Below are 144179 nucleotides of genomic sequence, written 5' to 3' on the forward strand. Positions count from 1 at the left end.
TTGGATCTATGTTTTTAGCTCAGGTTTGGTTGTAGATTGTAAGGAGCTTAGTTTTGGGTTATCTTTCCAGTAGACCTTCAAGTATTTGATAGTAGTGGCCTGCAAAATGGAGCTAAATTTTCCCTAGCTCTAGTTGTACTTGGTGCGATGCACTATCTACCGTGTATTTCATAGTTTCGCAATGCTAAATCCAATATGTGATATTCTATTTTGACCATGTTTCGCATTGTGTGAATTTTCAAGTTTCCAATTTTGTAAGTAGTTTTGTTGAGGATAAATTCAATGTGCAACCACGTATACGTCGGTGATCGGTTGTACATGGGCCGATGCACTATATCCTTACTGTATTTAGTGGTTTGGCAACAGTATATCCAATATGCGATATTCCATTTTACCCATGATTTATTTTTTGTCAATTTTTAAGTTTCCAATGTTTCGCATTGCGAGGTTGACAATACATTTAATCTACAGTTGCGCACACTCATTATCAGTACATTTAATCTACAGTTGCGAGGTTGACAATACATTATCAGTGCAGTATAATGCAGTTAACGCATTTTCAAAAAAAGATTGAACCGTCAAATTTATAAATCGGAATCTGGTGAAACTTCACCCTCATGCTGGGCATTAGAAAAACTTATTTATATTAAAAATTTGGCCCCATCAGAAGCCTCTGGGTCACCTGTCCGGAGGCTCGCGTCTGGGGCCCTGAATCCCCAGACGCGAGCCTCCGGACAGGTGACCCAGAGGCTTCTGTTGGGGCCAAAAAAATTTGGGTGGTTGATGTGTCCTTGAGGAGTCTACAGGTAAAATTTCATGTGAATCGGAGCACTTGTGATATTTTTTCAAAGCGTGGATTCATTAATTAAAATTTTAGGGTTTTTGAAAAGTTTGGCTATAAGTTTAAAGTTTCACCTCATTTTACACATTTCACTTTTGAGTTATGAGTTCTCTCTCCTAGAAGACATGGTACGCACCAAGCAAGCGGCCCGGAGATACCCCCTGGAAATTCCATACAGTAGCCACGTCCTCCAGCTCCACCACCACCACCACGACGCCAGCATTGCAAGCGTCGATGCAAGCCAGGCACAGTGGCTCTTCGCGAGATCCACCACTACCAGAAGACCACTCACCTCCTGATACCGAAGGCTCCATTCCAGAAGTTGGTGCGGGAGATCATGGAGGGCATACTGATCAGGAACAACAGGACCCAGTTTCCAGATACATCAGGCGCGAAACAACCGGATCGCTGGACTGCCCAGGCCCTCCTCGCACTACAAGAAGTTGCTGAAGCCTACCTCATCGACTTATTTGGAGACTCAGTCTATGCAGCGGTGCATGTAAGGAGGGTCACCATCACCGACAGGGATCTGCGGATAGTCAGGTTCTTTCGGCGATGGAAAGATAGTCCTCCCGGAGGTTAGCCAAGGATAGAGGTGTACAACTCAAAAGCACATGGAATGTAGCGTCTGAAGACATTTTGTAAAGCCTTGGTTGTAATGGACTCCATGTAAAATTGTTATTAATACAAATACAAAGTTTTTAGCGCGTCTTATTTGTGTTTAGTCACTTGATATTTATTTTATTTACGTCGTTGAGTTATCGTTACATGCGTTCGAACAAATACATGTTGCGCACGAATTCGATAAAGCACTGCGTATTAAATTTAGGGTACGAATCGTGTTACGTATAAATTCGACAAATAAACGTAACATTCAAGTAAAAAACAATAGTAAATGACACGTATCACAAACTACATTGCACGCGAATCCAACAAACATCGGTTTTCATTACTTGAAGAGAAGATTACAAAGTGCAGTACATCAGTGATGCGATATCAGTAGGCAATAAGTACATCTATTCTCTCCTAGGCTTCTTCGAGCTAGGCTCCCCATGGTCAGAGCTATTCTTGATCATAGGCAACAATACATTTTGCCCCAATAGTTCCTGTCTAATGACAGTGGGGTCTTCAACACCGGCAACCATGCCACGGGCCACCATGGAGAAAAGTGGGCCAGAACTAGTACTCGTGAATAAGTAGAGTAGCTTCGAACGTCGAAGCAACACTACTTTCTCCAGGCTGGAGTTGGTCGGGATGGTCTTGAAGGGCCCAGCCTTTGTTAGTGCCCTCAACTTCAAGAAGTTCTCGGCAAAAGCAGGGAAGCATGTCTTATGAAATACAATAATGTCATTGACAAGCTGCCCAACATACTCCTTCAATGCCGAGTCTTGCACCCTTCCTTGGCTACCAAATCGGCCACCCTGCCTAGATGAAAACTCATCTATATAGATAATCTCCTGCAACACACAAGTTCAGTATCAGACTCACTATGCATGGAGTGTGCTAAAGATATATAAATCATATTTATATGAAACTTAACCAGTAGGGCCTCTAGGGCATCGGGAGCGCACACATGTGTTTTTGTCGGGATCGGGCCCCCAGATGTGCTGCAGATTCAGGCCCCCAGACGCGAGCCTCCGGCCAGGGCACATCTGGGGGCCCGATCCCGACAAAAACACATGTGTGCGCTCCCGATGCCCTAGAGGCCCTACTGGTTAAGTTTCATAGGAAACCGAGAACATTACCTTTTCTGCATCATCTATCTGCCGCTCTAATGGAGCATCCAAGTCTGCTCCTGCCACTAGGCCGCCCTCGTCTCTCTCCTGGGTAGGCACTGCATAGTCGGGTCGAGGACCAAAAAGGCTTTCCTGCAACCGCTCGAACTCCTCATCAAAGATCTGATACTGTGGCGCCGCATCCTCAATCTGCTCCTGGATACTCACAATGGTAGAGATGTCATCGATGCTCGTGCCATCATAACGAGCCACCTCATCAACATGTGGTGGGGCATCCTGTAAATCAAAATCTATGAAATCACTAGGTGCATCACGCACCATGATACAGTATAGTTCTTCTTCCCTAAGCTCCAACAACTCTAGCACATCCTGCATGAGTAGATATTCCATCCCCTCGATGGTGATAGCATGGAGAGAAGAGAGGGGTGGCTCTTCGCTCGTGGGCATCTCATCAGGACAAGGAGGTGGGTGCACAATGGCCAAGCTCTGTGCTGCCTCAACACTCAGATCGAGAGTAATCTCCTCAGGCTCCCTCTCAAAGTACTCTAGTAGTGGCCGAGAGGGTGCGTCGATGTCCTCGTCACACTGTCCTCTTGCACCTCAGTGCACATAACATATATGGCAAAGGCGGCATCCCTCTCAATGAGATCCATCGTGACGTGGTCCTGTGACGAGGTGGGCACTGCTCTAGCGTAGAGATGTTGCCCCACATGCACCAGGGCTCGACTTATCACCTTTGCATGGCTGGATCCGGCATGCAAACTATACAAAAAATCCATGGGAACCCACCTGAGTGTGGAGTCGGGAATAGAGCAAGTGAGAGGGTTCACTGCATCACAAAACGATGCTAGTATACTAGAGTCAGGGTCTACAGTGGAAAGCAAGCTCTCTAGACTCAAGGTCACGCAAAACCTAGGGTATATCTGGTCCCCTATGTGCGTGTAGCATGTGGAGCTGATCCATGCGACGAAGGCGGGAGTGGTAGCCATGGCACACAAAGAGAGAAGGAAGGAGAGCACGTGTAGGGAAGTGGAGAATGAAAGTGAAAATGAGTTTGGAGTTATAGCTTTTATGTATCTAGGGTTTTAAATAAAGGTTCTTTATAAAGTTATTAACTCTAAAGTTTCAAATTAAAATTCTTACCTTAGTTTCTTTATTTCAGTACTTTAAAGTCACTGTTAAAATTACTCATACAGACAAACGCTTTGTTCTACATTATTATATCCTCGAATATGTTTGGGTCGCTGAGTATATTCAAGTCTAACGAGAGAAAATATATAATTTTTTAAAGAAAATAAATCTAAAAGGCCTTGAAATTCCCTTTGGATCCAATTTAATATTAAAATTTAAGAAACGAGCAGTAGAGATGCGCTACAATATATCATTGTGCAAAGACAATATTCTATAGATTATAGACCTCTAACCTGCAATTTAATTATGATTTTTAACTGCACGATTGAGTAATTACAGTATGTATTATCGCACGCTTGGATCACAGTAAACTAAAATTTAAAGTACTCAAAAGTTCAAAAAATGTATGTATTCGCTCTTTATAAAGTTTTTTTACAAGGATTCCACTATCTCAAGGATATGTGGAGAAGCACATTGTTTACATGTCATGGATTGCTCACTACGAGTCCTGACTTTTCTATTATCTATCTTGAAATAGAAGTTGTAGAGGGGTTCACTGGACATTAATTGGATTTTTTGTCTCAAAAAATAAATGGGCCAATGACTCTCTGCGTTGACTACGAAAGGATTATGACCACTCCATAAGATTACCGCATCTACGAGCGCTGTATGTGTGTCATCTCGGATATCTTGATCCAAACTGATCCACTCCCCTCGCAAAAGTCGCCATCTTCTATATCGAAAGTGAACACACAGAGTTTGTCTAGCAATGAAATACCTGTAATAAAAACAAAAATAATGGTAAGTGAATGCAACTAACATAACAATTCATCTAAGCGAGACCTATGTCAATTAAATCAAGGTATGCAAAGTAGTAAAAAAGTTTTACGTGAATGTAATATCAGATCGGTTAACCCTGCACTCAATCGTCTCATTAAAATGTGTTCTTTTGACTTGCCAAGACTCACCCAATAGCTGACTCATCCATTCCTCGGATGGACACTTGCATTGATAAGTAATCTTTGTTTTCTTCAAAACATCACATGAACCAAACAAATGTGCAAACAATGAGAATGGAATAAACCAACTAAGATGCACATCTTTGGAGCCTGTGGTGGGTTTCATAGCACTATTGATGTCAGATTTTATCTTCGACTTGCAAGCTCCTGACAACTCCAAGCTACCAAATGAACCATTCACCACTAGACAGTGGCGGCACTGGGACATGCTGCAATCTCTGGCTTTCTACCACATATAATGAATTATAAAAAAAGATATTTTGAGTGGCAAGTTGACTTGCAGAAGTATTATCATAGATCAAAGAACCTATCTCTTCATGCCAAACATGTATCTTGCTGCTTAAACATTTCACATTCTGCCATTCATGCAAAGTCGATGGATATAGAGCTGTCAATCAAACAAGACTGAATTAGAATACTGCAAAGACTTTTAAAAACAACTCTGATACAAAAGAATAATCAATGATAAAATTTAACAACTTATTGTTTTGTTTATAATTTGCAATGTTGTTCTCGTCGTGTACAGAAATTTATTTATGCGTATAAACATGTTGAATCAACACTTCTGTTACTGCACTTGTGCCATTAAACACTTTTCTGAACTCTAGAATTCTACCTTTCCAATGTTTGCTAGGATTTGCAACATCCTTGCGCTTGACCTTGAAACTCCCTCGAGTACTTGGGTGCATCAAAATCCAATCCAACTTATAATACTTATCACAAATCCAATTACTGTCATTATCTTTCCTGTTGAAGACCTCCACTGCAAGTATGCTACTGATATGTTTCCTCTGTGAAGACATCTGTAACAACCAAATACAAAAGTTACCTATCAACATGTGTATAATTTGCAAATGTTCTCTCCAAATGAAATTAAATTTAAATGGATCAATTTAAAAAAGAAACATTGTACTTGTAATTTCTTTCACAAAGATCCCTAGATATGTTGAACAAGAAGTTGACTTATAGCAAGACCATTGTTCCTTCACTGACAAATTCCTGCAGTACAAAAACAAAAGAAATCTTGGGTCAACACATACATATAACTTATATAGGCTTTGTCCAAATGCGTTGAAATTTAACCATGGAACAGCAATAAAAAATGACAATATACTTGTGGCTTTCTCTGCAAAAAATCCCAAAGATGTTGTAGAAGTTGAGTTTTTAATAAATCATTGTTCTTCACCCTCGGAGATTCTTGGAGTAAAAAAACAAAGGAAAGCTCAGTATGCATGTAACTTGTATACATTTTGTCTAAACGAGATAAAATTTAACAGTGGAGCAACAAAAAAACAAGACAATATACCTGTAACTTTGTTTACAGAGATTCTCCTAATGGTAAACAGATAAGCATTTTCATTCCCTTTAATGGTATGTACCCAAGTTGACGATGCCATAATGATACATGTGGTATTCCAACTACTATCAAAGCATGGTCGATAGACCTAGATACAAGTAAGGGATAAAAGTACCAAACTTAGCACCTCGTGCCTGAACAAATTTCCCACAGGTAAGTTTCCATGAGGAATCACCAAAATATACAACATAACATGCATCTTCCAATTGTCCAACTAAAAGAAGGCTTTTGACCAAAGTCAGGGAACATGGCGTACATAATGCAAAGTAAACATACTACCTAAAGGAAACTACATCTAGACATCTCCAATACCAACAATATCCAATGCCACCAATCTAACAGATGTTGTCATGCTACGATAAGAGTGGAACCACTCTCAATGAGGGGTAATATAAAACGAAGCCCCTGAATCAAGCAGTGAACACTAAGCATAAGTAGACGAGATATTAGTCAATTGTGAAACATCAAGAGAAAAAGCTGCAAGTATGTAGTCATCATCAAAATCAGTCTGCATAATATTAATCTCATTAATCTTGACAGTGGACTTACTAGGAACAATGCTAAGATCATTATTCTTTTCTTGCACCTTTTCCTTTCCCTTTTCCTTGCGCTTGTCATCACACACTTTATGGCACTATGGCCAAATATGACCCTCCTTCCCACAATAGTGACAAGTCAATGAGGACTTACAACCACGGGACTTTACTGCGAGATTGGCCACGTGACTAAGAATGAGACTTCAGAAAGTCTCTCCCACGACCGTCATTACCACTTTTATCATTATTGCATGTGACTATCAAAGCATGAGAGGTGCAAAAAGCATCTACATTCTTTCTGTTAACCTCTTCATTTAAGAGTGCACCCTCTACATCCAGCAATTTCAACCCATCAGCAAGCATATTGACACACATACTAGTACGAAATGTGTCCCATGACTCAAGTAATGTCATAATCAACAAGAAAAAGGGAGGAAGATTGCTCTTAAATTCAATCTCCTACGAAGGAAAGTAGCTCAAAATAGAATGAAACTCATTTAAGTGGGCTGACATGAAAGTCCCCTCCATACGAAGGTCCATGAGTTGCTTTAGCCAATCCATCTAAGAGACAAGGCTTTGCTTATCATAGACATTCTCAATCTTAAATCATAACTCCCATGCGGTTTGCTTATCATCATCAAAGACAACATTATAGTAGACCTACTTAAAGAGTAACAAAATGATTGTAGATTTACATGACTCATCTAATTCATCCCAATCCTTTCTATCAAGGCGTTCGGATTTACACCCTCATGTCTCAATGGCTTAATCTACAATTTCTGCACTAAAACATGTCATATTTATACATTTCAATAGCTGTAATTGGTGCCATCCAACTTTCCAATGTTAAAGATAGCATTGTCATTCAATCCACCAACCATAATGCAAGAAATGAAAGCATAGTCCAAGACAAACAAGCTGTTGTAAATGACAGCAAAACAATCCCAAATCAAATCCAATACAATATCTAACAGAGAAGAAACAACAGAGTAGGGTTGTCCACTAATTGCCAATAGATAAAGTTTAAGTCAAGGTATCTACCCTCATAAAGAATGCATAAACCTACAATTACAACAAGCTGAAAAATAATGACAGTAGTAAAACCCAAAGCCAGGTGTGAGCAATCAACTGATAAAATCCAATCCACAACTACCAGGTATATCCTACAAGAAGTGGGATATGTACAAACCACTAGCAATCACTTAGCATGCAATCAATACCAAGAACTATCAAACTCAGTGTCAAAGAGAGAGAGAGAGAGAGAGAGAGAGAGAGAGAGAGAAACATCCAATAGGCATAACTATCATGTATATTGTAGATCTCAGAGATAGTAGAAGCAAACTGCCATATACACAATTGATTGAGCAAGTGTAGAGAAGCTCAATACATAGCCAAGAAAGATGAAAACAACACTAACACTAACCTAACAAAGGTAGGTGCTAACTCAAAACATGAATCAAATCAACCCACTAGGCAACAACTGCATCCAAATAGCACCTAGAGAGTTTGACCATATCAACTACATAAACCCAAACCTCTACTCAGACGCAAAATATCCAAGTAGCCCAAGTAACTCCCACTAGAACAAAATCGAATGCCAAATTAGCATTATCACCTCAAAACATCAAGTACATGACATTCAAGCCTCCAAGATACATGAAGCATCAGCCGAGAGCATAAAACCTGATAGATTCTTCAAGCTCGTAACTATGTAAGCCATTAAAATGACGAAGGCATGTAACCACTACCAAGATAAATGGCATCAAGCTTAAAATCGAAGCTCAAGAGCATCCCATAGCATATTCAAGTGCATAGAGCAATTCTAAGCATCAATACATTGATAGGAAGCACCTAAATGACATCCAAGAGCGATGGCATTTAGTGTTCCCTGATAAAAGCTTGTTGTCTATTGTATTACAACATTGAAATCTCTGCTACTAAAACTAAGCCAATACAAGCTCAATACATCCCATAAAACATCTCAAGACATGTCAAAATGATATACTGAAGGCTCAACATCAAATGAGCACTAAGAGACACCGGTAAGAGCTCCAAAACTTTGAGAAATGGACTGTCTCATATGTACTACTATAGCAGACGTGTCATAAACAATGAGACCATGGCTAATCCGAGGAGTTCCAAATGATGCCCAAACGCATACCAAAGGTGCCAAGTACAATGCCAAGTGATTACCCAAGGCCAAGAGCGATGCCACAAGCTAGAGATTGAGGTGGCATGGATCAAATCTGATCAGAAGGGCGACTGGTCTATCAATGCAAATTGTGCTTGATGTCTTGGGAGGACTACAACAGCAGCAAGAGACCACACTAGAAGCTCAACCAAGGCTCAATAAAGCCTCGACACGATCTTAGATAGGGCAAGATAAGCATGGTTGCCATTGATAAAGAGTTGAAGCTTTCTCCTCCTTGATCTCAGCTCTGATATTAGTTAAGGGGAGGAAGCCTGAGTGAAAGCCTGCGAGCAAAAGCAAGAGCTATGGGGGAAGAAACAAGAGAGAAATAGCAAGAGACATAGGATGTAGAAACTCCAACAGTAACAATGTGTGATCGGCCTTCCCCTATTCAAACATCACTAAAAGAATGAAGAATAAAGCGACAATGATGGACCATTAGGGCCAAAAACGTTTCAAAAATGGCGCACTTGTAAGAAAATGATTAAGTTACTAATTAGTTGAGGTTTTAAAATAATGAACCCTCTATATTTGGCCATTCACACGTGATTAATGAGAGAATATATTATTCATTTAAGAGGTTGCCTAAGGACGTTAACTCATGTCAGGGATCACTTTTCGGCCATTCTTCTTTCTTTTTGAATATTCTACTATCACGTTTCCTACCAAAATCACACTTCTTGTTTCGTCTGCATTCATTTGAATAATCGTTCTCTCCTCTTCAATTTGTTTCTTAATTCTTAAAGCAGATTTTACTCTGTCGTAAAATTTCTCACCAAAATCACATCTAGTTCTTACCAGCAGTCTGCATTGATCTCCCTTCGTCTCCTTTCACAAAATCTTGAGAAGGTGATCAACAATCAAAAGAGTCTCTACACAGAGGACCAACACCACTTATTTGCCAATTGAGCTATAGAGATATGGTCCTCCATGGACCTAAAACAAGATCATCTCGTTAGTTTTCAGCATACCCAACTAGGTTGGGACATCCAAGCTGCATCTTTACTTCGACCCCTAAGACATCCATTCTGTAAGATTTTGTTTCAACTAAATCCAAGATTTTTCTTCATTCTCTTCAATTTGATTCATAAGAAAATGGGTAAAAGAGTCCCATGGTGTTGATACAAATTGGTAGGGATAGATATACTAAGGATAAACCTAAAGCTAATAGAATAGAAAATGAAAATTTTCGCCTTAATCTTGGCACTTGAAAATGGAATATCTTCATTATACAGTATTGTAATATCAAATTTTTAGCAAGCACTAATGGATAAGACAAGGATAATATCTGGGAGACATAAATATTTACCTAATAATAGATTTAAAATATTTATTATTCAATTTTTAGTCTTAAAATATTAAAAACATTAAACAAGTAATAGAAAAAAGTATTAGTGATATTGTGTATCATATCAACTTTAGGACTAAGAGAATTTTATGTGTACAGGATGCTTTGAAGAATATGAAGAATAAAACTTCTTACTTGATATAGCTCTTAGGAGTCTTTTTCTCATCATACCCTTAACTATGATTCTTAATAGCACTATCAGATTTCAATATCCTCAATTGCGATTCTTATTAGCACTATTAGATTTCAATATCTAAATGGTGGCTTGATGTCATGGGATGATACTACTCATGCTATCATATCCTGGCAAATCTCTTAAGATCTCTTCCCTTGATTTGTAAGAAGAAATAGAAAGGACTTGACTCTATTCTTTCTCTCAAAACTCTAATTCTAATGCAAAACTGATTTTATAATTGAAAGCATCACCACATCATTGATGATTTATTCTTGTTTATCTTTTTTCAAATGTAATATATCTCAATTTCACAAAAAAAAAATGACTATCAAAATAATCTTTGTGAGTATAGATCTCCTTTACTCTATAGCATTCGTGGTCTTATTTATTTTTTAAAAATAGTTTAAAGAGTATTATATGATGTTATACAAAGTTCTCTACATGAAATAACATGAACTTTTGACAAGTCAATGGAGTTAAATAAATAAATTATTAGTAGAGTCATTTATATAATAATATAAACTATTGATAAATCAATGGAGTTAAATAAATAAGTCATTAGTAGTCAAATTCTTATATGAAACCCATGATAATAGATATAATTATTCAATATCTCTTCGATCTTTTTCTATAGCTCAAAATGATAGAATATACTATTTAGTAAAGATAAACTATATTCCATAACTCTTCAAGAATATACTCTCTCTAAAATAAAAATATTTTAGTGAATTGATAGAATGATTAGCAAATAAATTATTAAAAATATATATTATCTTAAAATTACAGTAGTGATGACAAGGACAAAGCAGATAACTGCCAAGGTTTCAATCTCCCCTAGAGTACTTGATCAACCAACAAATCAATCTAGACCGTCTTCTACTTAAGGAAGTGAGCCTTCCAAGCCAAACAGAAAAAATAGGTCTAGGTTGTACTATATGTAGAAGTATTTTAGTAAAATATATGTAAAATTATTTTACTACGATAAAAAAGACCCAAAGAGCTTTACATCATGTCATTTCAAAGACAGCTTTTATCAAAGTTATCAAGGATATTTCTCATAGATTTTCAAGAGTGTTTACTAAAACTGCCCTATAAAAGAAATGGTAGCTTGCAATGATTCTTTCTCTTTAGGAGGCAATTAAAGACTTTGTTATTGACTTTATGAATTATGCTTACATTGTTGCTCCTCATGCTCATAAGATCACCCTGATGAACAAAGATTTTAATATGATAAGCAGAATAAGATATCGAGGATGATGTTTGCAAGAGAAAAATCGATGTGCTTGGCCCTGTTAGTTATAAGAGAATGGGTGAGGTGTATGGACAAATGGATATCAATGTTACTTGCACTTCTGAGGAAGAGGACTATCTTAGCATATCTCTTGAGGACAAGTCCATGCTAGTTGTAAAAATGATATTTAATTGTTAGATTCTATAGTTTATTGTTGCATAAGATAAGGCATTTTGACTCTCAAAATTTTTAGTATATAGAATGATTGTGCTATTGATTGTAAATAACACACCTTTATTTTTGCTATTAGCTTTAGGACATTGATTGCATCTCTTAGCCAATAAATCTCTAAAATTATATATATTTTTGACCCACTGTTATCAATGGAATTGTTTTCGAGATCTAGTTCAAACATAGCAATGTCTTTCAAAGCTTTTGATTCCGTCACAAACTACCATATTTTTTTTCATTACATCGAATACACTCACCAAAGAAATTATCATCGTGAACTTAGTGGTATCCATGGCCAAGGAAGAATGTGGGTTGAATGGAATACTGCTTGCTTTTTTATTAAATGTTTATTTTATTTGATTATCTATTTTAGTTACATGTTTCCATTTGCAGTGTTGGCAGGCTCATGACTACCTTCTTGGACACCACATATAAGAATATTGTTGATCCTAAAAAACCATATAACTCTCTCTAACAAGAATTACCATTGCAAAGTCGTACACATACTTATGGAAAGAGAGTGCTTTCAAATGTCTGCAAAACAATAGATCCAAAGATACTCAAGATAGATGGAATGAATGTAAGTCTCTTTTATATTGTTGGTTTTTTTAGGGACTCTTTTTTAGTTTACGAACTTATTATATTTTTTCTCATAGTGTTAAGATTACCCTAACTCATATATGTGTTGGATAAGGGAATAATGTATTGAGTTGATTTTGGATAGGGTAATCACACTGGTTGATTTCGACTCCCCTCCACAAAGCCACGAAACATGCATAATATATAAAAAACCTTCCCTCAGTAAAAGAACCCACAATCTGAACAACATAAATAATGTCTATGAACACCTTATGAATCGCATGGAAGGTTTCACTTAAGCTTTCCATAGGTTGCCATTCAATACTTATTGACAAAAATATATCTACAACCAAGAATTCATTATTAGTACTTGCTTAAATGAAAAAAAATTACATATATTATCAACTCAAGTCTTACAATGTGTTTGTTGCGAAACACACTCATTTGGAGACAAGTGCATATCATTCACCATGTAAACATGTTGCAGCTTGATAAACCACCCTTCATGTATAATTTTAAAAGAAATGATCATTTTTCGAGATGTGACACGCTTTGTGAAGCACTATGATGAGTGCCAAAGGACCAAAGGTCCAATTCGTAAGGATCACATGCAGCTAATCCTAATTATCGCACAACCCCCCTTTGAGAAATGAAAAATTGACTTCATCAAACCCATTAGTCTTGCAACACAATATTCACAAGCCAAATAAATTATTGTGAGTGATAATCCCCTTTTTACGTGGCCGACCATAGCCTAGGCTCTTTTTTCCATTGCTCTCCTATTTTCTTAGCTTCCTTCCTACCGCCCATCTACCTTTACAATTTGCAAGGGTCAAAATCCAACGCTCTTAAAATAAATCAAGATGTGCCTTGCACTCTTTTACGAAAGTATTAACTTGTGCTTTTTCTTGTGCGCCTTTGATGTTTAATATCCTCTCGTTTTTTTCTTTTTACCTTGTGGGAGTCCTTGTAAGAGGATAACATAGCAACCTTATCGTTTATGCTAAATATCTTTGGCTCCCAATTTTCATCAGCTCTATGGCTATAGACAATGCAAGAGTTTACTAAACTAGAAGAGCGCCTTCTGGATGCCATACTTAAATTAAATTCGCAGAGAAAGTAGCTCATCGAGAAATATGAATGAACTAAAAAGCAAAGAAAGAAGCTTACCTAGAAAGGTGAATGAACTAAAAGGAAATATTAAGAAGACTAATGAAAATATATTGGGTGCCAAAAAGTTTTGGACTTTCAAAAAAATCGTCATTAACTTCACAATAACTTTATTATGTCATTTGTCAGATTTTATGAGTAAATAAGGACTTCGAAACTATCAAAACATATCAAACTTTGAAGATTTTAACTAAAAAGAAGGAGAGAATCACGAAGTGGACTCTACTATCTCCAAAAAAGAGGAGACAAGAATATCATATTCTTATACACGTGGTAAACTCTCTTTGGCCCTTTTCTTAATTCCATGATTAACAAAAGTGCATTTTTTAAAGCTTTTTTTGGCCTAATGGTTCGCCATGTGCATTGTATAAGTGTGCAGGTACTATCACTGTAATGAATACACGGGCCGTTAAGCACAAGGGCCTTTAATCCCAACAGATATGTCTCTTGCTATAGGAGCAACTAATATTCTTTTTTTAGCACAAGAAATTAAAAATCTCTTACCCTACTTTATTAACCAATTACAAAAGCTACCAAAAAATAGCAGTAACTAAAAATATTAGCTACCAAAAATAGTACGTAAAGTCAAAAATGCTAGAAATCGAAAGAAAAGCCTAAGTCCAAAGCAAACAAATACAAAAATTAAGTTCAAGAATTGTTTTTAGAATCAAATACCTCCCTAAAAATAGAGTTCTATAATTAATTTTCATGTCGTGGACCCTAGCAACAATTTAAAAAATCTCACAATATACGAATAATATTCAATCACCTTCTACATGTAAGAGTTATCATCTCGTGTGTAACTCATAAAGTTTGTGTATTCTGTCTAATCCCACATGTAAGTATGTGAATCATGGGCAACCCCGTACTCAAATCTAAATCCCACGCAAAAACTTTAATGGCCTACTACACTATAATAGGTAAGATGAGAGAGAGAGGAGGAGGAGGGAGGGGGGGGGGGGGGGGGGGGGGGGGGGTGGTTGTGTTCCATCTATGTAATCTTGTGTTATAATAAGTTTGAAATGAATGGAATAGGTCATTCTTGTGTGTGCAAACCTTGTAAGCTTCTAGTTTCATATTTTCTTCCCCTTACACACAAACACACACACAGAGAGAGAGAGAGAGAGAGAGAGAGAGAGAGAGAGAGAGAGAGAGTGTGTGTGTGTGTGTGTGTGTGTGTGTGTGTGTGTGAGAGAGAGAGAGAGCTTAGGAGAGCCAACTATCATAGGAAGGCCAAATGAGAAGGAATAAGTTTGATGGAATAAGTGTAGATCAAAGAAATGAATCCATGGGTAAAAAATAAAAAAACCTCAACAAAATAACCATAAAAATTATTACATCTTATATAAAGAGCATTTATCTTGAGTTATGCTTCGAATCTCTTACACAATATGCACATTTCAACAATAGACTAGATAATAATCATTAAAGTCAAAAAAATGTACCTTCTTAAGAGAAATTTAGTTTTTACCTCTTAAGTGACAGCCTAAACTCATTCCACACTTCAACCTCAATAGACTAGATAATCATCATAAAAATTTAAAAATCTGCCTTCTTAAGAGGAAAATTTAGTTTTTATCTTTTAATTGTTAACCTAAACTCATTCCATACATATGCGATTCATCTTTCATTCGTCTTATTACTTTTAGATAACCTAGCAAGAACTCAATTAGGACATATCCACTGGCTAGATGTGGTTCAAACTAATCTATGAGCTTCATACTATGAGTTTAACCATGAGTGAACATTTTGAGAAGGCTTAACAAGGCTTAGTTATACTTCAGAAGTAGAAGAGCATCATTCACAGCTTGCATGGAAAGAAAGGCTTGATTGTATGATTGAATATATAAAAAACAGTGCAGCACATGACCATTGGATTTATGGAGTGCTTGGTTTGTAAATCAACATGTAAGAAGTAGGAAGCTAGAGGAATTGGGAGTTTGGGAGTCACTCTACCTTGATTTGTGAGTCATGAGCTTAATCTACATTTTGTGTAGAAGTTGCTTGATACTTGGCTTGACTTGGGTTGTGATTTGCTTGCCAACCTTCATCTCAAACACCTTGCCTCTAACTGCTGCAATTACTTGACTGTAGTCTACCTTGGAACTCCTCCTGTGACCCTTAAAGTTGGAACGCATTGTGCAACACCCAGGAGAGCTAGCCTCGTGCTAGACATTGTTTGTGGTGCTTGCCTAAGTCTTGAACTTGCTTTACAAAAGACCTCAAAAGCACAAAAACATTTTCCTTAAGTTAAATTGGAATCTTTTTAACTTAAACCAAACTCGGGACAGCTCTTGGTATTTGGTTTATGGCTCATTACTCATCACTTGTGTATGTGGTGGCTAGAAGAGAGAGAGACATTGTTGTTGCTTGTTTGAATATAATCTTTAGTGCGTCCTTTTCATCAAATCATCCCAAACTCTTGATTAGCATTTTACCTTGAGGCACATATTGTACTACCTCAATGCAAGGTAAGTCCCTTGATCATCCTTGCACTCAAGAAGCACTGGTGCTTGCCTCGGACACCCAAGAGAGAGTCTAGCCTTGGTTAGATAGTGCTCCTTGTGCTTAGACTAGAGTTGTATTGTTTGAGCACTCAAATTTGTGCTTAAATTTTATTTACCTCAAGGAAAACTTCATTAGATTGTCTCAAGGCAAATCCATAGCCTTCAAATCATCCTTCATGTGTCAAACGTGGTGCTTGGGGATTCATGTTCTACAGAAGGACATTACCATTGACATTATGTTGAACTAAGAACTTATGTTGCTTGAATTTTTCCCTCTTAAGGTCCCCTTCATCAAGCTAGCCCTGCCTGAGGTAAAGACAAACTTAAACTTTGGGACCCCTACAGCATGTTTCTCATAGCCCAAAGCCCAACTTGCTTCAATGCACTTGCGACTCACACTAGCTCGCATGCCCACTTGCCAGCCACAGGCCTGCCTGCCTGGTAGCCACAAGCCACCACATATATACTGTTGGCCACTGCTTGCCTACCTGGTTGTCACCACCCATGTTTGCTGCACCAAGTCTGTTGGCCAGCAACTATCACCTGCAACTACACATCCCCTTCCTCTTACCTTGTCACCTTTAGTCCTTACTGCTGCTCCCTTCATAGCAGCATTCCACCAGAATCCACCAGTGAGCAGCTTGCACAGGTGGTCCAAGGAGAGAAGCATGCAATGGCAACCTCCGGTCTGACGCTGGTGCAATCCACGTGTACCCCAATCATACACCTTGATGCGGCCTTGTCCAAGGGACCGCTTCAAACAATCTACATCATGGAGGAGTTGGAGGAGATCATGATCTTTGGACAGGTCGTAGGCCACTCCTTTTCCCAGACACAGCTATGTGATTGTTTTGGTCTACCTTATACATCGCCTAGCATATAGCGGAGATGGTGTTGATGGGGCAAGGCATCTTCATGGCTCACCTCACCTCCTGCAGCACAAGGGCTCATGCATTATCCTGTAAAGCTCCTCCTAGGATTAGTGGTAGTGTATCAACTGCTAGTGGACTTCAGCCGCCTGTTTGGCACTATCCTTCTGGCATCCTTGGCAGATGTAGTGATCAGAGCAAGGATGACAAAGGTTCCAGTAGCAGTGGCAGATGTCAAGAAAATACCCAAAGCTTTGGAGATTGAAGCTGACAAATCAGTCATTAGCCAGCATATCATTGTTACAGGGAAGCCTGGGCAATGTCTCAGGTGCCCATGCTTTCAGACATCAGGATGCGGAGTGCACCCATTTGGGATGTAACACCTCACAACGGGAGACTGATGACAAGATTAAGCCTCACCCTATAGTGGATGACGACAGATTCACAAGAGGCTAGTGTTGCTGCAGCGGGGTCCAGCAGTCAGCTTCCTAGCGGCCCCAACTGAGAGAGAGCAACTCAGGAGTGGCACAGTCATTAGACAGCAAACCATTGTTACAGGGCAGCCTGGGTAATGTCTCAGGTGCCCATGCTTTTAGACATCAGGATACGGAGTGCACCCGTTTGGGATGTAATGCCTTTCTACAGGAGACTGATTACATAACACATTAAGAAAGATTAAATGCCTATTGACAACTTCATTTTGTCAAGTGCTTTCTGCTGAAAGAAAAAATCTATCTTGTTTCCAATCCCTCTACCAAGGCCTGGCAACTGGAGAATGCCATACATAATTAATTTCCAAAAAGATGGCTACATATGGAACCTTTTTATTTAGCTCCTATCTGGAAAAAATGCTGAACTGTTACAAAATTAAGAATTCAGGCGAAATACTTGGCTCACTGAAGTTTACAGGATACTAGGCAATCGTCTTGAAAAAGTCCATTTCAGTCCTCCCAGCAATTCACTTTCTTTTGCTTGAGACAGAGCTTCTGCAGCTTCATTGTGCAAACCAATGCGAGTGTATGCCTGCATGAGTATTAAAGGCAAAGCTGAACAATCTCTTCAAAATTAACTACACATCCATATTAAAAGAGGAGAAAAAAACCTACGGCAGTAAAGCTCTTAATAGACAATATTAATTGAACTCACATCTGCCTTCTCTTGCTGATCAGAAAGCTTCACAATATACTTCAAAGCTTGATCGAATTCCCCTGCATCAATGCAAGCCTCTACAAATGGTTTGAATCCTGTTAAAAAATCCACCACTTACGAGTGTCAATGTTAACAAACTATAGTAATTCAATAGAGGCTATCAATAACTGCTAAAGGAGATAGGCTTCCTTTTGACCAAGTTTAGCTATTCCAGTAATGCTAGAGCCTAGAACTGGAGGATGTGCAGCACACAAAGACTTAGTTTGTGTATCTCTCTAGAGCACACAAAGTTCATTTGTGTCTCTCTCTAGCTGTTCATCTTAACTCACCAGTTGGAGGCTTCCTCTCTTTAGAGAACTTCTCGAGTGCATCCCAATTCCTGGTAGTAGATAAAGCTTTCACTTTCAACCAATAAAACCGCTTTTCTGGAACCTGCTTGGCAGCAATAAAGCTTTTGACTCTCTGTAAAAAGACTCTAGCTTGAGAACTTTACTGGGTAACAGAGCATACCTTAAAATCATTCTTAATCTTTTCTGCAGCTTTATCATTCCCTAGAACAAGACACGTACATATAGTGTCACTCACACTTGAGTCCACAAAGATATGTTGTCTAGTGGCAGCTTCTAGCTCATGCTGTACTCTGTAACAGTAGCTTTTTATTGTAGGCTTCTTGTATCATAAAACAGGTCATGATAACAGTAGACATTTTGCAACACTTGCACAAACCTTAATAATTTCACATGTTCCTCCACAGATCTTGCTTCAAGGTCATGCTGTTTGGTTTGAGCATAGTACTCTGCAGCCTGCTGTAGTAGCTTCAAACGAGGACCTCTGAAGGGCAGTCCCTGTCGAGATGATGGGCTCTCCACATACTCCCAGGATTCCCTTAATAAGATTTCTGCAATCTCCTGTTAAATTGCAATATCCACTTAGAAAAAGAAAAGCACAAGAAAACTGCAACGTTTGCTTATAGGAATAAGACATCAACATTCATCATATTTCTTTATAATGCTAGGTTCCTACCTGTTTTGTAAGTTGAAATTTTTTTAGCATTCGTGGATCATATTGCCTGCAACATGGAAAGCATTTCCATTCTCACATAGCAGATTCGCAATAGCACAAGTTCAAATCCAGCAAATCAACAATAAGAATCAACTTTGCAAAACAGTTGAGCCCACCTTAGAAAGGACAAGAAAAGATCTCGTGCAAGGGGCTTTGTGGAGATTATACGATTTAAGTCCTCAGGTGTTTTCTGCATCAGAGATGACATGTTAAGTACAAGCATTTATGTGCTAAAATGGAGCACACCTGTTAAAATAAATAATCACAGTGCTCAAAGGGAGTCCCCCCTGTTAAAATAAAAAACTACTGTGCTCAAGGGAAGACCCCTGCATATGTATTGAAGCATACTTTGGCAAGTATTTTTAAAATGACAGAGTAAACGAGATCAGTATCCCCACTCTCTACAGCCTTCTGCAATGCGCGTTCTTCCTCTCCCATGTTAATTAAAAGGGGAATCTGGAATAACAATCATGAATAATTTTAGTTCTACACTTCTGATGGTATAACACTCGAGAGTCAAGATAGTCTGTTTATGGTCCAGACTCCAAAGAGCTTGACCTGTTCAGATGACTGTGGTTCATAATCCAGGAGGAGGGCAGCAAGTTTGCGCCGTCCCTTCTGGTGTGCATATGCAGCCACTGCAGCATATGATATCCCTGGACATATCTTCAGCTGAAGTAACATAAGAAGCAGAAACATTTGAGCCATATGTAACATGGAAGCAGTTTGGAAGAGAACAAAACAAACATTACCTTATCAACAATGGCATCCAGGACTGACACATCAGGTGCATTGGATGAAAAATTGATTTTAGCAGAAGCCCAGTTTATCAGAACCTTTTCCTGTTTATGAGGGAGAAAAACGAGTGACAAAAATGAGGAGCTGATAAACAAACCCCAGAAAGAAGAAAATTAGATTCTAAAATACATCATCAAAACTCACCACAAACCTGACTGAGACTCAGATATTCTGATATTCTGAGGGCTAGCAGGTGCCTGTATGCATTTATAAGCCTAGAAATCAGCACTGGTGCCGTAAGTACCTGTAACACCATAGATATGACATCTAAAGGCTGTAGCAAGTACAAAACACAAATGCATCTGCTAGAAATGGTGACACTCAACTTGCAGAATCTTTTAAAATATTACTTTTAGCTGTTGCAAACTGAGAGGAATCCCAATCCCATAATCACGAACTGCATTCAAAACTCTCAAAGTTTTGCACATCTCACGAATTCGATTTCTTGAGAAATGGCTGAAAAACAAAAGGCAAACAGAGTAATCAAGTGGTATGTACATACAGACCAAAGTTTAATCGCAGTGTTATACTCAAGGCCATATATCATGTAGAACTAAGATGTGCTTAGCTTTCAAAAATCTCCAACTATTCACCTTCACTCAACTTTGTAGAAACGTTTTCTATTGAATTTTAGGAGGTCAAATATGAAAATAATTTAGTCTGAATGAATGAAGAAACTAATAACACATTGATTTGCTCACACCTTGCACAGGTGCAGTACATGTGCACATGTATTGATGCACTAACAGATGACTCAACTCACAGATGAAATACAGACAATTAGCAGTGTGGTACAATCTGTGATATGTTGATGTACCAGGTCAAGCTTGAGGGCTAACACAAAGTGCACCCCCTGAGATCTTGATCCCCTTGTTTACTCTCCATTAACTTTCCACCATTTGCACATTCATTTTGTCATAATGAAATCTTTCCGCAAAGTCTTTCTTAACATCCTCATATGTAGGCCATGCATCATACTCCACTAGCCATACTTGAGCCACCTTCCACATAGTTAACTCTAAACGATTAATTCCCTAGGGTATATTCAAAGCCCTGTTCACAACACTAATGGGACATCCTGTGGCATTTCCCACCACACACTTGTGGCTCTTCTTCTTCTCTCAGAATCCCACCCCTGCCAAGTGTGAGAATACACAAATGAAACGGAAGTAAGAAGACCCAAAGCACAACATTGATGATGCACAGTAAGCAAGGACACAAGAACTCAACAGTGGATCACAAACGGGCAATGGGATCCATACATAAAAGTGAGAAGAACAATACAATACCACAAGGGTACCAGCATGCAGTGTGCCTGGCAATGCCTCTAGTTTCCCTCTCTCCAGATTATGCAATTCATGAGAGCAGAGGAATGCCTATAAATGGGCAGTAGTGGAGCAAAGCCCGAGAGAATCAGTGGAGTGAGACTCAAGAGGACAGATCTGGACAATGAAAAAGAAGCTGCCCATGGATTAAAATGTGACGTCCAATGAGCCCACTAACTAGTAACCACAATGCCTAACCCATGATATGTACACCTGCTAACACTCTCTCTCACATCATGGGTAATCAATACAATAAAGTACAAAATGATGGCAACATAAAAATCCTTGGGAACCACCACCAGGGCTAAAAGACACACAGCTTTTCATTGTATCACTTATCAATTCCTGAATTGATAGAAAAATGACCCAGCCCATATTTTTGGTTGACCCAACAAATCCTTTTGGATCCAGTTCTGAATAACAAATCAATATCAGAATGTGGGTTAATATCTTTTGATTCCTCCTTTATTCTCCAAAAATTGGGGTAGATGAAAGGATTCTTTTTTTTAAAGAATTTGATCCAACATGTTCTGTTGTGAGTTTCCAAATATATCAATTTTAGCTACCGTTGCAATAGACTTCCACTTGACTTTCATGGTAAATTACAAGAAGTCCTTTTTCGTTCTCTTTACAAAGAGATGACAAAGCATTCTAAAGCATCAGATTGCTAATCCATTGTGAATCTTGTATGTACAAAGGATTTGATTCCCTTTCTCTCCCACTCTTTCACTTCCAAGAAGGAAATGATTTATCAATTGCATCAATTTATCTGTAACATGACAGTACATACAACAATGACACCAAAAGCACCATGGATACTCCACCAATGGCCAAATACTAGATGCACCTCACTCTAAGTACCAATGTCAATGTCAAACATATTTGAAACCTGATCATGGAAAGTGGAAATGGCCAAATCTCATTGCTTGGTCACGTCATGATCATGGAACTAAAGGCATACCAACTTCAAGATTGTCAATAGCTAGAAAAGTGATGCTTGTAGAATGCCACACTCAAGGTCCATTGCATTATATATGTCAAGCATTAAGCATGCCTAACCTCCACTCTTTCACAATCCATCTCTCACTTGGAGACGCACGAGGAGTGTTGCTCTGCTACTATAGGAGAAGTGCATCCCTGCTCCATGTCAAAGCATGCAATAGAGGAGACTGTAAATGAAGGAAAGAATGTATAGAATGCTCAAGGGCAAAGTTGTCCAACAGCCAGTAGCTCTCATGGGAACAGGCTGAGGGCAATGTCCATGTGTGTCATCCACTGGAGATGGATCCCGAGTGCAATAACCACCAGTGGGAGTAGAGACTGATGAAGAAAAGTATCGAAAACACAAAAACAACCTGATGTAGATGCGCAATGTAGTGACGGGTTAGGCACGAAGATCGAGACAGCAAGTGTTCCTTAGTCGCAGAGAGACTGGGAGAGAGAGTAAGAGAGAGCAGACCAAAGAGTGAGCACACTTTTAGGTACAACTACAAGTGTGTACCTTTAGGTTTTTAGATAGATATATATGTGTAAGTACAAGTGCTAAGGGTGTGTTTACACCCGAGCACATTTAAAGGCATGAGGCCCTTATTCCCAACAACCTCCCACCTAAAGGCAATGTGCCTTAAGAGAAGGAAAAAAAATCAGCTGAGTCTAGGTATGTACAAAGGTGAAATACATATATCTATCCAACTCCCATCATCTGTCGGCAATGAGCAAACCGCTCTACTGGAAGACTCTTCGTAAGAAGGTCTGCAGGATTATCATCTGTATGCACTTTGACAAGCTCAATACTCTTGCTATCAAGTACATCTCTAATGAAGTGGTACTTCACCTGTATGTGCTTTGTCTTTGCATGAAAGACAACATTCCGTGCTACCATGATAACACTCTGGCTATCACAATGGAGAATAAGGAACTCTGTGATACCAAGCTCTCCCACCAGACGTGAAAGCCATAAAGCCTCCTTGCATGCCTCAGTGGCAGCCACATACTCTGCCTCTGTAGTAGGCAATGCAACACACTTTTGTAGCTTGGGGATCCAAGAGACTGCTCCTCCTGTGAAAGTAAACACATAACCAAAAATGGACTTTCTGCAGTCCGCATGACCAACATAGTGTGCACCCGTAAAGCCAACAACAAATGCCTTCTGCTTTCCAAAGCAGATGCACAACTCCTTTGTGCCTTTGAGGTATCTCATAATACCTTTCACTGCATCCCGATGCTTCTTGCCAAGGGTTGCCATGTATCTGCTAACCACTCCCACTGCTTCAGCTTCCCATCATCAGATGTAAGACTGTCCTCTGCACTAAGTTTCACATATGGAAGAAATGAAACCCCAATCGTTTCCCCCCCCCCCCCCTCCATATTGAAACACTGCAAAACTTTGCAGATATACTTCTGCTAAGATAGATAGAGTAATCCTTTCAACCTATCTCTGAGTATTCGCATGCCAAGAATGTGATTTGCATCACCAAGATCCTTCATGTCAAAGCTGCCATGAAGACTTTGCTTCAATGAGTCCAAGGCATGAGTATCCCTACCAGCAATCAACATGTCATCTACATACAAAACCAAGATAATCAGGTTGCCATCTGCTGCCTTCTTGGTGTACAAGCAGTGATCCGCTTGACTTCTATGAAAGCCTTGAGAATGAATGTATCAGACTTGTGATACCATTCTCTAGGTGCTTGTTTCAGCCCATACAAACTCCTTTTGAGTTTACATACCATCTTCTATTTTCCTTTTTCAACAAACCCTTCAGGCTGCTGCATATATATGTCTTCATGTAGATCACCATGTAAAAATGCAGTCTTTACATCCATCTGTATGAGTTCCATATCTTCAATTGCAACCAAGCCCAAAATGGTTCTCAATGTAGTCATCTTGAATACAGGAGAGAAAATCTCATCAAAGTCAATTCCATACTCTTGCTTGTACCCCTTTGCGACCAATTTTGCTTTGTACTTTGGTAAGGAACCAGAAGTGACCTTCATCTTGTAAACCCATTTGCATGGAAGTGTTTTCTGCCCTTTAGGCAACTGCACTAAGTCCCAAGTGCCATTTTTCTTAAGAGATTCCATCTCTGACCTTCCTTGAAGTAAGACGGTTCACCACAGTCTATCAACATGACATAATCAGCCACATTGTTTGCACCAGGAACAAATCTGTCAGGTTGTCTAGTAGCTCTAGATGATCTCCTAACCCAATGATCATTGTTTGCTGGCTGTTCTTGCAAATTTCTATTTTCAGCATGCTGACCTAGCATTTCAGCTTGCAAATCAGCATTAACAGCTTGTTGTTCTGGCTGTTCCTCCACATGTGGTGGGTCATTATCATGGGCAATAGCTGGCTGATCATTTTCTGCATTTACAAGTTCATTTACAGCATGTATTTGCTGCTGTACAGCGGGCACATTTTGCTATCCAAAAGGTATTTCTTCCCGAAATACAACCCTACGGACCTCCTCAATCTTTTCGGGCTGTTTATCAATGCGATCTTCCCAGAAGATAACATCATTGCTACGTACTACTTTCCTTTTCTCGGGATCCCACAATCTATACCCCATTTCACCCTCGTCACCATATCCTAGAAAAATGCATTTACAGGACTTTGGCTCAAGTTTACTACGTTGTTCTTTAGGAATGTGCACAAAAGCCTCGCAGCCAAACACTTTCAGATGAGCATATGAAGACAGCATCGTACGGACCTTATCCTGTATGGTCCAATTCATATGCTCTGCAACTTCATTTTGGGGTGGATTATGACGGGCAGTGAGCTCCCTCTTTATCCCTTTGCTATCACAAAATGCCTGAAAGTCCTTGGACACATATTCCCCACCTTTGTCAGAGCGAAGACATTTAAGTGTCTTATCTGTCTGATTTTCAGCCAATGCCAAGAATTTTTTAAACTTGTCAAGCACTTCATCCTTGCTACAAATAGGATAAACTCATACCTTCCTTATAGCATCATCAACAAAGGTGATAAAATATTTATTTCCCCCTAAAGATAATCATGGCATCTGACATACATCTGAATGTACTAACTCTAGAGGAGAAGATTTCAAAGAAAGAGACTTTTTATGAGACGTCTATGTATGTCTACCATAAATACAATGATCACAATGCTCAAAATCAACATAACGAAGACAAGGCAAGTAACCCAAATGAGAAAGCACTTTCATTCCTATTTGACTCACGTGTCCCAACAAGCCATGCCACAAAGAAACGCTTGGCTGCTCAATCACGGCAACAACATGGTCGCGCACACTAGATACATGAAGTGGATACAAAGTATCACTCTTGCAACCTCTGGCAATCACTCTAGATCCCTTACAAATCTTCCATTTTCTATCACCAAAGATGATATGAAAACCATCATCATCTAGCTGCCCTGTGCTAATCAAGCTCTTCTTGAGCTGAGGTACATGCCGTACATGCTGAAGTATAAAGACAGAGCTATGTTGAAACTGTAACTGCACGCTGCCAATACCTGCAATCTCACATGCATAGTTGTCCCCAAGATGAACAACACCATGTCGACCCCCTGTATAGGCAAAGAACCACTCATGATGAGGGGTGACATGAAAGGAAACACCTAAATCAAGAATCCAAATATGCATGTCATCATCTGTATCTGCAAGTAAAGCATGTGCACCAAAGTGTGAAGAGACAAAGAGTATGTCACTGCCACTATCACTCTCATGAGTAACTACATTCACCTCTTCAATTTTTACACTACTTTTCTTAGACTGATTGTCCTTTTCTTCCTTGCTATCATCTGTCTTCTTGCCTTTTCCTTTCTCTTTCTTCCATTTGTAGCAATCACGTTGTGTTGTACAACAATCTCTAGCGCTAGAACTGGTAAACGCAGCAATGTAACCACCTCAAGATGATGGCAGCTGATCCCTAGCAATAGTACTAGGCCGAGGATAGCCGTAGACCATGTAGCAACAGTCGTTGGGGGTTGGACCAGTAGTGAAAGAGGGCTGATGGTCGAAACGTGCAAGACAAGGATGAGTTGAATAGCGAGCAGCCTATCTATATATAGATGTAGAAGGATCCTCCCAAATTAGGGTTTTGCTTACGGGACACACAAACTCTCTAGGACTGCACACTCTTTAATGAAATGTTTGGTAATTTGCATATTTTGGGGCTATTTAAAAGAGCTAATCAATTTGTAATGCATTTTAAGCTCAACACATATTGCCACGATCAAGGATCTTCTACATTGGCAGCTAGAACTTGTTCAACATGTTGATCTTCTCCCTAGGGAGGACTTGGCTCCTTTGCATACAGCAATCTCTTCTGCTTCCTTGCCATGACTTTTGTATCCCTCCTCTGATCTAACTTTTGTACTCCTATGATTTGATATAATATAACCAATCATTGCACACACACACACACAAAGGGCACTCAGATAGCCGAAACAAGATAAGAGTTCAACAATTCACACACAATTCAAACAAGCACACACAAATAAGGAAAGCAGAGAATGGACAAATAGTGAAGTGAGTTTAGTGATAGAGCATGAAAACCAACACACAAGTACCCTCTCTTAAGCTGAGCATAGGAAGATAAGTGAGGCAGGAGCAGTTCAGTGAAAAACACAGATTGATATGAGTGCAGAAGCAGCAGGGGCCAACAGATCCAACCCATGCGACAGTAACAACAGCCACAATGCAGGTAAGTACAGCAGTTGCAGGCAGGAAAACAGTTCGAACAGCCAAAGAACTGTCGCCAACTGAGGAAGTGGCCACACAGGGTTGAGAAGGGAAAGGGATGTGAAAACGCAAGGTCGCCCAGCATTAGACAGCAGCTTCAAGCAAGCAGACAGGTGGTTAATCTGTAGTGAGCTGCAAAACAGGTCACCCAGGCAGTTGAAAAACCACCCTGATGAACATAAAGGGCTGGGAGGTCAAACGCAGTTCCACAGCTCCACACCTTGGAAAACGCTCAGTTTTGAACCTGCAATTCATGAAAACATAGCAAAGGAGACACCCAAATTGAGAGATCTAGAGATCTGATACCATGTGAGAATGCACAAATGAAGCAAAAGTTAGAAAACATGAAGCACAACACTGACACAATGAACAGTGAGAGAAGAACAGAAGAACTCAACAGTAAGTCCGGCAATGGAATCCATAAACAAAAGCATGAGAAGAACAGTACAATACCACCAAGGTAACAACACACTGCGTGACCAGCAGTGTCTCCAGTCCCCCTCTCTCCAAATGATATGATACATGAGAATGGAGGAGTGCATATGAATAGGCACAATGGAGGGAGGCTCAAGAGGCACAATGGAGGGAGGCTCAAGAGGCACAATGGAGCAAGACCCAAGAGGATCAGTCCCCCCTAGTGAAAAAGAAGTCGCTCATGACCTAAATGTGGCACCCAATGTGCCCACTAACAACAATGTGTAAGCCATGATATGTACACCACTAACAGCAAGATCATCTATGCTATGGCCAGCACCATCATGTACATGGGCTCACGTGGCCGTAGTCATATGGAACAAGAGCATATAGATGGAACAAGACTTCTTTTTGAAATAGAGGGCATGAAGCATATTTGGGAATGCCATTGAAAAGCTTTGCAATATAAGATGATACAAGGTGCTACATCCTTGGACATCCAAATGGGCACTAGCAAAATTGGTCATAGTCGTCATTTAAAGTGACCTAGTGAGAATACAGTAGGGACACTAGGGTTAGGGAAACCTAGTCCTATTTCTAGAACTCAAGGCCCTACTGGAACATCATTGTGTGATCAGTACTCTTAGTCTCTTGGCCTATATGGCAGCACGTCCACACGCTGGGATGGTGTGGGCTGGTAGTATGGGATGCCAGGTCTTGAGACGAGGTCATGACCTAGTACGCTGCTAGCTCCCAAGTTCCGGGATGGGCCCATTAGGCTCTATGGCTAGGAGGTGAGTTTGATGTCCATTACTTTATGTCCTTTGCCATGGGCACAGCCTATGTCATGTTCCCTATGCAAGTTCAATCTTAGGGGGGACATATCACAAGGCCCAAAACGCATAGCAATTTCAATATAGCTTCACACGACAGTCACATAATTAAGATGTGATTTAGGTTTCACACATTTACACCCCAAAATAGCTTCCTCATGCTATGCATGTTTATGGAAATGGAACAGGAAAGGAAAGGGGAACACTGGCCCTTATGGCACACGTTCTTAAGCCATGGAACAGGGTAGCACTTGCCACCCAGGTCCTGTATTAGTACAAACCAAAGAAGTGACTGAAGATGTCAACTCCAAACATCACAAAAAATTTGTGCTGCAGACTGCAAAAAGTTATGCAAGGCAATGGGGCATCTGAAAACCAATTAACCCTTTTCAAACCGATGAATTCATGCACCAGCCATTGGATGGCAAACAAATGGTGTTTTCAAACTGCACTAGTGCTTTCTCGAAAGTTTACAAACTAGTAATTTGAACTGTAGATGTTTAAACTAGGGTGACCATGTAAAAGGCTCTAAGCATCATCAACCATTTACAAAGCCTCAGCATCATCAATCACCCACTGACTTTTGATTGACAACTACCACAGCAGCAGACAACAAGTATTACTGTTGATTGTAAATCCATATTTTTCTTATAGGTATAAATACACCCACGCTACAAGGGAACAGAAAAAAATGGTCCAAATGTCTCAAAACACAAACTTTTCCAAACAAGAGCCTGCAATACAGCCTTTTTTTATCACACAGCTAAAGGTATCAAACCAGCTAGCACACCTCTCATTACTTTTGGCATTGGGCAGAAATACACAGATTCATAAGTCTAAGAGGTAAAACTGACAAGAAACAAGAAATCAACACCTGCAAAAAGCTCGTCCATAGATTGCAGCACGCATTAAGGTGCGCTGTTGAGCAATGTCAAACTCATGACCAGCTGCATCTACACAGGATTCAACAGCCTCAGGCAGTGATGCCCGAATCAATCTCAAATTTTCATCAGCCTGCAAGCATTGGAAGTAATAACAAGAGCATAAACATGTGTTGTCATTTGCTGTTTCAATTAATACAGTTACCACAATACAGAGCAGATATTTTGAAAGCCACATTCATTATATAAAACAATGTGAAAGAATATCATGTCTTGTATCTTGTGGAAGAATAGATCCTAATTAAGGACCAATACTTTTGATAGATGAAGTCCTATACCAAATGTGATTTATAAAAACTCAGAAGCCATTGTTTAAGACAATGTGAAAGACTATAATGCCTTGCAACCAGGACCGAACATCAAACCATAAGAATAAGTACACTAAAGATATCTCAAATTATGCAAACAAGCAATTCAAAGTGAAATCCTAGGTGCAATGAAATGCTGACTAAGCAAACTAATTGAGTAAGCTAAATCTGGTCTAGTGTAAATCAACCAAAGAAGCTTCCCTACTACATAGCTATAGGTGTGCTCATCGAAGGGCTGACCAAGAGTATCCTTAGATAAATGGACAATGGGATCAAGAGGTGTGGCCACATGCCTTGTCTGATTAGTACAATAGTGTTCCACGAACTAAAGAGCATACTTCTACTATCACACAAAATAACAACCCTCAAAACAAGCAACCTCCATCTCCAAAAAGTAAGGCAACTAACTAAGGTCAGTCATTTCAAGTGTGGAACTAAACTAGGCCTTAATTTTTGCTAGAACAACAAAATCTGAGCCAATGAGAAGTAAATCGTCTACGTATAACAAGATGTAGCTAATCCCCTTTGAAGTGATATGGACATAGAAATTCAAGTCATAAGGAAAATAATGGTATCCATAAGTCCTAAGGAACTCATCTATCCTCTCGAACCAAGACTATGATGCTTGCTTCGGTCCACAAAGAGCTTTCCACAAACAAAGACCTTATCTTTCTGATCAACGGAAAAAATTTCAAGTGGTTGCTCCACATAAGCTACTTGCTCCAAATAACCATCTAAAAAGCCACTTTTAACATCCATCTAATAGATCGACCATGTAATAGAGACAAAGGTCTCTTCATGGTCAATACCTTCCTTTTGTCAAAACCCTTGTACTATAAGGCCAGCCTTGTACTTACCTAAAGTTTCATCAGCTTTTAGCTTGGTTCTAAAAATTCACCTAATCCTAATGACTTTCTTGGGACTCGGATGATCCACCAAGATCCGAGTCTCATTTCACTTAATACTCTCAAGTTCCTTTTCTATGGTCTCTTACGATCGGGGGTGCTAAAGAGCCTCCTACCAATTTTCTAGCTCAGATTATGTGATATAGTCAGCTATAAACGATGACACAAATGAAGCTTAAGGGGCAAGCCGAGCAAATCTTCTAGGACCTTAAACCGGAGTGGAATCTAGTGAAAGGATCCTCAGATCCTACATGGTCTACTAGTACCAGCAAGGTAACAAATCTCACAAAGGGGACCTAGAGCTGAAAAATCTACAAAAAAATATAGAGCGAGCAATACCTAGCTCAGAAATCACTATCTCCGATGGTATATCCTAAGGAACCGACTCAAAGTCTAGCACAGAAAACTAGTCCCTCTCATCAAAAACCACATCTCTCCATACAATCACCTTGTTTGTCCAAGGATCGCACAAATGATAGGCTTTCGCATCAAAGGAGTACCCTGCAAAAATCAAGAGATCAACACAAGGAGTGAAATTTCATATCCAATCATTAGGAGTGCACGTGTAGGCATGACACCCAAAAATTCTAAAGTGGGAAACTACATCCCAAGAGCAAAAGAATGCCTAATACAGAGTCATCTCAAAGACCGCCACAATGGGGTACCAGTTAAGGATGTACACTGAAGGGCCAACAGTCTTGACCCAAAGGCACTCATGGAGCTCTGCTACAAATGGTATAGACTAATTTATGACTGTTTGGTTCCTACGCTCTATGACTCCAATTTGAGAAGGGGAGTTAGTAGAGGTGAGCTCATGTGAGATATCATCCTCCTACAAAAACTTGGTGAACTCATGGAGGAGAAACTCACCACCACTATCACTCGTCATGCAACCTACATGACGAATAGTCTGGTTATATATCAACAATAACCACGCAGAGAAGTAGGTGAATGTGTCAAATTTATGCTTTAAGAAATACACCCACGTACACCTAGAGAAATCATCCACTATCAAAAAGAAGTGCAGCATGCCATTCAAGGTGGCAATAGATGATAGCCTGTAAACATCAACATGGATCAATCTCACAGGCACCCCACCTATGTTCGTGGACTGCTAAGGGAATGAAGTACAATGCTATTTTCCTAGCAAACAAGCTTTACAAACATCTCTAGACAGTTTCAAGAGGCATGGAAGGCCTTGAATCATTAGTATAGGCGAGACAGCTCATAAAAAGAGTCGTGCCCAAGATGTCCCAAACAATAATGCCAAAGACACTCATTGTTTGTAGGCCATTGTGGTGGCTAAGGCACGGAAGCAATGGAACTCTAAGCCTTCAATTATCAGCTCAAAAAGAAAACACATCATGCGGTACAAGCCATTAGGTTGTTCCTCACCGTGAGCAATCACTAAACCAATCAAAGAGTCAAGGACATGGACTGTAGTCGTCATAAAGAAGACTGCTTACACCAACCAACAAAGTTTTTGAACAAATAATAAGTTCACCCCACTCAAACACGCCCAGTTGTAGGGGGTCAGGTCAGTGCTTGGCTATAGAGAGTGGGCCTTTCCGATCACCTTATCGGAAGATAACTCACAAACGTGAACAAGACTCCAATCCTCACATGTCTATAAAGAGACGAGGTGAGCCGTGGCAAACCAGTCAAACAAGCCCTCTAGCATTGAGAATGATGTCGGCTATTATGGCTGACTAGTGGCAATGTAGGTCTGACCATGCCACTGCGTCTAATTTTGGTTACCACCACCCGACCTCCCCTACTGGGAGTTGCCTGACAAAGGACAGAGGTTTGAGTCTTTGATTTAGGATGTGTACCTTTTACTTTTGATCGACATTAGTCATTAAAATGGCCAGCCTTTCGACAATGTTGACAATACCTATTCTTTTTAGGTACATTTTGTTAGACGAGGACTTTAGGAGCTCTAACTTGTCTATTACTTGTTTTGATGGAGGAGATAGCTCATTCTAGAGCACTCAATTTATTGCATTTCAATGCATTTTCTCCTCCAATCGGGATTTTATGTGCATTTCCCATGGCAATTTCTCCATTCTTCAACTTGCCTCACTTGCTGGCCATTGTCCACCCTTTCCAAGATTTTTTTGAGTAAATTTGGCATTTTTACCAGCATTAAATGCTAGTCATCCACATTTTTGGGCCTAGATTTCAAATCGGCCTGTTTTTGGTATTTTTGGCTATTTATAGTCATTTCCCACTTGGCAGTCATATATATCACCATCTTTCTTCCTTCCTTGGCAGGTGCACACTCCGACTTCATCATCTTTCTCTGTCTCCAGTGTTGTCGTCATCATCAGCCTGATCTGGTGCCCTCACTGAGGCTGTGGTCTACGTGCAGGGACTGATCAATCCTTCTGTATCCAGCATTTGTTCCTTGTTCAGTGCAGGTTTCTTTTCATCTTCTCTTGCAGATTGTCTCTCTCTCTCTTCCTCTGTGTTCGAGTTCCTTCTTCCATTGCGCACTCTCACATGGTATCAAAGCATGGTATCATTGTCTAAGAGAGAGCTGACTTCTCGCAAAGAAGACCACCCCAAACTGCCAGGTGACCTTGCCACATCAGTGCTTTGTTGAAAACACAACTTTCTACTTGGAGGAGTCCGCTTTTCTTGTACCAAATACCCATTTTGCTACCTACTTCCTCGAGGTAATAGGCTTTTCTCAGTCAAGCGACAATCTTCTGCTGCAAAAGCAGTGTTCGTTATTCAAGCGACAGCTCTCCTCAGTAAACACACATAGCCCTTGTACAGACCACAGTCTATCTCCCCCAAGCAAACCCTTTACATGGACTTCCTTGTGATCCTGTAGCTATTTCCTCCTATTTAGGGGTTGTCTACTGTCAAAACGCAGATTTCTTATAGATGTCTTGTAGGATATCAAAGATGTCTTGACACCAATTCTTTGCTTACTCAAAGGATGAGGTCTATATTCCTTCCTCTAAGAGATGAAGAGATTTTCGTGCTAATTCACACGACGATCGGAGATCACCTAGCTTGTTTGTATAAGATCCCTCTCCTCCCTATTCTCTCCATGTTTCAAAGAAGGCCCATTCTATTGGCCTTCATATGCCATGCATGGTACTCTCTATACAAGTGCCCATACTCCCTTCTTTGCCCAAAGAAGACCAGCTTGATGGTTCCAACTACTCGCTTTGGTCATGTAAGGTGGAGTATATCCTTGATAACTTCGATCTTTGGAAGTTTGTTACCCACCCTATTCCCCGTTCAATGGAGGATCCCACTATTGGATCATCAATGGATTGTATAGCCTTATGGGATCGGCTCAACTCTAGAGCCCGATCTTTCCTCCTTATGCGCTTATAAGATTCTGTCCTAGTGCATGTGCAGAGGTTGCGCAAAGCAGTGCAAGTGTGGACAGATCTTGCTTCTTTGTATCATCAGAAGACATTTGTCTACCAAATTACTCTCGAGAAGAAGTTATGGATACTCGCTATTGATGACTCTCCTTCCATGAAGGATCATATCAACACGTTGGAGGATATGAGGGATAAGCTTGCATCCCTTGGCAGGATGATCTCTTCAAAGAATATGCCTACGATTCTTTTGACTCAGCTGGGATCTCCCCACTTTAATGTCTTCTACACCAGCCTTCTTACATCGAGGACCTGTCAGAAGCTTCTATGGAAGGAGCTTACCCCACTTGTTTTGGAGCATGATGAGCGCATCAAAGAGACAGCCAATGGATCCACCTCCATCAAAGCTTTTGTTGTAGGTTCGGGAGGGGAGACAAAGAAGAAAGGGAAGTCAAAGACTAAAAGACACGAGAGTTCTTCGGGCTCTGGGACTTCGACTCGGAGAAGCCTAAATGCCCATATTGTGGGAAGAGGACACATCCAAAGGAGAAATGTTGGAAGAAGTACCCTCACCTTCAACTAGGAGTGAAGGATGGAGCTAAAACGTCCGAGCCTACTACCTCTACTGTCACGAGGACATGTATTTTTGAAACCTCACTTAACATGTGAATTAATTCTTAATCACATGATTAAGTAAATGTTGCATATGTCAGGAGCAACTGGGGTTAAAGTAAATTTACGAGCACGGGACCCAAAGAAATCACAAGATGTTAAAGTCAAAAGTTGCTATAGTTATGCCCCACAAGTACTTTGTGGTATCTGGTGTCAATTGTTGGCCTAGGCCATCCATTTGTCCATAAGTGTCAGTTGATGACACTAGAGAAGTGACGTTTAATGGTACCTAATGCCAATCTAATGGTCAAAGGTGGCATAGAGACACTCGGGAATGGAAGTTGTCTAGCCAATTTAATTATTGGCCAGTCATATTATTTTTCAGGGCATCGAAATAATTATTAGATTAATTTTCAGTATTTAAAGGCTGAAAATTAATATTTAATTATGAAAAATGTTGAAAAAACCATTTGGGAAGGCTACCACTTGTCAAAAATGCTCATGCAAGACTGAAAAACGTCTTTAGAGGCTGGAGAGAGGCATTTTTATAAATTCACCCTACAAGACAGAGAGAGAAGGGAGGTTGTTGGTCTGATTTGCAACCATTGGAGGACCTTCTGAGGCAGCCAAGGGCAAAAGAAGACCAATCAACAGCAGGAGACAACATCTACAGGCTTTTGAGGCAAGGCAACAGCAATAAATGACTGATTTTCTTCAGTTATTTACATCTACATGCTGTTGTGGCAGGGCAGCAGCTGCATTTGACTGATTTTCAGTCATTCTTCGCGACAAAACTCTGAGTTTTCTCTCTCTACAGCTTTCCCTCTCATCTCCCAGCCATTTCACAGCCTTGCTCCGAAGATCTCGGCATTTGGACCCTTGGAGGCTGAGAAATTGCAAATTTCTCTGCTGCAAACCCTAATTTACAGCAGAAATTAGGGTTTACCAACAGCCTTGGGAAGCGTGCCAAAAATTGGAAGCTCCAAGACTTAGATTCAACAAGGCTGAAGGTGAACTTCAGCTTAATTCAGGTGGAGGACTAGCCAGCCATTGAATTTGGGGCTTTTTCATCTCCATCAAATCGGATGAAGGCCAATTGATTGCTCGAATCAAGGGGCAAATCAGATTAAAGACTTGCTAGTGATTCATCACAGCAAGGGGAGTTGGAATACCGAAAGGGATTAGGAGAATCCCATTGTAAATCAACTTCTTCTTCAATAAAGCTAAAGAAATACCGAAAGGGGCGCCAATTTTGGGGCCAATCGGGTGTACATTGTCCAAGATCAGTAGGTAAATTTGTATTTTTCAGATTTGCATTTATTGTTTGCTGCTATAATTAAGTTGTAATCAGGGATTTACCACCCTATCCGAGGAGGAAGGCTGGTTTCATCTACTCTCGCAGTTACCCATGAGTCAGTGTTCCTTCATATTGTTGACTTCTTGGAGGAGCCTTCTTCAATGGTTGCCTCATCTTCTAAGAGGCCTTGGCTAGTTGTAGTGGAGCTTCTAGTCATATGACTCCATGAGGTGATTTGTTGCAGGATCTATGCCCTTCTGAGGTATCAGTCACTGTTGTTGACGTTCTTTCGATGCCTATTTGTGGTGTTGGCAATTTGCCTTTCTTTTCTGACCACATGTCAAGCTCCCTTTCACAAGCCCTTTATGTTCCGGACTTGGGTTTTTCACTTTTCTCAATTTATAGCCTTACTAGGCTTGGTACCTAGATTGTCTTCATAGAATAGGCTATTTGTATTGAGGATTCTTCTACAAAGACTATTATCGTGATAGGTTGGTAGGAGAGCTGCCCTTATTGGCTCCATTCGCCTTCTCTTATGCAAGGTCCTCCAAGGCAGTTGTCTATTGCTACACTTGTTCTCTCTTGTACACCATCTTTTCCATATGTTTTTTCCCATCCCCCACCCTCTCCTCTAGTGGTTCCCTCATATCCCCCATCCCTTTCAGAGGGGAACGATCTCAGTGATGTGGCTGTGGATTTCCTGGTCCCTAGTGTTTCAAAGGGGATTTCCCAATCATAAGGAGCTTCTTCATTGGCAGTCTTCATTGACATTGGCATTTCTCTTGCCACCCCAAGATCTCCTTCCGCGACATCCAAAATCTAAGAAAGGATGGTAGCAATCATATTTGTCATGCTTTGTCATCTCTTGCCTATGAACCTAAGCATGAGTCAGATGAGGACTTTATGAGCTCTCACCTACCTATCACTTGTTTTTTATGAAGGAGGTAGCTCATTCTAGAGAACTCAATTTATTGCATTTCAGTGCATTTTCTCCTCCAATCGAAATTTAATGTGCATTTCCTAGGGCAATTTCTACATTACTCGGCATGCCTCACCTATCGGCCATTGTTCTCCCTTTCTAGAATTTTTTTTAGCATTTCTCACATTTTTACCAACATTAAAAGCTGGTCAGCCATATTTTTGCCCTAGATTTCAAGTTGGCTAGTTTTTGGGATTTTTAGTGAAACCAGCCTTCCTTCTCAGATAGGGTGGTTTAACCTAATTAAGCACTTAATCACAGCAATTAGCAAATGAACATAAACTGAAATGCTCACTTTACCTTCATAAACTTGGACAGTGGACACCCTGTTGGCCCCAAAACTAGCGCCCCTTTCGGTATATTTCTTTAATTTCAATTGCTGATGGATAAATTACAAGCCAAGATTTCACGATCTCCTTAGCTGATTCAAAAGCCCCTTGCTGTTCCAATAATCAGCAAAGCATTCGGGCAAATTGCCCCTTGATTTTCACCCAGGACTTGCTCTAATGGAACCCCAACTGGTCAAATGCTGCCCCAAATTCACAATAGATGGGCTGGCATCTGAAATCCTCACAATTCCACAAATTTCCGGTGCTGATTTCAGTGTACAATGCCTTTGACTAATAGCACGGGTCCCAAGGTGGCTGCTAAACCCTAATTACTGCTGTAATTTAGGGTTTACAGCAGTAAACTCTCTGCTGTCCACCAAATTTGAATGTACTCTACTACCCATGGCTGAGAATTGCTGAGAATACTTGAGCATAGACTGGAGGAGATGAGAGAATGCTGTAGAAAGAGAGAAAATCAGCTGAAATGTATCTTTTGATTCGTAGCTCTGATGATAAATCTGATGGCACCAACAGCTTCAAAAGGGGGGTAAAACGCCAACTTAGCTGGTGAGCCCTCCTCTCCTACCACCGCCTCTCTTGAGGCGGAAGAGAAAACCTGCTGCCCCCTATCCTGTCGCGGCATGCGATCAATCGTCGTCGCCTCTCAGAGCCAAATCTGATCACCTCCTCTCCCTCCACCAAGCTCCAAATGGTTGCCATTCAGCTTCCACCACCCTCCAACAGCCTTCTCCCTAGTTGCATGGGAAAGTTTTGCCAAGTGGCAGCCTTCCTAATGCATTTTCAGCCATTATATTAATTTTTCAAAATTAATTAATTCTGAAAATTAATTTCAGCCCTTTTGACCCTGCCCAAAATTAAACATACCCATCTGTAATGAAATTGGCTAGGCTATTTGCAACTTGGAGTGGTTCCCAACCTCTGTTGAACCTTAGACTAGCATTAATTAATTAATTAATGCTAGTCCCTAGTGTCACCACTGACACTTAATGGCCAAACAATTGTCAAACTGATGCAAAACTGATCCCAAAGTGATCATAAACGGTTCTCAACCTGATCAAAAACTGAGCTGAAACTAATCAGAAATTAATCTCAAAATTGAGGCAAAAACTCATGCCAAACTGGTCCAAAAACTCATGCATAAGTATAGTCTCAGAGCCGCGGTGACAACCATACTCATATACATGTATCTCACTGTGACTAGTGCACCGAGTAGTGGCCTCATGGGGCAGACATACTGTCAACACAGTACCTTGGATGCATGCTGAATACATCTGAGATCCACTACATACGAGAGCTATCCAAAACCGATGGAGTGGAAGTGCTACCTCCCCCTTGAGTATCAGACAATGCTCTGGATGCCCGCTTTGCTGAACGTGAGAAAGCCCGATCCAAAGTTGGCTCTAACTGAAAGGCATCGAGATAAAGTTACAACAACTGAGGATGGTCTGCCAAGTCATCCTCTTCCATCCATTTTGCATCCATTGGTGAATAATTTTGAAACTTCACCAAATATCTTCTAGAAACTTTACCTCTGACCTTCCTTTCCTTATGTGCCAAAATCTGCTTGGGTACCAAAATCTCATCTAGTTCCTCAACCTCTGGCTGAATTTCAGCAGATACATCTTCTGGCACATCACCACGAAAAGGTCTCAACAAACTGACATGAAAGGCATTGTGTATCCGCCAATGTGGAGGTAAATTCAGCCGATATGCAACATCGCTGACCTTTTCCAACACTTGAAAGGGCCCATAGTATCTCATGCTTAACTTCGGATACAACCTCTCTCTTCCCTTCATCTTTTTCAGCCTTGCCTTTTTGAAACGCAGCAATACATAATCGCCCTCTGCAAACTGCAAAGCACGTCTATGGCGATCAGCTGTCTGATTTTGCTTGTCCTGTGATCTCTGAAGTGCATACTTTATCTTTGCATAGGTTGCATCCAAGCTTTCCACAAAGCAATCAGCCTCAAAGATCTTATCCTTAGTGTGCAAAATAGGTGGAACCTTCTTGCCACCCTCAACCACCTCAAATGGAACCTTGCCAGTGGAACTATGCACCGTATTATTGTATGCAAACTCAACCAATGGCAAATACTACTCCCACTGTGTCTTGTGGTATGAAACATAGCACCTCAAAAGATCCAACACTATGGAATTTGCTTCCTCAGACTGACCATCTGTCTGCGGATGGAAGGATGATGAGAATTTCAGCATGGTAACCATATTTTCAAACAACCCCTTCCAGAATAGACTGATCATCCGAGGGTCTCGATCACTGATGATCGACTCAGGCATATCATGATACTTGAAAATGTGCTGCATAAATAATCATGCCATATAATCAGCCTTTATCTTCTTCCTCACCAGAATGAAATGGGCTTGCTTGTTAAACCTGCAAATAATAGTCCATATCCCATCATTCCCTGTAGGTGTCCTAGGAAGCTCAAAGATAAAGTCCATAGCAATGCTCTGCCAAGGCCTATCTAGAATAGGCAAGGGCTGCAACAAGCCCGGCATCTTTTGCCTATCATGCTTTACCTTCTGACATATGATGCATGCCCTAACATACTGCTCTACATCATGCCTCAAAGCTGGCCAATAAAAGAAATGCTCCACTACCTTGACTGTGGCATCAATACCTCTGTGTCCTGCATAAGGAGGAGCATGACTTTCAATGATCACTCTAGGCCTCAACTACTTTGTGACACACAGTCGTCCATGCATCAATAGAAATCTATCTCTTAGCATAAAATGCTCATGCCTTTGGCCATTGCAAAGTTGATCATAAACATTAGCAAAGTCTGAATCGGCAGCATATTGCTCTTTCATGGCATCCAACTCAGTGTGATAAACCATAGTGACGGCTGAAATTTGTGGCTTACGTGACAGTACATCAGCCACAACATTCTTTTTACCATCAATGTGTACAATCTGAAAATGAAACATAGAGAGAAAATTTGCCCATCTCATATGCTTCTCTCACAACTTTGTTTGCATCAGAAAGTACCTCAAAGTCTGATGGTCTGTCTGCACTGTAAAATCAGCCTCCAACAAATAATGTTTCCACGTAGACAGTGCATGAATTACAGCCAAGAGCTCTTTCTCATAAACCTGTAAATTCCTCTCTGCACCGTGGAAATTCGGCTCTCATAAGCCACAACTCGGCCATCTTGCATAAGGACAGCCCCAATGCTGTTACCACATGCATCACACTGAACCACAAATGACTTCCTTAGATCAGGCAACATAAGCACAGGATCTGAAGTCGTCTTTTCCTTCAACTTTTCAAATGTTGAAATTTCCACTGCTGTCCATCTAAATGGCACATCTTTCTTTTGCAAAGCATGCAATGGAGATGCAATTTCAGCAAACCCCATATATACTTCCTATAGTAAGAACATAAACCCAAGAAGCTGCGAATCTCATGAACATTCTTCAAAGCTGGCCATGAACGTATTGCTTCAACCTTAGTAGGATCCATACAAATACCATCAGCCGATACAATATGTCCCAAGAAGTGGATTTCATGCAAAAAGAATTCACTCTTCTTGTCATTGATAACTAGCCTATGCTTACTGTGACATTAATGTGACATTAAAAGTGATATTTAATGTCACATTAAGGTCATAAGTGTGGAATGTGACATTAAAAGGGATATTTAATGTTACATTAAGGTAAATTTAGGGGAACATGTACGAGAATGACCGTCCGGGCTCTTGGGCGCCCGAACGGGGTTAAGGGGAGCCTAGAGAGTAAGGGAGTCCAGGAATAGTAGGACTCCAGGAAGTTGACGGCTGGCAAAGGGATCAAGTTTGAGGGCCAGCACTTATCTAGGCGTAGCTAGGAGGATAAACACACTCGTGCTTCCATCATTTTCAAGAGATCTGTCTCCGTCATCTATCATTGGTATCAGAGCCTATGTTTCTGATCATTAATCGAACAGAAATCCGTCAGGTTGTCAGTCGCTAGTCAGGTCGTCAGTTTTTGTAACACCGCGTGAGCATCAGGCGACGGGCCGAGAAGAAAAAAAAACGGACGGAAGAAGTGCTACGTCAGATCGCGTGACCATCTGGAACTAGGCGCCGTGAAGACGCGACGGGCCGCCAAACAAAATTAAAAAGGATTCCAGCGCCACGTCACATTATTGTGACCTTCAACGTTACGGCAGAAACGTTACGGGCAAAAACGTTTCGTTACGGGCAGGGAAAAAGAAAAAAATAAAAACGTGGGTCGCGAGGACCAGGCGTGGAGCCGCCAGCATTCGCGAGGACCAATCAGATCAGATGTGAAGCTGCCAGCATCCGCGAGAACTAGATCAGAAGTGGAGCCGCCAGTATCAGATTGCTGTTGACGGATAGGACTGCGACTACTGTGAGATAGGCAGAAAAACTTCATACACAACTGAAGCTACAGCCTTCATACATAACTGAAGCCACAGCCTGCCATTAAAAATCAGGGAAGTATTTTATCTTGTATGCAAATTTCTTATTTTTGCTTTCCAATTCCAGTGTATTAATGGCAGAAAAAGGGAAAGAAAGGGTAATGGAAAGTTCTAGTTCTGGGGATCAACCTATGGTAGACCCCCATGAACCAGACATACAAGAAGAACAATGGGAAGAATTTTTTGCCACGCGAGAGCAATTTGATGATCTTTCTGCTCGTGTGCAAACTCAGGGGGTTCAAATGGAATCTTTAACTCAAACACTTACTGAAATAAAATCTCAGTTAACTTTATTGTTGGAAAAAGATAAAAATAAGATAGAAATCTCAGATGTCCCATCTTCATCGAAAGATTTAGATATGACTATGCGAGATCCTAAAGAACCCCAAACTTATCATAAATTGAGGGATAATCCGGTTTTAAAGGATATGAAACCACCTCAATTTTATGGGGAGGAAAAAGATAGGAATAAAGATACAATCTTTAATTTCCTCCAAAAATGGGAAGATTTACATAAATTAAAAAATACCCCACCACATCTCCAAGCACTGGAGGCCAGTTTAACTTTGGGGCCCAAAGCATATAAGTGGTGGCGAACTTTAAAGGAGGCGAATAAAATACCTGAAACTTGGGCTCAATTTGAATCCGTCTTTTTAAAAGAATTTCTTCCTAAAAATGAAATGGAAAGAAATTGGGAAGATTGGGATTATGTCAGACAAAAGGAACGGCCCCTACTGACATATCTGGAGGAATATCGTGAGATAATCCTCAAACTGGAAGGAATTGATGAATTCCAAAAAACAAGAGGATTCATTAGGGGACTGGATAAAGCCTGTAAAAAGGAAGTAAAACGGAGTTTACCTAAGACGCTTGAAGAGGCAATTAAATTTGCATTAATCAATGAAGATAATGTGGGTCCAGGTACACTCACTAGTCTCACTGATACGGAGCCCAAGTCTAAGGAATTAGAAACCTCAAAATTTGTGGGCAAATTTAAAAGAAAAATGTCATTTTTCAAGGGTAAAAAACAACCTTTTGAAAAGAAACCATATATGAGGCCAAAGCTAAGTCCTGATGACTTTGATAAGGCCAAAAAAGAAAAATTGTGTTTTAATTGCCTATCCCCTAACCATGCTGCTTGGAATTGCCCTCAAAAGAAAAAGGGGGAAGATAAAGGAAAGGACAAGGGCAAGGGAAAAGAAAAACAAATCCATGTAGTGCAGACCTTAGAATTAAAGGGCCATGAAAAGTATAAATCTTTAAAGGTCTTGCACATGGATGTACAACATAAGTGTTGTATGTCAACTTCTTTGTGGCAGCCTACTTTTGGGCCACATGATTTACTTAGAGTACATGGATTGATAGCTGGAAAACGGGTTAGAGTCATGATTGATGACTCTGCCACACATAATTTTATAAATTATGCACTTGTCAAAAAATTGAAACTTTCCCAACAAAACAGTGAGCATCAATATGTTGTGCGTATGATGCAAGGCCAAGACGATAAAATATGGGATACAATGGTATCCAATTTGGAAATCGAGATTCAAGGATATAAAGATAAGCTTGATTTCCAAATAATGAATATGGAAAGAGCTGATATTGCTCTAGGGAGGGAGTGGCTATGGGGACTGGAACCATCCTTAAAACGTAGCTATCACCATAATACACTGGAATTTGAAAGGGATGGTAAGACTTTTGTCATTCAAGGTGAACATGAAGTATCTGATAATCCTTTGCTGTGTTCTACTGAAGTTCAGAAGCTGATAAAGAAGGAAGTTTGTGAGGTATATATGCTATGGTCTCTTCCTGTACAGAATACTTTTACTTTCTGTAATATAAAGCAACAATTTTCTTATGTTTGCGAATTGAATGTTAATAATGAATTGAACAGTTTGTTAGATGATTTTAAAGATGTGTTTCCTTCTGATTTACCTAGTGGTCTTCCACCTGATAGGGGTGAAATAAATCACCCAATTGATATAAATAAGGATACATACCCAATTTCAAAACCACCGTATAGGTTAAGTAAAACACAGCATCAAGAAGTTGAGAGACAAATTAAGGATTACCTGGATAAAGGATTTATTCAACCTAGTAATTCACCTTGGGCTTCACCAATTTTATTGGTAAAGAAAAAAGATGGTTCTATGCGACTTTGTATTGACTATAGAGCACTTAATAAAATAACGGTGAAGAATAAATTTCCTATGCCCAGAATGGAAGATCTTTTTGATCAATTGCAAGGGGCAAAATTCTTCACAAAGATAGACTTAAGATCAGGTTATCACCAAATAAGAATTAAGGCACAAGATATTTCCAAGACAGCATTTCGCACTAGATACGCACATTACGATTTTTTGGTGATGCCTTTTGGCCTCACTAATGCACCAGCTACCTTTATGAAGCTAATGAATAGTGTTTTACGGCCCTATCTAGGACATTTTGTAGTAGTCTTCTTGGATGATATCTTGATCTTTAGTAAATCAAGAGAAGAACATTTGGAACACTTACAATTAGTATTCCAACTGTTAAGAACACATTCCCTTTATGCGAAGAAAACTAAATGTGAATTCTTTGCACAAGAGGTCAAATATTTAGGGCATATAATCTCGAAAGAGGGAATCAACATGGATCCAGAAAAAGTAAGGGCAATTATTGAATGGCCACCTCCACGGAACCTGGAAGAGCTACAGATCTTCCTAGGTTTATCTGGATTTTATCGTAGATTCATTCGAGATTATGCCAAAATAGCTGTTCCAATGACAGACCAACTTAAAGGGAAAGGGAAAAGTTTTAATTGGGGAACAGACCAAAATGAAAGTTTTCAAAAACTTAAGGTAGCTATTGCTACAGCTCCAGTATTATTAATAGTGGATCCCAATAAACCATTTGTGGTTGAAGCTGATGCCAGTGATAAGGCAATAGGCGCGGTCTTATTACAAGAAGGTCGACCAGTTGCTTTTGAAAGCAAGAAATTAGATCGTGCAAAACAGAATTATTCTGTTTATGAGAGGGAACTGTATGCAATAGTACATGCAATGAAGAAATGGAGGCACTATTTGTATGGTGCCAAACTTTTGATTTTATCGGATCATGAAAGCATTAAGTGGCTTAATGATCAACCAGATTTACATGGGCGTAAAGCCAGATGGGCCGAACTCCTCCAAGAGTTCGACTATGAGATAAGATATAGAAAAGGAAAGTATAATATAGTAGCTGATGCACTCAGCAGAATGCCCATCATTAATGAATTGAGTTTTACTCAGTTCACTTCCAACTTGCTTGAATCTTTAAAAGGGAAATGCCAGGTTGATCCGACATATTTCAATATATGGGAAGCAATAAAAAATGGGGATCCAAATGAAAGTGCTTCTACTGAGGAAGGAATATCTGAGGGTGTTCAACTAGGAAATGGAGCATCAGGGGTTGCTCAAACTGGATTCAAGTGGAAGAATTTTACCATTGATAGTGGTTATTTACTCTACAAGGGTAGGGTATGTGTCCCGAAAGATACAGAAATAAGGCGCCAGATACTCTTTGAGTGTCATGATACCCCTAGTGCGGGACATCCAGGAGTTAATAAGACTTATAGTCTTATCAAAAGGCAGTTCTATTGGCCTGGAATGAATAAGGACGTCCTTAACTATGTGGTCAAATGTAATAAATGCCAGGTTAATAAAGCTCAAAAATTAAAAATGGGAGGACTTCTCCATCCATTAGAAATTCCTTCGGGAAAATGGGAGAGTATCTCCATGGACTTTATTGTTGCTCTACCTAGAACACAGAGGGGGCACGACTCTGTGAGGGTAATTGTGGATAGGTTAACCAAAATGGCTAGGTTTATTCCAACTTCAACTGATGTTAAAACACCAGAATTGGCTAGATTGTTCGTAGAGAACATATACCGATTGTATGGCCTTCCGGCAAATATAGTTTCTGATCGGGATAGAAAATTTGATAGCCATTTTTGGCGTGCGGTATTTAGGAAATTGGATACTAAACTTAGCATGAGTACGGCGGATCACCCGCAAACAGATGGGCAAACTGAAAGGGTTAACCAAATTCTTGAAGATATGCTTAGGGCATATGTAAGCAAAAGGCAAACTAATTGGAAAGAGTATTTACCGATAGCAGAGTTTGCATATAACAGTGCCAAACACTCTTCCACTGGATATAGTCCATTTATGTTGATGTATGGATTTCAGCCCAGAGCTCCTTTTGCAGTAGGACTGCATAAGAAAAAGGTTCAGGCAGCTAAAGACTTTTTGGAGGATATGAATAGTATGTTAAAATTTGCTCAAGAAAATATTAAAAAAGCTCAAAATCGAGCTAGAGCATATTCAGATCCTCACCGTAGAGACATCTCCTTTGAAGAAGGAGAATTGGTCTATCTTAAGGTGCCTGAACAAACTAAAACTATGAAAAAGGGACATTGTCCAAAGCTTTCACCAAGGTATTGTGGTCCTTTCATAATACTAAAAAGGGTGGGAGAATTGGCTTACAAGCTCCAACTACCTATTGGTAGTAAAATACATCCAGTTTTTCATGTAAGCAAACTAAGGAAGAAGCTGGGTGATTTGGATAATCTAATTTTAAATGATGATATTGAGGAGTTATTCTATGACCAATCTAATCCACATGAACCAAAAAAAATATTAAATGTTCGTAATAGACGAACGAGGAATACTATTTATCAAGAATGTTTGGTTAAGTGGAAAGATTGTTCAGAAGAAAGCTCAACATGGGAGCGAGTAAGTACTTTAAAGAAAAGGTTTCCTGATTTACAGTTAGACCTTTCAAATATCGTTTTCGAGAACGAAACCGATTCTTAAGGGAAAGGAAATGTGACATTAATGTGACATTAAAAGTGATATTTAATGTCACATTAAGGTCATAAGTGTGGAATGTGACATTAAAAGGGATATTTAATGTTACATTAAGGTAAATTTAGGGGAACATGCACGAGAATGACCGTCCGGGCTCTTGGGCGCCCGAACGGGGTTAAGGGGAGCCTAGAGAGTAAGGGAGTCCAGGAATAGTAGGACTCCAGGAAGTTGACGGCTCGCAAAGGGATCAGGTTTGAGGGCCAGCACTTATCTAGGCGTGGCTGGGAGGATAAACACACTCGTGCTTCCATCATTTTCAAGAGATCTGTCTCCGTCATCTATCACTTACGTAGCTCATTGAAGACAATGTCCAAGTGCTTTCTATCCTCCGTCTCATTCTTTGAATAGGCAATCATGTCATCAAAAAAAGTACCCACAAATGCTCTATGTGGCCAAAAGATGCGATCCATCATCCAATTAAAGTGGCAGGAGCATTCGTAAGTCCAAAAGGCATGACAAGAAATTCATATAACCCAAAAGATGTCCTAAAAGTTGTCTTAGGCACATCCTCCGGTCTAATGCGTATCTGATGATATCCACTTTTCAAATCTATACGGCTGAATATTGCTGCCCCCTGCAATCTATCCATAACATCATCGATCCGAGGGATCGGAAAGCGGTTCTTTATCGTAATCTTGTTCAGAGCACGATAGTCAATGCACATACGCCATGAACCATCCTTTTTTTGTACCAAAAGCACTGGAGAACAGAAAGGAGATGAGCTGGGTTGGATCAGTCCTTTTTCTAACAACTCATTTACCTGACTCATAATCTCCTCCTGTTGGGCTACACTGACTCTATAGGGTGGTTTATTAGAAGAGCTACTTCCAGGGATAAGGTCTATGCCATGATCTTTGGATCTTTCAAGTGGTAGCTGCCCTAGAAGTGACTGAGAGAAGCAATCAGCATACATTTTCAGAAATGGCATGCGATCCTTCTTTAATTTAGACATATTCCCAACATTCTCACTATCATCCTTATCCTTAGCAAAAACTAAATACGCTGAAAGATAATTTTTCATTACTTTAGAAATAGCAGCTGCAGATACAACAGGGACAGATTCCCCTTTTAACTTTACATCAAGTATGAGTGTCTTTCCCTTATGTTAAATACTGATCTCTTTTGCATATGAATTAATCACTGCATGCATAAGGTGGCACCATGGCATACCAAGCAACACATCACAACCCTCAAGTGGAGCAATGTAAAACTCTTCGCTATCCACATATCCCTATATGTGCAACTGAAGCTTTCCAATGAGTGGTATGACAGGTTCTACATGACCCTTACATGCCATTCCAACTTCTCCCATGGCTCCCATCTCATCGTCTTTGATGCATAGACGGACTGCCATGTCAGTAGAGATGAAGTTGGCTCGTGCACCATTATCAAAGAAGATCAATGCATGCTGATCCCTAATTTTGCCCCATGCTCTGCACAACTCAGTAGCATCATCATTGGGCTGATCACTAACAACATTGGGCACCAATCCCACTGATGTTTTAGGCCTTTTACCCTTAGGATCTCCCTGATTTTCTGATTTTGCAGCTTGCTGCCTATTGGGACGGTTCTTTGCAATATGACCCTCCTATTCACAAATAAAGCATTTATTTGCAGCCCTCAATTTCCTACGTTGTGCCGATGTTTTCGAGCCCTTTCTTTGCTGTTTTGGCCTCTTTTCAGGCTGGTTTTCAGATATGCCCCTTTTCTCAGCCTTAAACAACTTTTTATTCGGCTTCTCCCCGCTCTCTTGGAAGCCCGAATCCTTTCCACGCAGCAAAGCATCAGCTGTAGCAGCAGTCTCTATGAGCTGAGACATGCTAGACATGGTGGATTTTTTGCAAAAATCCCTTATTCCTTTGGGCAGCCCACATACATATATTTCCACTTGCTCATCAAGGGGTACCGCACGATAGGAAGTAACGGGCAATAATGCATCCCAAAACTTCTTATTGTATTGCTCTAAATTCTTGCATTCCTTAGCATCAAGCTTATTCCAAGCTATTATGATGTCCACCTCAAAGGTACTAGTCAACCAATTCAATGCAAATATTTGCTTGAATTGTACCCATGTTGACGATGCTCTACCTTGCATCAAGAGCGTGGACCACCACCGCAATGCATTCCCCTTCAAGAAAGTGGCTGCCTTTCAAATCTTAGAGGATTCAGTGAAGTTTCCCCCTGAATAGGCTGCATCAAACTGTTGAATGAAGATCAAAGCTTTCAGCATATCTTAAGCACCACTGAAGGACTCAAACTTCACTACTTTTCCACCCTCATCATAGTCTTTTGCTTCCCCTTTGGGAGTCAAGTTGTCATACATTGGCTACTGCAAAAAGGGTGCATTTGCTGTATTCACATCATGACTAAGCCCAAATGAAGCATTTGGATGGCCAACAGTCATTCCTTGAGACCCATAAGCATTCGGGGGTGCAAATGCATTGACAAACATTCCACTTTGTGCCCCAGACATCAAGCCAATGCTACCATACATAGGGTTTTGCACATTTCCAGCCATACCCGAAAACAATGGGCCTTGCACACAATGCATTGACTGTTGCATACCATAGGGATTTGTGCCATGCATTCCCGTATGCAGCCCTTGGCCAACCATCGCATGAAAAATCGTGCTACCACCAAAGTATCCTGGCTGCCCCATCATAGCATGCATGCCCGGCTGTCCAAAATCCATTGGATTGGCACTTCCATAATGGCCTTGCATTTGCATTCCTTGCCCCATAGGTACCAACTATTTAGCTTCATTGGCCTACAAGGAGCTTCAAGTGAAGGATTTGGCACTACCTTCAGTGCATCTTGCTGTCCCGAAGGTGTAGAAGTTGACTTATTCTTCTTGCCCTTGCTGTCCTTCTTCGGAGCATTGAAAAATCGGGTGAACTGAGGATCATTTGCCAATTCAGCAAAGAGATTTGCTGCTATCCTCATCCGATTCTTGAACTAGTAAAACATTTTCCTCTTCACTTTGCAGGTCATCTACCTCATGACGGCTTGAAAGCCCTGCATCTTGCCCAACAACAACATTTTCAGCTTGTTGTCCATCATGAGAGCCTTGTCCAAGATTAGGCATTGCATTTTCTTCATTCCCATGAGAATGTCCATACTAAGAGGCATCATCACTGCTTGATTCCATCTCACTATATGAAGACATGTTGCTGTAATTTCTCAGTTGAGCACAAAAATCAGCACTAGCACAAAGCTTTCGCTTGCAATCAAGTGCCTCGGGCTCACCAAATCAAGAGATTGAGTGATTATCCCGGCAATAGAACCATGAAACCAGCCTTCCTTCTCGGATAGGGTGGTTTAACCTGATTAAGCACTTAATTACAGCAATTAGCAAATGAACATAAACTGGAATGCTCACTTTACCTTCATAAACTTGGACAGTGGACACCCTGTTGGCCCCAAAACTAGCGCCCCTTCCAGTATTTCTTTAATTTTAATTGCTGATGGATAAATTACAAGCCAAGTTTTCACGATCTCCTTAGCTGATTCAAAAGCCCCTTGCTGTTCTAATAATCAGCAAAGCATTCGAGCAAATTGCCCCTTGATTTTCACCCAGGACTTGCTCTAATGGAATCCCAACTGGTCAAGTGCTGCCCCAAATTCACAATAGATGGGCTGGCATCTGAAATCCTCACAATTCCACAAATTTCCGGTGCTGATTTTAGTGTACAATGCCTTTGACTGATGGCACAGGTCCCAAGGTAGTTGCTAAACCCTAATTACTGCTGTAATTTAGGGTTTACAACAGTAAACTCTCTGCTATCCACCAAATTTGGCTGTACTCTGCTACCCATGGCTGAGAATTGCTGAGAATACTTGAGTAGAGACTGGAGGAGATGAGAGAATGTTGTAGAAAGAGAGAAAATCAGCTGAAATGTATCTTCTGATTCGTAGCTCTGATGACAAATTTGATGGCACCAACAGCTTCAAAAGGGGGGTAAAACACCAGCTCAGTTAGCGAGCCCTCCTCTCCTACCGCCGCCTCTCTTGAGGCAGAAGGGAAAACCTGCTACCCCCTATCCTGTCGCGGCGCGCAATCAGTCATCGTCGCCTCTCAGAGCCAAATCTGATCACCTCCTCTCCCTCCATCAAGCTCCGAATGGCTGCCATTCAGCTTCCACCACCCTCCAACAACCTTCTCCCTAGTTGCATGGGAAAGTTTTGCCAAGTAGCAGCCTTCCTAATGCATTTCCAGCCATTATATTAATTTTTCAGAATTAATTAATTCTGAAAATTAATTTCAACCCTTTTGACCCTGCCCAAAATTAAACATGCCCATCTGTAATGAAATTGGCTAGGCCATTTGCAACTTGGAGTGGTTCCCAACCTCTGTTGAACCTTTGCTAGTCCCTAGTGTCACCACTGACACTTAATGGCCAAACAATTGTCCTAAGGTTCAATCTGGCACCAACTAACCACCAAAACCCAATTGGCATAACTTAACACAACTTTTGCCTTTAACACCCACTGCATCCTCGGGATCCTTGGTCCGTTCCTATGAAATAACTGCCATATGCATCACATGTGCTAAACAACCTTGCACATTTAATTAGTAACTTAATCAAATGTTACTAGCAAGATTAAAGCATATCAAAATTTCACGTCCCCGTGACATTTAGCTATTTGCAGCCATTTTCTACTTGGTAGTCATATATAGCATCATCTTCCCTCCTTCCTTGGTAGGTGCACACTCTGACTCCGTCATCTTCCTCTATCTCCGGTGTTGTCGTCATTATCAACCTAATCTAGTGCCCTCACTGATGCTAAGGGCTGCGTGCAAGGACTGATCAGTCCTCCTTCTGTATTCAGCATTTGTTCCTTGTTCAGTGCAAGTTTCTTTTCTTCTCTTGCAGATTGTCTCTCTCTCTTCCTTTGTGTTTGAGTTCTTTCTTCCATTGCGCACTCTCATGCATTCTATCACCTAAGTTTGAGATATGACTGGAATGTTCCTTGTGACTCACTAGCTTGGTTTTGATTTTGTTTTTGTTTCGATTTGAATTTTGATTTATGGGTTTTGTTTGCCCTTGCCTTGCTATCCCTTTTGAGAAGTGGCAATGAAGGTCCCCTCCAAAGGTGAAGGACCATGAAATTGATTGAACAGCTAAGCATAACATAGTAGCTAACATTCAAATTCATATAAGCTAGGCATGATAGCCTGTGAGATTACATGTTGTACAAAATGAAAGTATTTCCTCAACAATTTATTTAGAAACAACGTGATCTGTGTAAAGATATGCTAGGGTTTGCACTAAGGAAACATAGCATGTACATTGTACAACCACAACTGAAACACATAGACTTAGACAATGACAAGCAAAACTCAAACCCTAAACGCAAAACACAAAAACAAAATTCAAAACTTAAACACAAAGCCAAATACAGAGAGAAGTAACTTTAAAGTAAATGAATGTTGTAAATGAATGTAGAAGTGTACAGAATGCTCAAGGGAAAAGCAATGGACAGTCGGAGAGTGACATTCACTGGAGATGGATCCCAAGTGTTGTGACCACCAATCAAAGTAACAGAAGGCGAGGAAACACCAAATGCTAATCACCAGAGTGAGGAGAGATTGAGGCAACTGCAAAGGATGATGCCTAGTAATGTGGGCGAGGCTGCAAAATGCAGCAATAGAACGTCCTAGTAGAACGCGCCAAAAGAATGCCACAGTAAAACTCTGCAATAGAACACCAAGTGGAGATGGTGGATAGTAACAACGAAATGTAATGTCCTCCGATAGGGATATGAGTAGTAGAGGCAAGAAGAAAGAAGGGTGAATGAATGAAAGAGGGGTGAGAACTTACACAAAAGGAATGAGGCTGAATGGTAAGCAACTTGTCTATTTATAGATGTTGAAGGGTGCCCCAAAAATTAGGGTTTTGGGAGGCCACTGAAACTCTCAAACCGCACATCAATTTTGCACTTTTCATTAATTAAGTATGTTTTGGGACTGTTTAACGATGCTTATCAGCTATAAAGTGTGTTTTAGCTCAACACCCCCTCTCATGCCCAAAACTGAGCCACAAGGAAAGGCCGGCAATGTTTACCTCAAGGTATCCCACCCCAAAGCAACTAGGACATCGGACAAAGGATGCACATCAACCACCCAATGGCCTACCAAGACTACAAAGGCGATGGTTATCTAGCCAAGGAAGTCCAAGTTGTCACCCCAAAGAGGACAACGCATCAAATAAAGGGCGCTTGTTGGTTGCCTCATGGCCTACCAAGCTCTACAAAGGCAAATGGAACCACATTGAACTTTTTTTTTGTTAAAAGTTAATTTTAGGGATTGCGGCCGATGAATCAATAGTGACCCAAAAGACGAGAGTGGAGATGGTACACCTAACACATCACAAAACAATACGAGCTTACCCATCCACTCGAGGATGTCGATGATGAGGGAAAGGTGATAAAGTATCATATGAAGGATGGTGGTGTAATCTGCCGGTGGAAACAGCTTAGGATCCATCTAGTGGTACACTACATAATGGGATGTATACTATGCTACATTCTAAAAAATGCTCATGCAGCAGGTGCCACTTGGACAATGTCCCTCATGGAAAAGATGATAAAATCATGCAATGCACAGGGAAAGGTGCAATGAAGAGGGAGGGGAAAGGCTGATGTAGAAGACAAGTGCCGAAACCTGTAAAATACCAAGAAGGGTAGAAACCCTCTCTCAACCTGGATGTCAATGCGGAAGAAGGAAGAGACGCTTGAGGATGTCAATCTTCATATGGTGCCAAGAACCATGTGGATGAAGATAATAAAGCATCCCTACTAGAAAAGCAAGGATAGAAGGCAATTCTACCGAGAAAGATAGGAACCCCTCTCAACCTAGATGTCAATGCCGAAGAAGAAAGAGGAACTTGAGGATATCGGTCTTCATGTGGTGCCGAGAACCATGTGGATGAAGATGATGAAGCATCCCTATTGGAAGAGCAAGGACAAAAGGCACCTCCATGATAGCATCAAGAGAGATGTTGCATGATCCGCCAAAAGAGGGAAAGCCTCCATGCTAATAGAAGAGTGAAACTCCAAGATGAAACCACAAAAGGAATGATGCACAGCTCTTATCTCCAACTCAGGAAGAACTAGTACAAACTTACATGTGAGTCCTACATTGAAACACAAAACCCCACAAAAGAGATCATAATTTGCAAGCATAGAGACAAGTAGTGAGATACTCCAAAAAAACAACACTGAAAGGATAGAAAAGCAAAGCTAAGTGCAATGCAATGAGTAGTATGTAAGTATACAGCAGAAATCTAAAAAGAGAGAGGCTACATGTATGACTACTATCGCATACGGTGAGATGTGGATGCCCTAGGAATGGATGCATAAAGTACAATAGGTGAGCCACTAGCATACCAATTAGCTAATCCTTCAAGAGTAGTAAAGGAGATAGGCTATTGAGGCTTTCCACCTGCCACATGTCCAGTAGCCATTGGGACTAATGGAGCAAATGGTGCAATAGTAGGAGGTCTAGCCCTACCAATGTGGAGACAATCGCAGCAACTCGCTTTGGTTGTCTAGGTGGGAGACCTTGGACCTTGGTACGACACTTCTTGTACACATGGCCCAACCTCTAATAGTGTGTACAAAATCTGTTTTTCTTAGGAATTTGTTGCCAAAGGGATCATGTTTCTTTGGTTCCATCAAAGGAAGGAATGTCACCCTTGTTTTAGTTTGCCTTCACTTCTTGCGAGTTCTTGCCACTTTTGGTTTTTCCTCCAAAAGAAAAGGCAACCAACCCTTGCCCTCTAAATGGATATATGTGAAGGACTTCTTGTGAACTTAATCATGCAGATAACGCAAAAACTGGCACTCAAACTCGTACAAGGTTAGCAATCTAGATAGTGATATAATATGTTAGGTAAAATTGAAGTATTTGTTAGGCAACTTATTCAAGAAAATCGTGACATGATCACTCAACGAGTAATTGCAGATATTCATCCAACTTAACTTTCAAATCATCCCCGTCGTTAATGGAAAACTCTTGAAGCTCAAACTCGAGATTGATACGTCAAGTGCGATCTCGGACTACATAATGGCCAATGAGATGACTCCAACGCTTAGATACGAGGGAAAAATGTTGTAACAGAGAGTGGAACTCAAGAAGCAACCCCTACATTAACTCAACATTAGCAGTGGCATTGCAGCTCTCCATTGAAAGATATCATCAGGTCCCAAAGATCCTAAGATTCAAGCACTTATTGCATGAAGTTCGACCAAGTGGTAAATTTTGACCCATTAAAACGAGTCTTATCCGTGGAGGCATTCTTGGCCATTTGAAATAGGAGTGGTAGTGCTAGAAAATAGAGAAGGAGTGTAATGGGGATAGAGTGGATAGGAGGGATAGGGTAGGGGAGTGGAGTACACTTCGGAAGCAATCCCAAAGTGCCCACCATGTATATGAGAAGTGTGCACAACGGATCCACATGTGGGCATAAGCGGACTAGGTATAGACATGGTAACTGACTCAGGAGCCCAAGATGGAGGCTTAGGGACACATGGAGTAAAGGATGAAAATCCCTGTGTAGGAGTGACCCAAGGGATATGTGACGACAATCCTTAAGTAGATTATGAATATCCCTACGTCTAAAAGGTTGTGTGGGGGGGATTGTCAATGTCTGGGGGTAGTGAGCGGGAAGCCCATCACAGCTGTCCCAGAGTGTAAGGATGTGGAAAAATGGGAGTATAGAAAAGGTACAATATTAAAGGGTAGCATTCCCCCTAATGATGCACAAAGTGCAGTGAATGGAGGGTAGGTAGATAGTGGGATGGGAAATGAGAAAGTGTGTTGAGTTGAGATGGAAGATCCAAGCCCTAGTATACTTTGAGCAGAAGTGGAGTGCAATCCTAGGGTTTGGAATGAAAATGTGAGTAGATCAGAATGTGAAGAAGATAGTGGTGGGATGGGAGGGAGTTGAGAAGTATGGTTTACTTGCTCAAATGAAACAAATGGTAGATATATACTTGATGAAGGGTATCTACTTCGAGAGCCTCCTCTGTTAAAGTCAACATACTAAAAACCACCCGAATCCTGCACACCAAAAGGAGAAACAAAAGAGGATTTTGGTTCATATGACTCAAAAGTGTTATACAAACCTGACATAGGGCCTAGCTGAGATTAAGGAGATGTGATCGCCAGACATGCAAAATGTCGTGGTCCCTCCAAGATCAAGGAGATGGCCAGTCTCACCAATCAGTCCAAATGGAGTTGTAGCACTTGTTGGAGAAGTGAAAACCAAACTGTACGTGATGTGCAAGTACTTTTCAAACTCTTCCTCTATAAGACGATGAAAACATGGAGAAGAAGATAGTAAATATGAAGATATGTTTGCCTCCTCCTCGAGACCATAATGTCTTCTCAGAGCCTCCTCGAGTCGTGTAAGTCTCGCACAAAGACTAGCCTCCATAATCACCACAGGATACTCTTTAGATGAGCATCGGCTCTAATACCATGTGAAGAGGGTTTGCACTGAGAAAACACAGCATATACAACCACGACTGAAATACAAAGACTCAGACAATCACAAGCAAAACTCAGACCCTGAACGCAAAACGCAAAACACAAATGTAGAACTCAAAACTCAAACACAGAGACAAACATAGAGAGAAGAAACTCTAAAGTGAGTGAATGTTATAAATAAATGTAAGAGTATACCGAATGCCCAAGGGAAGAGCAATGGAGTGTCGGAGAGTGACGTCCACCGAAGACAAATCCCAAGTATTGTAACCACTAGTCGAAGTGATGGAAGACAAGAAAACACCAAATGCTTATCACCAAAGTGAGGAGAGACTGAGGCGACTATAGAGGATGATACCTAATGATGTGGGTGAGGCTGCAAAACACAATAATAGAACACCACAGTAAAATGCTACAATAAAACATGGCATTAGAACGTGGCAATAAAACACCGCAATAGAACACCACCGTAGAACACCACAGTAGAACACGGCAATAGAACACCAAATGGAGATGGTGGATGGTAACCACGAAATGCAATGTCTTTCAATAGGGATATGAGCAGCAATAGCGAGAAGAGAAAAGTGTGAATGAATAAAAGAGAGGTAAAAACATGCACAAAAGAGATCCGGCTGAATGGTGGGCAGCCTGTCTATTTATAGATGTTAAAGGGTGACCCAAAAATCATGGTCTTGGGGAACCACTGAAACTCTCTCGAACCATGCACTAATTTTGCATTTTTCATTAATTAAGCATGTTTTGGGGCTATTTAAAGATGCTAATCAGCTATAAAGTGTGTTTTAGCTTAACAACCTAGTCATCAAAGCACTTCGAAGTCCCCCGTAGTAGAGAACTCAACAAGAAGTTGTTGAAACTCAACCAACTTAACCTTAAAGTCATCCTAATCAGTGATTTTAAAGTTTTGGAATTCATGGTTAAGTGTAATACGACAGGTCCTATCAAAGCCACATAGCAGTCAGTCAAGTGTACCCATCACTCAAATGCCAACTCAAAGTGCTATAACTGAGAGTGAAACTCAAGGTAAAGACTTTGAATCAACTCAACTATGGCAGAGGCATTCCTAGACTTCCATGAATGAACAACCTCACATGGAACAAGTATGGGATCTGGTTTGGATTCCAACCCCGACACAAGATCCCAGAGGGTATACATTGCTGCAATAAAGAGCCATTGTATCACCAAGTTGTCTTTCACAGCAAGGAATAGTGGATTAAAGTTGGATTCTATCACAAAAGCAATACATGAGAGCAAAGTTCTTACTAGTGGTACACATGCTATTGGATACAAACAGGATATACAAACTCAAAAGAAAAGTTGATGGCAATGTTGAATCAGTATCAATACACCTTGTGGTAAAATGCTATGGTCCAAGAGTTAGCAACATGGAATTGATTCTAAAGAAAAGAATTACATCAATCTCATGAATGACAATGATTAGAAATGAGGTTGGTATTTAATGTTTTAAAAAGATGGGAGAATTCATGAAAAAGAAACAGATCTTCTTCTTGCTCTAAACTTTGGGAAAAGAGGAATATGAAAAATATTGGATGACATGGCTGCCAAAAATGCATACGTGACAATGCATGCTGCCAAGTTTGAATTGCAGATAGAGAAAGTCCCTATGAATGTTATGGCTGGTCAGAAAGCTGAGATATGATCTCATGCGATGCATACAACTAAGAAAGGCAAAATATCAAGGGATGAATCAACTAATGCAAGTACAAGCAGCGTAGCATGATAGGATGGGACTCACCTGATGGATTCCTTCTTAGTAAGCCTAAGGCTTACAGTTCACCCTACTCCTAAGCATGTAATAGAGGATGTATCTCAAGAAAAAAAATAGGATGGGAAATAGGATGGGAAGAAGAAGGGTAAAGAGTCTGGTTACAAGCTGTACTCCAACAATGAGACTGCAACAGATATAGAGAGTGCCTCAGTTGGATGTCAAGACAACATTCTTGAATGGTGATTTTCATAAGTTTGTTTATAATGTAACTCAGCTACCTAATGTTCAGGAAAAAAGGCATGAGCACAAAGTTTGTTGTTTCCAAAGGTGCTTTATGCATTGAAGCAAGCACCTCATGCTTGCTTTGGGATGATACATTATTTCATTCACCTTGGTTTCACAAATAGCCCAAGCAAGAGCACCTTATATGTAGACGAGCACAATGAGATCATGATTATTTGTGATCACAATAGTGGTCATGGCTCAATCATTTCAGCTGAAAAGCTAATGCCCCTATTGGTTCTTGATTTAGCTAAAGATGCATGCATTCACACATGCACACTTTTTTTTGTAGAACCATCGTTCATTATCTTGTTAAGCCAAAATTTACAGGAACAAATTGCCTCTGCAATGCAACAACTATACCAAAGCCTGTCTGTAGCAAAACAAATGATGCAAAGGTCACATAAAAGATTACTAAGTACCATCCACTACTTCAATGTCCAATGCAGCTTTTTCAAAAGGTTGTGGAGGATTGAAGATGGAACATTGGGCTTCGTAGTACAATTGTCCTCTCAGCTAAGGCAGATTGATTGATTGATCTTCTCTGAGACAGCTATAGTCAAAGATGGCAAGAATATGTCAAGAAGTGCAAACTTCAAAAGCACCAGCAACTTTATTGCTCAATCTAACATTCAAAAGCTGAAGTTTGCTGCTTCATCATTATCATATTAAGGTCCTATATCTCCTCTATGGTAAAACAAAGCCATCGAGCTGTAGACAAACTCCAAGGAAATTTAAAAATGAAAATAGCTTTTTTGAACCAACGGTTGGGGGGGTGGGTGTGTGTTTGTTGTGGGTGTGGTGATGGTGGTAAGCGTGTGCATGCAAGAGGTTGAATACTGAATTCTATAGAAAGTACAAGAAACTTGAATCTCATGCCTACACCAACAAAGGTGGAGTAAAGGTAAATGGCAGTTTCTGCTAAACTGCCACAATAGCATATATGTGTAGCAAAAATGTGATGCCAACTGCAGTTTCAAAAGAAGCCATGTCTGTTCAAGAAACAATTACCCAGTGTAGTGCTCTATAACTTGTTCCTTTTTTTTGGCTCTGTGGTGGTGGGTGGGTGGTGTTTTGTTGTGTGGTGGTGGTGGTGGTGTGTGGGTAGTAGGGCGACAGCGGTTGGGTTGGGTGGTTGTGGTGGGTGGGTGGGACCGTGTGTGGGTATGGTATGTCTGCGGTGGCGCGTTGTCAAAGAGTTTATTGTTCATAATATAAATCATGAGATTCCTATGAACACAGAAGAACTTTACTAGGATTTATATGAGAAATTTTCATACATAACTCAGTCATTGTTACCCAACAACCAACTTAGATATCACTTAGTTACATAAGTTCATTTGTATTTGTCATACAATTTTCAGTTGTACCACATATATTGATAAAAAATTAAGTCTATAAGAACCTATAACTTGATCAGCTGCTGGAAGTAATTGACAGTCTGCAGGATAAATCACATTGATTCAAGTGGAAAATATGGTTAGAACTCAAGAAAAATGCTAAAAGTCCACTAGGTTCATGGGGGACCTGAAGTAATGAACTAAAGTGACCTGTAAGTGACCAAAGTAGGTGAAAAAGTGAAGTGGGAGCTGAGCAGGATGCAACCCGCATTTTTCGGTGCAAAATGCGGGCCTACATACCTGCAACAACTGGAGAAGACTGTGAGCTATGGTGCATGCTTTGGAGCATGCAAACTGAAGGCAAACTAGAGCTGAAGATGAAGATACAAACAAGAAAGGTGAGAGCTCCTCTTACCCGTCCATTTGGTCTGACGAAAATGAATGGTATGACAGTCTATAAAAGGGGGAAATCTGAGAGAAAAGTATTCAGCCTGCTCTTATGTATGTCTTCTCTCATTTTATTTACCTTATTCATGGTCCAATGAAGCCCGACTTGTACCCAAGTACTTGAGTGACTTTGGGGCAAGCAAAGGGGGAAAATTTTGAAAGTGTATGGGCTGTTATGGGCTGAAAAAACCAGTCATAAACAGGGCAGCCCACTGTTCTTGTCCATTTTGTTGAACAAACAAGTGATCCATGAGGTTGTAATAGAAGAAATTGACCTCTTATCATCAGAGCTTTACTCATTAATGATTAGAGGAGCTTATTCTTAAGTTTATGTACACTTTTTGAGCTTGATTATGGGCTGGAAATTTCTGTTTTAAAACAAGGCTGTAGTTAAATTTATGCTCCATCAATGCATTTCATGTACTATTGGTCTATGTCTTGAATGTACTTGAGTCTACCATCAAATACTTGTTTCTTGGAGTTGTAATCCGTCTATGTACATGAGATAGAAGCCCTTTGAGCTTGCATTTGGTATATGCATTTGGATTAAAATCTGAGAATATCCTTTATGTAATGGCTTATTTTTCCCAATGTATTTGATGTAATCAAGTTAAAGGCATTCATTCCATTCATATATGCTAAATACACAGAAAAAGCTTGATATCTTCTTCTTCAACTAAGTCATTTCTAAAACCCGAATCTTGTCAAACTCCATTCTTTTTCCCTTCTCCAAACCTTGAATCCCACACTCTTCTTCTGCTCTAAGCCCCGGTGGTAGACCTTCAACCCCTAACACGACGACAGCGTGTATGCATGCAAGAGGTTGAATGCTGAATTCTAGTAGAAAGTACAAGAAACTCGACTGTCATGCCTACACCAATAGAAGTTAAGGTAAATGGTAGTTTCTCCTAAACTGCTGCAAGTATGTACGTGTAGGCAAAATGTGATGCCAAGTGCAATTTCAAAAGCCATGACTGTTCCCAAAACAATTACCAGTGCGGAGCTATTTAACCTATGCCATCATACCAGTAAAGCACTTGTTCAGACCTTAAACATCAAACTTATTATTTCTCGGTAGACAAATTTCAATGCTTCTCATTACACATGATGACTTCAGGATGGTATTAGAAATCGTTTTATCCAAGCATTCAATTTTGCATGAGCTGATTCTAGCAAAATATAATCAGGCAAAGTAGTATCTGGAAGTACAGCAAAGTTCTTACTTTGGCACTGCGTCTATCAAAATGATCGAGAGCATCATACAGCATAGCAGCAGGTGATGTGCTTCCAATCTTGAATATTGAGACCGTAGAATCTGGAACACGTTGTAAAAACTCCATGCATGAATTCGATAGGATACGAACTCCATCACATTCGGGGATAAGGACAAGCGGCTCCTCACATGAGTACCTTACTGAATCACCATAAGGACCCACCATTAACAAAGAGTCTTCCCAATAAAGAAGGACACTATCAAGTCCACACCATATGAGTTGTTCTGGAGGCAATGCAGACTGCAATATTGAAGATTATCAAAGCAATCATTGCAAAGTATTAGCTACCAATCATCTGCTGAAAATGAAAGAAAGGAAATTAAGTCAAAGAAAGCAAAAATCCAACTGCCTCAACAAGCAGTATATATATACTCTCTTGTCATTAGACATGCATTCATTCCACGATGAACCTTATTAATACAGAACAGAATCTAGCACAACTCAATGTTCAGTCATGAATAGACTGCAACTCAATAAGCATAATACCATTTTCATGGTTCCATCTCAAACTACCAGAATTATGTTCTTTTCACTAACAACACATTCATTCCACCATGAATCTTGTGGATGGCATCAAGCTCAACTCACTATTTTTTTATCATGTCATGAAAAAGCAGACTGCAGATTGTTTACCCACTCAACAGGTTATTGATTTCATGGCTCTTTATGATTAATAACCATTGTTGCAATAACCCTGACTTTCTCTTTGAAAATTCATAACCACTGGTCATTCACGTTGCAAACAGGAGTTGGAGAATGCGTAAACTTAAACCAATGGTATGCTCCATATCTAGACTTCTGGCTGGTATCTTGTCTTTTGGGGAGTGCTTATTGGATTCTTTTAAGACAATCTGGTACTTCTCAAAGCACGTCTTGCCATACCTTTGTTCAAGTTTAACTTAAGGGCCTTACATGTGTAACCTGATACATATAGATCATACAATGGTCAAAAACCTATGGAATCATGCACATTAGCTACAATATGTTATATAACCATGCTCTGATGTTAAGCTTGCCTAACAAGGAGCAGGCATCTACTGAGGCGAGAGCTGGACAGCCAACTGGGTAGCCAATTGGGGGTGGCCAATGCTCAAAGTTGAGGAGGTTGGGATGTTGAGCTACCAAAATCAGGACTTGCATTAACATTAAATTGTCATGCATTAAAGCCAATTTTGCTCCTAAAAACAAGACCAAAAAATCTTCACTTATGTTAAAACTTATAGTATGAAAATGCCCAAATATCCCCTAAAAATGGATATATTGCCGGCATTCTTTCACCCCCTCACACTCTCTCTATTGAGTCTCCTCATAACCGAGTGCTTTCACTCTCCATCCACTAGCCAATCCCCTGCATTTTGAGTGGTGGACCACCACTAGGGCTGCTGCCCAGCCACTGCCCAGTACGCCTATGCTTCTGCCCAACCAAGAGAAGATCTGCCTAGTCCACCAGGTTGTTGCCTTACTCCATCCAATTGCCGCCGACGCAAACAAGCTGCTGCCCAATGCCCAAGCACTGCCACCTATTAAACAGAATGAGAAATGAGCTTAATAATTTTATTAAAGTGAACTCTAATTATTGTACCACTACCTCTTGGCACAATGACCATGTACATGCACGGGCAGTGAAGAATTTGACACTAGGGCATTACATTGGACCAATGTACATGCTACATGGTAAAAGGACACGGCAAAAGGAACAAGGTTCCCTATGAAACTTTCCTTAAATTAGAAGTTTGCACCTTAGAATTCATGATCCTTTGAAAGTCTTGCCAAGTAAGCAGCTCACTTAAGTTATAAAGCAAGGCATGAGCTTAAGTTTGGTCAAATGAGCAACTCACTTATGATTAATAACCCAAGCATCAGTTAGCTCTTAATCAAAAACAAGATTGGATTAAGGAGTTGTTGCCTACTCATTTAGAAAGCTGATCTTGGCTATATGCAGTCTCTCTCTCTCATATTTGAACAGCCCAAGTTTGGAAAGAGCTATTCTTCTCTTCTTCACTATAAAACTTGCAAGTTTCAGCAATGAAACATGACTAACAGCATGTATGGAGTAAGGAGAACAGCCAATCTTCTCATCTCAGCATGGGGAACCCATTGGGCAGCTTTGTAACTCCATATATAGCAAGGTATGCTATTGTTTCTTATCTAAATTTCATCAAAATGGGTTATTACAGCGCAAGGGGCTAAGATCCTCTCTTCTAGCCTTGTGCACTTTCTAGACAACTTTTCACGAATAAAGTGATTTTCTTACAATTTCATCACGAAAAATCCCTCTGTTTCTGAGAGGAATAGTACAAGATTACATGGGGACTATGCGAGACAATTGTCAAAGCAAATGCTCCATGAAATGCTCGTTGTTATTTTTAGATATTGGCAAGCAGAAGTGTTCATATGCAACCCCACCTCATCTAGTGGGTTGCATTCTACCTATTTTGATTCTACTTCTTCTACAGCCAGTCACCCACCTTTTGGAGGTTATTGCCAATGTTGACACAGTTTGCCTATTGCTATATTTGCAGCAATTGCCAACCCTAGAGTCACCTCTTGGCTGGAAGCTACTACCCTCTTACTGCAAACTCATGTGTTTTGTTGTTGATTCCCCTAGATGTTGCTTTTTACTTTAGCATCAGCTATAGAGAATTACCTTTTTCTCCCTTCACTATAGTCCACATCAATCCATTGTCTTTTTCAACATTCCCCTACCTCCAAGATTGTGTTTCACTCCCTCCATGGTAATCATCATCCGTTCATTCTCTTGATTTCTAAGTTCATTCACTACTCGAGTTTGTCATACAATCTATTGACCCTCCTACAAATCCAACCATTTCTTTACATGGTATCAGAGCAGAATTGCTCTCAAAGCTAAAGATCCTTGTTCTCTGGGAAAACCACAAGTTGCACAAAGCAACAAGACCACTATCAACTCACATTCCTTCTCTCCATTTTGCTATGACTTTCAGAGGACTACATTTCCTCCCTCCCACACTCCAATTACAAGTTTACAACCAATGTTATACTTTTCCCCCTCAAGTCACAACAAGGACCATTGGATGCACCTATTGTGGTAAGAAAAGTCACTCCATCTCAAATACTTGTCATCAAATATTACTCCCTACCCCACCAAAGTATATGTGCCTTTTCAAAGGCACTCCTTGTGCCAACGTGTTCTAGGCAGCATAGATCATTTTGCATTGGCTATCCAAGTTCTATGCTCAAGGCAATAAGATGCCCACAACATGTGCTAAGCCCTTATGAGCACATCAAGACATTGACAATGAGTCATCTTACAAACCACCACAACGAGCTACAAAGGTTTTCCCTACCTACTTTCAATTTCAGTAACTTTCTTGACACTTGGCTTCAAAATCCTGGATACAAATTTCATGAATCATCACATGCATGGAAGAGATCATTTGTGATATCCCTCCCTCCCATCCGCATACAAATGGATGTAAATATTGCTCTCTTACATGGTGATCTGCATAAGGATATATATATGCAATAATCAAAAGGTTTTGTGGCCAAGGGGCAGGAAAAGATAGTATATAAACTCAATAAAAGCTTATATGGGCTGAAACAGGCACCGCGTGAACGGTATCATAAGTTTGATACATTCATGAAACCACAAGGACTCAAAAGGAGTCAAGTGGATCACTGCTTATATACCAAAAAGGCAGCAAATGGCAGCCTTATTATGCTGGTTTTACTGTGGATGACATGCTCATTGGTGGTAGGGATGATCATGCTTTGGACACGTTGAAGTAGAACCTACATAGCAACTTTGACATGAAGGATATGTGGCTACCACTAAGGCATGCAAGGAGGCTTTATGGCTTTTACGACTGGTGGGAGAGCTTGGCCTTACCAAGACCCCTATCCTCCATTGTGATGGTCAAAGTGCTATCATGCTAGCACGAAACTCCATCTTTCATGCAAAGACGAAGCACATACAGGTGAAGTATCACTTCATCAAGGATGTACTTAACAGCAAGAGCATTTAACTTGTCAAGGTACATACAGATGATAACCTTGCAAATCTTCTAACAAAAGGTCTTCCAGCAGAGCAGTTTGCTCATTGCCGAAAAATGATGGGAGTTGAATAGTATATGTATTTCAACTTTGTACATACTTAGACTTAGTTGATTCTTTTCTTCAACCTTAAGCCACGCTGCGTTTATGTGGGAGGTTGTTGAGAATTAAAGGACACCGTGCCTTTTATACATGCTCAAGTGTGAATACACCCTTAGCACTTGTACTTTACATATATCTATCACAAAAACCTAAAAGAGGTACAACTCATTTTTTGTACCCACACATCGTGCATCTCACACTCTCTACTACAGCTCTCTCTCTCTCTCTCTCTCTCTCTCTCTCTCTCTCTCTCTCAACCATTACCATTACTGGCCATCGCATCTCCACTGCACACCCATCACTTCAACTACCTAAAAAACATTTCAATTTCATTCAGCACATTATCTCATTGTCTCGATTGCCGACCTTCTATGAGTTCAAGTGTCAATTCTTACATCATGCAAGGTTGCAAAATAAGGTCCACAAGAAGTCCTCCACATACTCTTATTCAAAGAACAGTTTGGTTGCCTCTTCTTCGCAATAGAAGATTGGAGATGGCAAGAACTCACAAGGGTATATAAAAACAAGGGTGACACCCCTTCCCTAGATGGAACCAAAGAAACAAAACCCATATGGCAACAACTCCCTAAGAAAAATAGGTTTTGCACACACTACTAAAGATCAAGCCATGGGGACGAGGAGTGTGGTACCAAGGCCCAAGGTCTTTCTCCTAAGAAACCTCGACAGACGATTGTGACTGCCTCCACTCCTGCTAGACAACCCAATGGGGCTACGCCTCCCGCTTCTACCCCACTTGCTCCTTCTGCCCCAAGGGCCGCCGAACATGTGGCACATGGATAGCCTTACCAACCCATATCTTTCAGCACTCCTAAGGATTAGCTAATTGGTCTGCTCGTTTCTTACCCATTGTACTCTTTACATCCATTCCTAGGCCATTCTCTTGTTGGTAATAAAGCCTCATTGTGCCTTTCACGGTGTTCGGGTGTGAATGCACCCCTACACTCTTGTACTTTATATATTATCTAAACCTAAAGTGATACACCCCATCATTGTACCAAATATTGATTGTGTCGTACTCTCACTCCTTCAACTCACTCTTCCTACTCTGAACTCTACACTCAGTCAAAGAGGGCAAAGGAGTGCATGCTTCCGGAGACAGGTAATAGTCCATAGGTCAGCCTCGACCAGACAATCAAGCTACGGGATCTGCATCGACTACGGGTCAACGTCAGCAGTCGTCAAGCTGGGTGAGCAGCTGATGAGTTGAGCGAGCAGGTTACAGACTACAAGCAAGTGTCATAGCGCCATGATTTGACACAAGCGACGGGCTGGCTCAGGTGGCCGGCAGTAGTCAAAGGCGACAGGCAACAGTGCAAGCGCAATCAATCTCAACGGGTCTAGCAATCAATAGAGTCAGAACGCACAATCACCTGACAGGCCAGCGCAGACAATGGGCAGCACGTAACATTCATTTTTTGCCCATTATTTATTATTTCCTGCAATTTGTCCTTCTCCTGTTTGCTGCCAAGTATTCATATGCACAAGCACAGTGTGCAATTTTGACCTAGAAATTTGGGGCTTTTCTCGAATTTGGGGACTTTGATGCAGGACAAGACAATCTAACTCAGAAATTGCACATTCAATGCACATTTGTGCGAGAAATTTTGGGGCTTTTCACATTTTAGTGAAATTTCTTCAATTTCATTGAAATTTGTGAACACCAAACCCAAGAAAATTGGGGCTTTTGCAAAATTTCTTCAATTTGTGCAACAATTGCCTGGTATATGCACTTGGATGCATGTATTGATGCAATCTGGATGGATTTTCTTCTAAAAATTTGGGGCTTATGACCGAAATTGTCAAATTTGTGCCTGTGAATGCTTTTGGAGCAAAATTTGCAATCAAATTTTGGGGGATTCACCTGTAATTGGTGCCTTGGCCTCTAAATGTGGCTGTAATTGCTTGTGGAGTGCAGCAATAAACACTCTAATTCTAGAAATCTATTTGCAGATCTGAAATTTCTGCAATCTCTGGATTTTCACTGCCAATTGATACTTGCAATGTACCGTGGTTACATGTGTGACATTTGGGCTTGCATTTAGTGACTTTTGAGTTAATTTAGTATTGCAAATTATGGCTGGAAACAGTAACAGCAGCAATCTTTTGCACATCAAGAAACTTGAGGGTGCACATAATTTTGCAATATGGCAAAAACAATGCTACAATGTCTTGGTGCAAAGAAACGAAGGGAATAAAACGAAGGGAATAAAACTAGCAGATATGGAACATGAAGAGTGGGATGATTTGGATGAGCTTGCACATTCTACCATTGAGCTCTCAGTGTCAGACAACTTGCTCTTTAACATTGAGAAGCAGAATTCACCATATACAATGTGGCAAAGGCTTGAAGAATTGTATGCTTAGAAAAGTACAACCAGCAAGGTTTATTGGCTGAAAAAGTTAATGGACTTTCGCACGAAGGAAGGTACAGTCATGTCTGTACATTTGAACAAGTTCAATTCAATTTTCAGTCAGCTGATTGCTTTGGATTTCCATATTGATGATGAGTTCAAGGCTACTTTACTGCAATCCACTTTGCCTGAAAGTTGGGATACTTTCAGGACAGCTTTGAGTAACTCAAATGCTCAATTGTTGTTATATTCTAATGTGGAGAGTTCTTACTGATGGAAGAACTCAACAGGCAAAATAATTCAGCACACAAGTCTTCTAATGCATTGCACACTAGAGGCAAATTTCAACAAAAGGGCAGTTCTGAAAATAGAGCACGTAGCAATTCTCATGGCAAAAATGTGGAGTGCCATCATTTTGCCACAAATTCAGTAAGAACAAATGCCTTTGGAACAACCAGAACCAGCTATCCGGCATGTTGAACCTGCAAAACAGCAAGCTGTTAATGCAGATTTGCAAGCTGAACAACCAGCAATTCTTGAACATCGGGTCCGTAGGTCAACCAAAGTGCAAAAATAGCCAAATAGGTTTGTTCCTAGTGTCAATTATGTGGTTGATTATGTCATATTGACAGATTGTGGTGAGCTGTCATGCCCAAGAAGCAACGGACAGAAAAAATAGCAAGAAATGGCATAAGGCAATGCTATCAGAGATGGAATCTCTCATGAAAAATGGCACTTGGGATTTTGTGCATTTGCCTAAAGGGCAAGAAATGCTACGCTAAAGGGTATAAGCAAGAACATGGAATTGATTTTGATGAAATCTTTTCGCCTATAGTCAAAATGACTACTTTGCGAACCATCTTGGGCTTGGTTGCATTTGAAGATATGGAACTCATACAAATGGATGTAAAAACAGCTTTCTTACATGGTGATCTGCATGAGAAGATCTATATGCAATGGCCTACAGGTTTTGTTACAAAGGGGAAAGAACACATGGTATGTAAACTCAACAAGAGTTTATATGGGCTAAAACAAGCACTGCGCGAATGGTATCATAAATTTGATACATTTATGCACTTTCAAGGATTCCATCGCTCTCAAGTTTATCACTGCTTATACACCAAGAAGGCAGCAGATGGCAGCCTTATTCTCTTGGTTCTATACGTGGATGACATGTTGATTGCAGGCACCTACAGGGATGTTCATGCCTTGGACTCCTTGAAGCAAAGTTGATGTTCATGCCTTGGACTCCTTGAAGCAAAGTTTACACGATAGCTTCGATATGAAGGATCTTGGTGAGGCCAATCATATTCTTGGCATACATATACTCAGGGACAGATCCAAGGGTCTGCTTTATTTGTGACAACAGGAGTATGTCATTAAGGTTTTGCAGTGTTTCAATAGCCATTGGTGTACCATTGCCTCCATATGTGAAACTTAGTGCAGATGACAGCCCTACATTTGATGATGAAAAGGCTGAAATTGCCAAGTTACCTTATGCTTCAGTTGTTGGTAGCTTGATGTACACTATGGTTGCTACACGTCCTGACATTGCATTTGCAGTGGGAATGGTTAGCAAATACATGGCATATCTTGGCAAAAAGCATTGGGAAGTAGTGAAGGTATCATGAGATACCTTAAGGGCACAAAGGATTTGTGTATTTGCTTTGGTAAGCAGAAATCATCTGTTGTAGGCTTCACGGATGCAAACTATGCCGGTCATCCTGACAGTAGGAAGTCTACTTCAGGATATGTGTTCACGTTCACAGGTGAAGCAATCTCTTGGATATCCAGGCTGCAAAAGTGTGTTGCATTGTCTACTACAGAGACAGAATATGTGGCTGCCACTGAGGCATGCAAAGAGAGTTTATGGCTTTCACGTCTGGTGAGAGAGCTTAGTATTACAAAGGTTCCTATCCACCATTGTGACAGTCAAAGAGTGCTATCATGCTAACATGGAATCATGTCTTTCACGCAAAGACAAAGCACATACAAGTGACGTATCATTTTATCAGGAATATACTTGACAGCAAGAGCATTGAGCTTGTCAAGGTACATATAGATGATAACCCTGCAGACCTTCTCACAAAGGGTCTTCCAACAGAGTGATTTACTCATTGCCGCTAGGTGATGGGGGTTGGATAGTATATGTGTATTCCAACTTTGTACATACATAGATTTAGTTTATTCTTTTCTCTACCTTCAGGCACGTTGCCTTTAGGTGGAAGGTTGTTAGGAATAAAGGCTCGCCATGCCTTTTACGGTGTTCAGGTGTGAACGCACCCCTACACTCTTGTACTTTATATATTATCTAAACCTTAAGTGGTACACCCCATCATTGTATCAAATACTGATTGTGTCGTACTTTCACTCCTTCAACTCACTCTTCCTACTCTAAACTCTACACTCAATCTGTCCTATACTCTGTCTCAATCCTAGCAAGTGCCATCATTTCTATCCCTCTATCTAGAACCACTTCACCACCTCGTCTAGCATTTCATTGGCAACCACCCGCTGATGGACATATGTAATAGTGGCCACATCCTTAGTCATTCCTCCTTTAGACTTCTATTGCATTCACTCATATACACACCCTCGTTGCACATCTTTCATTTAGCTTTACTTTTCTATATTGGTCTACTTTGAAGCATCTCGCTACTAAACTCTATTTTGCAAATTCTAATCTCTCTTGCAAGGCTTTTATATTCCAATGCAAGGCTAACATCCAAGTCCGCATCAGTCCTTCTTCGCTAGAAATATGGGATGCATATTGTTCCTTCATGGTTTCATCTTCCCAAGAGATTTGCTCTTACCAACATGGAGGATTCCCCTCCCGAGGTAGATCGTGCAACCTCTCTATTGATGCTACCATGGCGGTAGCTTGTACCTTGCTCTTCCAGTCAGAAGTGCTTTATCCTCATCTTCATCTTCATCATCATGATTCTCAACACCACACAAAGACTGACATCGGGCTCCTCTTTCTCCTTCGGCCTCAACATCCAAGGTTGAGAGGGTTTCCTACCCTTTCATAGCATTCTACAGGTTTCATCACTTGCCTTCAACATTGGCCTCCCCACCCCTGTTGTACCTTCTCCTTTGCATTGCATGATTTCATCATCTTTGTAAAGGGCGCTTAGGTAAGTGAACAATTTCCCCACAAGGAACATTGTCCAAGTGGCATTTGTTGCATGCCTATTCTCATCATGTGGCATAATACTTTGCATCTCACTATGCAAAGCACCCCTCAGAGAATCCTGAGCTATCTCCATCGATGGTTCTTTACCACCTTACCCTACATTACCCTTTCTCTCATCCTTGACACCCTCAAGTGGTTGGGCTAGCTTGTTTGTTTTGTGATGTGTTGGATCTAACCATCCCTTTTTGTTCTCCCCACGAGACATAATTACTTGAAAGGCCACAAACCATATCTTCTCCACCTCCCCAAAAAAAGAGGAGTTTAATATAGTTCCATCTGTCTTTGTAGGTCCTGGTAGGCCACTGGACAGCCAACAAACACCCTTTTATCCGATACCTTCGTCTCTCTAGGGTGTTCGCTTGGGCTCCCCTAGTAAGATAACCATCGCCTCTGTAGCCTTGGCCTCTATAGTCTTGGTAGGCCACTAGGCAGCCAACATGCATCCTTTATATGATGCCCTATCTATTTTGGGCTTGAGTATTTCTTTCAATCTCTTTCTAGTTCCAATTTTAGGCCTAAGAGGAGGTATTGAGCTTTAGATTCATTATCCACTAATTAGCTCTTTAAAATATCCCCAAAACATGTAAATTACCAAAAGTGTCATTAGGGAAGCAATTTTAGAGAGTTTCTATCATAGTTGTCAGGTATGAAAGATACGATACAGTATGGTACGATAAAATACAGTACTAAATGGTACCTTATGATTTCATAAGGTACAGTACGATATTAGTACCAAAAAATTTTAACATGATTTTTTTAAAAACCATAAATCATTAAATGATAGAAAACATGTTTAAAGTGAAATAGCCATTTCATTACAAAATAAGATGAATACATAAGGGTGACCACCGTGGTCGCATGGGCTGCGCAAAACATGCGATATAACTACAGTCTAGACTCTAGTGTGTCATAGTGGCATCATGCATGTGAATACAATGATAGTAGATACAAAAAGAGAGAGACCTATGAATCTATGATGAGACATCACTATCATTATCATCATCATCATCATCAAAACCATCTAAGTGCTCATCAAGAGAGTTTGAAAATGACTCCTCGACATTGGATGATGAGACACACTCATACTCATCCTCACTCATGAGGTTAGCATCATCATCAAATGATGGCTCCCTACGTAGCAGCTGTGTAGGCAAGGGGAAGATGTCATCATGAAGCACAGGATGTGAGCTACTAGAGCCATGCCTTACATATGTCTATAAGCCACTCGAACCACCTCTCCTCCATGTTGGAGGGCATCAAATGACCATACCCTTGCTACCACCTACTCGAACTCCTCACCCACGAGCACGCTGCCTGCGAGTGTTACAAGTATCTGCTGCTATAAGCTCTCTATAGAGCTCTTCAAAAATCATCTCCTCCTCCTCGTCCATCTCTTGATGTATACTTGGAAGAGTGTTACCCGTCAACTTGAATGTATCAACATTCACCTACACAATGCGCATAAGATTGTAAATGCGAAAGTCTAAATTGCAAAGTATAAACTTCAAAGTTCAAAGTTTTTTTTTTTTTTTGGTTAAGTGTAACTTTACCTGCTTCGGACTACCCATTGACAGATAACTCTGAGAAAGACCATAAAAGCCAGAGAAAGCAGTCCGGATGAATGAGCACGAGTGATTCCTTTTACCTCCCAGCCTTGCCTAGTATATTGCTGGCCAGACCATCGCGATCCGATTGCCAGCCGTCAAACCTTGGTGAGTCCTACTATTCTTGGACTCTCTTTATTTCTAGGCTCCCCTTAACCCCGTTCGGGCGCCCAAGAGCCCGGACGGTCATCCTCGTACGTGTTCCCCTTGATTTACCTTAATGTCACATTAAATGTCACTTTAATGTCACATTCAATATTTGTAACCTTAATGTCACATTAAATATCACTTTAATGTCACATTAATGTCACATTTCCTTCCCCTTAAGAATCGGTTTCGTCCTCGAAAACGATACTTGAAAGGTCTAACTGTAAATCGGGAAACCTTTTCTTTAAAGTACTTACTCGCTCCCATGTTGAGCTTTCTTCTGAACAATCTTTCAACTTAACCAAACATTCTTAATAAATAGTATTCCTTGTTCGTCTGTTACGAACATTTAATATTCTTTCTGGTTCATGTGGATTAGATTGGTCATTTAATAGCTCCTCAATGTCATCATTTAAGATTAGATTATCCAAATCACCCAGCTTCTTCCTTAATTTACTTACATGAAAAACTGGATGTATTTTACTACCAACAGGTAGTTGGAGCTTGTAAGTCAATTCTCCCACCTTTTTAAGTATTATGAAAGGACCACAATACCTCGGTGAAAGCTTTGGACATTGTCCCTTTTTCATAGTTTTAGTTTGTTCAGGCACCTTAAGATAGACCAATTCTCCTTCTTCAAAGGAGATGTCTCTTCGGTGAGGATCTGCATATGCTCTAGCTCGATTTTTAGCATTTTTAATATTTTCTTGAGCAAATTTTAACATACTATTCATATCCTCCAAAAAGTCTTTAGTTGCCTGAACCTTTTCCTTATGCAGTCCTACTGCAAAAGGAGCTCTGGGCTGAAACCCATAAATGGACTATATCCAGTGGAAGAGTGCTTGGCACTCTTATATGCAAACTCTGCTATCGGTAAATACTCTTCCCAATTAGTTTGCCTTTTACTTACATATGCCCTAAGCATATCTTCAAGAATTTGGTTAACCCTTTCAGTTTGCCCATCTGTTTGCGGATGATCCGTCGTACTCATGCTAAGTTTAGTATCCAATTTCCTAAATACCGCACGCCAAAATTGGCTATCAAATTTTCTATCCTGATCAGAAACTATATTTGTCGGAAGGCCATACAATCGGTATATGTTCTCTACGAACAATCTAGCCAATTCTGGTGTTTTAACATCAGTTGAAGTTGGAATAAACCTAGCCATTTTGGTTAACCTATCCACAATCACCCACACAGAGTCGTGCCCCCTCTGTGTTCTAGGTAAAGCAACAATAAAGTCCATGGAGATACTCTCCCATTTTCCCGAAGGAATCTCTAGTGGATGGAGAAGTCCTCCCATTTTCAATCTTTTAGCTTTATTAACCTGGCATTTATTACATTTGACCACATAGTCAAGGACGTCCTTATTCATTCCAGGCCAATAGAACTGCCTTTTAATAAAACTATAAGTCTTATTAACTCTTGGATATCCTGCGCTAGGGGTATCATGACACTCAAAGAGTATCTGGCGCCTTATTTCTATATCTTTCGGGACACATACCCTACCCTTGTAGAGTAAATAACCATTATCAATGGTAAAATTCTTCCACTTGAATCTAGTTTGAGCAACCCCTGATGCTCCATTTCCTTGTTGAACATCGTCAGATATTCCTTCCTCAGTAGAAGCACTTTCATTTGGATCCCCATTTTTTATTGCTTCCCATATGTTGGAATATGCCGGATCAACCTAGCATTTCCCTTTTAAGGATTCAAGCAAGTTGGAAGTGAACTGAGTAAAACTCAATTCATTAATGATGGGCATTCTGCTGAGTGCATCAGCTACTATATTATACTTTCATTTTCTATATCTTATCTCATAGTCGAACTCTTGGAGGAGTTCGGCCCATCTAGCTTTACGCCCGTGTAAATCCGGTTGATCATTAAGCCACTTAATGCTTTCATGATCCGATAAAATCAAAAGTTTGACACCATACAGATAGTGCCTCCATTTCTTCATTGCATGTACTATTGCATACAGCTCCCTCTCATAAACAGAATAATTCTGTTTTGTACGATCTAATTTCTTGCTTTCAAAAGCAACTGGTCGACCTTCTTGTAATAAGACCGCGCCTATCGCCTTATCACTGGCATCAGCTCCAACCAGAAACGGTTTATTGGGATCCACAATTAATAGTACTGGAGCTGTAGCAATAGCTACCTTAAGTTTTTGAAAACTTTCATTTTGGTCTGTTCCCCAATTAAAACTTTTTCATTTCCCTTTAAGTTGGTCTGTCATTGGAACAGCTATTTTGGCATAATCTCGAATGAATCTACGATAAACTCCAGATAAACCTAGGAAGATCTGCAGCTCTTCCAGGTTCCTTGGAGGTGCCCATTCAATAATTGCCCTTACTTTTTCTGGATCCATGTTGATTCCCTCTTTCGAGATAATATGCCCCAAATATTTCACCTCTTGTGCAAAGAATTCACATTTAGTTTTCTTCGCATAAAGGGAATGTGTTCTTAACAGTTGGAATACTAATTGTAAGTGTTCCAAATGTTCTTCTCTTGATTTACTAAAGATCAAGATATCATCCAAGAAGACTACTACAAAATGTCCTAGATAGGGCCGTAAAACACTATTCATCAACTTCATAAAGGTAGCTGGTGCATTAGTGAGGCCAAAAGGCATCACCAAAAAATCATAATGCCCGTATCTAGTACGAAATGCTGTCTTGGGAACATCTTGTGCCTTAATTCTTACTTGGTGATAACCTGATCTTAAATCTATCTTTGTGAAGAATTTTGCCCCTTGCAATTGATCAAAAAGATCTTCCATTCTGGGCATAGAAAATTTATTCTTCACCGTTATTTTATTAAGTGCTCTATAGTCAACACAAAGTCGCATAGAACCATCTTTCTTCTTTACCAATAAAATTGGTGAAGCCCACGGTGAATTACTGGGTTGTATAAACCCTTTATCAAGGTAATCCTTAATTTGTCTTTCAACTTCTTGATATTGTGTTTCACTTAACCTATACGGTGGTTTAGAAATAGGGTGTGTATCCTTATTTATGTCAATTGGGTGATTTATATCACCCCTATCTGGTGGAAGGCCACTTGATAAATCAGAAGGAAACACATCTTTAAAATCATCTAACAAACTACTTAATTCATTATTAACATTCAACTCACAAACATAAGAAAATTGTTGCTTTATATTACAGAAAGTAAAAGTGTTCTGTACAGGAAGAGACCATAACATATATACCTCACACACTTCCGTCTTTATCAGCTTCTGAACTTCAGTAGAACACAGCAAAGGATTATCAGACACTTCATGTTCACCTTGAATGACAAAAGTCTTACCATCCCTTTCAAATTCCAGTGTATTATGGTGATAACTACGTTTTAAGGATGGTTCCAATCCCCATAGCCACTCCCTCCCTAGAGCAATATCAACTCTTTACATGTTCATAATTTGGAAATCAAGTTTATCTTTATATCCTTGAATCTCAATTTCCAAATTGGATACCATTGTATCCCATATTTTATTGTCTTGGCCTTGCATCATATGAACAACATATTGATGCCCACTCTTTTGTTGGGGAAGTTTCAATTTTTTGACAAGCGCATAATTAATAAAATTATGTGTAGCAGAGTCATCAATCATGACTCTAACTCTCTTTCCAGCTATCAATCCATGTACTCTAAGTAAATCATGTGGCCCAAAAGTAGGCTGCCACATAGAAGTTGATATACAACACTTGTGTTGTACATCCATGTGCAAGACCTCTAAAGATTTGTACTTTTCATGCCCCTGTAATTCTAAGGTCTGCACTACATGGATTTGTTTTTCTTTTCCCTTGCCCTTGTCCTTATCCTTTCCTTTGTCTTCCCCCTTTTTCTTTTGAGGGCAATTCCAAGCAGCATGGTTAGGGGATAGGCAATTGAAACACAACTTTCTTTCTTGGCCTTATCAAAGTCACTTAACTTTGGCCTCACATATGGTTTCTTTTCAAAAGGTTGTTTTTTACCCTTAAAGAATGGCATTTTCCTTTTAAATTTGCCCACAAATTTTGAGGTTTCCAATTCCTTAGACTTGGGCTCCGTATCAGTGAGACTAGTGAGTGTACCTGGACCCACATTATCTTCATTGATTAATGCAAATTTAATTGCCTCTTCCAGCGTCTTAGGTGAACTCCTTTTTACTTCCTTTTTACAGGCCTTATCTAGTCCCCTAATGAATCCTCTTGTTTTTTGAAATTCATCTATTCCTTCCAATTTGAGGATTATCTCACGATATTCCTCCAAATATGTCAACAGGGGTCTTCCCTTTTGTCTAACATAATCCCAATCTTCCCAATTTCTTTCCATTTCATTTTCAGGAAGGAATTCTTTCAAAAAGACGGATTCAAATTAAGCCCAAGTTTCAGGTATTTTATTTGCCTCCTTTAAAGTTCGCCACCACTTATATGCTTTGGGCCCCAAAGTTAAACTAGCCTCCAGTGCTTGGAGATGTGGTGGGGTATTTTTAAGTTTATGTAAATCTTCCCATTTTTGGAGGAAATTAAAGATTGTATCTTTATTTCTATCTTGTTCCTCCCCGTGAAACTGAGGGGGTTTCATATCCTTTAAGACTGGATTATCCCTCAACTTATGGTGGGGTTCCTTAGGATCTCGCATAGTCACATCTAAATCTTTCGATGAAGATGGGACATCCGAGGTTTCTATCTTATTTTTATCTCTTTCTAACAATAATGTTAATTGAGATTTTATTTCAGTGAGTGTTTGGGTTAAAAATTCCATTTGAACCCCCTGAGCTTGCACACGAGTAGTAAGATCATCAAATTGTTCTCGTGTAGCAAAAAATTCTTCCCACTGTTCTTCTTGCATCTCTGGTTCATGGGGATCTACCATAGGGTGGTCCCCAGAACTAGAACCTTCCATTACTCTCTCTTTCCCTTTTTCTGCATTAATATACTGGAATTTGAAAGCAAAGATAAGAAATTTGCATACAAAGTAAAGTACTTCCCTGGTTTTAATGACAGGGCAGCTGCTGCTGGATTTATTAGTAAGCCCGAAGAGTGATGAACAATCGTTATCTTCCCGGACTAAACCAGTCACGCTGAAAATGAAGTTCTTCGGCAGAAAACGGGACGATCACTTGGACCACAAATATGTCTTTAATATGTGTGACAAATCTGACTGATTTCAGTCCGTTGGTGGCGATTTAAATGCTGGCCCAGTCGGGAGGAAACAATATTACTGCAAAATTGCTCCTTGAAGACAGTTGTGTGACATATATAGCCTGAATGCTAGCTGGTACTTATCATCACGACTACAGCAGTCGTCTTTATGTTTCGCCTCACAGCTGACGCCTTTTCACATTTCGTCTTTTGTTGACCACAATCAGATCCCTTTTCACCTTACACCGGGTCGTTTTTCCTCACGCCTGGTCGTTTCGCCTCACGTCGGTCATTTCGCCTCACGCCTGGTTGTTTTGCAAAGTGTCACACTTACGTGACGTGGCACACCACAAGTGACTACTTCGAAAGAAGCTTCAACGACTAACGAATGGCGGGCGACCCTCAATCAACTAGCGACCTGGCGGGCGACGGGTGACCTGACAGATGACAGACGTCCTGACGAGTGACAGACGACTTGGCGGATGACGGATCATGTCCGTTGATCCATAGGCTCTGATACCAATGACAGATGACTCTGGGAAGGACCATAAAAGCCAGAGAAAGCAGTCCCGATGAATGAGCACGAGTGATGCCTTTTACCTCCCAGCCTTGCCTAGTATATTGCTGGCTAGACCATCGTGATCCGATTGCCAGCCGTCAAACCTTGGTGAGTCCTACTATTCTTGGACTCTCTTTATTTCTAGGCTCCCCTTAACCCCGTTCGGGTGCTCAAGAGCCCGGACGGTCATCCTCGTGCGTGTTCCCCTTGATTTACCTTAATGTCACATTAAATGTCACTTTAATGTCACATTCAATATTTGTGACCTTAATGTCACATTAAATATCACTTTAATGTCACATTAATGTCACACCCATGCTCATCATAGCCCTCATCATGCATAAGTTAGTGCGGCAATAGACTAGCCGCTCTAATTATCGAATGCTAACCCGATTGCGAATCTTCATGTGAATGAGAGAATAGACACTCCAATTTCTCTCATATGCACCCGAAGAGTAATCTTGGGCAAGGACCCTCATGGCTAAGGACTGAAGGGTCTCCAAAGCATATCCAAAGTTTTGCCACCAAAATAAAGGCTTCACAAGTGACTCTCTCCTCCAACAAGTGGGAGAAGCAAAAGCCACATGCCCTCTCTGATCTGCATAGCATCCTAGCTCCTCTAGCACTATATTGTGGTCATCCACATGCACCACACGAGTCAAATAAGCAAGCTAGTCCAAACAGAACTCTCTATCATCCATGACAGTCGGCGACTTGTAGGTCGGATATACCAATGCGACAAAACCACAGATGGGCTTATGTATCCATGGACATCTCCTCTCTGCTATCTCTAAAACATGTGCACGTTGTGTCTCTGTAGTGATCATTGTACAAGCACGTGCCTCCACCAATGCCGCTCTAAAGAAGTGAATGACAAGGCCCATGGTGAACCCCTCACAATCACTCATATATAACACCTATAAAAGGGAGTCACGACAATGACAACGGCACGGAGTTTTTGCCAAAACTGCTCATTAAAGCACAAGCGTGCATGGATTTGGCCTTCTCTGTCTCATGCTCATCCCACTCATTCCATAGAGTAGACACCACTGTCTGGCCCAAGGCAGACCGCACCTCATAAAGACACTCCAACAATAACCACATATAAGCAAACCGAGTTAAAGAAGGCTTCTTCAACTCCAGTGTGCTATGCTCACGATACATCGCAAGCACCTTTATCTTTACCGTGAAGAAGTAAACAACTAATGTAGCTTTGCGGACCACCCTCTTCACCCACTTGAGCTTCCCAATGTCCTCCATGAGCAAGTCCAAACAACGACTTGCACATGAAGTCCACACAATCGTGAGAAACTCGGCCTTAAGCAAACGGCCCATGCGCCAACAATTTGATGCATTGTCGGTAACAAGTTGCACCATATTCAAGGGGCCCACCCACAACCACAATTTACAAATTACAAATATACTAACAATACGTGGAGATTAGAGAGAGAAAGAGAGACTCGAGAGTTCAGCCTTCAAGTTTCAACTTTCAAGATTCAAGAATAAAGAGAGATGGGGTTGGGGCCCGGGGGGAAAAGAAAGAATCGAGATAGATATTAGAGAGGATTTAGAAATTAGAATAGAGACATAGATAGTTATGCATAAATCAATTATAATAATGAAAGAAAGTGAAATAAATTTAAAAGGCAATGACAAATGTATACCTCAATGATAGCTTGCCGAATGTGGCGGTAGATGAATGCGCATGTCATTTTCCTCCCCCTCTTATCGATATCTACAGCTTGCAAAAAGTAAGTGCCGAGTGGACATGAGACAAGTATGTTGATGATGCCCCACTTCTTATGATCACTCCATCCGCCAGTAAGAATGGAGCAACCATATTTTATCCATGTGACCCGAATAGGATCAAGGGCTCTATCAATCCTCTCCTTCTCTTCATCAATGTTTTTCGTCCTCATGTCGTTGTATGTGACATTGATCCATCCTTCACATGGATCCACATTGGCAATGGCTTTTACCATCTTCTTCCATTGCTCTTACCTTAGGACGTTGAATACAAGATTGCACTCAATCACCATGCGTGCAATTTAAATGTCCGCAAGGCATTGCCTTTCTCTCTCCATGCACATGACTGATATCGAGAGAGAGGATTGTCTCTCCAGCATCACATGAGCCTCCACTCTGTCTTTTACCAGAGCCGGATGTGGATGTGGAGCTCCCGCCACCAATGGTAGAGGCCTCTCCCGCATCAGTTGAAGATACACCCACATTCAATGCTTCCTCGTTAGTAGGCATTGGAGTTGGTGCTGATAAGCCACTTCCTTCTCCTCTTGCGGATCCCCCTCTCATCTTGGAGAGAATCTCCTCCGTGATGTTTTGAGGGAACTCTTTGCATGGAGCAACTTCCCCCCCGTCTTAGGACAATATTGGAGAAGCCGAGTTGCACCACTTGTATAGCACTTTCTACAATGCTTGCATGTCCAATGGTGGGAGTTCTACTTCTTTGTGTCCCTCTCCACATGATCACGTGCAAATTGAAGGCCTCGTGCTTCTCAGGAGTCATGGTGCCGATGACGAATGAGGAGACCGGGGGAAGAGAGAGAGATAGAGAGAGAGAGAGAGAGTGAGTGAATGAGTGAGTGAGTGAGATGCTTGAGTCTCGACTCTTGAAACTTGAAAGTTGAAAGAGATGGAGAGGCCCGAGGGTTGGGGTAAAGTTGAAAGAACAAGAGTGAGAAAGAGAGGATGGGAGATGAGAATGGCAAATGCTTTGATAGGGTGCGGTCTCGTGCCGCTACGCGTACACAGTGCAAAAAACGCTAGAGTGCATTGTCATTCGGCTTTCTTATTGATCTAGAGAGTCAATGCCATATTAGTCATTAGTGTCAATGTCCATAGTGTGGATGGTTCAAAAATACTAGATTTTTAGACAAGTTTAGCCTATTTTTGATATTTTAGATATTATTTCTTGTAAATATCCAAAAGCTGTAGACAACTTCTAGAATAGGATGACAAGTAAAAAAAGCAAGTGGCTTTCAACCATTTTTGGGGAATTTTATGCAAAAAGAAGGATTGGCGAAATCGTACAACACGCGATCGCAGTTTACAAGCAACAAAAAGTACTCTGAACTGGGAGAAGAAGAAGGAGTGATCTGGGAGAATTCTAACCAAGTGTCTTGGTATTTTACCCCCCTTTCGGAGCCAACGGAAGCATCAGATTGGCAGTCTAAACAACAGAGAAGAAGCTACTGTTTGATGTACGTTTTTGGTCTACGAGGGATTCATCTTCTCAAGATGCAAAAAATGACAAGCTTCGTCTCTATGAGTATTCTTCTACATCTTCTATTTTTTCGAAACCCTTCTCTTTCATCAATTGCTCTCCCAGATCTCCCTTCACCCTACTGTCTCTTACCCCCGTGGTAGACTTTCGACCCCAAACATTCCGACAATGGGATAGAGGGAATGGTAGATTAGATTTGAGAATAGCAAATGCTTTGATAGGGTGCGGGAAAGAGCAAATGGAAGATGAGAATGACAAATCACAAGTCCATTCAAGATCCAAGAGAGAAAGATGAGAATGGTAAATGCTTGCTAAATTGGTATGGAAGCATTGAGGAGAGGAGTACCTTTTGTAGATGAGAGAAGGGTCACTTCAAACAATCAAATAGGGGTCAACAGTCAAAGAGGCCTGTCAGCTGGATGGAATCCAAGGAGAGCTAGGGAGGAGTGCGTAGCTGGAAAAGGGGGTGAGATGAGGTATCCAAGGCTTCCCACCCCCCCAAAAAGTGCCACGCAAGTGGAACGCGCCGGATTAAAGGCAACAAAACGCGAGAGGACACACAAACCCAACGGCAAAAGTGGCCCCGTTTTATCGTATGAATCTATACAAATGCATACCATACAGTACGGTATGATTAGTATCGTACGACGTATGGTTTCTATGTCCCACATGCAAAACCCTAATTTGGGAGGATCCTTCTACATCTATAAATGGACACACTACCTACCATTCAACCCCATCCTTGTGTGCAAGCTTGTCACTTCCATATGCAAATTTCAGCCATCAACCACCTTCCTTCTATAGTCCAACCCTTGCCAACTGCAACACCATCCTCTCCAACACCTAAACTCCATCCTTGCTGCCACCTTGCTACCTAGAGGCCTCATACTGCTGTTTTTTCAACTAACAATTGTCGCCTACAGTTTCCTCATCATCAACACCCCTGATCAACTTGCGCTTACAACTCCAAACTTCACGACAGGTTGATCTCCATGTGGCGACTAAATTAGCCTGTGTTTTTGTAGCTGGTGTGGTTGCTTACATCAACTTCCACTTCCTCTATTGTCGTCTGGGTCTCCTACTACCTTGGCAATCAACGTTTTGCACTTTCCTACACTCTAATCACTCCAACTAGTAGTTAGAGCACTCAGCATCCATCTTTGGTAGATGTCACACTTCGACACTCTTCAACTCTGCCCTTGAGCATTCTATATACTCTTACATTCATTTACATCATTCATTCACTTTAGATTTCTTCTTTCTTTTTCTCTTTTAGTGCTTGAGTTTTAGATTTTGTTTTTAGGGTTTAGTTTTACACGTCACTGTCTGAGTCTTTGTGTTTTAATCTTGGTAATATTTTCTATGTTGCATCAATGCAAACCCTAGCATATCTTTACACTCGGTTAGTGACTCGCTATTATATACGATTGTCTCAAGACTTAGTGTATGGATTTCATTTTCCGAGCATTCTTCTAAGTTCTCTTTGTATTGTTCTCTTCTTTGCAATCTTTTCCTTCTCTTATGTCATGCAATTTATTACAACAAATTTACACACTTCCATCGCTACACCCATTTCTGACAACATTAAGCAATCATCCATTGGCAGTATTCATCACCAAGCCAGTCCATGCTCTCCAAGCCAATGACTTTACTCAATTTTACATCATCATCTTCAGCCACCCTAAAACCAGTTTTCCTCCTCAAAGAGGCTAGTAATAACTTGATTTAATTATAATTACAGCAAGTAAATAAATTACTTAAACTGAAATGCATACTTTACCACTTTAATCTTGGACAATGGACAACTTGTTGGCCCCAAAATTGCGCACGTTGCAATATTTTTTTATCTTCAATTACAAATGGATGGAGTATAACTAAGATTCACTAGTCTCTTCCACTAATCCAAGTGCCTCTTGCTGTCATAAATGACTAGCAAGCTTTCAAACCAATCTAGCCTTCACCCTACTCCTTGCGAGACAAATTTGGCCCCAAATTGAAATTAGATGGTTGGCCTCTTGAACCTCCATGAAATTCTTCAATTTCAACTATTAGAATTAAAGTCTTAGGCCTTCATTTTTGAGCATGCATCTCGAGGCAGCTATCAAAACCCTAATTTCTTCTATAAATTAGGATTTACTATAGAGATTGATTGAAATCTCTTTCTCTGATGACTCACATTGCTGGAAAATGCTAAGGAAATCCTAGAAATGGCTAGAGAATGAGAGAATGTTGTAGCAAGAGAAATTTCTAATTTTCTTCACAAAAACCACCTCCAATCTGTTGCCACCCTAATCAGGAGAGCCTAACCTGAAGTTGCCTTCAATCTAAGAACCAAAAATGGCCGTCGTTAGCCTCCAACTGCTGTTGACTGGCTGGTTTGGCCCTTCTAGGACTATTGCTTGCTGGTACAGGGCTTCAAACAGCTATTTCAAAATTCTAGACAAGTTTCAATGTGTACAATAGTTTAGAAGCCTCTCCTCCCTCTCCAACAACCTCCTTCTCTCTAACAATTGCTAAAATAGGCTTCCACCAGCACCCGAAAACTTATTTCCAACTTGCATGGGTAAGTTTTGCCAAGTCCCAGCCTTCTAATTCTATTTTCCAGCATCATCTAGCTTATTAAATTAATTTTTAAAATATTGATTTTGAAAAGTAATTTAATCATTTTTTTAGTCCTCAAAATTTTCACTAGACAATAAGTAAATTGGCTAGGCCAATTTGTCTCCAAGTGTCCCTAGGTAATAATTGACCCTTAGACTAGCATTAATTTATTAACTAATACCCAAATCTAACATGGGTACCACCTAGTACCTGTCACGAATAACTTATTACAACTTTTGCCTTTTGCACCATCTAATATCTCTAGGTCATGGGTCCCACACTAAGAAATAATTGACTTGCACCTCGCATATGCAAGTCACATTTGCACATTTCATTAACTTTTATTCAAACTCGTAACAAGCCCTACCATTGCCCAATGTGTTGCCTGCTCCAACCATCACTTATGCTCAACTTCATTGTTTTCTACCAACATTATAGTAGCCAGATTGCATTCTCCATCCAACCAGTCAATCTGATAGCTTCCTCTCTCTTGGGGTCAATAAACTATTGTATTTTGTAAGTTTACAATAGCCCCAAGTGGCAGCCCTTGAGTCTCAACCTTCACTCCTTTCGCATGCGCGACTGCATGATGAGCACCTCAAGTTCCAATTGATGCAACACTTCTCGACCTCAAGCAAGAATGTTCCAGTTGCTCCCTATTCTCTCCACTCATATTGAAACTCCATAAAGTGTTCTGAGTAAACCATACACTCGTATTTTTAGTTGTGTTATTTGAAAGTGTAATGGAAGTAAGTTCACTAGGGAGACCCCAATTACCCATTTAGCTTCCACATATAAAATCGACATCAAAGCTTCAAGCCTCTCCAAGAGGTGATTCTAAGAACCAATAAAGTAAGACAGCCATAAGAAAATTGGTTTCAAGCATGAATATACGAGTTCTTCATCTCCAAGTCCAAATCCCCCAGTCCATCAAAGATTCGGCTCCTTTAGAGCCGAATGCAACAATTGATGACCATCCTCCATAAGGATCAACAAGAAAATGCCTCTCCCTCTTATGGGAGCTTTTGATCAAGATGCAATTGAAGCATCAGGCTTACATGAAGGCTCAAGCATAGAAGCTCATTGCACTTCAGCAAGAACATGAAGTTTGGGATCAAAGCCGCCATGACAACATTGAGAAGCAAGAGCACATGCATATTGAAATGAAGGCTAAGCATGAGCCATTCAAGTTCAACAGGTAGCACGCTAGGCTAAACAGGATGAGGCAACAACACAGTATGACGTTGCCTTGCAGTCATTAGCTACTGAGATAGTCCACATCACTTTTGATGGTGAAGTACTTGCAAGAACATAGAGTTTACCAAAGTAGGGTGGGTCATTGTTTAGTTGTGTCCCAAACAATGTAGATTTAACACCTATTGACATTGCTAGCAAGAGTCACATGACTACCCATTGTTTCTCTACTTGAATTTCTGCATATTCTAGTAGGCTCAAAGGTAGAAATGCCATAGGAACCTGACCCAACACTCATGTGAATGTTTTCATGTGGCAAACCACAACTAGCCTGCTTTGCTACTTTGAAATGAAAGAAGGTTCATGTGACACCTTTGCTTCATAAACATCGACGTAATGATTTTCAAAGCAAAAGCTTACAAGTAAACATACTATTTGCCAGGGACGACCTTTCTCTAGTTACATAGTAAAGTTTTTATCCAATCACAAAAGATCACCTGTGTATTGAACTCTGATATTTTTCTGGTGAAGTCACTTGACACCACCAGCGACCGTCCATCGTGTGTGAAACAAGCAACGAATTTTCCATTTGACGACATGGCCATCTTCTGCAGAGGTCCAAGACCCATGCCCTGCTCTTGGACAGTATCCACGTCAACCCTCAAGATCGAAATTCCCACAGCAAGGAGCACCTCCAAATACCCTGTGTCCGTGTGATGGGGTTCAACGACAAGCATACAGAGGGGCTGATCATCAAGGTTCGGATTTGCAAGCTTCTGGACTTGCGGTGCGTGGAGATCCGGTATTGCAAATAGTTGATTGCTTTCAGTCAGGCACACTAAGCCATTGCCCCAAATGCTGCACTCTGCAACACCTTGGTCCCAACATTCCTTCCCGAGGGAGAACTGCTGCTCCAGAAGCTCGCCATGGATGTTGTACTGGAAGACCGTGCCATCCTGTACGACGCAGAGCAAGACCTCATCATCCGTCCATCCAAGGCCAATCAGGCGGCCCCCCGGGCGGTCCCATGGCACGGATGCGAGAAGAACGCCCGCAGCAGAGAAGATAAGCAGGCGGGGCCGGGCAGATTCGGCACGGAGCTGCAGGATCTTCGACTCGTCCCGGATGATGGCGATGGGGCCTCCAAAGCGGGCACAGGCAACCTTGTGCCTGCTGAGGTCGATGTTCTCCCATCGCATGGTGTAGACCTCCTGCTTCCGGTAGAACCTGTTGTGGAGGATCTGCCATTCCGCAGCTATGGAGACTGCCATTGCTGGCACGACAAACAGAGGACAACCGATTCAGGACTTTGTTGGGTTTTATATGCTTTCTGAACTAGAGTAATAATTAGTAGTAATAATAGGAGAAACTAGGTGATGTAGCGATGAAGGCCTGTGTACCCCCCACTACTAGAAGTAGAGCTAGTAGTTCTATGGGTCCCCCCCCCCCCCCCCCAACACCCAAGTATATGGACTTGTGTGGAGGGGCTTTGATCGTAGAAGCTTGGAGTCACGCTGGAGTTCATACCTGTGTAAACCCTGGTGTCCCCTACAACAATTTGTGGGGCACACAATTTTTCCAAAAGAGTATAACTTCAAAATAGGAAAAAACGCTTAGAAAAGCATTTTGGGATGGAAAGAGAGAGAGAGAGAGAGAGAGAGAGAGAGAAAGATTTTCGTATGGTGCACGTAGTGAAACTTGAGGGAGTTGATGTAGCCCCTCTAAAAATAGAGGGACTATAAAGATTAGGTGAAATAACGAGGAAAGGACTAATCAATGGACCCTAGAGCTTCCAAAAAAGAAGTATTACTTCATCCATTTAGCAGAACTTTCTAGACTCATCTAGGTCTAAGACCTAGGCGTGGCTTCACTCTAATTCCCCCTGGGGGAACAACTCCCAATATTTCAGAACAAGCCTCATGTGCAACCTTTTTCCAAAAAGGATTGATGATGATTGATAGTAGTTGAAGTTGAACAATATTTTGGGCAAGGGTGGTCCAAGGTTGGTTGAGTTTGCCATGGGCCTAAAAGTTTTTCCATGATCCTCATCAAATTATGTGCGATGGCATTCTAGATAAGTGTGAACACCAAAGGGACTATATTTTGTTAACCCAGTTGGTTACATTTTACATGATGACAATGTGGGCAAACAAGTCTATAATTAGCCTAAGAGATAGATAATGCATCAAGGTGATTCATGAATACATTTCACATTGGGCAAGAGGGTTTTTTTTTTTGGGGGGGGGGGGGGGGGATGTTTTGCAAAGATTTAGTTTTTGAAGATTTTAATGTGGATTTTAACTCTTTTCATTATCTTGCAATTCACTCACATTAAATCTTGCTTTTTGATGAAGAGCAATGTTACAATCAAATAGAACAGAATGACAACTAAATTTTTTAATCTTAAGGCAAGACATACACATGCCACACCCATAAGAGGGGCTCCTCCCCTCCAAATATTAGCCAACAGAACTAGTAAGAGCTACATTGACACCTATAATATATTTTTTTGATTGTGGCTAAGGGAAGTCCAAAACCTACACCCATGCCTAAACATCTCCATGTTCAAATTAATGTGAAAAAAAATCAATTTATGCCAAAGAGGGAAAAGGTTATATATATATATAGTAGTCATAACATCGAATGACAATTTTATTGGGACATGGGGAATTCCCAAACTTCTCAAACATAACATTTTGGTCTCATAGGCCAATTTGGCCTTTTGTAGATATATTTATTTATTTATTTATTTATTTATTTATTTATGGCATAGGCAAGTAGAGAGGAAGCAAGTAGCATCGTACATAGGAACTAGGCGCATGTGAACAATATCGCACTACTAGTAATAGGTGCCAAAGAGTGGGCATCAAGGTCCGACAAAGCTAACAAAGTCACTAGGCCCCCGATGGTAGCATATCTCTCCTTTGTCTACGCATCTAGACTTAAAGGATTGTGAGAGAGAGAGAGAGAGAGAGAGTACAAAAGTTTAGCTCTACTTGGACACCATGGCTTCTTTATCAATTCTCATGCTTTGTCAAACCTCCACAGTGGTGATATTCATGTTGCCTACTAGAACTAACACCTCTCAAAGCTTCACTTCTATCAATATGAGGAACCCTCTACTCTTCTGCAATGCTCAAAGATTGAGAATTTCATTTGAGGCATCCTCTCCTCCTAGGAAACCACAAACTGTGAAAAATGTCATTGATATTGTAACCAAGCAATTGGCTCTAACTCCATGGACCTTTGGCCCCACTCTAGGTTTCAAGAGCTTAGTGATGATCCTCTTAATCGAATAGAGATCGTTATAGTACTATAGGAATACTTTAAAATTATCGTGGATGAAGATGGTGCTAAACAATTATAATGATTTAAGATGGTGCTAAAGTTATTGAGAATGTTACTGCCAAATCTTGTTGACATATATGTTACTGCCAATTGTAATTATTTAAGATGGTGCTAAAGTTATTGAGAATGTTACTACCAAATCTTGTTGACATATATGGTGCACGTGATGCTAGGCTATATCCCCTAGCTTGTACATAACAAGGCAAAGAAATGTGTATGGTAAATAAGTAGGGCACATAGCACTATGCTACTCTCCACCATCAATTGTTTTGTGTGTGTGTGTGTATGTGTGTGTGTGTGTGTGTGTGTGTGTGTGTGTGTGTGTGTGTGTGTGTGTGTGTGTGTGTGTGTGTGTGTGTGTGTGCGTGTGTGTGCGCGCGCGTGCGCGCATGCGCGTGCACGTGCATGTGTGCATGCGTGCGTGTGTGTGTGTGCGCGTGCGCGTGCACGTGCATGTGTGCGTGCATGCGTGCGTGTGTGTGTGTGTGTGTGTGCGTGCTCATGTATAAGACACACTCAGTCAATTTCTGTAGAGAGAGTGAGAACACATTCCACCATATCTTGCATGTAGTGTTTGAGTGTGTGATACCTATGTTACATTCTTGACATGGTATCAGAGCAATCCATTAGGAGCTAAGTGGGTTTGTGACATGACAGCATGTTGGAATAGACAATGTTTAGGGTTTGGAAAAGCAAGAGCAACAAGCTCTTAGTCATATGAACTTTCCTAATGCCAAAAGTCACTTACATCAAGAATATTTGCAAATTTAGTTGTCCATACTAGACTTGCAAATCAGCAATTTCTTGTTGGGAATGCATATTATGGATGTTTTTGATGCTAAATAGTAGGGAGCAATTATATCTAACATTTTGTAGTAGATGCTTATGAAATGGATGCACCATTTGACATAGAAGTAGACATATAGCATTTTTAATTGGTTCATTTGGCTTACTTTTCTAAAATTAGTTGAAACTATGTCTTGGAAAAGCATGAAATAAGTGTGATCACATGTGAAAACCTTGGCAAGAATAATTATCTCACATGGAAGTTTTGCATCAATAATTATCCCATTAGTAAGGACTTCTAGGATATAGTAGATGGCACAGACGCTAGGCTAGTAAGAGATGATGTAGCAATGAAAGCATGGGTGAAAAAGACCCTCTTCATTCTGTAAATCTTGGACATGACCCCCTGCTTTACCATCAAACACAAATCCAAACCCTAAGCCATCTTTCCAACCAAATCCCAACATTCCTAAACTTCTCGCTATTACCAATAATGTGTCTAAAGCCAAACCCATAGTTTGTTACAAATGTCATCAACCTGGACATCTAGCGGCGAATTGTCAAACCAAAAAGCCAATTGTTTACATCAACTATTTGGGAGCGATTGAAGATGAAGACTATGAAGAAATGCCAGATTTCACGGAAGATGATGACGATATTGGTATTACTTTAGATACTTTACCAGGTATGCCAAATCCCCATTCTTTATTAATGATGAAATGTCTTGTGCATGGTAAAGAAAATACTGTTTTACATGGTGATGGGAGCACACACGACTTTATTTCTGTGAAATTGGTCAAAGAATTGAATTTACATACTGTTTCTACTCATTATCGCATCAAAGCTCCATTCTTAGGCACTAGATACAATGGGACACAAGAAGTGCATGACTTAGAAATTAAAATTGGTGACTATGTTGAACGTAGAAATTTCTTAGTTGTGCCTTTACAATCTAGTGACATTATTTTAGGAATGCCTTGGTGTCATCAGTACAATCCCGATATAGATTATTCCATGCATTCAATGAAGATTCATTCTAATGGGAAACAAATCACATTGCATAGTATGCACACTTTCGATAATTTTCCATTGCTTAGTCATACATAGGCTAAACGTGCATTACGAAAAGGTAGCAAATCCTACTTAATATGGGTGAATGAAATTGAAGCTAAAGAAAATCAGATGTAACCTAGGCACGCACAATTTCTTTCACAATTTCAAGATTGTTTTGTTGTTGATTTACCACCTATACATCCTGAAGATCACAAAATAGACCTAATTCCTGGATCACAACCACCATGTAAAGCACCATATAGACATAACCAAATTGAACAGAAAGAAATTCAAGCCCAAGTTGAAGAATTGTTAACTCGAGGACTCATTAGACCTAGTAGTTCTCCATTTGGTGCACCTGTCCTATTAGTAAAGAAGAAAAACAATACCTATAGGATGTGTATTGATTATCGTGCCCTAAATAAGATCACTATTAAGAATAGATATCCAATTCCTAGGGTAGATGATCTTATGGACAAACTACAAGGATCTACAATATTTAGCAAGATAGATCTTAAATTTGGATACCATCAAGTACGATTGGACACATTTGATATATTCAAAACTGCATTTAGAACACAATTTGGACACTATGAATTCCTTGTTATGCCTTTTGGTTTAACTAATGCACCAGCTACATTCAGTCATATGATGAATCGCATATTTTTGAAGCATCAGCATTGTGTCATTGTTTTCTTTGATGACATATTGGTTTTTAGTAAGAATGAAAACGAGCATTATGAACATTTATCTTTGGTTTTCAAATGATTGAAAGAGAATTAATTATCTACTAATCCGAAAAAGAGTGAATTTTTTCAAACACAATTTGAATGCCTAAGATATATTGTTTCATCTGAAGGTATTAAAGTTGACCCTAAAAAGATAGAAGCAATTTTGAATTTGTTGATACCTAAAAATGTGCACGAATTATGTTCTTTCTTAGGTCTTGCTAGCTTTTAAGAAAATTTGTGAGAAAATTTTCATTGCTTGCATTACCTTTGACAATATTATTAAAGAAAGGCATTGTGCATCATTGGTCCGACAATCAACAAAAGTCCTTTGATTTATTGAAACATGCTTTAACTCATACTCCTGTATTGCAATTACCTAACTTCAATAGACCATTTTTCCTAGTAGTCATTGACACTAGTGGATATGGAATAGAAGCAATCCTTATGCAAGATTCCCATCCCATAGCCTACTCTAGCTGCAAACTTAAATCCTCTGAACTTAAGTATTCTACTTATGATAAGGAATTGCTAGCTGTAGTACAAGCTTTACATCAATGGAAACACTATTTAATGGGATCTGAAATCATGATCAAAATGGACCAACAAAGCATTAAACATCTCCTTAGTCAACCACAAATATCTGACTAACACATTAAATGGGTTGCTTTTATTCAAAGTTTTCATCCACTTATACAATATCAACCCAGAAAATAGAATGTTGTTGCCGATGCTTTAAGTAGAAGACCGACTATTCATAATATCTCTGTGATATCTTTTGACTCTCTTCTCCCTATGAAAGATATCTACGACCAAGACCTTAGTTTTCAAACAGATTGGAATAAATTAGTTGCAAATAACTGGATTCCAATTGATTCATTGTCTTACGCTGATGGATTTATGTTCTATGAAAAAAGATTATGTGTAACTGTTCCATTTCAATCATTTGTTTTGCATGAAATTCATTGTCCCCCATACCAAGGCCATAGAGAAATTATTTCTACTTTGCGTACACTGATTGAAGATTTTTATTGGTTACGCATGGAATCTGATGTATCTAACTTTGTATCTAAATGTTTAATTTGCCAAAGAGTTAAACGACACCATGGTAAACAATATGGTTTATTAATGCCTTTACCAATTCCAGAACGACCATGGGAATAGATCTCAATGGATTTTATCACTGGTTTGCCTAACACTAAAAATAATCATGATATGATTTGGACTATTGTCGATAGGTTTAGCAAATAAGCATATTTCATTCCATGCAAGAAAACGTTAACTGCATCTCAAGCTGCTCAATTGTTCTTGAAAACTATTTTCACTAATCATGGTTTGCCAAAAGATATTATTTTTTACCGTAATTCTAGATTTTGCAATAATTTTTGGATTACTTTGTTTGCTAATTTAGGAACAATGATTGATTTTTCATCTACATTTCATCCTAAAACAAATGGGGAAACAGAAGCTACTAACAGTACCATTTTAGATATTTTGCGTGCATACACAATTTCAAAACCACAAACATGGGATACACATTTACATTTACTTCAGTTTGCATACAATAACACACCACATACACCTACACAGAAAGCACAATTTGAAATTATTTATGGATATAGATTGCCTACACCTGTTACATCATTGTCAAACAAAGTTCAAGCTGCTGATGATATTGCTAACATGCATGCTACTATTTTTGATGAAGTTAAAGATATGATTGCGAAAGCCCAGCAATCATACACAAAACAAGCCAACAAGAAAAGAAAAGCTACGAGTTTCAAAGTTGATGATTATGTTTGGTTACGTATTGAAAAGTGAAGATTACAAAGTGTGGACAAACGCCCTGTTGTAAAGTTAGCTCCTAGATTTTATGGACCTTTCAAGATCATTCACAAAATTAATGACAATGCATTTAAACTAGAATTACCACAATACTTTTCATATTAGTTTATTACGACCTTTTAGAGGCCAATTACCTGTACATCATGTCTATGAAAACCCTCCTTTACTAGAAGAAGAAATTGAAATCCTTGAACCTGAAACTATTCTAGATACTAACTTTATGACCACTAGAACTGGCCGTAGATATTCTAGATATTTGGTTAAGTTTAAAAATCATCCTGTTGAAGAGGCCCAATGGATGTACGCTCGAGACCTAAGTGCTTACCCCTCACTGTTGGCTCCACATTGAGCTAATAGGAATTGAGGACAATTGCTATCCCACCCCGGGGGTATGATGCCGAGAGGCACATTCCACGGTGGATTCCATGAGGCTTTGCGATCATTTATGAGTTTAGAGTGCACACTCGTAATAAATTAAGGCTAGGATTGAGTTCTAACCAATTTATTTATTTTGTAGCTGAAAACTGCTAGGTATTCACTTTTTTCCGTTTAATTTTATTATTTTCTAACAATTGTGAATGCTTCAGTTGATGTGTAGAGCAGGCAGCGGTGGCGTTGGGAAGCACTGGGTGATAGCGTGTATTCAAGTTATTTAAAAGAAATTATCATTTTTGATGGGCGCGTATATTAGGCGTGGCGCCAATATTTATTTTGATATGCATATTTATTGAAGCACCTAACAGTTATTTATTATTTTGTATGCGCATGGACACACGATTTAAATATTTGTTATTGGACATTGTATTTGGGCATAGCCCGACTCTTTGGACACCCAATCGCTTTAATTCTTTAGTGGGACAAAAGAAAACACAAAAGCTAAAGCGTGCTAATTGTAAATTGGGCTACTTTTTGAGCTTGGAGATAAATAATATATCAAACACATACTTTATGGAGCACTCACACAAGGCATGGGGGGAGATTGTACCCAATTGGTCTTTTGCTCACTACAAGATATAGACCTTATACCGACCTTTAAAGCGACAAAAATGCAAACAACAAAATTTGCCCCCGTCGTCACAAAAAGCGTCGTTATTGGCGACGCCATAGAACAGTCGGTATTGGGTCGCTATCAACGTCGCTATTGGCGTCGTTATGCACGTCGCAAACCGTCGCTATCAGCATCGGTATTGGCGTCACTATCAGCGTAAAATTTGTGATGCTAATAGCAACGGTAACAAGGAAAAAAAATTTTGTGATAGCACTGTGTGCTTTATGAGAGCCATACAAATTAGTTTTTGCACTACTGTGTACAATACACTTGCAAACAAAAACAATGTATACTGAAATCATAAAACTAATACATGAAATAAATACATGATCGCATAAAAAGTGATTGATACAATCATGACAGGATATCACTAATACATAGAAAATGTCTACATAGACCAGGCGACTCAAAAATAAAGGTATGTGAGCTCCAGGGATCCAAGGGCGAGCTACGCACCCTCGTCCCTTGAAAGCTCATCTTGTCGCAAAGGAGCATCGAACGGACTCTACAGAAAAAGAAACAATACATCAGTCCACCATACAATAATGCATTCAAATATCTCATGGTAACTACAGACAAGAAAGATGAGTGACTTACAAGGCCGTTGCGTCTATACAATCGGTCGACTAATGCCCTGAGACCGTGTCTCTCTGCATATCGAGTCTCAAGGCCAGTCGGATCACGATTTGTAATGGAGTGCTGCAAAGAAAACAAAATGCTAACTATTAGAAACGTGATTGTCAGTACAAAGAATATTTCAAAAAAATAAACAAGCAAAATAAAAGAAAAACATACAAAGTCCTCCAAATATGTCTTGTGGCCGCCACTCCCAAGATGATGGACCACTCCGACCTCGAGTCGTGTCCTCGCCGCCTCGCGCTACTGACTTCAACGTCCTGGAGAATCTGTAGCCTCCTCCCTTAGTTGGCGCCAATCGTCTGCATCTAACCACTCGGGCTTTGCAGCCCCACTCTTGATTGCCTTGCGTGCGTCGAATCGTCTATGTGACATGTATACACGCATGCAATCCATCATCTAGCCCGTAGAGAATCTATCTACTGCGGCGGCTGGCACCGGAAACTCCTCGTGCAAGGATGCTACTATGTAGTCCTTGCTCCTCTCCGGTATGTTCTTCCAATGATCTAAGACGTTGTGCCAAAAAACTTGTTGGCACAACTCTCTCATGCGAGCCATCACCCTCCTCCCCTCATCATTCATGATGATGGCTCCTGACCTACTATCGACTAGATATCCATAACCCCCAGGAGTCTGCCTAAGATGGGTCCTCTCCCATCTGCGTCCATGCTCCTGGGCATATCCAGGAGACCCCTGTGCATCTGGTGTACCGATGGGGGTAATATCCCTCGAAGTGGCACCCACAGGGGTGCCACCTCTGCTGACGACTGCGTAAAAGCTAGAGTAATTGGAGTAGACGTCCCCACAGGTGTGACAAATACTGGAGGTGACGCAGCTCCAGCTGAACGGCGAGACGGAGACACTGTGTCCGTGTCTCCACAGCATCCACCCCAGCCACGAGAGCGAGGAGTTGCACCTGTATCCCGTGTTGACCGCAGGCTCACTGCCTCTATATCTCTGCAGCATCCCCCTGATCCTGATGCACTCCCTCCCTCTAGCCCAAGTTGTGAGCGTTGAGATCGTTTGCTCAAAGTCGAAGCATCTGATCGCGCTGAAGAAGATCTAGCAGAGCGCCCTGATGAAGACCGAGACAGCTCCTGGTCTGCCATCTCTCTAAATCTGGCGATCTAGTCTGGAGACATGCATGCGAAGATGTCCTGTAACTCCTCATCGCTCATCCCTCGACTCATCCTGAAAATGTCACCTTCATAGACAAAAAATGATGTTAGAATAATCAATTTAAATCATACAAAGCATAGTAATATAAATCATTTAAAAAAAATCTCACTTAAAATGCATATCTTATGTACCCTTATAAGCGATTGGTCAACGAATTGAGTAAGTGAATGCTCCAAGTATGAAGTATCCTATGGTTCCATGTTAATCTCCTGACACGACTCCGCATACATTAGAAGGTCGATAGACATGTCACCACAAAAGAATGAGTCCGCCTCGTTCTCAAAGAATTCTTGGACTCTTGTATTTCCATCATTGTTAGCCGATGCTGGCTCCAAGCTTTCGACGGCCTCCACCCCTTGCAATATCAACCCCTTTATTTGCATATTATCTTCATCTATGCTCGGAACATCGCTTTGATCATATACTCTCGCAGTTCGGGGAGTTGAAGGTATAACATACCACCATTGAGGTTGTCGGGGGTTTGGATAGAAGATTACATGTTCACAAACACGTACAAGAGAGTTCAAACCATTGTGACATAAACCATGTCATAATACAATTAGCAAGCAAATGAGTCCATGCACTTGTTCACAATGGGCCGGCAACACAAAGGTGTCGCGCAAATCCGTCCATTTTTTTTCGGAATCTATTTCGAGAAATCTAGATGGACCTCGTCAAACTGTTGCTCCAGCTCCTCCAAGTACCACTTTGAACCACTGCACATCGAATAGTATCATGGAGAATCTACGGTAATCCACTGTAACAATACTTTGCAAGTTCCCAAAATACTCCATCTCATCCACAACTGTGTTTGGATCCTTTGCTCGTCGTCGGCTCTCTTGCTCGAACCTTGCCATGATACCACAGTCCATTGTGGAGCGCATTTTGTCAATACGCTCCACGCGAAAATGCCGTCCGCGTAACCATGTTGCACTGTATATTTTGTACTGTACATTGAAACACTCAAATTAGATGTCGCATATAAAATTTAGATACGCCAGATTCTAAACCCCTCATCACCTTTGGACTACATCCCCTCGAGAATTCCCACTCCTCCATTGAGACCTCTGTCCCTTCGCGAGACGCTGCGGTCAAAGCTCCATGCAATGATCGCGTTGACATAAACCGCGGCATCTCCTCCATGCCTTTGGGATATCGAATAGGTCGATGACGCATACTACGTCGGAATTCAGCTTGCGCTTCCTCTCGATCTTGCCTAGCGATCTAGTACTTGGCGAGCCAAGAGTCATGGTGTAACATACAAAAGTGATTCACCTTCTCTTCCATTGAGGCATCTATTCTTTTTTCTACCCCATTTCCAACCACCACATCTCCAATCAGTCTATCATCGTCCTTCAGCGGCGACCATAGCATTTCATTGTCTGGTTCCACTGTTGGTAGCCATTGTGAAATATGCACTAGCGCCTCAGACACCAACCAACCTTCGGCCATGCTACTTTCTGGCCGAGCTCATTGTCGCACAAAGCCTTTCAGGGTTTTCATGAAGCGCTCCAAGAAGAACATCCATCGCGTATGGACAAGTCCAACAATCTCCACTTCATCCATAAGATGCACAAGAAGGTAGATTTGTATCGTGAGCATGCTGGTGGGCAGGTATTTCTCAAAGAGACAGACCGTCTCCACTGCTCACCGCCTCGCGGATTCAATAGAGGACGTCTTAATCTCATTCTGTGAGATCCATTGCACCAAAGTCGACAACTTGTAAATGGCCCCGCGTATTTCTGGAGTAAGACATCCTGCGATCGCGATCGGTAGTACAAACTGCCACAAATGAGAAAGCATTATGAATAATGGCTACATTCCAAATAGCAAAATGCCCACGCTAATTATAATCTATTCGTAGTACAAACCTGACATATCTTATGCCAGTCATGGGATTTTAGCCCTGATAATTGGTCGTCTTTAGAAAATGCGGACCTGAGAGGACGCATCATACCCGTCGGAGTGCGGATAGACTTGATTACTTGCTTAACAATGCGCTCTTCTTTAGTGGACAAAACCCAAGGAGCGCGAGGAAGCTGCACATGACCATCAGCACTCGACTGTGGCCAAAGCGCCTCCATCTTACCTACCTCCTTCAAATCCATTCGTGCCCCTATAGTATCTCTCTTTCCTGTGATGTGGTCCCATAATAAGATGCCCACATTCTTGAAAATATGCATGGGATCCAACAAGTGGTTGACCTGTAAGTGGGTCCAATATGGCAACTCGTAGAAAACTGAGAACCGCCGCATTCCATTTGGATGTGATTCCGCGTGGACCATTTTCAGCTTGTACCAGCTTGCGGCGTTCATATGTGTTGGAGGTCGTCCAAGGAAACCTTCCCTGAGTTCATGATCCTCCGGCAAGAAAGCAGCGTGTCCTTGATATACCATCTTCTTCATGGTTCGTGACCTTCAGGAGTCTAACTGTGGCCCGCACAATGGACATGCATGATAACCTGAGGTAACCAGACCTGTTCCAACACCACGACCTAGTGAATACTTGATTGAATGAGATAAAATATAGATATTACCAGCGAGAACGGAGGCATGCTCACCTGAGCACTCTCCCAATCCTGAAAAGTCATGCATCGTCCACATGAGAATGGCTCGAATATTGGCTGACCGCCGACCATCGCGCCTGCTCATATCTTGCACAGTGACCCCCTCCTCCCACAAAATCTTAAGCTCATTGACTAATGGATGAAGATACATGTCCATATTTTTTACTTTGTAGCGGCCTGGGACAAGCAAGCTAAGGATGAGATGTCATTTCTTCGTAGAAAGCCATGGAGGGATATTGTAGTTGACAAGGACTATAGGCCATACACTGTAAGAAGTTGAGCGCATACCGAATGGGTTCACGCCATCCATTGCGAGACCGAGCCGAAGATTCCTTGGCTCTCAGGCGAAGCCTGGGAAGGTAGAGTCAATGTGGCTCCATGCGCGCGAATCCGCTGATATTCATTGAGCTCCATCCGTGGACCTATTCTGCACATGCCACGTTGTCAAGCTCGCCATGCCAGACATACGAAACGTGTGGTTTATGTGGGGGATAAGCGAAAAGTGTCTGAGAACTTTTTGAGGGAGGTTTGCCCTTGCAAGTCCTGTCAATACCTGTGAGAACCACACTTTGGATATGTCTCCATAGTCTCGTATTCTCCTCGAAACGGACAGCAATCGTTGATACATGCATGGATATTATTGTAGTCCATGCCAAGCTTCCGTAAAACATGTCGTGCATCATCATGAGACTCAGGCATGGTATTTGCAGGTGGTAATATATGATATTTCAATAACCTGAAAAAAATCTTAAAACACCTTGAAAAAGCACAAATGTTTGTAATAATAGTGCCGAAAAAAAATTCAATGAAGCGTATGTACAAGGTACCTGAACAACTCGGTCACACTCGTATCGCTCCACCTGCATTTTGCTTGCACACTTAAGAGTGCAAGCAGTGTCTTCAGCCAAGATACTCGGCACCCATCATATAATGGTATGGATGCTTCCTCTCTAAGCGGATCAGAAGTCTTGACATCCATGGGAATCAATGTATCGATCATTGCCTCTATCTTAAGCTCCAAGATTGTAGGTAGGTTTAGAAGGTTGCCTGTCTCCTCTGGCATTGACGGTATAGATTGGCCTTGCGAGTGGTAGATTGGCTCCTGCACTCCATCCATCGCACGCCCACGTACTCTTCTAATTGGCCGCAAAGGGTGTACTCCCCCTTGGGACGATACATCACCTCCTTGGATAGAAAATTTGCCAACAAGATCCAATCTTATTGTATATGGTATTCAATTAGCTTGGAGTACAATGCATGATTGATATTAACTTCAAATTACCGTTTGCTGAAAACCCGCAATCGCCTGATCAATAATCTCAGATTGAAACTCGCCAAATCGTCGTACGTGTTCTATAGACAATCGGCGTTTTCGTCTAATTGCCAACTTGCATTAAGAGCAAGGACATGGGACACACTGATTAAGATACACCTCGCGATCTTGAACAACAGGACCTTCTTCGTTTTTCATCTTGTCTACGTTACAATAAACAATTTAATGACTTGTAATACAATTTGGGAAAACCCTTCACTCATTGTTTATTGGAGGTCACTTATGCTTCTCGAGATGTCTATTTGATGTGAGATCACTTGGGATGCTATGTCAATGTCTTGGCATGCTATTGGACTAATTTGAGCACTCATTTACTCAATTTTATAGAGGTTTTCACTTCTGTAATAAGTAGGGTTAAATGCTATTTTGTCAGAGAAACTTCATGCTTATTGCTTGTTGATGCTTATTGATTACTTTGCATGCTACTTTTTGGTGGCAAAGCAGCAAGCTGCCCTGCCACATATAGCACTATGTGCTTTATTTGGGCCATAAAAAATAGTTTCTGCAATGTGTACAATGCTCATGTAAATAAAGACAAAGTGTACTTAAATCATAACACTGATACATGAAATAAATACATGATCGCATAATAAAAGTGACTGGTACAATTATGACAAGATATCACTACTACATAGAAAATATCTACACAGATCACGTGACAAAAAAAAAGAAGGAAGTGTGAGCTCCAAGGATCCAAGGACGAGCTATAGATCATCGCCATCTGAAAGCTCGTCACGCCGCAAAGGAGCATCGAACGGACTCTGCAAAAAAAGAAACAACTATACATCAGTCCACCATACAATAATGCATTATAATTAAACATGGTAACTACAGACAAGAAATATGAGCGACTTACAGGGCCATTGCGTCCATACAATCCGTCGATCAATGTAGTGAGACCGTGCCTCTCTACATATCGAGTCTCAAGGCCGGTTGGATCGCAATTTGTAATGGAGTGCTGCAAAGAAAATAAAATACTAACTGTTAAAAACACGATTGTCAGTACAAAGGATATTGCAAAAAAATAAGCAAGCAAAACAAAAGAAAAACTTACAAAGTCCTCCAAATATGTCTTGTGGCCGCCACTCCCAAGATGATAGACCACTCCGGCCTCTAGTCGTGCCCTCACCGCCTCGCTCTATTGTCTCCAATGTCCTGGAGAATCTGTAGCCTCCTCCCTTAGTCGGTGCCAGTCATCCGCGTCTAGCCACTCGAGCTTTGCAGCCCCACTCTTGAGTCCCTTGCGTGCGTTCGATCATCTATGTGACATATATGCACGCATGCACTCCATCATCCAGCCCGTAGAAAACCTATCTGCTGTGGCTGGTACCGAAAACTCCTCATGCAAGGATGCTACTATGTAGTCCTTGCTCCCCTCCGGTATGTTTTTCCAATGATCCAAGACATTGTGCCAAAAAACTTGTTGGCACAACTCTCTCATGCGAGCCATCACCCTCCTCCCCTCATCATTCATGATGATGGCTCCTGACCTATCATCTACAAGGTAGGCATACCCCTCTGGGGTATGCCTAAGATGGGTCCTCTCCTACGTGCAATCACACTCTTGGGCATATCCAGGAGACCCCTGTACATCTGTTGTACCGACCGGGATAGTATCTATCGGAGTAGCACCCATAGGGGTGCCACCTACGGACAGCTGAGCAAAAGCGAGAGTGACTGGAGTAGACATCCCCACAAGTGTGACAAATCCCGGAGGTGACACAACTCCAGTAGAATGACGAGACGGAGACACCACATCCGTGCCTCCATAGCAACCACCTGAGCCACGCTCTCTAGAACCGCCATGAGAGTGAGGAGTGGTACCTATATCTCAAGTCGACCGTAGGCTCACTACATCCTTATCTTTGCAACATCCCCCTAACCCTGAAGCACTCCCTCCATCTGGCCCAAGTTTAGAGGGTCGACCTCGTTTGATCGAAACTGAAGCATCTGATTGCGCCGAAGTAGATCTAATAGAGCGGCATGACGATGTTCGAGACAACTCCTGGTTCGCCATGTCTCTGAATCTCGCCATTTGATCTAGAGACATGCACGTGGAGATATCTTGCAACTCCTCATCACTCATCCCTCGACTCATCTTGATTATCTAAGTATCCACAAAGGTCACCTGCACAGACAAAAAATGATGTTAGCATAATCAATTTAAATCATACAAAGCACGGTAATATAAATCCTTAATAAATGATCTTACTTAGAATGCATATCTTATGTACCCTTATAAGCGATTAGTCAATGAATTGAGTAAGTGGATGCTCCAAGTATGAAGTATCCTATGGTCCTATGTCAATCTCTTGACACAACTCTGCATAAACTAGAAGGTCGATAGATATGTCACCACAAAAGGATGAGTCCACCTAGTTCTCAGAGAATTCTTGGACTCTTGTATTTCCATCATTGTTACGATGTTGGCTCCTCTACATGCTCCAAGCTTTCGGTGGCCTCCACCCCTTGCAATATCAACCCCTCTATTTGCATATTGTCCTCATCTATGCTCGAAACATCACTTTGATCATATACTCTCGCACTTCGGGGAGCTAAAGGTATAACATACCACCATTGAGGTTGTCGGGGGTTTGGATAGAAGATTACTTGTTCACAAACACGTACAATAGAGATTTAACTATTGTGACATGTACCATGTCATAATACAATTAACAAACAAATGAGTTCATGCACATGTTCACAATGAGCACAAGAAGGTGGATTTGTATCGTGAGCATGCTGGTAGGCAGGTATTTCTCAAAGAGACATACCGTCTCCATTGCTCCCTGCCTTGCGGATTCAATAGAGGATGTCTTAATCTCCTTCTCTGAGATCCATTGCACTAAAGTTGACAACTTGTAAATGGCCCTGTGTATTTCTTGAGTAAGGCATCCTGCGATCGCGATCGGTAGTACAAACTACCACAAATGAGAAAGCTTTATGAATAATGACTATACTCCAAATAGCAAAATACGCAGCCACTTACAATCCATTCATAGTACAAAACTGACATATCTTATGCCAATCATGGGATTTTAGCCCTGATAATTGGTTGTCTTTAGAAAACGCAGACCTTAAAGAACGCATCATACCCATTGGAGTGCAGATAGACTTGACTATTTGCTTCACAATGCGCTCTTCTTTAGTGGACAAAACCCAAGGAGTGCAAGGTAGCTGCACGTGACCATCAGCACTCGACTGCAGCCAAAGCACCTCCATCTTGCCTACCTTCTTCAAATCCATTTGTGCCCCTATAGTGTCTCTCTTTATTGTGATGTAGTCCCATAGCAAGCTGCCTATGTTCTTAAAAATATGCATGGGATCCAACAAGTGGATTGATCTGTAAGTGGGTTCAATATGGCAACTCGTAGAAAACTGAGAATTGTCGCATTCCGTTTGGATGTGATTCCGCGTGGACCATTTTTAGCTTGTACCAGCTTTGGAAATTCATACAGGTTGGAGGTCATCCAAGAAAACCTTCCCTGAGTTCATGACCCTCTGGCAAGAAAGTAAGGTGTCCTTGATATACCATCTTCTTCATGGTTTGTGACCTTCGGGAGTCTAACTGTGGCCCGCACAATGGATATGCATGATAACTTGAGGTAAGCAGACATGTCCCAACACCTCTATCCAATCAATACAAACTTGAACGAGCTATGATAGATATTACCAACGAGAACGGAAACCTATTTACCTGAGCACTCTCTGAATCCTGGAAAGTAATGCATCATCCACATGAGAATGGCTCAAATATTGACAGACCGTCGACCATCGCGCTTGCTCATATCTTGCACGGTGACCCTCTCCTCCCACAAAATCTTAAGCTCATCGACTAATGGATGAAGATACACATCTATATTTTTGACTTTGTAGCGGCCGGGGATGAGTAAGCTAAGGATGAGATGTCCTTTCTTCGTAGAAAGCCATGGAGGGATATTGTAGTTGACAAGGACAATAGGCCACACACTATAAGAAGTTGAGCACAGACTGAATGGGTTCACGCTATCCATTGCAAGACCGAGCCAAAGATTCCTTGGCTCTAGGGCAAAGCCGGGGAAGGTAGAGTCAATGTGGCTCCATGCGTGTGAATCCACTGATATTTGTTAAACTCTATATGTGGACCTATTCTGCGCATGCCACGTTGTCAAGCTCGCCATGCCAGACATACAAAACATGTGGTTTATGCAGGGGATAAGCAGAAAGTGTCTAAGAACTTTTTGAGGGATAGTTTGCCCTTGCAAGTCCTGTCAATACCTGTGAGAACCACACTTTGGACATGTCTCCATAGTCTCGTATTCTCCTCGAAACAGACATCAATCGTTGATCCATGCATGGATGTTGTTGTCGTCCATGCCAAGCTTCCGTAAAACATGTCATGGATCATCACGAGACTCAGGCATGGTATTTGTAAGTGGTAATATACGATACTTCAGTAACCTGAAAAAAATCATAAATTACCTTGAAAAAGCACAAATGTTTTTAATGATAGTGTTGAAAAGAAATCAACGAAGCATATATACAAAGTACCTGATCAACTCGGCCATACTCGCATCACTCCACCCGTATTTTGCTTGCACACTTAGGAGTGCAAGTAGTGTCTTCAGGCGAGATGGTATGGATGCTTCTTCTCTAAGCGGATCAGAAGTCTCGACATCCATGGGAATCAATGCATCAGTCATTGCCTCCATCTCAGGCTCCAAGATTATAGGTAAGTCTCGAAGGCTGTCTGTCTCCTCTGGTATTGACGGTATAGATTGGATAGTACATCCCAAATGGTGGATTGGCTTAGGCACTCCATCCATCGCACGGCCACGAACTCTTTTAATTGGCCGCAAAGGGTGCACTCCTCCTTGGGACGAGATGTCACCTCCCTGGATAGAAAATTTGCCAGCAACACCCAATCTTTTTGTATATGGTATTCAATTAGCTTGCGAGTACAATGCATGATTGATATTAACTTTTCTTACCATTTGCTAAAAATCCAAGATTGGCTGATCAATGATCTCAGATTGAAACTTGCCGAAACGTCGTATGTGTTCTATAGACAATTGATGTTTTCGTCTAATTGCTAGCTTACATTGAGAGCAAGGACATGGGACATGCTGATTAAGATACGCTTCGCGATCTTGAACATCAAGACCTTCATCGTTTGCCATTTTGTCTACGTTACGACAAACAATTTGTTTTTGTTATCATTCTTTTTTTCATTCTTAAATTGTTTGAGAAGGGATTTCTTCTCTTGTAACTCAGTAAAAATTAACGTATGTAAAGTCTCCACCTACCCACCCATAAATTAATGTATGTTTGAGTGTTTCTTGTCTCGTGGTGTTGCACCGGACCTCACCACCACTCTCTCTTTGTTTTTTATCCATTCATTATCTCCTCTCCTTCCATCTCTCCCTCTTTTCTCTTTCTTTATTATACGGTATATTTATTCTCTCTCTTTCTCGTTCCTTCTTCCTTTTACTCTTCCTCCCCCTCTCTCATCCTCACCCTCACCCTCACCCTCACCCTCTCTTTCTCTCTTTTCCTATTATGTTTAATGTTTCCCCCTCTTTCCTCTCCCTCCCTCACCCTCATCCTCTCTTTCTCTCTTTCCCTATTATGTTTAATGTTTTTTCTCTTTCCTCTCGCTCTCTCATTTCCTCTTCCACCCTCACCCTCACCCTCTCTTTCTCTCATTTCCTCTCCCTCCCTCACCCTCACCCTCTCTTTCTCTCTTTCCCTATTATGTTTAATGTTTCCCTCTCTTTCCTCTCTCTCTCCCTCTTCCTCTCTCCTTTCCTCTCCCTCCCTCACCTTCACCCTCTCTTTCTCTCTTTCCCTATTACATTTAATGTTTTTTCTCTCTCCTCTCCCTCTCTCATTTCCTTTCCCTCCCTCACACTCTCTCTCTCTTTCTCTCATTTCCTCTCCCTCCCTCACCCTCACCCTCACCCTCTCTTTCTCTATTTCCCTATTATGTTTAATGTTTTTTCTCTCTCCTTTCCCTCTCTCATTTCCTTTTCTCTCTTCCTTTCCCTCTCCCTCTCCCTCTCTCTCTCTTTCTCTCTTTCCCTATTATGTTTAATGTTTTTTCTCTCTTCCTCTTCCTCTCTCATTTCCTCTCCCTCCCTCTCCCTCTCCCTCTCTTTCTCCCTTTCCCTATTATATTTAATGTTTTTTCCCTCTCTCTCTCATTCCTTCTTTCCTTTTCTCTCTTCCTCTACCTCTCTCATTTCCTCTCCCTCCCTCCCTCTCTCCCTCTCTTTCTCTCTTTCCCTATTATGTTTAATGTTTCCTTGTCCTCCCTCTCCCTCTCCCTCTCCCTCTCACTCTCTTTCTCTCTCATTTCCTCTTCGTCTCTCAATACACATGAATTTTAACAAAAACAAGTAAAAGAGAAAGAGAAAACACAAAAACAAAGCAAGAAGGAACAATGCACTCATCGTAAAGGCTCGAAGAAGGATTCGGCGACTCCTCGTCGCCCTCTGTACACTTCCTCCTCTTCTTCGCAAATGGTGGCGGTGGCGGTGAGAAGCTTTCCTTCTCCCTCTTTCTCTCTTTCTCTCCCTCTCCCTCCCAAATGCAAGATGTTTGCTCTCCCTTTCGCTCTTTCTTTCGTGTATGCGCGCAAAATAACGCGCTCGGGTTTTGGCCTGCATTTTTTTCGTCTGAGTACCATCTCATTTGCGTCACTATTAGCATCGCAAATAGCCACGCCTCTATTTTGCGTCGGAAAGCACCATCGCTATACCTCCATATCCTTGTAGTGGTTCCACCACAAATCAATAGTTGATGATCTAATCCATTGGGTGCATGTTGACCACCACAATGGCTCAATGATATCATACGCAACAAATTTTTTATAGAAGTGAACATTGCATTGCCACAAAGCTCTTTGAGACCATCATGAGTGACCAACTTTAATAATAATAAGTTGACCATCACACATGGTGGGCTATCACAAGATAAAAGTGAGAACTAATACGAGTGCTAAGCATGATATACAAGTGCTAGATAATTTTGCATCCATTTCACAAAAAGTCTTGCACAATCCTTGAGCATCTTATAACCAAATAGACTCAACACATTTCAATGAAATCTCCAATTCTATGACATGCTCATGTATTTCTGTCCAATAAATGATGTCTCAATGTGATGAATTGCAATTTTAATAATGAAATGCTAGGGGAGTTCTACCCTAAGCACACCTATAGTATACCTACTAGAGCCTCCTACAAAACAATAGAAAAAGTTCATGTTTCTAATCATTTATAAATTGTGCTCCCCTCCCCTCCTAGCACTACATGACCAACACATAAGTTGTATGTCAATCCTATACTCTCTCTCTCTCTCTCTCTCTCTCTCTCTCTCTCTCTCTCTCTCTACCAAAATCAATGTTTATGTTCTTAGCATATAATATGCATACATCACATGTTTCAAGCTTTTAAAAAACTTCAAACACACAGTTACAATATACAATGTAAGTTGTGATAGACATAAGTATATAGTCCCGTATTTCCTCAAACACTATTAATTAAAACGCTAATAGGTAGACTTAGAATGGTTTAATAAAAAGATTAGGCACCAATTTTTTATTTCTAAATCATCTCAATGTAAAAATAGCTTAAAATCCTCTCCCGCTTCCCTCTATATTGTGACAATAATGTAAATTATCTTTGTTTTTTGGAGATCTTATCTCATTTGTAATACATTTTTCAACATTACTTTTCAAATAATTCATGTAACAAAATTGATCCTTGTGTGGAAAGAGCTCTCTCTCCCCTTCTTGCAATATTCAATGAGAAAGACTAAAGCAAGCTTCAAAGTAAATATTAGATCTTAATAAACAAATGCAATAGCAAGGGAATGTATTTGTGCTTTTCATGTGAGGATTTGCAAACTAAGAAGTAGATTACCCAAATACATTGATGTTACCTTAGCTTGTTATCACTAGATGCAATATGCTTGGCTACATAAATCCCATCCCCCCCAAAACTTGAGTACACCATCACTATAAAAGGTTCATGAATACAAAATTTAAGATCTATCTTGCATTAAATATCTTCCATGTAATAGCCTCTCTCTCCACATCTCATTGAGAAGCTCACATCAATTTATTGATGATAAACTACAATGTATGGTAGAATTCCAATGCTAAGTGGCTCACTTATTTAAGTCCTATGTGCCACATGATATGATATGCATCCATTAGATGTGCCATCTATGAATCATTACTTACGCTCATGCAAATCAAACTACACCATCAACAATCAAAATATTCTACACTTGCTTACATTGACACTAGTTTTTCTTGCATGCAAAATGCTAGGCCACTTCGTAGTATCTTTGCGCTTACATTTATGCAAATCAAACCACACAATCAATAATCAAATCAATTTATAATTGCTTACATTTACATGCAAACTTCTTGCCTAAAAGATTGGGGAGAGAGAGGAAGCCTCTCAGCTCTTGCAAGACACACAATACAAAGAGAATGTACATAAGTTAGGAAGCTGAAAAAAATAGTCTTTCTTCTTCTTCTTCTTCTTCTTCTTCTATAAGAGTCTACCAAGAATAAGAGAGAGTACAACATACATAACATACATGTTGGGGGTAAAGGCACCTTTGCCTAGCCACCCGTGTATTACTACACTGACAATACCCTCACTTGCACATTGAAGGTGATGGGCCCCCATCACTATCACTTCATTCTTTATTTTTTCAATGATATTTGAATAAAGGGAAGGCTACTCACACATTGTGACTATTGGAGTTTCCACATTGTGTGTGTGTCTCTCACTTGCTCTTGCTCCTTCCACCATAACTCTTGCTTCTGCTTCTACTTTCAATTCAAGGCTCATCACCCTTCAATTGGTATCAAAGCATTCTTCATCGAGCTCTTGAGCTTGGTTGGGTACACATTCAACATTCATTCGAATACCTATAGCTTGGTCTTCACTCTTGGCAGCCATAGGCGCACCTTCGAGCTTTCGGTCGGTCTCATTCTTCTTGAGCTTGCATTGGGGCTTCTTGGGCACCCTCAGGGAAGTCATTTGAAGGATGTTGGAGCTCTCTTTTGTTGCTTTACTTCAGATCATAGGGTGTGAACAATAGGGCAGCCATGCCTCTTTACTTCTTGTCATACACCTTCCTATTGCATTTACCCTTCAAGAGGGAGCTTCCCTAGGTTCTTGGTGGGGACCCCTCACACTTAGCCAAAGCTTTGTTGTAGCTCCCTAGACCTTCTAGGATTGAAGGAGCCATTAGTGTGGCTGATCATAGGTCACTTCTCAGCTTCATTTTGGTCCATAACAACTCTCTTCGGCCTTGGGCACCTGAAAAGGGTTCATCTAATGCATACAAACATGCCTAGAGCTTGGCATTGAAGGCTTTGATCATTGGCATTGGGTTTGGATTGATATAGATAAGTTCTAGGACTATTATAGTAGTCCACATGTAGTTCACAAGCAATGTTACATTAGCATTTGATGTTTATGGTTGGTTGGCACTAGTTGTTGATGTCGTTTAATACCCGATTGATGCCCAATTGTCAGGGAATGCTATGCATATGTTATGGGAATGATTTGGAGCCGATTTTGGCCCTATTTCATCTCACTTTAGTAGTGATTTTACTACTATAATACACTAAGGCGATGCATATAGAGGTTGGCACATGTCTTATATTGCTCTGAATGCCTGGCCACCTTCCACATAATTAACTCTAAACAACCTCCTATCATTGGAGGTCCATCTAACTATGATAATAAGCTCCAAAAATGTTCTAAAATTGTTTTATGTGAGCACCTAGATCCTCACCCTCCTCCCCAAAACATGTACAAAAATCCAATTGAGCAAGGTGTTCCCTTAGCGGTTTTGAGCCCTATCCATTGGCACCACCAAAGAAACAAAATAAAGGATAGGCAAAACAAGCACTAATACATTGGTCCAAAAGAATTGGTGGGGAAGAATTAGAGGATCATCTAGTGCAAGTGGTTTCTCTAGGTCTAATGGCAACTAGGAGGCTACAAATGCAACTAAAAAAGGTAAGGAGTGTTGCCCAATTTAGACTCCTCAATGTGAATGAATCATCACACTCTGAGGTAAAAGATGTTGATGCCTCTAGGATCTTTGGATGCTACTACTCATGCTAGCACCTCTACCCACATATAAGAGAGAGTGGAGGTGATGGAAGACCCTGTAGGCACATGTGCAATCATTTGCACTAGTGAAGCTTTGATCATTGTGGTCACCAAGTGTAATTGAGTAGAAATATCCGACGATAATATTCACAAACATTCATACCTTACCTAGAGTGTGAGTTGGACCATCCATTATCACAACAACTTATAATCTTCAAGGGGAATAGAAAGACAACTAGAAACTCAAAAATAGATAAAAATATAATGATAATAATTGAGTTGAAATTTAAAATGAATTATCTAGATAAATACATCAATTACAGGGATGGAAACCAAAATGGCATCTCAATCGGAATAGAGATCATAGATCAACACATTACATTGGTGACTCTTGGCATGTAGTGAGCTTGGCCCAAAACATCAAACACTATTTGAGCTTGCATGATGCTTATTACATAAATTTGTAGATGTGTTTAAAAGCTTTATTTCTTGGCGATAGTATAGTTGTGTGCAAATAACCCAACTTAGATATTTGCAATTTGAATCTTGGTATGTTGAGATGTCAAGCTCTACATGAGCTAGCATCCACTACATGCCTTGGTGATGTTGCAAGATATTATTCACTGGTATGCTAGGTGATTGACATGAGGATACGCCAGTGATTCTATAGTTGGATTGCACCCATGTACTCCATCCTTGCTTATGGCACATTCATTATGACACCTCTTCTTTCCTTAGTGGGTTCACACTTAGTGACTATGTGTATATAAGTTGTGGTACTTTCATATTAGTCTTTTATCATGTTGTAGACTTAGTTCTTTTGTGTGGAAGAAGAAGAAAGAATAAGAAAATTTCAATCCCATCTCTTTATGTGCTCAAGTTTCCATTGCTTTTATGTGCGTGTTCTTAGATTCTTCACCTTTCTCCCCTCTTTTCTACTTTCATGGTATCAAAGCTATTCCATGGTTACGTATTTTGAATCTCTAAGGTTTCAGGTATTTGCTGGGTTGCCGGATTGTGCAATCAATGAAAAAGACTATGTGTTTAGTTATGGTGGTCGGGGTATCAACTTGCTTGTAGATTGCAATTTTTTGCAAGTTGTTTGTTTTGTCAAAATGTCTGATAACTTCAACCATATTGTCATTGATAAGAATAACATCTTGCATGGAAGTTCAGGATGATAAATTTCTTGAAGGGCAAAGGTGTTTTGAATTATAATGAAGGAGATATGGTAGTAGCACCTAAAGTTCCTACATGAAATGCTATTGCAGAATAGGTAAAGACTAAGAAAGATTGGAAGCAAACACATAGTAAAGTCACGTATTGGCTTTCGGTGAGTGTCACAGATAGCATGATGGGATATCTGTAAGAATCTAAGATCCCCTACTATTGCATGGAAGAATCTGGCAAGGTTGTTGGAAGTAAATATAAATGTCACAAACCTCTAGGTCAAGTCAGAGCTAAACCAAGTGAAAAGAGAGGACCTATCCTTTAATGATTATCCGCCTTGAAGACCAAGAGTATTGTGGAAGCTCTTGGATCTATCAATATAGTAGTTGATGATGATGATGATGTTGTGCGTGCATGCTTAGATGGACTTGGAGATGAATACAAGAGATTCAGGTCATCTATGAATACAAGGGATGATATCCTTGATTTTGTAGACTTGATTTCTATATTAATACTTGAGTAGAAGAACCTCAACCTAGATTCCTCTTCTTCTCAAAGCAAGAACAATTTTGAACATGTGTTTTACTCTAGTAGTAGAGGTAGAAGTTGTGGTAAAGGCCAAGGTGGTGGTCACAATTAAGGTTATGATGCACAACAAAATAGAGGAGGACAATCCCAAGAAAAGGGGATTCAAAGAGGGCAAGTTACAGATTCTAATAAGCAATAAAATTCTATGATAGTAGAGAATGCTGGCTCTGTGGTAAAAAAGACCACATTTCTAAAAATTGCTTCAAATAGAAGGTTGATATTAGAAATGGAAAAAAGTAGCAAGGCAATTATGCATACAATAGCAAAAACAATGATGATAGAAGTGAACAGTTATTTGTTTTGCAATACCTTATGAATACTATGAGTGCTAATGGTTCATCAAAGAATAAGGTATGGTATGTAGGATTAGGTGCTTCTAACCACATGACTTATCATGGAGAGTAGTTTAGAGAGATACATAGTCCAGAGTCTCCAAGCTATGTGGAGATAAGGGATGATACAACTCAACTCATTGCTTATATTGGAAATGTTCCTTTGAGTATGCAAGATGGGAAAACCCAAGTACTTGATTGATGTATTGAATGTATTACAAACATTTTGATTTTTATTAGTCAGATGGTAGAATAGGGATTGTATTTGGTTCACATATGATCATTGTTATGTAAAAGATCTCAAAAATGATTATAGGTTGATTGTAAAAGGGAAATGTGCTAGCAGATTCTTTACTCTTGATATAAGTCTGCTTGAAATGGATGTTGCCATATTTGCACAAGGTTTAGATATTGTGGGGCTGATATTGAAATTTGACACAAGAGAATTAGTCATGTGAATGTGCAACAGCTAAAAGGCATGCAATCAAAAGAGATTGTGAATGGCTTGCCTAAGTTTAGAGCTGATGGGATGCATAAAGTATGTGAAGCATGTCAATTTGGAAAGCAAACAAAGCATGCATTTCCATATGAAAAGCATGTATACAAGAAGCCACTTAAATTGATACATTTTGATGGGTGGGGTCCTACAAAGACTACAACTTTGAGTGCTTGTAAGTATTATATTTCTTTCATTAATGATCATACTCGAAAAGTATGGGTTTACTTTATGCATGAGAAAAGTATGGTATTCACTTGCTTTAAAAGCTTTAAGGCTTTAGTGGTTGAGAAGGAGACAAGATTGCATATTAAATGTCTAAGGTCAAATGAAGGGGAAAAATATATCTCCAATGAATTTTCTATTTTTTTGCAAAAAAAAAGTATAGAAAGGCAGTATACATGTAGATATACTCCATAGTAAAATGAAGTTGCTAAGCAAAAAAAACAAGCATATCGTAGAGGTGGATTATACATTGATGTTAGAAAGAAACTTGCCTCATTACTATTGGGCTAAAGCAGTTGCTACTATTGCATACATTATGAACAAGACAACAACTACTATTGTACATGGTATGACACTCAAAGAGAAGTTTACGAGTAGAAATACAAATCTGTCCCATCTAAACGTATTTGGATGTATTGCTTATGTGCATATTCGTGATGAGTTGTATAGTAAATTGGATCCCAAAGCAGAAAAATGTGTATTTGTTGGATATTCTATTGAGCAAAAGGAATATAATTGTTATAACTATGTCACACATGAGCTTAGAGTTAGCAAGGATATTTTTTTAAATCAAATGAGTAGCTTGTATAATAATGTGTAGAATGCATTTGGGGTTGATGAGCATGAGAGTATTGTTGTGTAGAAAATAGGTCAACAATCATAGACATTGAGTGGGTTGCAAGAGTCTCCTAGTCATAGTTCTATTGATAGACCTTGGAGTGGAAGATTGACATGGTTATGTTAATAGCCATGGTTCTATTGATAGATCTAGTCATGGTCTATTAAAACACTTGGTATGAAGGCACACGAGGATGCTAAAGCACTTGGTAGTGATCCAGGTCCATGTAGGTCAAGTAGAGTAAAAAAGCCAACGCAGTGATTGGTATATGATAGCTATATAGCTCATCACTATGCATACATGGATAAGGTTGTGCAAGATATGGAACCCACTTGTTTTGAGGATATAGTGGGTATTGACTATTGGGATCATGCTATGGATCAAGAAATAGTTGTATTTATGGATAATGACACATGGGAGTTGATACCTTTATCTGAAGGCAAGAAACCTATTGGATGCAAATGGATTTATAAGGTCAAGCATAAGTTAGATAGATCTATTAAGCACTATAAGATATGATTGGTTGCCAAAGGGTATGCATAAACTCATGGTATTGATTATGAGAAGAAATTCTCTCTAATGGCTAAATTAGCCACAATAAGAGTTGTCATAGTGGTGGCTGTATCAAAAGATTGGATCATGCGCATCAAATGGATGTTAAGAATGCATTCTTGCAAGGGGAGTTGCAAGAGGAAGTTTATGTGGAGCAACCACCTGGTTACGTGGATGGGAATCATCTAGATTATGTATGCAGGCTTATAAGGCCTTGTATGGGTTAAAGCAAGCACCTAGAGTATTGCATGATAGGATTGTAGAATACCTTGTTAGCATTGGATTTCACAAAGCACATGTTAATTGCTCACTCTATGTATGTGAGAGTGATGCAGGTGTTGTGGTCATTACTATATATGTGGATGATTTGATTATTGTGGGTGATAGTGAGACAAAGATGGACAATGTGAAGGGTCTTCTCAAGATTGAATTTGAGATAAAAGATTTGGGAGAGCTACACTATTTTCTTGATATAGAGATAATCAAGACTTCAAAGGGCTTATGGTTGTCTCACTGAGACAATATGCATTAGTTGTTGAAGAAGTATAGTATGGCTAATTACAAGCCTATTTGTTAATGCTAAGCTTAGTGCACATGAAGATGACTTGATTGAGGATGTCACTATATATCAAGAGATTGTGGGGAGCCTTATCTATTTGACAATCACTAGGCTAGACTTAAACTATACAGTTGGTTTGGAGACTCAATTTATGTAGTTTCCATAAAAGCCATATTTGGATGTAGTGCAATGCACATTGCACTATGTCAAGTCCACGTTAGACTATGGCTTATTCTATGGTATAGGTGTACCATTGGATTTGCATGGTTACATAGATGCAAATTGGGCTAGTAGCACTTCAGACAAGAGATATACCAGTGGCTTTATCTTTTTCTTTGGCAATGTTGCTATTACTTAGAGCAGCAAGGAACCACCAATATTTGCCTTGTCTAGTATAGAGGTAGAGTTTAGAGGTGCTGCAATTGTAGCATGTGAGGCAACTTGGTTACGTAAGCTACTTGGCGATTTGGGGATACAGGTGTATAATAAGGTTATCATCTAGTGCGATAATCTTAGTAGCATTCAATTGGCTAGGAACCCATTGTATCATGCACAAACCAAACACATAGAGTTCCATTACCATTTCATTCAAGAGCGGATTCTAGCAAGTGATATTACCTTGGTTTATGTTAGCACAAAGGATTAAGTTGTTGACATTTTCACCAAGGCCTTGGGGATTGAGAAGCTTCAACGCTCTAGGACTATGTCTAGAGTTCACAAGCTTATGCTAAGCTCAAGGGGGAGTGTTGAGATGTCCAGCTCTACATGAGCTCACATCGACTATGTGCCTTTAGTGGCGATATTATTCATTGGCATCTTAGGTAATTGACATGAGGATATACTAATGATTCTAGAATTGGACTACACCCACATAGTCCATCCTTAGTTATGGCACATTTTTTGTGCAACCTCTTCTTTCCTTAGTAGGTTCACAATTAGTGACACATGTACATACATTGTGGTACTTTCATATTAGTCATTTATCATGTTATAGACTTAGTTCTTTTGTGTGGAAGAAGAAGAAAGAAGAAGAAGAAACTTTCAACCCCATCTCTCTATGTTCTCAAGTTTCCATTACTTTTGTGTGTGTGCTCTTGGGTTCTTCACCTCTCTCCCCTCCTGTCTATTTTCATGGTAGAATGGTAGCCCTAAGGGCAAATGGATGTGTATCTTACAATTTGTTGCATGTTGACAAGGCTACATTTGCAATAGAGACTTGCAACTGTTCATGGTGGCTAGACTTCATTTAAAACCATATTATTTATGAAAAATTTGAGTTTCACCATCACCAAAAAAAGCACTTGCCCTTCACACTAGCTTTATGAATGCATAAGAGACCATAAAAACATCTCATGCACTTGGCTTTGTTGCATTTGTGTTGTTTCTCAATACTCTTATACGAAGTAGGGTAGAGAGATTGTTGTTAGAAAATATAAGAGAATTTGGCAATGGAATCTAGTAGGTGGGTGGTCAATATCACATTGCATCAACTAGTTCTAGAGAAAGACTAGGAGAAAAAGCTATTGTAGAACTCTAGAGCATAGTGGTATGTGAATGGAATTGCATGTGAATAACTTTGTCAATATGTCCTCTTTCCCCTTATAGCTACAACTCTTGCCTTCCATGTTATTTTTAAAGTTCTTAAACATATTCTACAAGGTACAAATATGAAATCATATATAGGGAAGGATATTCAAGAGCCAATGAACATAGTTTGTGCACAAGGCATCCTAAAGGTTAGGAGGTCACTGTGTTGTGTGTGGACCTTGTTTTCTTGACTTTTCCTCTAAGCCTGCTGTGGAGGGTTGTTCTACTAACAAGGTTCCATAGTGGAACAAGATAGGTGATGCTTTAAAAAATAATGTTCAAGGCTACAAATTATTGCCTTAGTGTGATAGAGGATTCTACATGTGTATATATAATATGGAAGAATACGTGTCTGTTTAGCAAGGTGCACATAGTTTGGTTTTGTTATATACCATCAACAAGTCATTAGATGCAATCCTCCAATTGGAGAGAAATCGGGCCAAATTCCTAGACAAAGAATTTTTTGTAAGATATGAGAGCCAAGTACATATTCTTATCTTATATATTTGCTTTTGTAGGATCTCATTAGCAAGCTAATATGTTAGCATTAACATACATGCCATGCCTAATTTTGTCTTGTTTCATGAATTCATCATCCTCAAAAGTAGCCTTCCATGTCCATGATGATCAATTGAAGGATGCTTATATGTGAATCAGTCTCTTCACACTTAATCATAGTGTGTGATTTAGTATATCTTCCCAATTTATTGGTTTTTGTTTATTATTATTCAAACCTCTTATCATTGCATTGTTGGTTGATCTTTCTAGAGTACCAAATGAAGATTTGGGGAAAAGACAAACTAGCCATGGAGTGTGGCTATCACAAAGGGAGAAAATTGATTCAGTATATTATCTCTCTCTAGCCATCAAATACAAAATATTTGACTTGTTTTGCCAATAATTAGTACCCTTGGATTAGCAAGTATATTTATGGATATCCATGCTATTATGATGAGTGATTGTTAATACCTTCATCAACAAATGTATCGATTGAATTTACTACTATTGCAATGGTGTGTTGGATTGACTATTTTCAAAATTTTTGATGCACTTGGAATTATGTACACCTTTGCCTTAAACACACCTCACATGTATGTCGAAATGGACTATGATAAGTGACCCAATAAATTAATACCCCCAAAAACTAGCCTACCCTAGTTTGGTGGCATTTTTACATAAAAACTGCATCATTTTTGCCTACTTGAAGCTACCATAGAGGTTTTTATATAGTAAACATAGGTTCAATTTGAATCAGATGATTGGACCATGTTCTATTTTTATACTTTAGATCTTGTAAAGCTCCTCATTGTTGATCATTGCAAAGGAGAGATATTTAAGCCAACGTTCTATTATGGGCATTATAATGTCGATTAAATGAGAACTGATGAATAATTTTGTTGTTTATGCACTTGATATCTTAAGTGTGTGATCTTAGACTAGATGTGGTTGCAATCTCTCTTTCACGAACCCTTTATTTTGTCCTACTATTTAGAGAAGATCCATAGTGATGAGGAGAGCTACACAACTTGCAAATTAGAAAGTCATTATATATTTTATTTTGAAAACTTGAGAGAGAGAGAGAGAGAGAGAGAGAGAGAGAGAGAGAGAGAGAGAGAGAGAGAGAGAGAGAGAGAGAGAGAGAGAGAGAGAGAGAGAGAGAGAGAGAGAGAGAGAGAGAATCTTTCTTTTCTTTAATTTGAAAGTATGATTTTATTTATTAATTTTAATTTAAAATAATATAAAGATATTTAGTATAATTTAAATAAATTAATCATAACATAAATGCTTGGAAAGAAGAAAACAAGAGGTTATCCACCATAAGCTACTATATATTACTAGAGTGTGCAACATCATTATGTTAATTGTACTTGTTCAAAGAACACCAACTTCTCATCAAAATTTTCAACCAAATTCTTTTTATTAGATATATGTTCAATTACATGCTATATATCAAATTCTAATTTATGTATGTGATTTTGAAAATGTTCAAGCCAATGTGGGTATTCTATCAAAGGGGCATGAGTTGCTTCTAACCTTTCTAGTAACATGGGAAATACATGTACATATCTACATAGAATATCCAATGATCATGAGCAAGTATTTAGAGATCATCCATAACTACATAGCCAAGCATCTTCAATTCATCACATCCTTCCATATCAAGATTTGTCAAAAGAGTTTCAATGAGGTAGAAGAGCTAAAGTGCAAATTTACAAAAGGACAAGGCATATTTGAACAAGAATGGTACTCCATCCACGCTTCCATTGTGAAACTTAACTATCAAAAAATGATTGTTTTCAAGTAAAGAAGAGCCATTAAAACCTCCACATGTGGCCCAACATATAAAGTTCCCACTTCCCTTTAGGTGCTAATAATAGTATGAGGTGTCAAACTAACCAAATTAGTCCAACACTTCCCTTTGGACAAAGAGTTGCATATCTCTAGCAGATTGGATCGAGGACATGTGGTATAAGGCATCATCAAATACCTAACCTTACTAGTCAACATGCCACAACTTCTCGGTACCTATGTTGCACTTCAACATAATCTGATTTTTGCACATAGTTTAATTCTTAGGTTGAGCAACTCTATACAACACCCATCCACTTGTACAAAAAGAAATCATTTGTTAGATTATTATACATAGAAATAAATTATCTAAATAAAAAATCCATGCATTTCCCAAGAATCTAACACTTACAACACTTGGAAGCATTGCAACATTTTTGTGTGAGGCAGGAAAGGAGCTGCAAACAAATCATGGCATATATAATATGGTGAAATTTTAATTTATATTTAATTTTTTTGAATTTTTGAACTAGAATTAACTACACATGTGCTCAAGTTTTATCAAGTGAACCCAAATTAGAAGAGTGGCAATAAGTGCACTCAAGAAGACATTGAGACATAGTGAAGTGAAAAATTTTGAGAAGAGCTCAATAGCATTAAAAATGTTGAAGCACTAGAAAGTGTAGAAGCCTTGATTGACCTCGAGGGCTTACAAAATCTACCTTGATTGCTCAAATTCTCTTCTAGGAAAGACATGCAACATCACCACCAAAGATTCCAAGTCCCATTGCTAGTTATGGTTCTTCATTGACAAAAACATCTCCTAGCAAGGATCCATTGGAGTAAAGGAACTTGTGCATATGCCACCCATGTATTCACTACACTTACAACACCCGCACACCTATATAGTGCAGCTGGCAAACACCCATCACTATCACTTCATTCTTTATTCTTTCAGTGACTAATGAATAAGGGAAGGCTAGTCACACATTGTGACTATTAGAGTTCCCATACCTTGAGTCTCTCTCTCTCACTCTCACTCACTCACTCTCTCTCTCTCTCTCTCTCTCTCTCTCTCTCTCTCTCTCTCTCTCTCTCTCTCTCTCTCTCTCTTTTGCTTTCACTTGCTCATTCTTCCACTTGGGCTTCTCCCTTCAACTAGTATTAGAGCCTTTGATTGAGGAGCTTTCTTAGTTTGACCTTAACCCCATATTTGAAAGCTTCAGCTCATTACTTTAGGGCAATGATGGCTTCTTCCGTTCGAGGTAATTGTTTGACCTTAGCTTGCTCTCCAAGGTTGTTTGAGCTTGCTTAATGGCCTTCAAAGGTTAGTATTGACCTTAAAGAAGAGCTATATAGTGTAATATTTCCACATAATAAAAGTTAGTTGGTTAGTTCAAAAGTTAGTTAGTTAATTAATAAGTTAGTAAGATTACTAACTAAAGACTAACTAAGGTAAAAACTAACTAACATTAATTATTAATAATTTTTATTTAATTTAAAATATTTTATTTAGAAAAATCAAGAGTCGTAAATTCGATATTTTTTTTCGAATCGGCAAGGACCGTGGCCATCCTTCACGTAAATTACAACGTGAACGAAACTTATGAGTTATATTAATCACTAGGATAATGTGTATAGTTTGGATGGTCTAAAAATATTAGACTTTTGGACAAGACTAGAATATTTTAGATATTTTAGAGATTATCTTAATTTTTTTTTAAAAAAAAAAGAGATATGGAGATTTCTAGAACTAGATGTCATTTAAAAGAAAAAACAAGTGATGTGTTAGTTAGTTTGAAGATTTTATAAAAAGAAAAATAAAGAAAAGTGACTGGTGAAATCGCGCGCGCCGCGATCGCAGTTTACAGGCAGCAGACAACACTTCGAACAGAGAAAAGAAGAAGGAGTGAACTGAGAGCTTTCTAACCAAGTGTCTTGGCGTTTTACCCCCCTTTCGGAGCCAATGGAACCATCAGATTTATGATCTGAGCATCAGATCACTGATCTTTCCAAGATCCCCCTCCATAAAGAGCTCCACTTCTCAACCACAAGCCCTCTTCCCCAAATTCACTATAAATATGAGGCATGGGAGAGGCATAAGGGACATAAGGAGACCCCGAGAGGCTGCAAGAGAGAAGATGAGAGAAGGAAGAATACTCCTTCAAGAGACTGCGAGAAGCTAGAGAGAGAGAGAGAGAGAGAGAGAGAGAGAGAGAGAGAGAGAGAGAGAGAGAGAGAGAGAGAGAGAGAGAGAGAGAGAGAGAGAGAGAGAGAGAGAGAGAGAGAAGAGAGAAAGAGGAAGAGAGTTAGCTCAAATCCCTTGTCTCGATCTTTAACTAAGCCATATTCTCTACCCTCTCTCATCTAAAATTTATCCCACCTTCCCTATCTCTCAAACTCCTCGTGGACGATGGCTCCAAAGCGACGAAGTGGAAAAACCATGGAAATCAATGCAACTGGTCAAGCAATGGGTATTGCCAATGATACGGGAGTGCCCGAGGTTGCGGGAATTGCCACCACAATTGGAACATCGGGTGTGGCTAATGCGAGCGCAAGTAAAGATGAAGTTCCTAATGTCCTCATGCCGCCAAACCAGGTTATTCATTATTAGATTATCAATTTTACAATATAAGATAAATTACATAGGATATTAGCTTTCATATTCTTCACTTACACATTAAACTGATAACTCATCTAGAAAGACATATTAGTTCAAGCATAAAACGATTAATCACTATGATTTCTAGCTAGAATAGTTGTGATACTAAGGCATAGAATCATGATAGAATTAATTGCCAAAGGTTATTGTACATATGTCTTTATGCGCATTCAATATAGTTATGATCAAATGCGACAAGGTTAAGAACTGATTAGTGAAGGTTATAGAAACTGGTTATCTATTTAGGAATCTTAAAGATCATCTCGTTGAGTTTATTGACACAATATATTTCCTTAAGGGATTTTGCTTATGTTAGATAAGTGAATCCAAATGGAAAACTCATGCCCTGCTTAACATGTTTTAAGAGGTGTACTCATCACTTCTTTATGGGGAGAAGAATCCTCATTAGAATGAAAGGTTGCCTTAGGATAAGGTCTACCTTGGCTATGTGAAACTGTGATTTACATGTTGGGATGATTGTCATTGCACTATTTGATACATATTTGAAAGGACTGTTTGTGTTTGCTAGAATCTAGATTTTTGATTGAAATTATTGCCAACAGAATAAAAGGAAGGATCGCGCTAGGCTACCCCCAAGCTAGCGGCGAGACCCTACTCCAAGGGGGTCATGATTATCGCTACGAGAGGCTTGGACCGGCTCCGTAGGCGAAAGGTCTGTCAGTAGGGATAGTCTCGGGCAGTAAGAATTGTAGGTGCCAGAGGGGGCTCTGGCTGTAAATCCTGCATTGTTCCAAGAATCTGACGAGCCCCTTCGTGACCCATGATGGGATCCTGGAACCCTAAATACTAGTTATGAGGGTGGAATCTTGGTGGACAGAATGTCCTTATGGAATTCTGTGTATCTTCCGCTGAGACGGAATGATGGAAATTGTAATAAGACTTCCAATATAATAAAGAAGTTTGCTTTACTGTTCGAATTGTATGCGTGTTAGTGAGATAAATTATGTGAAGGAACGTGTGACTAAATGGACTAATTAAGGAAGCTGGTTGTATATGTTCCAATAAATGTGTTGTAGGTAATTAAAAAACTAAAGATGACCCATCATCAAAGGAAAGCGGGTGGGCGTAACCCCCGACGGGTCCGTCCAATGGTAGGGTGGTCCCGGTTAGCTGGGAGCTTTTCTGCATCGGATATAGAAATAAGAAGACGATAAATTGACCAAGTAGTCATTAGGTAGAACCGACTTGCATTGTTTTAGGGGATCGGAATGGGATTTTGCCTTATGGGCAGGAGGGTTGACGTATCGCACTCCCCTCCATCTCCCATCCTCTTTGAACCAAGTGCAATGGCAAGTCCGCTTCAGATCGAGTAATCCTCTAAAAAGTGGAACTCGAAATTACTAACGCTAATTGGCTACTAGGAGACCCATCCGATTTTAGGAACCCAAGTCTTCAGGTCGATCCTAGTGGGTTCGGCCAGAACTCTCCCGTTGCGAAGTAGACTCGGTAGGGCCTAAGTGACAATCCCGTGATGTTCCAGAGGGAGCACCGGGCAGCATCATTTATGGAAAAGCCTACTGATGGACTACTAAAAGGTGTGCCATGGATTGGGACTAGCGGACACCCCACATATAGGCTCTATTATAGCAAGCATTGCCATCCACCCCACAAATATAAGCAATGTGATTAGCTATAGGTTGCACCTATCCTTCCAGTAGCTCCCCATTGGATTTTTAGTAGCCCATTTATACCCTCCAACCACTATAGCACTTGGCAAAGGCATTAGCACTTTCCCCAACATTGGTATCTTAGCTTTGGATATTATTTTGGAGCTCCCAACTTCTCTTACTTGTTGTATATGGTAGTTGACTTGTTGTATATGTACATATATTGATGTTGGAATGCTTGGTGGATGCTTTGAGGTGTTTATTGGACTAATTTAAGCTAGATTACCTCAACTTTAGCAGAGTATTTCACTACTATAATAGAGTGGGCTGCAAGCTGTTTGACTGTGAAGGTTATGTCTATTGTGATTTAATGCTATTTGGGTATATCATTTGGATGCATTGATGCTTAGCACTACTTGATATGCTTGGATATGCTCTTGAAAGATTCTGAGCTTCATTTTTGAGATTGGTGACATTCCTATTACTATTGGACTTGACATAGTGCTCCTACACTTACGGCTTGAGGATTTACTACATGTATTGAATTCGAATGTATGGTCTTGATGTATATTAGCTTCTAGATGCTTATGTATTTCATGTCTTGAGGTTGCACTTACTCAGTTAGCATTTTGCTTTTTTCTAGTGGGAGCTACCCATTAATTGGATATTTGCAAAGAGCTTTGGAGTTATGCAATTGAGCTTGGGCTTCTCTTATTGAGATGGTGGGACTCATTGAGTTGTGCACATGCTCTCTTATGCTTCTTAGATGCAATTACTCTTCAGTGTGCTGATTTTATTTATCCTTTGGATCTAGCACCTATTTCTATTAGAGTGATGCCAGTGATGTATACACATTGCTTGGCTATGTATTGAGCTTCATTACCCTTGCTCAGTCAATCATGCATTTGGTAGTTCTCTTTTATTCCTCTTGAGACTTACTGCATATGTGATGTCTATGCCTACTGGATGTATGGTTTACTAACACATTGAGGTTGTAACATATCTTGATATCGATTGCATGCCTAGCCATTGCTAGTTACTCTTACATAGCATATTTGTTGTAGGATATATCTAGCAATGCGAGCTTGGATTTTCTTGTTCAATTGCCCACAGTTTATCTTGGATTGACTACTGCGTTTATTATAGCAAGGTTGTAATTGTAGATTTATGCATTATTTATAAGACTCAATGTTTTGATTTGATAGTTCATTACTTGTCTTGGATGTGATTTGGGGATGATTTGTAGTCATTTATAGCAGCCTGTCTTCTTGTATTGTGCTTTCATTTGTTGGCATGATGGTGGATGATGGATCAAATGACAGTGCTATCTTTAAGACAAACAAATTGGATGGCACTTATTACAGCTATTAGAAGGCACATATATGGAAAATTTGGTGTAAAATTTGCAAATTAAGTCATTGAGACACGATGGTCTAAAGCTCAAATTCTTTGATGCAGATGATTGGGTTGAATTTGATGAGTTATATAAATCTACAATCATTTGGTCACTCTTTTAGTAGGTATTCTATAATATTGTCTTTGAAGGGTAGACTACATGGTAGTTATGGGAGAAGATCCATGATGTTTATGATAAGCAAAGCCTTGCCTCTCAGATATATTGGTTGAAGCAACTCATGGACCTTCATATGAAGGAGGGACTTCCATATATCCATCCACTTAAAATTCTATTTTTAGCCACTTGTCTTCACAGTGCATTGACTTTAAGGAGAATCTTCCCCCATTTTCTTGTTGGTTACATTGCCTAAATCATGAGACACATTTTATACTGCTATGTGTGCAAATATGCCTACTAATGGGCTAAAATTGCAGGATGTAGAGGGTTCATTATTGAACGAAGAAGTTAACAAAAAGAATGTTGATACTTCCTATAATTCTCATGCTTTCACAATTAGAGATAGTAATGCTAAGAGTGATAATGACTACTGTGGGAGACACTCTCATAAGTCTCATTCTCAATCACATAGAAAACCTTGCAGTAAGTCCCATGGTCATAAGTATGCATTGACTTGTCATTATTATGGGAATCTAGACAACCTTGCAGTAAGTCCCATGGTCATAAGTATGCATTGACTTGTCATTATTATGGGAATCTAGATCATATCCTTCCACAATGCCATAAAATGCATGATGACAAGCACGAGGAAAAGGAAAAGGGCAAAGTGTAGGAAAAGAATGACGATTGCAGCATTATCCCCAACAACAAGTCAAGATTGAAGACATTAATGTAGTGCATACTGATTCAAATGATGATTACATACTTGGATCTTCCTATTTTGATATTTCATAGCTGACTAATGCATTGTTTGCTTATGTTCAGTGTTGGTTGATTGATTCACGACTGGAAAATCTAAAGCAGAAGACGCGGCCAAGGAAAAAGTGAAACAGAAGATGAAGGCGTACCAAGAAAAATATGGAAACAGAAGAAGTGCAAAAAAGGCCTAAATCAAGGAAAAAGCTGCACGAGAAAAAGTGCAAGTTAATACTTTTGTAAAAAAGGCGTAGGGTGCACCATGATTTATGTTAAGAGTACCGGGCTCTCACTCGTATGCAATTTGCAAATGTAAACGGGCGGTAGGAAGGAAGCTAGGAAGATATAAGGACAATGGGAAAAAGGGCCTAGGCCATGGCCGGCCATGTAAAAAAGGTGATAAGGGGATGACCGGCCAAAAGGGATTTAGGGTTTTGTATATAAAGTTGAAAAGTGAATGAGAAGCTCATTCTTGTGTGGGGCCAAAAGTGGATCTCCTCTTCTTCTTCTTCTTGCTTGCTTGAGCTTGTGCTTGAGAGAGGGAGTGTGAGAGTGTGAGGAAGTGAGTGTGAGGGTGAGGGACCGGGGAGGAGAAGCTCTCCATATTCTCCTCTCTTCTTCTCTTCTCTTCTCTTCTCTTGTCTTGTCTTGCTCGTGGCAATGGAGCTTGGAGCGTGGAGCTTGAGGATGGAGCGTGCTTGAAGCTTGCACTTGGATCGTGGAGCTACCGGAGTGTGGGGGAGAGGAGGTAACTCAATCGGCACGGAGGTAAGCTCACTACACCCGTAGATATGGATGGCGCGTTGGCTATGTGAGAGGTAGATATTAGTGCTCAACTTGGAATGCTTGAACAATAAGCGGTCCGTGGGTCTTTGCGGTTGAGCGAAAGCTCCCACATTTTAGTTCCATTGCCGGGACCAACGAATTCAAGCCTTGAGCGCTTGCACGCTTCGAATTGAGCATCGAAGTAGGGTTTTCCCTGAACCGGTGCTTGAAGTAGATAGGTAGGAAGTGAGGGAGTTTGAAGAGGTATTCGATCTCCTTAGCAAGTAGGTTTTTGGTTTTTGGACTTGGAAAAGCATGATGAAGTAGTGTAGGTATTTTCTTTATGATTCTTTCTTGCATTTAGGAAGGATAGGAGCAAAACATTGAAGTAAAGAGTAGAGTTTTCTGTTGTTGTATAACAGGCTGAAACAGGGAAAAGAAGGGTAAAAAATAAAAATTTGGATTAAATGTTGGTGAACGGAGCAAGACTAAGGTGAGTGCAGACCTGGGCAAGGTGATAAGGGGCCAGGAGTGGCAAGAAAGGCCACATTTTGCATTGCAGGGTTTCAGGAGAGCAGGAGAGAGGGAGGGAGCTTCTTCGTGTGGACCTGCTTCGATTTGGTTATCTAGGAGTTATTTGCCCAGCCCAGGTAATTTCACACCTTCCCCTACATGAGTAGCTTGGATCTGGAGGTGCTTAGTAGGTTGGAAGTCCTCGATCGCTCGGTGCGAAGAATTCTTTGAAGTCTGGCAAAAATCACGTTGCGCTCGGCCCGTTCGAGTGATGGCGATTCTGAGTCGAGTCCTAGAATCCACCCTTGGACCACTCGGCCAATTGGCCCACTACACTTGGACGCCTTTCACTCGGCCCATCCGAGTGAAGCATTCGGACCAACTTTGAAATTTGGCCCTCGGCCTTGCTGACTCGGCCCAACCCCACTCAGACAAGTTGACATTCGGCCTGGTGGAATTCACCACTCGGCCCTTGGTCCACTTGACTCAGCCCACCTGACTCGGCCCTCGGATAACCACACTCAGACTGGTTGAATTTGACATTCAAACTAGTTACATTCGGCCCTTTCTCATTCGGCCCTCGGTCCTCGGATGAGCCAAATCGGGCAATCGGCCCTTGCAATTTGGGCCTGTTGGGCTGAATTTGGATTTTTTCAAATCTTAACTTGTAGACCCTGAAACTCATCGAGAGACCATATAGAGCCAAAAGCACATCATAGACCTATCACTAGACTGAAATCTAGAGCAAGTAGTTCAAAACTTGGCTAGAATGGTCCTTCAAATTGCAGATGGTGTTTACCGTAACGGCCCTGTGGGCTGGGGGGGACTCCCCCCCCAGACTCCCACAGAGGGGGCTCTACCCCCTCCACACCTCCCCCAAGTAGGTTGGAGAGAAAATGCGCGCCGTGATAGGTCCTCCAAATTAGATCCTAGTGTAGTAATGGCTCTACACAAGCATGGGTTATCACTTGCAAAAGAACAACCAAAAGTCTGTACCTGAACAAAGACAAACAGAGACCCTAGAACCTCAATGGGCCAACCTAGCCAACAAAGGAAAAAAGGCCACACCTCAAAAACATGTATGTGTTGCATTCGGACTGCATCTAGTCAAAGCAGAAATCAACAACATTAAGGTACAACTGCAAGGATGACTAGATATAACAGTCCTAATGATAGATGCACCTTGAATAGCACTGCACAAACGATCCAAGACATCAGAGGAGAATCCACATTTGGTCGTGCAGTTGGGGACTCAAGGGCACTTGTCAGATAGCTTAAATTTACAAGCCAAGACGCGGAAGACGAAGACATAGTACGACCTGCTTATCTTAGGGTCAAACTCACCGCAAAAAGAGAGCACACTATTGATGCTCTGATTGATGAAGGAGTAGATTTTAATATCTTGACCTATGAAGCATGGACCCTACTAGGCCAACCAGAGCTCACACCGACTAATACAACTCTTAGCCCTTACGGGGGACACCCACAAGCACTCATAGGGAAGTGCAAAATCCTTGCGCAATTGAAACTGAAAGCTTGTCTATCCTATTTCATGTTCCTCCAAATAGTGCTAATTGCGGGAAGGAAACCCTCCTAGGAAGACCCTTCAAAAGGGCGACCAAGCATGAGGCTAATTACGTAGCACAGAGGATACACTTGACACTACCAGGTGTAAGGATAATCACAACCTTTAGCAAGGGTGACCTCATCAAACCTCGAGGGAAAGGCAAGGAAGGTGTTGACATAATAGGCAAGCCTAGTAATGAGAGCAAGGACATGTTGAAAGAGTTGATACAAGCATAGGTTGAACAACGAGAACCAGTGAGTGAGGCCATACTTGAAACAAGAAGGTCAGGAGACAATGCTAAGGACATGCTTTGGACTTACAAATATCATGGAAGATCCCAAAAGAAGCCCAAGCCTTATAGGCGAAGGTATCGATGGAGAGCCAGCACAATGGCGTGATGGATCTCCAAAGCGTTGCTACGTGCACAAGGGTATTACGCCGATAACCGATGGATTTGGGTACCAAAATCCCCTGCAAAACCTCCTCTGTCAGACGTGTCAAGAGCAAAGAAGCGCAAGAGAAAGTCTAAATGAAAAATTAAGTCTCAAGTTAAGAATATTGGAGTGACCGAGCCCCTCACAATTGAGATCCAGAAACCAAATGGGACTAAGGGTAGATCCTCAGCCTAGCGTGCTTGACAAGCAGATATTAGATGTAATCATTGAGGATACGCAAAAGCCACTGGTACCCAAGAAGCCTTTGATTTCCCAAGTGGATAACAAGCATCATAGGCACAACATTGCTCACATCAAGGCTAAATGCTCAACAAAGGAAATGGCAGAACCATCTAATAGCCATGAGCAAATCTTTCAGCCAGTGCTAAGTCCACCCAAGAGTCCCAGATCTCCTACACCCTCTTTTCCTGAATGGACACATGAAGCACAACAGTAGTCGTCAAGGGCAGCTACTCAATCCCAATCTCTATCTCCATTTGAGCTTCCAAATGTCCAAGAGGTGGGACATGACACCACCCGTAGCTCTCAGCCCAAGGGTATGCCTATGCAATCTATTGTGACTAGATCCGTTGAGGCTCGATCTACACAAGTGAATTCTTAAAGGGCAAGAAAAGACATGACCACTTTCAATCGGCCTAAGGACTTGACACTGCAATCCACCAATAGTAGCTAGTCCACTGAACTAGCTACTACTACTTCCAATCAGGGATCACAGCTGTCACAACCCTTGGCTGTGACAATGCCCCTTGCGGAATGTGCCCTTAGTAGTTCACCTGTGGAGGAGGTGTCTCAACCAACATCCTTGACAATTCCAGTACTTCCAAAGCGCCTAAAGCCTAAGTTGGAGGAGTTAAACAGAAGGGAATTGGCTGAAGAGCTAGACTCTCCAAAAAGAGAGGCAGTTGTACCCTCACAACCTAGTGAGGCTATTCAACAGGCTGCAGCTATGTCCCATGAGGACACACTAGAGAAAGAGAATGCTGAGGCCCAGCCAAATACATCAATGATTGACCTAGTTCAAGGTCCCGAGTCTTCAAGGGATACATCTCAATTGCCTAAGAAAAAGAAGAGAAAAGAATGAAAACAACAACGGCAGTAGCAAGTGGTTGTAGATCACAAGAAGATTGAGATCAAGAGTGTTGAAGAGCTGAGGAATAAAGCATTGAGTCCATCCACCAATGAACCCATTGATGTCTCTCCTAATAGCGATGAAACCTCAGACACATCCGTGTGTTCTAAAAAATCAAAGCAGCCGTTACAATCAATGATTGCTTGCAACACTCAATCCACCGACAACAGAACTTGCATTGACCAATCAAGAGTGGATACAACACTGTCACAACAGGGCGAAAAATTTATACTAGTCACATCCAGGGAGAACCATGATCAATAACAAAGCCTCAGGAGAAACATGGAAACCCCGAGAGCATAAGCAATCCTAGCATTCACCAATCTTTCTCATCTAGGCCTGAGCCCCCAGCTATGCTAAAGCCTAGGGAAACTCCTAGAACCTTGTATGAGATAGCAACCGAGCAAGCCCTCGTAGAACATAGAGGTGTTGCAGAATGCTTAACTAAGTTGGATGCTAAACTCAGGGTATTCACATGTGTTTACATCCTTTTGCAGACATGGGTGCATTCCCTAGGGAGTGGCTTGAAGAATACTTTCCATTTTTCCTTATCCTAGGAAGAGCAAGAACATCTTGACGAGCACTATGACATGCTCCTGCATGAATGCATGCGACTCACCTCTGACAAAGGAAGCCGAGAAACTACGCTTAATTGTAACATTTAAATATATGCTCTGCTAACTAAGTCTCTTAGAGATAGAGAAATTAAAGCGACAATCAAAGGGTCGAAGTCAATTTGAAAAACGTTGGTTTGAAAACTGCATTGCAATGGCCGAACTAGGAGCCTAGATTATGACAGTCTCAGAGGAGTGACTGGCCAAATGGCGGTCTCAAAGAGACCCAACCTATGTGGCACCAACTTTCTTTCGAGTGTGCTGACTGCCATTCGGAGTATGGACTTAGTTGGAACTAGCCAAGGGAACTCTTTGGCTGATAAGATTCTCACTGAGGAGGAGTTATATGTTGCCAGTAGACTCGGACAACGTACCATGCTACTTGATGTTGCAAAATATCTATCGTTATTGAGTAAGCTGCCATGAGTACTAGATGCATGTGCCACACTCTAGTACAATCTAGAGTTCTACAATTGGTTTTTATCCTCATGAAGTGACATGGATTCGTAAATATGTACATAAATTAACAATGAATTTTGTGACCCTGTATAGATAAGATCAACACACACAAGCAATGATAGTCAAGCGCAAGGAGAAGAGTTGGGTTTGGCAGGCTAAGCTCCTCAGGTCCTCCTCTCACCACACACTTAGAAGTCGTCCCGCCCCCAGGTGGAGGGCATGAAACCCTCATTACCGCCATAGGAAGCCCTGACCAACATCTCTGATGGTGTAGACTGGGCACCATCCCTTTCTATGCACCTTTCCCCTTTCCGGTCTATCCTTCTGGGGATGAGCCCTGCTCCAATCCACGACAACCAGTCCATGCAACTTAGCATAAGCCAAGATAGATAGGATATAGTCCATCATCAAAGCAGGACGAATATCATCACTGGGGCCGTCCCTTTACAGCAAACACTTCATGCCTCACCTCACCCCTCCTCGTCATATGCGCAGGATAACCCAGTGTACAATCCCTTCCCTGCGAATAGTTTTATCCTATCTTAGGGCCTAATCCTTGGTTCGCATTTTGCAGGTCCCCCTATAGTAGCCGACATGGAGCACCCAGTGCAGCTAGTTTGCAAGGATGTTATTCGCCATCGAAGGGAGCATGTTGCACAAGCTCCTTCACCAGAATGCTACGTACATACCCTTAAAAGGTATGCAAAGAAATTAGGCCCCAAGCGACACCGCCCCAGATGTAGGCCAGAAACTCCCCAGGCCAGGGGAACAGAAGCTCAAGGGAATGATCGGGGAGTGGCAACCCCGACCGTGCAAGCCCTCCCCAGAAGCTCGCGCCCTAGGTGCTCAAAAGAGGAGAGGGCAGCTCGAGACAAGCAGGAATTTGATGCATTGTTCAAAAGCATTCTCCCCATCTCAACAACTATTTCTCTAACAACAAGGCTAGGGCATAATTGTCGTTGTAATATCGATTTCTTGAGCCTTCAAAGCTTGACATTTCCCAACCCATTGAAAGGCTGATAGCCTCAACATATTGCAATGGTTGTACTCAAGCAAGTTCCAACAAAGAGAGAGAGAGAGAGAGAGAGAGAGAGAGAGAGAGAGAGAGAGAGAGAGAGAGAGAGAGAGAGAGAGAGAGAGAGAGAGAGAGAGAGAGAGAGAGAGAGAGAGAGAGAGAGAGAGAGAGAGAGAGAGAAAGAGAGAACAAGAAAAAGAAAAAGAAAAGAAAAAGAAAGGATAAAGAAAAACAAAAAGAAAAGAGATGAAAAGATAAGAAGCACCCACAATCATGGCATAGCACCTAGGGGTCCTCAAATTAGGACCTTGGTCGGCTGGCTCTGTACCTAGTCTCCTAGCCCTTTAGCATCACCCAAAATTGTTCAGGGCACATCAAGGGCAAGACGTACCTAGAGAGCTTGTCTCGCCTATGGTTAGACTTGTCACCTTGACCCATTTGCATGATTCTTTTTTTGCACTCTGCCTTAATACCGTTGCAATCCATCATGGTAAGTCATGCACAAACAGCCATGGAAAGTACACCAAACTCGTCAAGAAATACAAGTAGCTACCAGTTACTGCAAGTGTGGTGTCCCTGTGTTCAATTATGCTACGTCGTGTAGACACAACACAAAGGATGCCTCATACAACTTCAACATGGATAACTTTGCTTCATCCATACGTTGTTACAATAAACTAGCCCACGGTCTTCTAACTACGTAATATCTAAGTATGCACGAGCACTCACATAATATCTGCACCAAAATATGTATACAGGTTGGGTTCTCAAGTGTAGGGCAATACTCTCAACTTACTTAGAGTTCGGCCTGTCTCCCAACCTAATTGAACTATGTCTTGTGCCCAATCGAGAAGACTAGCACTATCCCTAGGGAGAGACCACATATGAGAGGTTTTCAATTGCAAGTATTGAAGACTCTAACAAAAGTGTCATTTGCTCTTCATCAACACTCAACTCTGAATCCTTATCCTTTATCATCCTGCAAGCCTGCCGAGAATGGTCATGCGTAGAATCTCCAACAAATCACCACTTGTGCTAGCCATCAGTGCAATCCCCACAAAGAATAGCCCTACCACCAACTCCAACAACCCTACTACCAGCCACCTAGGTCACCAACGTGCCCCCAATGACCTTCCTCCCCACCACCACCAACACTTCTCTATGGCAACCACAAACGTCCTTGCCACCCATGTCTTCGGTGCATGCTAAAGCCTGCTATCTATGACCGTGAGTGCCATGGGATTGGCACTCGTCAAAAAGGGGGGTAATGTTAACCCTCAAACGAACAAGGTGGAAAAGCTTGAAAATCTAAAGCAGAAGACACGACTAAGGCAAAAGTGAAATAGAAGATGAAGGCACGTCAAGAAAAATATGGAAACACAAGAAGTGCAAAAAATGCCTAAATCAAGGAAAAAGGCGCACGAGAAAAAGTGCAAGTTAATACTTTTGTAAAAAAGGCATAGGGCACACCATGATTTATGTTAAGAGTGTCGGGATCTCACTCGTGCAATTTGTAAATGTAGACGGGCATTAGGAAGGAAGCTAGGAAGATATAAGGATAGGGCCTACCTAGGCTATGGCCAACCATGTAAAAAAGGGGATAATGGGATGATTGCCCAAAAGGGATTTAGGGTTTTGTATATAAAGTTGAAAAGTGAATGAGAAGCTCATCCTTGTGTGTGGCCAAAAGTGGCTCTCCTCTTCTTCTTCCTCTTCTTCTTCTTCTTCTTCTTCTTCTTGCTTGCTTGAGCTTGTGCTTGAGAGAGGGAGTGTGAGAGTGTGTGAGGTTGAGGCAATGGATCTTGGAGCTTGAGGATGGAGCATGCTTGAAGCTTGCACTTGGATCGTGGAGCTACCGGAGTGCAAGGGAGAGGAGGTAACTCGATTGGCACGGAGGTAAGCTCACTACACCCGTAGATATGGATTGCGCATCGGCTATGTGAGAGGTAGCCATTAGTGCTCAACTTGGAATGCTTGAACAATAAGCGGTCCATGGGTCTTGGTGGTTGAGCGAAAGCTCCCATAGATATTGTTGGTATTGGAGATATACGATTGTAGTTTGCTTCAAGTAGCATCTTTATTTTGCATTATGTACATCATGTTTTGGCTTTGACCAAAAGCATACTCTCTGCTAGACAATTGGATGATGTAGGTTACTTTGTAGCTTTTAGTGATTCCTCATGGAAGATTATCCATGGGAATCTTATTCTTACACAAGGTGCCAAGTCTCACACTCTTTATCTCTTACTTGTTTCTCAGTTTATTGACCATGTTTTGCCCATGGCTATAGTACCACATATATCATTATGGTATCATTACTTTGGGCACATGTCATTAAAGCAATGAAAATGGTTACCCTTTGCAGTATCTCCTGTCCCTTGACTATAAATATTTTGATTCTTGTGATCGTTGCCTTTATGTCAAAAAGACATGCAATTTGCATAAGAAGTCTCGCATTATGTGCATGGGTGAGCCTCTAGCATTTATTCATTCTGATGTTTGTGAACTTGTACCCTGTTAGTCTTGTTTAGGTGGCATGAATTTTTTTAAATTTTTAGTGATAATTACTCACATAAGGTCTAGGCATACCCCATAAAGAAAAAATCAAAAGTATTGACTATATTTCAACATTAGCTTGCTCTTGTTGAGAACCAATCTAGATATAGGCTAAAATGCCTATGATGTGACAATGTGGGTAAGTATGTATCGAAATCCTTTGAACAATTTTGTGGTGAAAAGTGCATTAAGTATTAGTTGACTGCCTCGTACACCCCACCCCAGAATGGTATGGCTAAGCACATGGATAGGATGATCTAGGAGAGGTTTTATAGTATGCATAACCATACATGCTTAGCATAGCATTTTTGGACTAAGGCTGTTACTACTATTGTACATTTGATTAATAGATCCCCATGCCCTACTATTGACTATTAAGTTACAAAGGAGGTACGATCTATGAAACCTCAATCATATGCTTATTTACATATATTTGGTCGTGAGGCTTTTTGCCATGTTCCCAAGAACAAGCGCAATAAGCCAAATCCTAAGTCAATGAAATGTATCTTTCTTAGTTATGGGGATGCATGTGAGATGGGTTATCACCTATGGGATCTGCATGCTTAAAAGATCATTTGCAACCATGATATTTTTTCCATGAAGATAAAGTACATATAGAGCCTAAGTATGTATTCAGATACATAGGGTGGTATTTCAAGAGAAGCCTTCTACTCCCATATAGCCAACTAGACAACCCGCAACAAATGACGCTCCAATGGCCCATGACCATGATGTTAGATAGGATGTACATGCCCCAAAAACTATTTTGCAACGGTCTACTGGAGATAAATGTCACCTTTATTGGTTTGTGCCCTCCATGGACTATGTTATGGTGATAAATTTTTATAAGTCTCTTACTTATGATGAGGTCATGTGTAGAGGTGATAGTCACTTTTTGGAGAGGGCCACGTAGACTATGACTCATTGCAAAAAAATATAAATGGAATTTGGTTCCTTTTCCTAGTGGTGTACAAGTTGAAGAGAAACCTTAGATGCCCAAGCTAGTATATAAGGCCAAATTGGTTACTAAGGGTTTTAAGTAGGAGCATAGTGTTGACTTTGATGAGGTTTTTTCTCATATAGTCAAAATGACTGCCCTACTCTTGGTACTATCTTTGGTTGCTCAGTTAGATCTAGACCTTTATTAAATGAATGTACAAATAACTTTCTTACATGGGGACTTGCATGCTGAGATTTATATGTAACACCCTAAGGGCTTTGAAAAAAATGACAAGAAACACTTGACTTGCAAGTTGAGAAAGATCCTCTATGACCTTAAGCAAGCAGCTAGAGAATGAAACCACAAGTTTTATGCTTTCATGCATTCACACAGATATACTAACAGTGATATGGATATGTGTTTATACACAAAGAAGGCCTGTGATGGCAACCTTATGATTTTGGTACTCTATGTGGATGATATGTTGATTACTGGGAGGGATCATGATAAACTTGATGCCTTGAAAAGTCTGATCAAGAAGATCTTTGAGATGAAAGACATGGGACACAAGCCTTACATACTCTTGGGATGTGCATCACAGATGCGCATCACATGCGATCCCTCTAAGGGGCTCCTTTACTCAATCACAGGAGTACATCCAAAAGGTCCTTGAGTGGTTTCATATGCAATATGTTAAGCCTATTGGTTGTCCTTTGCCTTCTCATATAAAGTTCAGTTAGGCCAATTGTTCATTATCTGATGACCATAAGCTCGAGATGGCCAAGATCCCTTGTGCATCCTTTCTTAGAAGGTTTCAATTTTTGGCTTTCATAGGCAATAGGGTGGTCATTTACATAAGTAATGCAAAGAAAAGATAGAGAGAAAAGAAATGAAAAAGGAATAAATATGTAAGCATGATTACAACACCGCATCTAAGGTTCCTCAAGTTAAAAACATTCATGGTCACCTCGATTGGCCAATTAACCTCCTAGTTCTTCTTCAACTCCCCCACATTCACTCTCAGGGCACAGCAAGGGTAGGAAGGTCAAGACATACCTTGGGATCTCATCTTCATGTCTACTTGAGTCACTTACACTTTCTCTCTCTACTTCTCACTCTTCTTAGTGCCATAACAATCAATAAAAGAAGCAAGGTAAAAAGGCACAATAACTAAGTTCTACAATTTCCATAATTAGTTGTGACCATTGGAGACCCTATTCTTCAAAAATCTTCTTCTTAGATATAATGCATTGACCAAATGATGTCTATTCATGATCTTCTCTAAGTAATTTCCCTCAACGATGGACAATACTTCCCATGATACAAGTAACATTTCCCTCAACTATTGATAATCCTTGCCATAGTCTTCTCCAAGTAACCTTTCCCTCAACTATTGACAATCCTTCCCATCATCTAGTACCAATACCCCTTGCTTCATTGACTAGCATGGTCATGAAGAATTGGTGGAGCTATCTTCTACGTACACATGCACACACTCAAATAATATCTATGCAACAACATATGCATGGTCTCAGTCCTCAATATGGGACAACAATCTAGGCTCACTTGGAGTTTGACCCATCCCCAAAGCCACCACACATACATGACTTGCATATGAAAAACAAGTCTAGCACATGTCCCTAGGAAGCAAGTACACATGAGGTTTAACTTTGTAGGTACTACAATTGTGGAGATCCACGATCACTACAATCTCCACGTTAACCATGTAGGTATCCCTTGTATAAGTATACACCGTATAATCATATATAAGTGAAGTTAATAAAGAATACGGGTAACATTCACTTTGTATCCACATAACTCTCTTATTTTCTTCTCTCTCTCTCTCAACCCTCTTGCACTCCATAGCTTCTACATCCAACAATTGCTTCCCTCTCAACTAGTATCAGGGTAGTGTTTGGTGTTCATGGGAGTTTGCGCTTGGCGACGAGCAGCATAAGGAATGAAGATTTGTTGCAAAGGCCAAGGATTCAAGCTTCCTCTTTGACATTGATGCATGGTATCCACATTCAGAAAGAGGTACTATTCTTATCATTGAGCTCTACATCTAAGATAAACATGTGCTTCTATTTGAGAAGACATTGAGGCTCAATTTGGGACTTCCATAGCCCCATTTGGGTGCATTGGGAAGCCATATCAGGTAGAATTGATGCAAAATAGCTTGGCTTTGGATGGTTGAAAAGAGGTTTTGATCCTTAGAGATATTGGGTAGCATTGAAGCTTTGTAAGAGAAGAGGGATTAGCATTCTCTTCTATTTTCTTCCTCTAAAATGTATGTGCAGCAAAGGAGAAAGTGAGAATACCTTTCAACCATTCACTTTGGGAGCCATCCTATCCATTTTGAGTGAATACAAAGCATATTATAGAAATCACGGATAACTATGGTAGTTTGATAGCACTTTCGTGTTTTGGCTATAACTTTTGCATTCCATATGGGATTGAGATGTTCTGTCTCAAAACAAGAAATGCAATGAGACTGCACATTTGTGCAATCATAGAGTTGATTTTATGTAGTTTTTAGTTCTTAATTTTACACGAAATAGAATTATTTTGGTTTGAACTCTATGTTTGGATAACAACTCACACTTAGAGGCTCTCGGGCTTTGGGTTGCACATGAATTTTGATGGATTTTTCATCTTGAAGGACTTCCATGTTAGTTTTATGCTCATTTTTTAGAAAGGATTGATTGCTTTCTTGTATAGGAACCTCCATGAGGATATTTACATGCAACACTCTGAGGCATTTGACATGGAATGCAAGAAGCAGTTGGTGTGTAATCTATATAAGAGCTTATATGGTTTGAAATAGGCTCCCAAGGAATGGTAACATAAGTTCAATGCCTTTATGTAGGGTACAATAGAAGAGAGGCCAATTATTTCTTATACACTAAGGATCGAGATGGTAGCCTTATGATCTTTATTCTTTATGTGGATGATATATTGATTGTTGGGATGGTAGCCTTATGATCTTTATTCTTTATGTGGATGATATATTGATTGTTGGGATGGTAGCCTTATGATCTTTATTCTTTATGTGGATGATATAGTGATTGCTGGGAGGTATGTTATGGATATGGATGCTTTAAGGCATTGAATACTATCTTCACTTTCTTCTTGTGCTCCTTGAAAGACTCATTGGCCTTCAAAGGACTCAGATTTCCACTTGTTAACTTTAGATTCCACCCTAGATTAAAACAAAAGAGACCATCGACTCATAGTTAGGCCTATATCTAGGGGACAACCTAAAAACTAGAATAGTTCCCCCATTCTAACTAAATGAAATCCATATGACAAGAGCCACTCCTAAGCATTATTCCATGAGAGCAGTAGGAGGTCAGTTTTGGCCTAGTTGATAGTTAAGAAAATTGAACAAAGATTGACAACTAGTTATCCACTAATTTCTTCTCAACCACAACAATACTTATGCTATCATTGGCAAACAATTATGATGTTAAGTTTGAGATGTTCAATAATTGTAGACCCTTTATATCCCCTTCTTGAATCTTCTTATCAATCTTCAACATAGTAATGGATATGTCACAATGTGGATAGTAGCATGCTAGTGGATAGCCTTATCCGATGATCTTTTAAGATGAAATGGCTTGGATATAAGATCATTCACATTTATCCTTGATGTAGCATTCTTGAATAAAGAGTTAACAAGCCCAATGAATATAGGGCCAAATATAAGAGTACTGAGGACCCCAGCGATAAAACTCCAACTGACCTTGTCGTGTGCTTTTTTAAGGTCCATATTGAGTAAAGCAAAGTCTAATTTGAAGTCTCATAACATGATTAATGGAGAACACCAAATTAATAACCACATCATGTATAGATATTCAATGGGCAAATCCATGTTGTTTGTGGTGCACAATCTTGACTAGTATGTGTTCAATCCACAATGCTAGTGCCTTTGCTACAACCTTGTAGGCAAAGCTTAGCATTATGAAGGGGTGCGAGATGGAGGGATTTTCCCTATTGAGAGACTTGGGGATTAACTTGATTAAAAGTGGGAAGCATATTCTCCAAACACCTCATATGATTAGATAAATCCAGATCATTGAGGACAAATCTTCCACAATTTTTCAAATAGTTCAATGGGAAAATCATCCAAGCATGGGGATTTCTTTAGCCCCATCTTCATCACACCTTCTTTAAGCTCTTTAGTGGTAGTGAATGGATGCTCTAGCAGAAGGGCTTCCTTAGCTAGGATAGGGACTACCACATCATCAATAAAGGTACTCATTTTTCCAACATAAGAACTAGGCATAGGGGGTTCCATTCCTTCAATGGAAGGCGAATGATTATTAAACACAATAACTTTATCATCTGGCATTAACTTATCTTGTGCATCCTCTATAGAGTCTATAGAGAACCAAAAAAAAAGGTGGAGGGTCCATTGTCATTTAATTCCCAAAGACCACATAATTGCATAAAGGCGGAAGGTCTATGGTCTTGAAATCGCATGGAATGATACATCGCATACATCTTGCAGTTACTTTCATCCTTTAAGGAAGGTACTTGCAAATTTTAGAGGGAAGTATTTGCATCTCTAAAGGAAGGATCATCTTTATTCATAAGATAGTTAGATCACTTAAGTAAATCGCATGTAATTGAGTAACTCACATGAGATTCATAAAGGCGTGAATAGTTAGCATACGACGATCGCCCCAATGTGCTAGGTTAGGTTAAGTTACGTTAAAATTCTTCTTAGTATCGCACTTAGGTTGCCGATTTAATATTTTCGATCTTAAGAGCTCAACCCACATTCACGAATGTTAGGGTTATCACATCAACCATGCACGAATGATCTAGGGTTCTCACCCTAAGGATCAGATCACCAAATGATGAACTTTCGCAAGGAATTTAGGGGCCCTAGGATTGGGTCAATAGGACTCTCAAACCCTATATCTTGATCAAATGTATTCTTGATCAAGAAATACTGTATGATGAGAGATATAATCCCACAAGTTAGGTACTAACACCTATCTCGTGCAACATGCCTGCAAGGCCCTATGCTCTTGTGATTAAATCACAAGTCATTACCGCTACACCTTAGTCCAAGGTTGGCGAGTTCTAATTAGAAATTAAGTTTCTCTGAGAATTGAGTAGTTGCCCTACTACAACACTCCCTCTTGGGAGATGATTTGTCAAGCTTAGGGCAGTGGTGATTTGCCAAGAAGCAATTTGACCAACCAAGTTAGGACGACGGGGTTGTCCTGGAGCTATTCAATTATAATATAAGGAAACCTAAGGTAGTGACAATTTGGGGTCAACATGGTATAAACCCTAACCCAAGGAAAAAGGTTAAACAAGCAACCCAGCTTGCTAAACCTTTGGGATCTTGCCAAGTCGCGAATGATCCAGGATTGAATGCTAGAAGTATTCAGGGAGAAGGAATCACACCTTAGCAGTTGGCCATACGAACGACCACTGGAATGCTCGTGATTGTACACTTAGGTACACTGTTTGTACTTCTTTACTCAAGGAACTAATTCAAGAAAAACAACTAATGCTTCACGTTAAAAGCCTGGAGGGAGTGGCAGTATCAGTTACCTCCGACTGTCTGCTTGACCCTATCTAAGGGTGTTGTTAGCCGCACCAGGTAGGTGGACCAAACCCACTGCGAGAGGTCTCTCCATGGGTGCTACTTGGAGCAGGAGGATGCTTGGGTGCCAGGGGAGGCTCTAGCCATTAATTCCTTGCCTCCGGATTTTGCACAAGAGGCCGATGTGACTCGAGATGGGATCTCCAGGCCCGCATACTAGTCAACAGGCGGAACTTGGAATAGCGATCCCTGAGGATTGCTGGGATAGCCTTCGGGCAAGTTATTTGATGTATTCCAAAGACTATGATAAATAAATATAAAATGTTGAAAAAGGAACTTGCTTGACATTGTTTTTCTGTGTTAGTGCCTATGTTACGTGAAGAAACCAGTGATTAATTGGTTAATTAAGGAAGCTGTTTTTGCTTGTCAAACTAAATGTGGTAGGTAATTAGATACCTAAGAAACTCGAGGAAAGTGCGGTGGACGTGACTCTGGGTCCTTTCTACGGAAGGGTGGTCCCGATTAACCGGAAACTTTTCTCGAAGGGATTGATAGCGAAGTAACAATGACCTAGAATCAATAGAGTTAGAGTCCCGATTTATGCTATTTTAGGGGAACGGAATGGGACTATGCCTTATGGGCAGAGAGGTCAAGCTTTGCATCCCTATCGTTCCCCATTCTCCTTGAACCAAGTGTAGTATAAATCCACTTCGACCCTGATGGTTCTGCACAAAGTGGTTCATCGTTTGGGGCTCGAAGCTAGCTACTTCCTAGAAACTTGACTTTTAGGGAAACCTTGATTCAAGTTGGTCCTAAGTGGGAACGGCCAGATGCTTTCGCTTCTTGGCAGACTCGGGAAGATCTTGATCACAAACCTCGTGACATTCCTTGTGAGTGCCGGGCGATGCTTTTTAGACTCTCTTCTCGATGGGTTGCTAAGACGTGTCCTACAAGTGGACAAGGGGGACACGTTACTGTTGGTATCAGAGCGAACCATCGGAAACTAATATTTACAAGGGAACTTAACGAGGGGAAGTAGAGCAATGTTGCCGCTAAGAACATTTCCTTACTTACTCATGGATGTTGGGCTGTAGAGTTGCGAAGCATGGAACAAATTCTTGGTGTTCCAGGTTATGTTTATGACTGCAATGCATGCTTCGAATTATTGACGGAGGCTAGGCATGGTGAATATTCTAGACCGCATCTACAATCCTTCACCCCTGTACATGGAATAGAGATGGATGGGTGAATCAGGGATATATTACATAGCAGCCCACCGACTTGCATACCTTCAGATCAACTTGAAGAGAATCAAGTGGATGGAGGATTTAAAGATCGTGAAGCTGTTCATCTTTGTTGAGGTTCACGCAAACGCAACCCTGCATGTTGGCGGTCAAAAAGTCAAGCAGAACAAGTACGTGTACAAAGAAGTGACTCGAGTAATCCTTGCCGACAGAATCAAGGTGCTGGGACGTTATGAGAAGAACGGGTATCAAAGGAAGGGATACCCCAAGCTTCCTATGACCTATCGATTCCTGAAAATCTATGACCCCTCTCCATATTATTGCTCAGTCCCTGTGGCTGAGTGTAACACAATCCTATTTTCCCCAAACTGATGTGCCAATCAGCTTGTTCTACCTTTCCAAAAAAAAAAAACTCAAAAGGGCTATGCCCACATGAATGAATAAGATTTTTATCACTGTCTGTCATGGCTGTAAGTGTTGGTAAAGAAATTAAGTGATTAGGTCACTTGGCTAAAAGCTGATCTGGGCATATTAATGTAATGTGAGAAACGCTTAGTAAGTTTTAACGTAAATAATCTTATTGTCCAGGCGCAACCTCAAGTGTAGATTCCTAGTCTGACCCCTGCACTAAGCACAACTGTAATTTAAGAGAAGAAGTTCCTTCTCAAACAAATCAAGCCACCTGAATTCGATGGTAAGGGAAGATATTGATATCTGGTATAAACGCATTGGTCATGTTAATGTACAGCGACTTAAATCAATGGAGGCCCAAAATATTGTTGCAGGATTGCCTAAATTCAAGGTTGCAGAAATGCATAAGGTATGTGAAGCCTGTCAATTTGGAAAACAGGCAAGGAAACCATTTCCTAGACATGTTCAAGAGAGTGAGAAGCCATTGGAATTAATCCACTCTGATGTGTGGACTACTAAAGCTGCATCTCTTGGAGGCTGTCATTATTTTGTCACTTTTATTGATGATTATAGCAGAAAAGTTTGGGTGTATTTTATGAAAAAGAAAAGTGAAATTTTTTGGCATTTCAAAACTCTTAAAGCTAAGGTTGAAAAAGAAACAAGCCTGCAAATAAAATGCCTAAGGTCAGATGGAGGGGGAGAGTACCTCTCAAATGAGTTTGCAAGGTTCCTGCAGGAGCATGGCATAAAGCAGCAATATTCATGCAGTCATACCCCACAACAAAATGGAATTGCAGAAAGGAAAAAGAGGCATATTGGAGAGGTATCTCATGCCATGCTCAACGGAAAAGACTTGCCAGATTTTTACTGGGCTGAAGCAGTTGCTACAGCAGTCTATATAATGAAGAGGACTCCCACTGTGGCAATACATGGGATGACTCCAGAGGAGAGGTATACTGGTAGGAAACCAGATATTTCTCATTTGAAAATTTTTGGTTGCATTACCTATGTACATGTGCCAGATGAGTTGAGATCCAAGTTGGATCCAAAAGCTGAGAAGTGCATCTTTATTGGTTACTCTTTGCAGCAAAAAGGGTATAGATGCTATAACCCTTCTACTCGTAAGTTTACAGTGAGTAGAGATGTTATTTTTGATGAGATGAGTAGCTGGTATAAACCAGTAAATGTGATTGATGATGTAGATGCACAAAATGGTAATGCTGCACAGAATTCACAGCAGCAGTCACAAAATATTAGTGAACCTGGGGCGTCCTCTAGCAGTGGTTCACATTCTTTGCCATGGACAGGCAGATTGAGATCAGGAGAATCTTCTCAAAGCAATGCAGATAGTGGTATGCAGGTATCACAAAAAGGAAAAGAGAAGGTTGATCAGCCCATGTTTAATGTGAATGCAGGTCACTCTTATGTGGATGGTGAATCCAGTGGCTCAGAACAGAGCATTGATGATGAGTTGGGTATTCCTTCTATTGTTACACCTAGAGTAAGGAAGACCAGGGATGTTTTGAGAGCACCTGGGAGTGAACCTATTTTGCGCATATCTACGAGAGCTAGGTATCCTGTGGATAGGCTGAAATATGATGGATCTACAGCCATTCACTATGCATATATAGTCAAAGTGATACAGGAACCAGAACCCACTTATTTTAAGCAAGCCATGGGAAAAGAAAAATGGGAGAAAGCCATGGATGAAGAAATGGATGCCTTGGAAGCAAATGCTACATGGGAATTGATACCTTTGCCTAAAGGTAAGAATGCAATTGGCTGTAAGTGGGTTTATAAGGTGAAGCACAATGCAGATGGTTCTTGAACAGATACAAGGCAAGATTAGTAGTCAAGGGGTATGCACAAACATATGGCATTGACTATGAAAAAACATTCAGTCCGGTTGCAAGGATGGCAACTGTAAGAGCAGTCATTGCTATGGCTGCATGAAAGGGATGGTCTTTACATCAGATGGATGTAAAGAATGCCTTCTTGAATGGTGATTTGCAAGAAGAGGTCTATATGGAGCAGCCACCAGGTTATGTGCATCCTGTTCATCCTGAGTTTGTTTGCAGGTTGAAGAAAGCCTTGTATGGCTTGAAGCAAGCACCTAGAGCATGGTCTGACAAGATAGGACAGTATCTTATCACTATTGGCTTTTAGATTTCCAAGGCAGATTTCTCACTTTATGTGAGAAAAACAGAGAGAGGTATTATGCTACTTGTCATTTATGTTGATGATTTGATTATGACAGGTGATAGTGATGA

At 40.5% G+C, this 144179-nt stretch overlaps 1 protein-coding gene across 1 annotated transcript; it reads right to left on the minus strand.

The window, feature by feature from the left end:
* Window positions 1–17444: 17444 nt before the first annotated feature.
* On the minus strand, window positions 17445–86373 carry VCL1 (vacuoleless1 (VCL1)). Its single transcript, XM_087681767.1, has 15 exons — window positions 85548–86373; window positions 60820–61110; window positions 29099–29238; window positions 20281–20386; window positions 20082–20174; window positions 19885–19974; window positions 19691–19804; window positions 19481–19588; window positions 19249–19322; window positions 19094–19139; window positions 18797–18978; window positions 18581–18710; window positions 18400–18502; window positions 18068–18165; window positions 17445–17944 (listed from the first exon to the last, which is right to left on the minus strand). The coding sequence occupies exons 1-15, from the start codon at window positions 86319–86321 to the stop codon at window positions 17825–17827; spliced, it is 2469 nt and encodes an 822-aa protein (XP_087537893.1). The 5' UTR covers window positions 86322–86373; the 3' UTR covers window positions 17445–17824.
* Between the last annotated feature and the right edge of the window lie 57806 nt (window positions 86374–144179).

The sequence above is a fragment of the Lygodium microphyllum genome, chromosome 7 (genome assembly GCF_053477565.2).
Source record: "Lygodium microphyllum isolate KBCC chromosome 7, Lygodium_microphyllum_v1.1.10, whole genome shotgun sequence".
Lineage (NCBI taxonomy): Eukaryota > Viridiplantae > Streptophyta > Polypodiopsida > Schizaeales > Lygodiaceae > Lygodium > Lygodium microphyllum.

What these genes read in the sequence shown, in the direction of transcription:
- VCL1 (XM_087681767.1), bottom strand. Translation starts at nt 86,321, where the DNA reads ATGGCAGTCTCCATAGCTGCGGAATGGCAGATCCTCCACAACAGGTTC. An exon ending in TTGATAGACGCAGTGCCAAA is followed by an intron (nt 29,239 to 60,819) that starts GTAAGAACTTTG and finishes CAATGCTTGCAG; the next exon opens with GCTGATGAAAATTTGAGATT. An exon ending in TCAGTTTGCAACAGCTAAAA is followed by an intron (nt 20,175 to 20,280) that starts GTAATATTTTAA and finishes ATGGTGTTACAG; the next exon opens with GTACTTACGGCACCAGTGCT.